Here is a 112,407-nt window from a genome sequence, read left to right as displayed (position 1 = left end):
AGTATAAAAATTGCATCAATAAATTCCTTTTGAGATCTTTTGGTACGTCCTCGACCCCATTCTGGCAAGCAAGAGCACAAATTTCTGCTGAAACAATGATGTAACGTATGAATGAATGAATGAATGAATGAATGAATGAATGTATGTATGTATGTATGTATGTATGTATGTATGTATGTATGTATGTATGTATGTATGTATGTATGTATGTATGTATGTATGTATGTATGTATGTATGTATGTATGTATGAATGAATGAATGAATGAATGGACTTACCATGTTAAGTATATCGAGTATCTCACACAGTTTTTATCACCACTACTGTACGGTCTTACGAGGGTACTGTGTAATAACAGAGTCGAGTTTCTAGTGTCCAGTCAATCTCATTAAAATCCGTACACTTCGCGATTTCTATATGGCTGTTACGTTTATTGTCGTTTGTTCTTTTGTGAGCGTTCGTGACATACATCTGACATAATACCGTAGGTTTTCCTGAGCCACATGGGAGCACTGAATGAATTTACTAGTACTCAACCAATCAAAACACGTAATGCTCAGTCACTCCCACATCAGAAACCAATTCACACAGACGGCAGTTTATTCTCCATCGCCCAAGAGCACAAGGGAGGGAGGGAGGGAGGAAGGGAAGGTAGACATCCTTCACCACGCAAATGGGAGGTCACATAAGAACGTACAGCTAATTATAAACACTCTCCCGACAGTTTTTTTCTATGGGCGATTCTATTAAAACATCATTTTTAGCCTGAAACAATATTTAATTAATGAAAACCACAAATCTGTCCATGGGCTCCACCTGAGTTATAGTATTTTAGAATGATGTGTAAGGGTTAAATTGTGAAAAAAAAAGAAACAGAATCCGCTCAGTAGATACAGGGGAACAGTACATGCCATGCCGTAAAGTTTTGAAAGATGACGTTCTTTCACTTCATTGTGATTAAAAATGAAAAAAAAAATAACCTTTTGAAATATAATACTTTATTTCAAAAATGATTTTTTTTCGTTTTTAATTAGAACAGGGTAGAACGTGTTTACTTTGTCAAAGGGTGTCATTTGCCGGCAGCAAGTTCTTATTTTATAATTAGTTTCCTTCATAACGTGTCCCTATGTCATAAGAAAATGTTGTTCCAGACAAGAGTGTACGATATGGACGATATCAATCACATGGACTCGTAATTTTGCCTGGACTGAGGATTTATACCAGCGACGGATACGAACTATTGAATAATGTTGCTACGAATAAGCGTATACTATCTCCATACACTATTCATGCTTGCTTAATACTAAGGGAAGACGTATACTTTTTTAGAACTTTTTCCTCTTATATACCAGCAGTATATTTGGCAGTTATGGTATTTTTTGTTTTATCCATCCATGCAGGCAAGATGTACGTTCTAATCTATGTATTCACCCTGGCCATACAAACAACATTGCGCGTCCATATGTCAATTGCATTGAAAATAATGTTTCCTATTTGCATATATGCAAATGCAATGGGTATTGGGTAAATACTAGACAAAGGAAGCTTAACAAGGGTCTGCAGAAGCCTGTAAAATAGTATTTATTACTGAATTTTCTGAAAAAACATACAACTCTTTGTACGAACATGTTTCACCAGTTGTGATGAATTGCATTCTCGCAAGTTACAGCATATGTTTTCCGATGACGCAGCGAAAAATAATACGGCGTAATATCACACAAGCTCAATAAACGAACTTCGTACATGATGTAAACCATAATGAAAATTGTAGCCGTCGACGATGACAAATTCATATTGTTGCTCTGATTGTAGTGGTGTTTGCATTTTCGTTTACTTGTTGAGAATTCCACGTAAACATTCACGTGATTGTCTAATGTTCAAAGCATTCAATAGTACGTGTATGCGTGCGTGCGTATGTATGTGCGTGCGTATGTATGTATGTATGTATGTATGTATGTATGTATGTATGTATGTATGTATGTATGTATGTATGTATGTGTGTGTGTGTGTGTGTGTGCGATTCTTTGAATGATTAAGTACTTCGAATTCTTTCTTATACAGAAAAATATGGCAAGCAAAGTCGATAGTATTAAAACATCAAAACCAAAGTAGATTAGATGTATGGTTGCATGACCTGTGCAAAATGAACAAAATGAACCGGTTGAATATTTTAACTGTTATAAATAATACTAAGTGAGCATAATATTACGGTACAAGTATACATATAATTATATAGTTAAATTATACAGAGCTCACTGTATGTTGCACAAACCAGAGCTAATTGCATGTTGTACACAGCTAATTACATTCAAGTGCCATAATCTACAATATATAAATGTTACCCTGTCATCTACAACTTTGCACGAATCAACAAGTTTTAAATCAAGTCGCTAAAACCGAGGTTTTTCAAATCTTCTTTCAAATTCTCCTTTTGGTCTTTCGATAGTTGCTTGAATGGCAGTCTAGGGGGTCCTACGTCTAAACGAGTGAGTGACATGATACACTTGTTGACAGATATACTGCCACCTACGAACAAAATAATAGTTTACATCAATTGCTGACAGATATACTGCCACCTACGGACAAAATAATACAGTTTTACGTCAGTTGCAGACAGTGCCTACTGCCACGTACGAACATATACATATCACATTCATGCAAATCAGTAATTTCGGTTAATATGCAGACTCTGTCCCAGCAGAGGTTTATTCATTCATTCATTCATTCATTCACTCACTCACTCACTCACTCACTCACTCACTCACTCACTCACTCACTCACTCACTCACTCACTCACTCACTCACTCACTCTGATGTCTTGTCACATTCTTATTTCTTACTGTCAATTTTTGAGAAGATAGTAAGTATAAATTTCAGCAACCGAACAAATAGGAAATATTTAAGATAAAACCCTTAAGTTTATCGTTCAAATGACTAATGAAGTCATGCACTCTATACTTATTTATTTTGTTTTTTGTATATTTGTGAACTGAGTTGTAACTCTTCTCTTTGAGGAGGAATAAAGAACAACAACAACAACAACAACAACAACAACAACTCACTCACTCACTCCATTCATTCATTCATTCATTCATTCACTCCTTTATGCTTGGACTATCAGACGTTTATGTAAAGTGCACTGTCATAGATAAAGTACACAGATTCTGTGGCGTCATCATTCAAGTACTTCATAGGTACAGATTTTGTGACGTTGTCTAACTTACCATACTTCTTGAGAATACTCACAACAGCTTGGACACGGAACTGAAATGAACAGAATTCAGTAAAATATTTTACTGGACTTTACATAAAACTATATTTCAGGCACACTGAATCCAATATTCAGCATAATCTCTAGGTGATACAATAAGCTAATATCACAGATGAAATATTACTACACATACCAAAATATGTGTTTTGTTCTTGTTCTTGTTCTTAAAATGTTTTCTTATGAATGTTAAAAATCCGCTACAACAATGTCACTTACTGTCTCTTTCCTGGCAAGTTCTAAATTACCATTGTTGAATGCATCAATAACTTTATTGCAAAGTTTACCGGTATAATTGTACGTGCTGAAAGGTGAACAGAGAAGAAAATAAAATTGGCGCCATAACAACTAAGATAAGAAGTATAGTGTATTGATGTGCTCATCTAAGGCATCCCTAGTGACTGGTCATGAAGTGTGACATTGTCAATATTCATTCAAGAAATTGTATGTGAAATCACTTGGCATAGCACGCATAAGAATAACCTGTTGTAAACTACCTGTCGTCCGTAAATAGGAATACTACTATGCAAGACTTTAATTATGTAAATTGGCTATTTAATATGCAAGTCATGTCCGTCATATATATATAAGACGTATCAGTCATGGTATCATCTATATATCCATCACATTCTCTGTGAAGTCAGTCACTTGGCAAAGCACGCACTAGAATAACCTGTGTGAATCAGGTCAGCCGGGGGTCAGCCGTCGCTGTGTAGTTGTACTGCAGTTGGATATGATACGGGGCAAGTGTTGGATCTGAGCAAGGGTTAACTTATCGCTAAATATTGCCAGCTGTGACCATTTTGAACACATTACAATAATACATTGACGAATTGAAGGTATATACTATCGTTAGACGTTATTTGTTTAACCATTTACGTTTTGTAAATTTCCGAGCTCTCAAATTAAATCTCGTAAATTCTGTGTCGCTCCTTTCACTCGTGCTTCGCACTCGCTTGTGGTAACCCTTCTGGTCTCCCTCTAGTGGTGAACTTAGCAACAGTGCCAGCGAGTGTAGTCATGTCTATCATTCCAATAGACGTATCAGTCATGGTATCCTAAATATATCCATCACATTCCATCAAATCTTAACCAACAGCGAACGATTTATCCTCATATTGGTGAATTCCATTAATTATGTAAATTAGCTATGTATTATGCAAGTCATGATTTCTTCATATCTACAAGACGTATCAGTCATGTAATCGTCAACAATCAATATATACTCCAAGACAGAAAGATAGAAGACAGACGGGTAGACGGACAGACAGGTGTACAGGAAGGAAGGTAAAAGGCAGGAAAGACAGATAACAAACACTTAATGTAGTCATGGTAACAGAAGCTGACACATGGGTGAAATTGCTGTAGGTAAACTGTGGATTAGTGTGGGCAAAAGCGCATAAGGATAATACACAAGATTTATTAACAATTTGAAGACTTCAACAACACAATTACAGAGTATTTAATTATGCTTTTCAATACAGAATATGTATGTTTAGTGACCAATTCATAAGGTATATTAACCGATTTCTTTGACAGAGTGTGAAAATGGACATTACAGAGAGATGTAAATTAATTATTGAGGTTGACACCAATAGACTGTCGACCATACATGTACTGACCTGCCAACAAAACCCTTTCCTCCCATGACCAGTGAAGCAATAATAGTCTGGAAAAGGAAATTATCATAATTATATTTAACATGTGAAGTACTGCTAGGTTTCTTATAAAATATGTATACGATATGTATAAACTATAAGTTATGCAAACAGCAGTCTCCTTATCTTGCTCATTTTTATATACTAGACCCCTTCAATATATCTTTATAAGTTATACATTTTTACTCAAGTGAAAATACTTAAATAAAGCCAGGAAAATCTATTCTAAAGTAATGTCGATGCATATATATCTTCCATAACATAACATAACATAACATAACATAACATAACATCATATAACATAGCAATTGTATTCTGGCATGCGCAGAACAGTTGATTCAAAAGTTACGTATAATAAATTACGTCATCAGATCGTTTATAAGTTTTATCTTAATACCAGGTTTGAGTTCAGTCAATTGCAAGTGATAGTTAAGTATGTTTTGAATCAGTAAGTAGATTATGAGTACCTAATACCTTTTAAATATGCGACTAAAATTACACCCTAAAACGTATCAAAACAACATATACCCATGCAACCTCTCTAAGGTAACTCATAGTCAGACATTCACGTTATCTTACCTCGTCGTTTCCATATAACATATCATATTTTCCATTACTATGAACCAAACATCGACAGAAGTCTTGAAGGTCAAAGGCCGTGAACTTCATACCACGAAATGTCGGTACTTTATCACTTACAGCATCAAGGAGAGCTTCCATATTAACTGTAAAAGATAACATTATAAATTAAATAGATTAATAACAGATATAGAGAAACAAACACAAACACACACACACACACACACACACACACATACATACATACATACATACATACATACATACATACATACATACATACTATATCTAGCTGTCTGTCTGTCTGTCTGTCTGTCTATCTATCTATCTATCTATCTATCTATCTATCTATCTATCTATCTATCTATCTATCTATCTATCTATCTATCTATCTATCTATCTATCTATCTATCTATCTATCTATCTATCTATCTATCTCTCTCTCTCTCTCTCTCTCTATCTATCTATCTATCTATCTATCTATCTATCTATCTATCTATCTATCTATCTATCTATCTGTGTGTCTGTCTATAGCTATATACTGATATCCAGAAAAGAAAAAAGAAAACAATTTTGATGGTGTGAATGGTTTCTGATATCGTGTGTAGATTAACAAAGCATCGAAAGTATATTCAAGAATAATTATACATAGGAATGTAAACATTCATCTTTACGATTTGAATACACCCTTTGAGACTCTTGCTGCAATACTGTTACATGTATTTTCAATTACTATACTTCTCTCTTAAAATATGATAGTTACAGTACTAGTGTGATAGCAAATCTCTACCCTAGAATTAAAAGTCATACAGAGGTTTTCGTGATCAGTTTTATATACAACATTTTCACTCTTGTAAACCACGGGCCTCTTTACGGCAACGTAAAGAGTACTAGTATGCTTTGTGACTATTGTTGTATAAAAATAAAAATGTGATCGGAGTTTTGTTGACTAAAATCGCGCTGGTCATGTACAAATATATAATAAGTGAAGCTACCTGTATGTGACGTCACTAAGCACGGGGTTCAGGACTAAAGTTTAGTAAAACAAAAGTTCAACAGTAATACTAGACTGTCGACAGTCGCTTGCACCTTTTTTCCCTACGTTCTAAACTCCGATCCGGCGCAATACTAGTATAATCGCAAACTGATATCGAGGGCCGAAGGCCCGAGTGATCGAGGCCCGCTCGGGCCTTCGGCCCTCGATATCAGTTTGCGATTAGACTAGTGTTACGCCGGATCGGAGATAAAACGTAGGAAAAAAAGGCGCGAGCGACTGTCGACAGTCTAAAGTAATACCAGCTGTATGCTTTGATATGTATGTGTTATACTTACGATCAACACCAGATAGACTTGGTATGTGGTAATAGTAGAGGGGTAAATCTGGTGCTGCTCTCCCTAACTCCGCTAAATAATCAGCCAAATCATCTGTGACCGAAAATATCATATTATGGAAAAATAATATTTAAGAATGTGAACTGAGCTTTATTAGTGATAGCAATACTCAATAGCAATACAATTAGCGACATCAAAAATACGTTTATGAGCGACAATTACCGTTTATGGCCGACATTTTGGAAGAAAGTTCAAGTTCAAACGTTTCCTTCTGACTTTATTTGTCTTTACAAAGTCATTAAGACTGTCATGAAATGAAAGTATCACCAACATGTACATATACACTTACTCTTTTTATACATTTTTTTACATTCTTTGTTTTTAACGACTCATCATTTGTAGATGAGAAACATGAATTAAGCAAGGACGCCCTTAATATCAGCATGACAGAAAATATACTTGGAGCGATAGCTACTACTTGTACACGTTTGTCCTCACCTATTCTCTTTGGTCGTAAGAACACCGTTGGTAGTGTACTTATAGCAGATGCACCAATGTCCTGGGCATGTCTTGCCTGTAAATATAAACACTGAGTTGTAAGTACCCGGATGTGTTTTACGTATCGTATTAGACTACATGAAATATGCCTACATGTCTCGATATTCATAAATCGGGAAGGAGGAAAAGTGAAGAAACTACTTTTCAAACTTACCAATATTTGTGATTCCCGTAAATTATTTCCTCCGACGTGAACAATAATATTATGTAACCTGTAAGGAAGTCATAACACGTATTATAATTTATCTCCATAGATCACCATATAGACCCTACACGTATAGACCCTACACGAATAGACCCTACACGTATAGACCCTACACGTATAAACCCTGCACGTGTAGGGTCTATGAGATAACCTGTGTATGTAATTATGTTATGCCTACACTCTAAAAAATGGTACCTTGAATCCATTTCCATTTCATATGTTTTAACATCGTTTACTCCTCGCACTTATTGTCAAGATTCTGCGATGTATCATTTCTTAGACCCGAGAAGATGATATACGGACCTAGAAACTGTTTTATTCAAAATAGTATTGTTTTAATGGTCCCATTGGGTATCATAAAAAATGAAAGCAAATCAAAATTATGAAAACAAAATATACAAAATAAAAATTCGATATAATTTTGAACTGAGCAATCATACATGAAACCCAATCTGATTAAAATCCGATCTAGATGTAATCGTTCATTGTTATTTTACCTCGGTATGTTTGCTTGAATTGACCTTCGTGATACCGTCATGTTTACGTTTTCGTCATGATGTCACAAAGGTCAATTCAAGCAAAAGAGGTAAAATAACAATGAACGATTAGCCGACATCTACATACGGATTTTAATCAGATTGACTTTAAACCAAGTGTGTCTGAAAATGTGTTGATCACAGACTGTGTGACAGTAACCTACCTAACATGATTTGTTTTCTTGTTTACTGTTAAATAGTTATGTCGACATCGGTCTAAGTTACTTACTTATCAGTACCAGCTCTGACCCATCGTTCAGCCACCAACTTCCGTTCCTCTATCGTTAAATGTGTTCCTTCTGACGCTGTGCCACAAACTAACAAAGACCAGACAAAACCACGAAAGTTGTAAATTATACATCTGATGTTCATTTCACTTTAAAGTGGGATTATTTATAGAATATCTCATAGCCAGTACTACAAATATACATCTAGTTCCATACAAACAGACGAGTAAATATGTGCAGGTTAACGAACATACAAAGCTCTGCAACGGACGAGTAAATATGTGCAGGTTAACGAACATACAAAGCCCAGTAACGAAAAGGCAATAGTATGATATGATAGTAAATGCACAATTTGAATGTTGATGACATTGAAGAGAATGTCATAGTCTCTCTTGTTTAGTTTACAGGTTACTGTGGTTGTCATGGTTACATCAGGAGTATAAACACTAATGGTTGTGATTCAAGAATATAATTACGTTGTTAGTTATCGGCAAACATACCTACTTCAATACACGCCTTTTCTAAAATTTAAAGTGTATTATCGTACATGTTAAAATATGACGTACCAAAAATATTTCTGACGCCATCTTCGACCAGTTTATCGACGTATGTGTCAATCAAGGGTAGATTCAAATCTCTGTAACGAATGGGAAACAGAATAGTATTATGGGTAATGACGTCATGAGAAAAAAGTGAGAATGAAATATGAAGTACACACTGTGTGGAGGAAAGATACAAAAGAGAAAGTCTCATTAAAATAAAAAAAACCTACACGCAAATGTAGGGTTTATGTGTTAAAATATGATATTATAGTGGTCGGCTAGTTGTTCACTTTGATATGTTACATTGTATGGTCTAGTTACTATACATATGGTCATTCGCTAAGATCTCTTTCTAACGTATAGTCAAAAGGACAAATTATACCGAAAATGAAGCTAAATCTCCTGCTGAGGAAGGAATGAACAGCGTGTGTCAGTAGTAATCCACCACACATTGGCAACCCAGAACGTCCACGACAAAAGCATGTACATTGTACCTGCAATACAGATTACAATTCATGCAATAAAAGACGGCAATACAGCCATTACATCGGATTTCAATCAGATTTGGGAGGACGGAGAGATGGCGAAATATTGACCTCAAGATATGACTTTTAGTATGTATTTTGTAATCGTTTACGTTTTATATTGGTCTTTACAATAATTTCATGTAAAAAACGTTTTACAGTAAAGAAATGAACAAAATACTGAAAAAAATGCTTCAAAAAAACCCAAGGGGTTACTTTGGCAAAAACGACAAAAAACTGAAAGACAATACAAAGTGACAATATAATGAAAGTGAAGTAAATTTATTGAAAGTAAGTCGAAGTTGAGTGTGAAAGAAAGTGTAAAGTTCTGACATTAAAGAAAGGATTTGGTTATAAGTAAAAATGAAAGATTTGATTTTTGATCTTCCAAATTTGGTTAAGGATTTGCATCAGTAGAGCAAACTTAAACTTAATACCTACCCATTTTCATGAAACGGTGTAAATGTTCCTGCTGTTAAACCCTGTATTCTAAACTTGGAAACATCTGCCTGTAAATTAAAAGTTTAAAATACGAGAAACGGTATAAGTCAACAGTAAGTGTGACCATGGCAACGAGGAAAGTTTTTTAATGTTTACACAGTAACTAGATTGATGAACCCCTCTCCCAGGCTGTATGGCCAGAATTGACCCAACCATTTATATCCAATTTATAATTTACATATATACAACCCCAATACCACCAATCGGTAACTGCTGTCTATATTCACATGGTAACCCCGGTCTGACCTTGTATTACGCACACACAGACGGACGGAACCCATTATAATCGTCCCTCCTTTGGGAGACTCAAATGTTGAAGGTTGAATTTGGTCAAATCGCCAGCACTTGGATAATAGCACATACTTACATATGCACATATATTTACCATATATACACAAAGACGAAGGTTGTGCCGCTTCGCCTGGACCGTTGAACTATGAAGTAACTTGAAACTTTCATGACTGATCTAAACATTGTGGAGGACAACCCATATATACATTTGCATATGAATAGAATTGAACTTGCTGTTGTATCACGATCAGTCATGGATAGTTGTTTCATGACTCTGATCCTCGCCTCGTTATCTGTTTTTGTCCGACGAACTCTCGTGTACATTAAAGCGCAAACAAGAACTATAGTTCGACTAGTATTATTGTCAATGTCAATAGCGAAAATGTGTTATAATTACACAAAAGAAATACAAAGCTGTACAACTTATTTTAATACACTACAGCATGCAGTGCTCATAATGTTCTTACTTTTTAGCCCCCTCCTCCCCCCCCCCCCCGGTGGGCGCCGTTCCTCCATCCGTAATACGTCATTTCTCAAATACTAGTATGCAATATACAATTTCTTTCAAACCTGGCACAAAGGTGACATGTCATATGGAACATATGCACGTCAATTTGTTTTTTGATATATGCAAATTTGACCGAACTGCGGCCATATTTGTCGTAAAAAATCAATATTTACTGCATAACTCAAAAACTGTAATACACAGAGACTCCATTCAAGTGTCTACCCTATGTTATAGATGCAACTATCTTTGGAGACCTTGGCCTTTGACCTTAACCGTCAGGGTCAATTATCAAAATAAAGTAAAGACAATTCCTGCCTATCACAGACATATTGTAGTGTTTACACATTGCCAATCAAATAATTTTTACTGAATGGCAACGATATTTGTAGCAAAAAATCGCAAATATCGATAATATAATATATATAAATTATGCATGCGACAACGCCTGTCAGTGAGTTAGATAAATAATTTATTTCACTTTTGGCCAATTGATGATGTCATGTGCTATTAATCTATCTTTGTTATATTCAACAGACGCCATCAGAGCTAGAGTGTCACGGGTATATGGCACAAGTCATGAAATAAGTTACGCATAACCAAAACGCTCTGAACTAAAGAAGTGATGCGTCGAGTAGGACCTATGACCCCCAGGCTATGACCCCAAACAATTTTCACTTGAACATATTATCAATAGCCGTACGAATCCGATGAAGCTGACCGCTGTATTGTACCATAGACCTTACACCGTACCCGAGTGGCGGGTCTATTGTACTCGACATTGAATCACAGACTTACTTGTCTGTGATTGAAATTTGAATATGATCAAGGTCTTCATTTGCATAAGAAACACACAAAGCAAGCACGTGTACATGTGTTCGCACAGATTGGTGGTCATAATCCACTGTGTTGACAAATTAAAATACAATGTACCGTTCTTCTGTCTTCGAGTTGAGTTTCTCTTCGTGTATACGCAATAATAGACGAGCTAAAATCACAGTCACTTGTGAACTAATATTCCATTCCAGGATGGTGATATTCTAGTCTAGGATGATCATATTACAAAATAATTACGTTATTAAAGGTTTCGGATGAGAGAAACAGTGACCCGTAACGCTATCTTATCGTAAATTCATATTATGACATCATAATTTTGTATTATGATCATCCTAGACTAGAATATATCGCCATCCTGGAATGAAATATTAGTTCACAAGTGACTGTGGTTAAAATACATATATTTAATACCAACATTAGGCTACATGTATTAGTAATAGTAAGGATACTAATTGGCACAGTAGAATTACAAAAACAATGTACTGTGTAGTGTACAAATAGCATCAATCCATTTTATATTCCAGTGAGATATTTTGAATGTCCCTATTACATGTCAAAGATCCTTGGGTCTGCCGTTTTGAAATGTTGAAACCCTGAGTGGAAATCTGAAACCCTGAGTGAGGTCACTGCGCTGCATATTTGGCTCAGAGCGTTTCTGTACACGTATGTATACACAATAATGTCTCGACGTTTTGTCAACTCACTTTCGCTAGGTCATGGTTCGGTTACAGCCTCCATGTGCATGTCAAGGACGGCTGATCTTACATGTAGATGTGTATATATATGGGTATGATTTCCCGCATATATAACATAATGTAATATCCATAGAGAGACCATAATCTTACATGTAATCAGTGACAAGGGAATTCCCCTTACCACCGATGTATATATTATTATATACACCATGTAAACACATGTTTATTGTCTACGTACGGGGTGTCTACGTTTAAATTTCATGCACTGCAGTATACATCATGTACCGTCTACATATTCGTGTTCCAAATGCTACCGATCAGTGAGAATGAAAATAAAGGGGCGTTTTCTGACCATGAGATTGTCTTACAGCAGTACTTAGACTATGCCCCAACGTCGTTTGCTGGTTCAGGGGAAATATAAAGACGGGAACTCAATAATTTTACTGTAATAATGACTAGCGCGGTGTCTAGCAATCCGTCAATGTAAACGTTACCACGAAGATTCCGATCACACCGTTTTATAGTTTCCTTAGTTTTTTTCCATTGTTTACATGATATATGTATTAATAGACTTACCATGTTGAGGTATCTCACTGTTGTTCACCAGTGCGGTCTTCTTACACTGCGTAACGAGTTTGTAATCTTATACGTGTATGTATGCTGGACACACAATAGAGATACGTCAGTGTACTTCAGTCACGTGGTGTATTGTTGTCGGTAACTTAATTATTTCTATATTTGCATATGTGTATTATCATAGTCAAGGACCCAACCGAGGACGTGTAAACATGTTACCATTGAACAGAGGTTTCTACTTCAACAACAACAACAACAACAACAACAACAACAACAACAACAACAACAACAACAACAATCAGATAACAATTGTGTAATTCTTTTATATCCATTTTGTATATTTATATCATATGCATTATTTTTTTTATCTAGATTTGGTGAAATAAATTTCATGCATTCATTCATTCATTCATTCATTCATCAACAAGGTCAGTTTATTTGTAGTCATTGACCTCCAATACATATTGTAGATTGGTAAGAAAATATAGTTTGCAAAACTGTTACAGTTCCATTAATTAAAAAGATAAAAAATAAATAAAAATAACGATGGGTTTGAAAAAAAGCAAGTCCTTTTGTCTTCGGTTTAATTAAAATTCCTTTATTATACCCAACGTTTCGACCACACATAGGTGGCCTTCTTCATAGAGTATGGTAGGAGAGGCCGATATTTGAAATGGTAGCTGCCTCGATGGAAGGGTGGCAGTAATGACACTGACGTATCTATTTTGTGTGTCTAGCATACATACACGTATGAAATTACAAATTTGAATTTGTAGATTTAGAAATAAAGCTATGCGATATGCAGCATTTATTTTATAATACTAACTTGAATGTAATTTTTTAAAGACCGACCATGCATATATTATATAAATTCAATTTCAGTCACGTGAGGACGTCTCCTCTGACGTACGTATATACACGACGTTATGACCGACTATGTTGTTGTTTGGCTGTACATGTACCCTGTTCTAGATAAAGTATCGAGTGCTATTTTTTTATCAGCCACGTACTTTAGCAGACGACGACAGCGCCCCCCAGTCACTTATTCATCGTTATCTTTACCCTCACAGCAACCATCAAAGTACATGGGCCTAATACGATTTTTAGCTGGTCTATTTGACCAGATCCTGGGATTTCGAAGTGACGTTTGCGCATGAAAATATCTAAAAGCTTGAGATATAGCTATCGGGTTAAAATTCTTGAGCAAAATAACCATGTACATTAACTAGTAGTATTCCCGTAAGGTTTCTCTTCCAAACAAAAGGGATTGAAAGTTGGTCGTTGGGGGCGGCTTCCTCGCTATGCCGGAGATATATATTCATGTGGACGACGCGACGTATCTATATCTGGCCCCAGCAGAGTTAAGTGTCCATGGTGCAGGGTGTTTACGATGATGTCACGAGTATTTGTCGACTGAAAAAAGAAAATTAATATTTGAGAAAAAAATAATAAAGTTTGACTAAAAAATAATAAACCAGAAAACAATAGCGATTCTGAACGCTTTGATACGCATATTTCGAGCATCACTAATGATAATTCCATATAATATAATATAATATAATATGATATGATATAATATAATATAATATAATATAATATGATAACATAACAAAATATAATATAATACAACATGACATAATATAATATGACATAATACAATAACATAACACAACACAATAACACAACACAACACAACACAACACAACACAACACAACACAACACAACACAACACAACACAACACAACATAACACAACACAACACAACACAACATAACATAACATAATTATAATATAATAACAGTAAAGCATTCCGTGTGACAGGTATACCCGGTTTTGACTAGTTGACTCCATATGCCATAAACATATATGGCCGCATATGGAGTCAGCACTCAGGGAATGTCATCCCCAGAGGTGGGATTTATTAGAATTCTATCGATTTTGAATAAAGTACTATTTTAGAAAATTGATTTGAATTTCTACAGCATATCTAAAGAACTTTTAAAAGGAGAAAGAAAACCGCTATTCCAGTAGTAAAAATGAATGTTGACTTTTGTCGAACTACTGGTGAATATATTTTTAGATGTGGAATATTCGTCATTCCACTTAGCCTGAGTGCTAGTGCTATCTTTACGCAATACAAAAACATTTCCTGGAATTGGAATTGTTTTTCTTTATTGATGACGTCATCACCAAGAGTCGTGTCGCACCTATTTTCAACAGAGTAGGGCGTCAACATCTACGTTAAGACACAGACAAAGAAGTTTCTTCCCTGCGTGTGGTTGAGACACAGCGTGGGGTCCCGATCCCATTTACTGACAGATCAGCCGTTGTGGGCGCGGTCTAATTTCCCCAAACAGGCTGATAAGCCCGGACCGATAACATCATTACAGGGTTTATTGTAATTACAGCTTAAACCTCTAGAGTTTCTTCGCCACTGTCAGTCTACCACAACGCGGCAACAGTACATTCCCTTCGTGTCTCACACGGTGAAGACAAAATTCATCTAGTGATGTTCATAGAAAGCTTTTACATGTACCTTTTTGAAACAGCTAACTCATTTAAATGTTATTTAACTACGTCACAACGTGACGTCAAACCAACGCACTCATTCATTGTTTCATTCATTCAGAGTTCAAAGTCACGAACATGAAAGTACAACGTACAATATAAGGTTATAAAGCTTTTTACTCGGGAGGAAATTACGACTTTTTATACATCTAACCTTGATTACACTAATCTACCGTGCTCCTTCGATCCCGTGGAGGGTGGGGGTATACCATAAATTTCCAGACGGGGGTGTGTATATCAAAAATCAGACCCATTGTTCAAGTTGAATATTTGGATTTTCAGTCACAATCATCTAGTCATTTACCTTTATGCTGATACTGTGCAGGTATTTATAAGCATAAAGAAGTTTCCCATATCGGAGACCTCATGATTGGGATTTTTCGTGCAAAAAGTAATATGTCGGTTACACGCATACGTATACCTTTCTATGAGAGTACCCCCCGGGATTTCGATGGCTAGTCTGTGTTACCACGGATACAGACAGCAATGGTATTAGTATATTAGGGTTTTCCCGACTTTCACTGAGTACATCGATGGCACCAATTATTTCAAGTATTATGTGGTCTAAATATCACACGGGTGATGTTTACAATGTAAGTGATTCAGTAGGTAGTAGAATACTACACACAGTACATATTACACGCCCCCCCCCCAAAAAAAAAAAACCAACCAAAAACATAAATAAAAATAAAACATAACTAAACCACATAAACCCATGGCCATCAGATTTCACAGAACATTTATAATACAAACTAACCCGAGACAGTCATTTTCTCTACCCCATTAACCGTTAAAACTCAGTTTTGCCCCTTTATCAATGAAACTCAAGTTTGATACCTGTAATGACGAAATATTCATTAATTTTGGTCTGAACTCTTATAATATTGAATGTCATTGATGGGCAAAGATTGGCAAATAAATTTACATATACCGTGACAAAACTTAATACAGGCCTTAGCCCTAGTCTCAGTTATGTCCAGATTTCAATGATGATGGTATGCGACCATTTTCACCACAGGAATGTATCTGCATACCAAATCATTATTCTTTTTCACTTGAAATTTAATATAATATAAACATTGTTATCAACACTTAGCCAATTCACAAAGCAATTCCTCTGGACGTAAATGTTTTTTTCGTCCATATGGAAGGTATAGAAGTAACCCATAGATTAAACCCCCGGCCACTGATGACGTACGATGCACTGTACATCTGTGACCTCTCTGGTTGACCTTTAAACTCAGATAAACCTACAGCTGTGAAACCCTAAAAATTAATACGCGCCCTTAAAATAAACACCCCGAAAGAAATTGTTGTTCACTAAAATGTACGGCAACTATTTATAGGTACGGTTAACTGTCAAAAGCTTTTAAAATCACGTATATTTTGTGATCGTTTTGTACGTTAGCAACTCTTTCTGAAAATTTCTTGTCTACAATACAATCATGAAGTAAAGGAACATTTGATTGGACCTGGCTGGTTTCTGACAACACCTTTCCATTAATTAGCCAATCACTGATGAGTTGACGTCTGGGTACGCATCACGCGCGGAAGGATATATGAAAACCTATAGGAAGTATATAGTGAGCTCCCATTTTATTTCTTTGTCCGTGGTACGTGGACGTGGACGTGTTATTTTTCCAGATTTTCGTGTTTTTCGCCCTTGACAGTGCGTTTAACGACATTATTTTCATTTTTCAGACTGATTATCAGCCACTGTGGAGCTCTGAAGAACCTAGCTTCAATACTGGGACGGACTTTACGGCTAACAGCACCATTCGCGTAAGTAGCACAAGATCATCACAGTGATTCACGTTTGCCCATTTAGTTACACCCCCATATGAAATAACGTTGGTCCCTTGCTATATATGATCTCGGGTAGGTTTTTACATTGCCCTCAAACAATTTCGATGACATTCTGAGAGTTAGGTTACGTAAATTGTGTCGATGTCGTGCTGTATTAGACGTGTAGCAAGTACAGTCTGGCACAGTTCCCAGCTTGAACGACTGGCCGTCGACGTGGTGGTGGGACTCGACTGGGAGTAAATATACGACTGACCAAAGTTCAGTCCTTAACAATTACCAGTTTGCTTCTCGAACTCAGAAAAAACACACCGTTTGACACTTGTAAATTCAATATGATAAGTATAAATAGAAATACCTCGTCGAGCTAAATAGCATAATACATGTTTTAAAGGCTGTCGTTTTTGGGGTTTGGAATATGCCCGTAGCAGCATTTGATACGGTGCATGGTGGGAACGTAACACGTGTCACATTGGGTTTCCTGATTATACACTATGGTAGCAACTGAAATAGAAGTGAATTATGTAAGGTTTTGAAACACCGACTACGTTGCAGATACCTTTCAAGTTATATATACAACACTTTCCTAAATGGTCCGTAGTCGCATGAATTCCATTACATAGAAATACAAATTGCAAATGAGTAATGAAAGTCTGCAACATAGGCTCTCTGCGTACCTCACTTTCAGTACGTTGCTGGTTCAAATGAGTGAACAAAATTACTGTAAGTTTTGAACTTAATTTGCACAGTTTGTTATAGTTCCGAGAAGGTTTGGGAAAAATTGTGTTTGGGTAGAAGGCATGTTGATAATGCATGTGTGCATGTGGAAACATGAAAGAGTCAAGGTCAAGGAGTATGCATATTGTACAATACTTTTTGGGAGAAAGTTTATCAGTAGTTATCATGGCTCAGTTAATAGACTGGCTAGTTACCAAGCAGTCAAGGTCAAACATTTTCCCTTGCTATTCCCCAAAAAATCATGTATTATAAATATCAAAAACTAAGATAGTGATATATTCTCACAAGACACCCATTAGTGTTACATTACATAAATGATATTATGAATTTCCAAAATTGACTATTTTCAGTGTTACTTTTTGTCACTGTTTACACTAATTTCTATTGATGGTTAATCATCTCTACCAGGAGGGTATTTGTTTACACAAGTTGAGCAAAACAGAATTAACTAACCATGTAGTTCTACCAATGTTATGTTTTCAATTTTACCTTGCCATGTCATCAGTAAGGCTTCAGAATTCAGTGATAGTAGTCTATGAACAGGAAACGCCTACATTTTAGTTTATGTCTACTTAGAGTATTTTAAATATTGATTTCTTTAGCTGATCAGGAAGCAGATCAGACTACTAAATTTGTTGTACATATTTTTTGGTACTTCCCTCATCTTCTCATACCTGGGCATGATGGGCATAAGTGAACTTTTTTCAAGACATGTGCAATACATTGCACTCGTGGTACTATAAAACTGAAAAGAACTTTGTATCACGGAAGTTTTGTCCACCAACCACACCTATTTTGTACTATTGTTGACTTAAGGAGAGTGTTAATGTGTTGCCCCTGGCAGTCTACAAATTGTTGTCTATGACCTCTGTACTTGACCTTTGACCCTGAGTCTACAAATTCTCTGACCTCTTCTGTACCTGACATTCACACTGACAGTCTACAAATTGTCGTGTCTTATGGCTGTTCTTGCCTGACCTTTGACCTGGGCAGTGTACGATTGTCTCTGTGACCTCTGTTGGTACCAGACCTGAATACAAACTATAGCAACTTTGTAGTTTGGTTTACCAACTACACATGTTAGCTATAGAGTACCGATGTGATCAGATTCCCAAAATTAATTTCTCTATTTTGTGGAAGGTAGCTGTATTTTGCTTTACTTGCTTCTCCAGGGTTGTAGAGTTGTATTATTTATTGTAGTGTACAACTCACAGGTAGTGGTAGAAGAGTAATTAACTGAAATATTGATCATATTATTTTCTAATAATGAATGATGGCAACTAAATCTACTGTGATCATACATATATGTAATGAGATAAAGGAATCCATGGACTTTCTAATTTAAAAAAATGAAATCTTTGGGCCTATTGATAAAAAACATGAAACAAGAGGTGATTTGGTTGGTACATGTAGATGCTTATTCAACCTAAATTGTCCTGTTTGGAAACATTTGTTTGTGCGTGTATGTCCGTGTCCATCTCTTTAGCTCTAATGGCATTAGTGTATTCATGTAACCTGTGTATATACTACTTTGCTATACATGTATATGCAAGCTCAGTCACCAGTATTCTGCTAGCACTGTATGTTATCAGTGTGTGTGTGTGGGGGGGGGGGGGGGGGGTTAAATAGTGAAGTGAGTTCTAGAGTGATAGAAATAGGTGCAGTCTACTTAAATTTAAAGGCGACTTAAATAAAATACAGCATCGTTTATGAATTATAAAACCTATTATCCCATCAATAGAAGTACTGTTTGCATAGAAATTAAGTGATAAAGTAAACAAACAAATGGTGTATATGAAATATATATATATATGGGAGGTGTAATCTTTAGAGGTTATTGGCTAAGACAAGGAGGGGGAGGGGACTTGGAAGGAGGCTGTAAACAAAAGAATAAGGAGTAATACTAATAGGCATTAGAGCGAGAACTTGAAGTGATTGCCGTTTAAAGTCTGCAAAACTTCAAAGCATATTGTACTTAGATAATTATCCAACTAATAAGGTACAAAACTTGGTATATAAGAAATGTATTATCAGAATGAGGTAATCTATTTGACACACATATCTGATGATTCTTACACTGGAGGTCAAACAAGTCACATATACATATCAAATAACGACCTTTGTACTATCCTTGTAAGCAAATCAGTGGTTGAAGCCTGCAAAGTGCACTTGTCCTTACAGACATATTTTAGATACACGATTATACTTCTTGTGAAATACTTCCTCCTTTTGAAGGATTTTGGTTACGTACTGGAAAAGATGCTCTACCTTAAAATGTATTTTCACCGAGTTGGAGAGGATTACAAATGATATGATTTGTTTATCAAATTGATTTGGTCTGAACTCAAGTGAAAATAGCAAATGGATTTCAAACAAGGTTAAAATAAAAATGTAAAGTGCTTACCTGTGAAAAGCTACCAAAAATGATATTCTTAAATAAAAACACTACAAAAACTAAGACATTTCATTTGATTGGAATGTTTTCAAGAATATTTATAATTCCACCTGTATGTATAGGAATGTAGTCAAGTCATTTGAACACAACAGGGGTATATAAAGGGCAGTGTGGGTAATCTATGCAAATACAGGATATTCAGTACTCTACATCAAATTGTGACAAGTCTAGTTTTCAGTTCACACTATTTTTCTTTCCTCATAGAATATGTGACCATGTTTTTGTACAAACTGTTTTTGAATGCCTAAAGATTACAAATTTATTTTAAAACCTTGGATATTATTTGAGTTATTTTGTTGTTACAGACTATAAAAACTACAGACACAGAACCTAAATCTAAAGTCAGCCATTTTGTGCCCTTGGCAACTCTGTTATGGCTTTAAGTATGAGATTACATCTTTGTCATGCAGGTTCACTGTTACTAGTGTTTCCAAATCTTTTTGAAAACAATAAGTTAAGATATGTAAGCAATGTAATGGAAAAATCAGCTTTCTTCTGACGTGTTTTTAAAAGCTGAGAAATATAAAAATGCAATTACTTCAACTAAAATATTTCTGTATTGTAAAGATTTTGCTGAAATGTCGAAAATGGTAAAAATAATAAGAAATAGCATTTATAATGTGCCTGTACTCCAGAGGGCTCAAACGCCAACAAAAAACCAAGTTACAGAATGGTAGGACACAGTAACAGTTGGAGTAATGGTAACAACACAGACAGGTGGTGAAAAATGAAAGCTAGAATTGAAAGATAATATTTCCATGGTAACTGTATTTTTTGGCTTGGAATTTCTTCTAAGGTCATACAAGTAGTGTGAGATACATGTCAAATTTTGCACCCACAGTGGTTTTGATCAAAAGCTAGATTATTGACCCAATGATATGTATATAACCAAGTACATTCCAGACGTGTCTATCAAACAGTACTAAAAACGTCATTAGCTATTCTAGTCACAACATGCACTTTGCAGGGATCTTCGTTATTGATTCTAAATTGTTCTGAAATTCCAAATTAGCAAACAACCCAATGATCTGTGGGCTTTAGACTTCAAAATATACGTTTCAATGAGATAGTGTGTAGGAAATAAAGTTCTGAAGAGAAAATATCCATTAGTGAAAATTGTTCATTCTCAAGTATTTTTGTTAACTGTTGTAGTAGGTACATTCTTCACAAGTTCCTATGGTGTTTTACTAGTGTTCATATCAATATTATGGAATGTACAAGTTATGAAAATCTTTGCAAATACTCCCCCTCACCTTCCACCCAAAAACGCTCTTAAATATCTTTGAACTTATGTGGATGACAAATGGATTTTGGATTTTTTATTCATAAAACAACTTGACTATGTTTTCCCACTTGAAAAAGAATGTGAAACAACACATAACAAGTCCATGTTTCTAACTCAATGAATTACCAAAAATTAAAAATAAAATATGTAAGATGTTTGTCATTGTATGTACAATAACAAACTTTTCAGATAATTTGCATTTTTTTTGCAAATTTTGGTTCGGGAAGTGAATGTTGACACTATTTATTATGCATTCAAGTCTGTTATTGTCAATATCTACTTGTACATTGATAATGCGTGCAATTCAAGTTGTATCACATTTCAATACATTACTACAGTAATTGCTTGGAAACTTTACTGGGCACACATACATAATGGAACACAAATCCTAAGATGTTAACATTATCAATGTCAACAATCAAGCAACTCTGTTCAATACAAGATGTACGAATAACATATAAAATGTATTTGATACGTATTCTACACCTTCAAGTAGTTACATCAGCATTTATTTTTCTTTAACAAATTTATATATTTTCAAAATGAAGCAAGAAGTCTGACTGCACAAAGTTGTTTATTTACAGAGCGTGTACAAAATGTGTAGCTAGCTTTTAGATGAAGGGTAAATGTGTTAGGGATGAGATCAATAATTCAATGTAGGATAAAAAACTAAATTCATATACTTAGCCTAGCCCACCCCTAACTAAATTTGCCAAAATTGAAAATTGCTTCAAACCACACCATCAATTTAAATCAGTATGTAGTGCTATGAATATAAAGCAAATATGTAGTGAGGTAAAAAAAATCGTTTTTTTTGCAGACACTTTATTTTAATGTTGTTTATTATAGCAAAAATTCTTCTATTTCTCATTTTGACATTTGTTAAAGAAATATTTGTATTTAGGGGTACAAAACATCAATTAAAAGTAAAATCGATTTTTGTAGGAGGAGAACTAAAATGGCTCAAACCCACCCCCAAAGTAAAAGAATGTAGTTTTTTATTCTACATTGAACTATTGATCTCGCCCCTTATACTTGCTAGTAGTCAGGCCCTGACACACAATTCAAAGGGTGTTCTGGAACATATGCTACTTTGTAAAAGGCCTTGGGAAAACTGTGTGAGAAAAGACAATTGTGCATCTGAGATTTAAAATGCTAGTAAGAACAATTTTATGATCACTAACCGCCATTCTGGTACAAATAACATTCCTGTCAAGTGTCCTTTAGCCTATGCACGTTTCAAAAAGGACATAACATATATAATCTTAGATCCTGTGTACATGTTACTCACAGACCCAGTATTCTTCAGCCTTGCCTGGAATAGGGAACTTGCAAACTTGCCATGTTGAATGCTGCATCATGGGAAATGTGATAATAAATACTAATCAAATTAGTATTATTAGCAATATTGGTTACATTATTTGTAACCACAAATAATCAATTCATAGTCACCCTGACCTTTGTGGAAGTTTTATTTTAACGATAGCTCCAGATTAGGTATTACGATAAACACAGATAATCCCATAGTCCTTTGCGTCTGAGCATGCTCAGTCTGGATTGCAAGTTCCCTATTGTATAACTGTAGAAGTTTAAAATGAGGGTTACAGTGACCTTGTGTTTGTGTTTATGTCTGATGTTACTGGTACTAGTTGAAAGCCAGGAAATACAGGCTGTAATAACAGGATAGTCATGTCATTGATACTAGAATAAATTTAGTGATTCTGAATGTACAATGTACGCCAATTGTCTTCTGTAGGCAAAACAGAAACGTGCCATACTTTACATATACAGACCAAACTTCAAATTCTTACCAACATTTCACTCAATAACTATTGAGTCCCTTTACAGAAATACAGTGAACTAATGAGAATAGTTGTTCAGTTGTTTTCATGAAAATAGACCATCTCCTTAACCATTCTTTACAAAAAGTGAAGAAAAAAACTTGACCATTGTAGGTTAGAAATAAATCTTTCATTCATAATTTTATTTGTTGTAAAAAGACATTACTTAATTTTCCATTACGCCATGGAGTATAATGTATCAATTAAATATACATATTTGTCTCATCTCCAAAAGTTCGATATGCACAGACATCACTGGTGTCTGCCCCACATCATCAATTTTAGACTTCTGATGAGACTGACTTTTGACCCTCACCAACATTGTCAGGGGTTATGTCTCTGTATTTCACACTGTCATTTATAATTAAATAGTGTTGGGGCTATATCTCCATATTTCAGTCATTATATACACATGTAGTGTTGAGGCTATATCTCCATATTTCAGTCATTATAATACTAATAGTGTTGGGGCTATATCCATATTTCACATTGTCATTGTATAGTGTTGGGGTCCTATATCTTCAAGCATATAAGACTTGTTTCATTTTATTTCAGTTAGAAATCTCTGACAATTTCATGACATTATTTTTCTATGAGAATTGTGTCAATGCACTTTGTGTTGCCATAGTAATAGAACAGACTGTGTGTTCCACAGTGGTACTTGTCTGATCCAGTTATGTAGTAAAATAGTCAAGGTAATTGGATAACCTTGATGAAAATGTGTTCTGAAGCTGTATTGTTTGCCATGTCTCTGATGACAGATTTTTCAATTGACTCAAGTCTGTAGCACTGTCAGTTTTATGTCATTCATTCATATTTCTGTTACTTCAGAGCTTGTTTGTGCAGTAGGCGGTTGACTCCTGCTATGGTTCAGTGACCATGTATTCCTTCTTATTTTACTGTCCATTATAAGGCATACAACTGAAAAGTGTACTATTACAATGTATCCATTTATCTCAAGATTGTATCCATCTGTCTCAATTTTTGTCTTCTATCTGTGCATTGTATCCAGTTATCGCTACATTGTAGCCATCTACTTTTACTGGGTATCCTATCTCAACATTGAATCTATACTTGCAAGACAGTACAAGATAACATTCAATATTAAATTTGAGTCAGAAATTACCAAAAGGAGAATAACATGTAAAAATCTTTTTCAACTTAAAAAAACCCATGTTTATTTGAATTGAAAGGGGATAAGAAAATACCTTTTAGATTAGAATATAATGAGGAAATGATAACTTTGAGGTAACCAGGTGCACATTTGATGCAAGTCATGTTGTAGCAGGTGTTTTTTGTACTACCATTAGTTCTATTGTATGCATTAGTGTGTACATTTATGTATAACAGTAAAGTCTCTACCACTCTGACCTTTCATATAAATTCCAATTGCAAGTGACAATCAGTCAGTTTCTCTTCATCTGGTATCCGTTCTAGTCTAGAATCCATGCTTTCCTGCTTTACAGTATAGCATATCAGATGAACTAACTATTTCTGGCAGTGTCTTTCTCATTCTGTATTTCTTACAATGTGTTTGTCAATTCTCGGTGTACCTGAAATAGAACATTACTCCCTGGGCACATCATAAAAAATAATGAACATTCGATTACGTAGTTAATGCCATAACTTCCACTCCACTCACTTCACATGCATAGGTGCACATCACTACAATATTTTACCCACAACTCTCTCTGATTTGTACTGTTGGACATCATTCCTTGAAGTCAGACAAATCTCACCTGTGTACAGGATTTTGTAAGAATATTTTTACCATTTTCAAAACGTAGAATTGACACTTTCTGAATACATATTTTCATTGATAAATGATTTATTGTAGGAGTAGCAATTTTAGAAATTTGTCAACATATTTTCTTGAAAGACATGCACAATATTTTCTACAAAACTAAGGAAAATATGTGCACTAGTTATGACTTTGCCAAAGATATAGATTTATTTGAATAGGTATGACAAAAGAAATTTACATCCTAAAACTCATACACACTGTCCGAGTTAGTGGTACTTTGACATTGAAAAGTGTTTTCTTCACAGCACGTTTCATTTAGTTGTTAGCACATTTTATGCAAAATTTAGAACTTTATTTTTGATTCCTAAACATTTTGTTACATATTGATTAAACGTAATTACAATGCTTTTAAATGATGACAAATATGGATTTCTTTGGAGACAAATGTTTATATCCTTAAAGAACTATCCAGTATAAATAAAGATTATTGTTATTTATTTATTTATTATTATTATGTGTTATTGAAGAAGTTATAAAAAAGGGACTTCCAAGCATACCAATCAGAGAGAGTTGTGGGTAAGATATTGTACAGTGCACATGGGAATAATTTGACCTTGTTCTATTTTGACCCTCTAGGATGAGGGGAAAATGCTATTGCAGGTACCAAGAATTGTACATTAAATATCTTTTTCCTTATCTGGCTCCGTTTCTTCCACAAGTTCATTTCTAGTTCTTTAATCTACTAAATATTGATACACCATAGTGTCTCTGTTGGGAATATAATATATCAACCTTGGTAAACATACATAGTTGGTTCTGTTGAGCATGTCTTTGATGTCAACTTTTATTTCAAAATATAATATCAGTTGACACAAATTCAAATATTTTATTGAATATATTTTAGCTACTGCTCAATTTACATGTTTGTATTTATTTGCAAATGTATATTAACCATGACCGCTCACCAGTCAAATAAATAAATAAAGAAGTGAATAGATCATGTAAATTATAATAACAGAAATGATCAGATGTATGATTAGGTATTCATAGTACAGGCTACTGTGCAGTTACCTAGGCAACATAACATGAACACATTGGTATAAATTATTTACGATTGTAACTGCTGACCTGAATTACATACAGGAAGGAGTTTGTGGTGACCTTTGAACTTTTGGGGAAGTCGCCTACTTTGTATAATGGAATGACTGTCCTCCAAGTTGCTATATTGCTACTGTTTCATAACATTGTGATACATTGTAACTTTTGTACAGTATTTTACATTTACTGATGCATTGTAACTTTGTATTATTTTATACTTAATGATAAATTGTTACTTTGTATAGAGTATTTTACATTTACTGACACATTGTTGCTTTGTACAGAATATTTTATACTTACTGATACATTGTTACCTTGTATAGCATATTAAATATCTCCTGATAGTGTTATTTGATATGTATTATTTGCAATGAAAAAAAAAAAAGTTTAGCATGCAAAGATTGATTTATATTGGGTGGTAGCTGGTTATTTTGAAGTAGTGTGACCTTGTTATTAATTTGCATACAATGAGTAGGCCACGTTGATGGCAGTACCTCTCACATGTACTGTGCCTGGATAGAGTAGTAAGTATATCAAGAAAATAGTTCCGGTTACTCTGAACTGGCTCATATTGTTAAGGTGTGTGATGGACTTTGGTACAAGTGTTTAGGTCCTCTTATTGTCAGTGTTAACTTGAGTAGAGTAAAACAAATTGATAATTTTGTCAGGAGAGGTGTATTTAAATGAATGATGCCACGTTACCCTTGTTATCAATCAGAAGGTTAGAGGGCTAAGAGCAAATCTGTGCTGTCAAACAGTCTGTGTTATTTATGAGAATAAAGATGCAAATGTGTACGATACCCAAAGTTATAGTACAAAAATGCAATTGTAAAGCTAGTCTCAATAACAACGTGGCATCAAATCAGCTGAAAGAGAGATGTAAAGATTGATGATGGATAGTACTAAACTATTGTAAAGACTGAGGAATAAAACAAATCTCGCATTTCTTTTAGGTGTAAACATGTACTTGTGACATCTTTTGAATTTGCAAATATGCATACCTTTTACATTGTACCATTATTGGTAATTTTAATTTATGACCCCCACCCCCACTCTATCTGTCATTTTAGCAAACATACAACTTGTAGTCAGTGTATTCACTGACAGCCAGTGCCAAGCATTTACAAACAAGTGAATTGGATTAATAACACTTAGAGCAACATGTTGGAAATACAGAGACAATTACATGTATTACATTCGGTCATTTGATAAAAACAGTTGTATGGCCTCTTTACATAACAGCTAACATTTACAGATGAATTTCAAGTTCCCTTAGCATTTCATGCCCAAGTAAAGAAGTCATAAAACTGTTCTTATCAAACCATTTTATGTCTCTGGTATGTCCAGCATGCTGTGCGAAATCTGTTACAACCCACAAAAAAGCACCTGTACGTTTGCTTGAATGAAGTGGGCTGCAGAGAGACTTTACCCCAGTGACAATTAATACAAAAATAACAGCAATTCCTCTGGTGTAGGTTCAGGTGACTTTAACAAGTTTGTTCATAGCAGTGGAAGTTATAATGTAACACTAGTATTCTATTAGTACACAGAGAATTCCGGCTCCTGCGGTGTTTATGCTTTGATAAGTTACTGACACTAATTAAATTGTATGTCTATGCATGTAACTTGTCTCATTCCTGCATACCACCACCAGCAAGCAAACGCACTGTGCTTTTTGTAGGTTGTATTAATCCAATTCAGTTGTTTACTTTCCCTGTTTGTAACAAGTTCCATTTGTAAATGCTTGCCTGATGCTGGTTTTACGTTATCTGTGGTTTGGAAGTTAGATCCGAGAAAATAAGACAACAAATCTCTGGGCCAGCATCCTGTAAGAACTTTACATGGATTTAAGATTTATAGAAAAACCCATGGCGCATTCTTTATGGAATGTGAATTGTACAGATTTAGGGCAGAATATTATTTATATAATCAATCCATGACTTATAAAAGGAAATGATGTTTAGATCAGTCAGATAAAATATTGAATCACTAAAAAATTGTTTGAAAAATATGTGTAGACTTGTGTCATTCAATGTAATGTTGTATTCTTTACATCAGTGTTGAATGTATTCTGTGACAACACACAACTAAAATACAAATTGAATCCAAAATATCAAAGAATCATTAATATTATTTAAATCTAAACTTGAGTATTGTCTATTTATTGCTTACAGTGGTACTGTCCGACTTGATACTGGAAACCGACCATGGATTCGAATATACTAAATGTTAGCACTGGGAGTGGTGATCACGTGGAGATGACTGTTGACGAACAGGCCTACCAACCAACTTATGCTGAAGCCTTCCCTCCCTTACCAACTGCACCATCTGTTTCGCCACGCGATCCCAGCTCACCAACCACCACTACTACTACTGCTGCTGAAATAGTTGCCAACCGAGGACCAACCGGTGTTGCCTACCCTACCAAAATGGCTGTCAGGTCTTCCACTGTTACTCAGGTATGTACATACAACAATAGCAGATAGACTTGCACATACAACAATAGCAGATAGACTTGCTAAACTCACACAAACTAAATGTGCTTGAGACATATTGGTCTAATCAGTGTGCCCTCTAATAATAGCCAAATTTTGTTGTTGTGAGTCAAAATGATAAAAACTGGCATTTCTTGTGCGTGACCACATAGTAAGAGATAGGGGAACACCAAATTTTTGTGCGTCACTAGCGTGTCAAATTGGTTTAGAGGACACTCTCACCACATAGTAAGAGATAGGGGAACACTAAATTTTTGTGCGTCACTAGAAATTGTGTGCGTCAGTGGCATGTCAAATTGGCTTGCATGTAGAGGGCCGCACTGTATCTAATCAATCCTTGGGATTACACTCAAAGTAGGGGACAGCATTTCTGCAGTGCCCTGATCACAAGTTTTTCACTTGTTTGTAATATAATGCTTTTTATTTCCACTAAATGAAAAATTATACAATTGAAACTATGAAAAAATGAGTGAACAACAAAATAGATTTTAGCAGATGTGGAAATGAGGACATATAACAAACAGTTGGCAAAACAACTAATCAAGTGTGACCTCACTCAATGAAGAAAATTAGACGATATATACAAATTTACGGCAAGAAAAACTAGAAAAAAATGACATGTTGCGAGTTCTTCACAATAGGTAACTCCTTCAATCTCATTTTAGTGGAATTCAAGTGCATCTTGATTTTAGGGTGATTATCAGTGTGACCGCTACGCCAATTTGACGCACTACTGATGCACACAATTTCTAGGTTACGCACCAAAATTTGGTGTTCCACTATCTCTTACTATGTGATGACTCAAGAAATGCCAGTTATCATTTTGACCCAGAACAACAAAATTTGGCTGTCATTAGAGGTTGATTATATCTGCATAGTTTATCACCTAGTCATGTAACTTGTGACAAGCTGCAGTTAAATAATGGGGGAAAAACAAATTAATTTCATGATATATACATTTCAATGTTAGCAATAGGATTTCAAAAATTAAAAATAGTTGCCCACCGATTCCAGCTCAGTAATGTATGGGACAATTTGTTCACCACACAGCCATGTAGTGGTGAACAATTATCATTAGTTTGTCCTCAGCAAGGTACTGTCACTTTGTTGATGCGTTGACATGAAGAAAGTACCTCGGTTGAGTATCAAGGAAGATTGTTGTAATTGTAAGGAAATATTGAGGTCATTCCAATGACAGACTTGTAGGTCTGCATGCCATTCTTAATACATTCTGTAAAGTTATAAAATTAGCATGTCTCTTGATTTCCCAGGTGTTTCACGTGCCTTTGGAGGAGAGGCGATTCCGTGATTTTACAAATGAACAGAGATTTGGTGAGGCAGGTGAACAGTCCAACAAGATATGTTATGATATTATGCAGAAGACAGGTAAGTTGTTACCACAGACACAGAAAAAAAATAGCGTAGTCTCTGTTACCCAGACTCTCACCACATAGGGCTTATGAGGCCTGTTTGTGGAATAAAGATTTATCAGTTGCTTGAGACATGATAACCTGTCTCAAAGGTATGTGGATTATTAAGCCTGCAATGTTGGACGTGAAGTATTCCCCAGCATGCACTGCTCTGGGGAAGAGATCCGGTGTGGGCGACTTTGGATTACATTTCCCTCGACTCTAGTCTGGGTGGTCTTGTAGTAGAGCCCCCAGCAGTGAGAGTCTGGGTAACCGAGACTATCAAAAGCACAGAAAAATTTATCCAAATAAATGGCCACTCTTCTCTCATGTTTAAGGCTGAGAATCAGTGTATCCCAGACTATTTGATGTCTCATTGATACACTCTAATTTCTTGTGACGCTAAAAAATATGATGTTCCCCAATTTCTTTCTATATGGTAACTCAAGGAAACCATTTACAATGCAAGGTCATCGAAAAACGAATGTTCATGGACTTTGTTCATAGATACTCAGTCACATTTTAGGCAACATCTTATCAGCATCATCAGGGTATACTACAATTGGCTATTGCCACATTCTCGGAAGAAATACAAGTCCTGACATCAGACCCTGGACAAAATGGTACCTCTTACAAACAGGGAACGTAAACAAATGAATTGGATTAATAATACTTGGCTCAGCATGTTGGAACAGCAGAGACTTGTATTACACACCATGGTTTGATAAGAACAGTTTTATGGCCTCTTTATGTGTACATGAAGTGACAGGGGAACTGGAAAGTTGTTTGTGAATGTAAAGAGGCTATGCAACTGTTCTTATCAAATGATGGAATGTTGTGCAAGTCTAGATGTACTTCCAACATACTGTGCAAAGTGTTATTAATCCAATTTAGTTGTTTACTTTTCCTGTTTGTAACAGGTTCCGTTCATCCATGGTCTGATGTTGGCAGTTGTACATAAATTGAGCTTGACAGACACAGTTTGGATCACAATGCTGGCATATAAGATCATTTTAAGATGCATCAAAAACATTTGTTTGTTATAAGAAGGTACACTTCTCAATGAGAATACAAACTAGGTAAAGGAATGTATAAGTGTCTGTGTTTATAAATCATTGATATCAAATCTTTATTATTTACAGGAACGCACATTGAGATGAGTATGTCTAAGGATCAGAGTCTGACAATCATGGTAACTGGTAAGAATGATGCTGTCATGCAGGCACGTCGTGAACTCATCTCAAAACTACAGACGCAGGCCAACGTATCACTCCCTATTCCCAAGGAACATCATCGCTTCTTGCTCGGCAAAGGTGGTAGCAAGTTACGCGATCTAGAAATGAGCACTGCAACAAAAATTCACGTACCCCGCTCAGAAGACAACTCAGACCAGATTAGAATTATGGGAACCAGAGAAGGCATAGAGAAAGCTAAACATGAAATACAACTCATCTCAGAAGAACAGGTGAGAGACATACATGTATTGTAATCATACCGCCACCTAGTGGTCAGATATGGCTATGGAATTTGTCATTGTGGTGAGGATCATCAACCAAGACAGATCAAAATCTCAATTCTAAAACTTTGAACCGCTTGTGTGTTATAACCTGTGTAAATCATTTGATCAACCAAGCTGATCAACATGTTTGGTAATGTGTTGTGTTGATTTGCAGTTTTGATCTATCAATTTTGAAGTAACTATGACAGAATTCAAACAAAGGTTACGGTTAGATGTACTGCATACCCTTATCACCACGTGTTAAAACTGCACTAGCAGTAACTGGAGGACTAATTTTTCAATCAAACAACCAACAATATATCCATTGAAAATTGTTAAAACACCGATAATTAAACATTGTATATGTTTAGGGATCATTTTATCCATAAATAGGTACACTACTAGGCTGGAATTCTGATCGCGTTGGGTGCTGATTTTATGTGCAGACCCAAAAATCAATTTGACTGGATATATTGTACCATATTATGTGTACAGCTACATAAATTTGTTTACATGACTCGGTGCTGTTACATGTGTACAATGTTATGAGTGAGTCATTATATTGAACAAAACAGTTTCAAAATTTGTCAAGTTGCAGCTTTAACACAAGGATGATGTGGTGTTATCGTATCTCAGTATCCCACCATTCAGCCCTAATGACCTTGTTTGGGAGACAGCTTTCCTGTTAGTCAGAGATGGACGGAAAAAAATTTATGTTGGTGATGTTATGTAATATGAATGAAAGATTTGAAATAAGTGAAACAATTTCAAAAAGCCGGCGATAGAAGTTTTGCACACTGTTAGGCCAAAAACAAAATGATTGCTTGTTTCCAGTAACCCGACCCAACCTAATTTTTCACTGCCAACCCTTAACTCTTTCGTAGGTGATTTGGAAAAAATATTGAGAAATTGTAAATTTTTGCAAAGTCGTGGGAGAAATGTTGATTTGAATACTAACAAGTGACTGTGTCTATTGTGATGTTTCGTTATTTCAGATTATTTGACTGTGTTTATATTTCAACTTTTTATTTTGTCGACAGTCCAAGCTTGCATTTGAACGTCTTCACATAGAGAAAGCCTTCCATCCATTTATCATGGGGCCTAATAGTAAAAACATCCAAGAACTGGCAGAGCAGACAGGTGCTAAGATACATGTTCCACCTCCCAGTGTTAACAAAGATGAAATTGTGGTGTCTGGAGAGAAAGATGGTGTCATCAAAGCCATCCAATCAATCAAGGCAATATATGAAGAAAAGGTAAGACATTTGATTACGGTTGGCTGTGATGTTATACTAAGTTACATGAAGTGATAATTGGCCAGTCATTTAGTCTGTCCTGTATGATGTAGAAAACAAAACACTGATTTTAATCGACTTTGAAAGTCATGATTGTGTGATACAGGATGATGTTACCCAATCATCTAGTCTGACATGGAAGTAATGAGATGGAAGATGAGATAGTAAATTTGATTGGCTTTGAAAGTCATTATTATGTGATGCATGATGATCTCACCCAATCATCTAGTCTGGCATGGAAGTAATGAGATGGTAGATGAGACAGTAAATTTGATTGGCTTTGAAAGTCATTATTATGTGATGCATGATGTTACCCAATCATCTAGTCTGGCATGGCAGTAATGAAATGAAAGATGAGATAGTATATTTGATTGGCTTTGAAAAGTCATTATGTGATGCATGATGATCTCACTCAATCAGTTGAATCATCTAGTCAGGCTTGACAGTATAAAGACTAAAAGTACTGATTTTAATTGTCTTGGAAAAGCGTTGTTGTATCGTATATATAGTTGTAAATGTTAACAGTGAAATAGCTAGTACATTACATTTATCTCGGCATATGAATGGAAGTTTTATCCCCTGTTGATGCAGATAATCTGTCTTTTCTATCAGTGTTCTCCACAGATTGTTCTGATAGTAGGGTGGCTCATTTGTGTAATTTATTCATATATAAAGTTATCTGTGATTCATTCCAATCGTTGGTACATAGTATCTATAATCAGGGTTCGTTCGGTCCTGGAAAACCCTGGAAAACCCTGGAATTTCAAACCCTCCCTGGAAAACCCTGGAAAACCCTGGAAAATGTGCCCTACCCCTGGAAACCCTGGAAAATGATCATGACCAATCGATCAATTAATATTGACGATCGTCATGTCTGTGCTCAAGCCACCCATTCATATGATTCTGAATCTCGTAAATGTAAAATGTCGAAAATATTTTCAAAGTCTTTCGCCACAGTGGTGAATCAAAATTCACGCCGATTAGACCCAGACAGTCAAACGATCGTTCCACGAGACACTTTGCCCCACAGACCGTGCCTATGCGTAGTTGAATGGGCACCGCAGTGTTTGTTTCGATCTTACATATTGCTACTCCATTTCCCAGTCGCCATTTCAGGGACATGATATTGTAACAGTCCCGGCCAGGGGTAACAGTGGGTCTGTTAACAAGATTATCGTAACATTGTAGCGAGTATCAAAGCATCATCAACCACGACTAGAAATTGTTACAAGTTCGGCGCACGAGTCCGACATACAAATACTAGAAACTCAGGCATGGCAATACTACGGCCTAGGGAAGTGCAGTTGAATTTCCGGGTTGTGGAAGTACGGTTTTGACTTTTATGTGACTTTTAAATGGGTATTTGTGTTACATGTTCTAAAAGAATAAACTACTGTTTTATGTTTTCGGTACAGTAACATTCGTCAGTGGTCAAGTTGAGTTGAGAAATCGCGATGTTCCGCAACTCGTGGCATCAGGACATAAACATCGAGATGCAAGCGATGAATGTATTCAGTTATTCATAGCTCGAAATTTCGTAACGTTTTCATTCAAAATTTTGAAGAAAAAAATTATTTATTTTTCTGTATATGTCTGAATTAGACTGACGAATGCTGCGACTCAATCTTACACGATCAGTGTACCAGCTTGACGAAACGGCTACTTAGGGGAGAACCATTTGATTTCGGGGGGGGGGGGGGGGATATGGAGGAAGTAGGTACGGGAGCAATTTTTTTTCCAGTCAGAGTGACAGCAATTTTTTCTTTCTACTGTCAGTCCTGCATCAATTTTTTTTTCAAATGGAGTAGCAGCGCAAATTTTTTTTTAATTAGTCATTACTTTAGTGTCAACACCCCTGGAAAATGGCCAAAATCAATATGAATACCCCTGGAAAACTGACGAAAAACCCCTGGAAAGTCCTGGAATTTTGTTTTGCTTTAAGTGTACGAACCCTGATAATGGTATATCAGTCACAGGAATTCCAAATCAATATATGAGCTTTCAATTCATGCACAGTACCTCAGCTAAATACCTTATCTCACTTATTTTTACAGAAAAGAAAGACAGCCACAGTTTCATTGGAAGTGCGTAAATCACAACACAAATATGTGATTGGTCCCCGTGGTAACAGCATCCAAGAGATCCTAGCAACCACTGGTGTATCTGTGGAGATGCCACCTACTGAGAGCTCATCAGAAACCATTACGCTGAGAGGAGAACAAGATAAACTTGGACCTGCTATCACACAGGTGTATGCCAAGGTAAGGAAAAAACTTAATGTGAACTTGGAGATACTGTCACCCAGGTGTATGGAAACATAATGAAAAGATAGATTTTATGTGAACTCAGCGATACCATTGTCCAGGTTTATGCTACGGTAAGAGAAAAAAACAAGATTTTATGTGAATTGGTGAACCATCAAACACAGTACAGGTTTGTGCCAAGGTATGTCAGTCTCCTTCCACTGGAGGGTAAGTTTGATATTTGTCATTCTTTTTTGTGTCTGTACACCATGCTAAATAGTGCCCTCTGTGGCAATATTGTGAAATTCTTTCTTTCACACAACATATGTATTGAACTGTTCTTTCTTGATCTTTCAATAATAACATGTTTCATTTTTATATCAGGCAAACAGCATAGTGATTTCAGAAGTCAGAGCACCAGCCTGGTTGCATAAGTTTATCATTGGAAGACGGGGCCAGAACATACGAAGCATAACTCAAGAACTGCCAAGGGTAGGTAATCTTCAAAAGTGACACTTCCTGTCCAACCAGAATGCTATATAATTATTTTTTCTTTGTATTATTCACAATATGCGTTTGTGTTATTCTCACCCCCCCCCCCCTTATAATTCTCTGTTGAATATGTCAAAGATTTTTACTTTAACCAGATTTCCCTATATAAACTAGATATTTTGACATCTACATTTCAGTTTGTTTCATACCACTATCGATCCCCTGTATACACTACTTCCCCATTATGTAAACTCCAAAGACTGTGTATGTAAACACCAAACACTATGAATGTAAACTCGAAACAATGTGTACGTAAACTCCAACACTGTATGTAAACTCCAACACTGTGTATGTAAACTCCAACACCGTGTATGTAAACTCCAACACTGTGTATGTAAACTCCAAACACTGTGTATGTAAACTCCAACACGGTGTATGTAAACTTGAAACAATGTGTATGTAAACTCCAAACACTGTAAGTAAACTCCAAACACTGTGTATGTAAACTCCAAATGCTGTGAAAGTAAACTCCTAACACTGTATATATTACATTATCTCCAAACACTGTAAGAGTGCCTTATCTTGTTGTTTTAAACCTCTTCTTATCAGGTACATGTGGAATTTGAAGATGGTAAAGATACTATATCAGTGGAAGGACCACCTGAAGAAGTTGAACAAGCTAGAAAAGCCCTAGAAGACATCACCAAGGACTTGCAGAGTAGATTTGTATTTGCTAATATTGATGTCGACCCCAAGTATCATAGACACATTATTGGCAAGAGTGGTGCTAATGGTGAGTAAAATAGTACTCTGATGGGATGGGGTTGGGTTGGGATCTCAAGTTTTGGGAGATTACTTTTATAGCATCTTGCACTGAAATTAGCACACTAGAATAGTTGATCAAGGGTGTATACAAGTGTTTCACTTGAGTGAAAAGCAAATTTGTATACTCAGCTTGTGCCATGTTAACCCGTGTATTTTGTGTTTCATTAGCATCTGTTGAGAGGGAAACATGAAGAGAGAAGGGTGGATGGATGTATGTGTGTGTGTGTGTGTGTGTGTGTGTGTGATGATGATTTAGAACAGTAACTGATATGTGAGCACCTTTGTATTGAGTGTCATAAACACAGTCTGTGCCACTTAACTAAACTTGTACTTTGTGTTTCAGTAACTCGTATTAAGGGAGAGACTGGAGTGTCCATTCATATTCCTGGAGAGGATGAAAGCAGTCGTACAATTCGCATAGAAGGCAGTCCTAAGGGTGTGGCTCAAGCCAAGGAGGAACTGCTTCTAATGGTATACAAGATGGAGAACGAGAGAAGCAGGGACATACTCATTGAGCAGCGCTTCCATAGAACAATTATTGGTGCCAAGGGAGAGAACATTAAAGATATCAGAGAAAGATTCAATCAGGTGGGTCATGTTAAAAAGTATATATTTATAAAGTGTCTTCCACAACTGATTACAGCACTGTACATTCATTAGCCCTGACACAGACCCACATTGTGTATATTGGCAGTGCTTTACCTTCAATGGTTCCTACGTCATCACATGATGTCAGTTAATGTGAGACCACAGATAACTAGTAATTGACATCTTGGATCCGCCATATTGAATTACCATGGAAATGTGTATATATTCCCATGATCCTGTATGGAATTTTTGGTTGGTTGGTCATCTCGGCCAATAACAGTACAAGATGCGATTACTAGTTACCTGTGTATGTATGCAGGACTAGATGCTCTCACAGCCTCGGGAGCATCGACTCTAGCAGCTGTTTTGTATTACCTGATATCTACTGCATATTTGTATTCGGATCTAATATCCTTGTACTGGACACCCCAAGGTATTGCAATAACAGATCAAAGAATGGTTAATCCTATGTAGTCGATGAGGGCTGAACTGTAGATGTCGGTACTTCTTAAACAGTTGCTAGCGATGTTCCTGAGGCTATGAGAGAGTCTATGCAGGGACCAGCAATTTCTGTTTTATGTAGACTTGGAGATTGGTCATTGTGTACACTTATGTAATCCTGAATCTTTGCCTATGCTTTTCCTGAAACTATACTTTCCAAATTTATACACAAGATGTAAAATAGAATGAAAAAATAAAGCGGTTGTTTGGGGCCGAGTAGTTCGCTTGTATGCCTCTTACATCTGCAGTAAGGCTCCAAACCCACCCAGCATCATCTGGAGTTGATTTAAAATTACCAAGTCTGTATGTCAAAAAAGGTGATGCTTAGTTTGACCCTGTCGAACCATGTATGTTTCCCTTCTGGTTTCCTCTGATTTAATAACACTAGGGTACAGCTCCATGGTGACCATTCAACACATTTCTGAATTTACTTTGTCGAATAAAGATTATAATAAATGCTTAAGTATAGAACAGATTTGACAGTGTTACATTGACTTTTTCTCAGGTGAACATAACATTCCCAGATGCTGGAAGGAAGAGTGATGTTGTGACTTTACGTGGACCTAAACAAGATGTGGATAAATGTTATCGATTTCTACAACAACTGCATGCAGAACTAGTAGCTAACAACTACAAAATTGAAATACCAATCTTTAAGAAATTCCACAAGAATATCATCGGCAAAGGTGGTAGCACAATCAGCAAGGTTAGTATTGTTGTATTTTTTAAAAACAATTTCAATGTTTCTATCCATCAACTCACTCTGCTCTGCTGATCCAAAGTACAACTGCCAACATTAGACTGTGGACAGATGGAAGCTGTTACAAACATGGAAAGTAAACAAGTGAATTGGATTAATAACACTTGACTCAGCATGTTGGAACAGCACAGACTTGTATACACACCATGGTTTGATAAGAACAGTTTTATGGCCACTTTACATGTACAATGAAATGCCAGGGGAACTGGAAATTTGTTTGTGAACATGAATTATTATGGAAAGAGGCTATAAAACTATTCTTATCAAATGGTGAAGTGTAATAAGTCTCTGTACTTCAAAAATGTTGTGCGCAGTGTTATTTACCTATTTGTTTACTTTTCCCTGTTTGTAAAAGGTTCCACTTGTCAGTGCTTGCCTGTTACTGGTTGTAACAGATGTAGATACTAAGAATGTCCAGTGTGTGCATACATTGACTATTTTTGAAAGTGAAATTCTTTAAAAATGATAATTCACTTTACAGATTAAAGAAGAAACTGATACAAGGATTGAAATACCCAGTGAAGATAGTGATAGTGATACTATAGTGATTATTGGTAAAAAAGCTAATGTGGAATCGGCCAGAGATAAGATTCAAGCTATACAGAAAGAATTGGTAAGTCAAGAACCAGTATTTGTATTCAGCCTTGCAGGGACACAGACCTTTCAATTAGGTGTAAAGTTAGAAATGTGAAGACATCCAAATTTATACAGAGACATGGCACATATTTCAGTTATTTGCAAAGTTCAATAATCCACAGTTATACAGAGATGCAACACAGATTTCTGTTAGTTGCAAAGTTGTACAGAGACACAACACAGATTTTAGTTGCAAAGTTTGACTAGAAAATTTGTCACATGTTGTTCAGCCCTATCAGGTTTCTAAACCATGAGTGGGGCAGCTGATAGCGTGACATGAATGTCATATCTTACAGGCGAGTATAAAGTTAGAAATGTGAGGAAATCCAAAGGTATACTTACAATCCCTAGCCTAATATTGTCAGTAAAAGGCATACAGATACAGGTATTAGGTCTCTGGATAAGGTACTGGAATCATTGAGGGCACTGTGTTGAATCATTATATTTCAATATTTGACTCTAAATACAGGCATTGTGTGCTTCAGTGACTCTGCTCGAGAGACAAGCACTATAGCTTGTCATATAGACTAAAAGGTCTTTCAGTCAAATCTTAACCTTTGACCTCTCATTGTACCATGACAGGCCAATGTTACCCAAGTGGAGATAAGTATACCATCAAAACATCATCAGTCATTGATTGGGGCAAGAGGCCGACTTGTCAGATCTATCATGGAGGATTGCGGTGGTGTTATGATTCACTTCCCGAATGAAACATCAGGAAGCGACAAAGTGACAATTCGTGGACCCAAAGATGATGTGGATAAAGCCAAGAAACAGTTGATGGAATTGGCAAATGAAAGGGCACTGTCAAGCTTCTCGGCAGAAATACGCGCCAAACCAGAATATCATAAATTCCTGATTGGTAGAGCAGGCGGCAATATCAGGAAAGTTCGTGACAAGACTGGCGCCCGCATTGTCTTCCCAACCGCTAAAGATGAGGACCAAGAATTAATCACAATTATTGGTAAAAAGGAATGTGTAGATGATGCTAAGAGTGAATTGGAAAAGTCCATCAAAAATTTAGTAAGTCTTTTATTGAAATTAGTAATTTTCTATTGAATACATTTCCCACTAGTTGAGGTAGATATGTAGATAAGTTTGGGTGTAATCAATCATAGTTGCATATTTGCTATGTATGGTAACATTGTCACATGTATATGTAGTTATTGTTGTACATGGCTATATTGTTGTCAAACATAGTTTTGATTTGTCATACATAGCTACATTGTTGCCATACATGATTATATTGTTGTGAAACTTACATTGTTGCCATACATGATTATATTGTCGTGAAACATACATTGTTGCTATACATGTACATTGTTATGTTATCAATCATAACTAAATTGTTGCCATCGATGCCAGATGGCTATATTATCAGACAGTTACATTGTTGCCATAAATTGTTGTTATCAAACAGAACTACATTGTTGCCATACATGCCTATATTGTCAAACATTAATATATTCTTGCCACCTGTCTGCATGTTTACTTTAGTGGCCACCATTAACGATTTGACTCTTCTGTTTTGTTCATAGGAGAATATTGCGGAAGGTGAGATCACAGTGGACCCCAAGTACCATCGTCACTTTGTTGCTAGGAGAGGACAGGTTTTAAGAGAAATAGCTGATGATTATGGCGGTGTGACTGTCAGCTTTCCAAGGAGTGGTACTAAGAGTGATAGAGTAACACTGAAGGGTTCTAAGGATTGTGTAGATGGAGCCAAGAAGAGAATTTTAGAAATTGTTGAGGACTTGGTAAGTACTGTGTTTGAAATTCTGTATATCAAATTTTCATTCTTTCTCATCAAAATTTCTGTAAACAAAATTTAGAACTTTTTTGTCAACTTGAAGAGAAAACTTTGAGTGGGATTGAGATAATTGTGTTACATTGGAAAGGCCTGTGATTCAATTCTCAGTCCCTGCAATAGCATTTTATGTCATGCAAGAAGGTCAAAATAGAACAAGGCGATCATCTAATTCTCACACACACTGATAGTTATGCATGTGTAGTGCGTGGAACTGATGTAATGGTGTTGACAAAGAGATAAAATATGTCTATGTTTGTGTCTAAAATGTTATGTCCCATGAGTGAAACACCAAGCCTACATCATTTTAGCTGTAATGTCCCATGAGTGAAACACCAAGCCTACATCATTTTAGCTGTAATGTCCCATGAGTGAAACATCAAGCCTACATCATTTTAGCTATAATTTGTGTGTAATGTACTATCAGCGTTAATCACTTGTACCAAACGCTTCGTGTGCTACGACTTTGGTAATCAAGCCTTTTGAGTATTCGGTTTACAAGCTAAATCTGTTGTTCTTCAATATGGTAGATTACACAAGTGGATGATAGTAGTTCCTCTGTTGTCATCCTACAAATACAACACTGGTAAATGAGCCTTCGGTTTTGTAAAATAGAGACAACCAAATCTAATTGTTCATCAGTGTGGTTGATTACACAAGTGGGTGATAGCAGTTCTTCTGTTGTGTGATTCTAATCACCCTATGATCTACATAGTGTAGACATCGGAAGTCCCAAAACAGCAACACTGCAAGTTCATGGAACTCTGTCAATAAAACTCTGCGATGCCACCCTACTGAGACTATAATTAAACCAATGTGAATTCAATAGCTTATCACTGTTATACCTACATGTTGTGATAATAGTTTTAGTTTATGGCTATCTTAGAAAACTGAAGGCTCAATTACCAGAGTAATATTGTCTTCCTCTGGTCAAAGGCATACTTGTAGTTCAAACCTACTGGTGTGTAAGAGAAGGAGGTAAAGTAAATGGTATTTGTTGTTTGTTTTATAGCATCCTGTATAATTCAAACTAACTATTTACCATACATCTTACAACTATTGGTATCATACTCCTCAGGAGCTGATAGCAATTACAGCATATTTTAAGTTACCATTTGCTGACTGTGTACAAGATCCGAGACTAGCCTAATATTACTGGTAGCATTACATTGACAATATTGTGTTTGTTCTGTGGTCTCTCTAAACGTTTATATTTGACTGATCAGCAAGTCTATTTTTTGTTTACCACATACAGGAATCTCAAGTGACAATAGAATGTGTGATTGCACAGGTTTACCACCGTACTGTGATGGGAGCTAAAGGTGCCAAAGTACAGGGCATCACAGCTGATTGTGAGGTTGGCATCAAGTTTCCAGACCGCATCCCCAAAATTGAGAGTAAGTTGAAGTAATCATATGAATGGAGTGTTATAATGTCTTGTACTGTATTGGACTTTGACTTTGACTACCTGGGCTATTATTTTGTCGATCAGACAATCACATTATATTCACTGTAAATTGTTAAAATACCACTAATTACATGTAGATATTGGATATGTTGATTAAAGGTCAATTTTATCTATAAGTAGTATAGTAATAAGTTGAAATTATGATTCATTGGGACACTGATGTTTTGGTGTGGAGGCAAAAATAACTTTAATTATGATAGGATATATTGCTCTATACTACGTGTTATTGCACAAATATGATTACCCCAGTGTGCCCTCTAAGCCACTGACACACCACTGACGCACACAATTTCTAGTGATGTATTTGATGTTCCCCTATCTCTTACTCTGTGTTGACTTACAAGAAATGCCAGTTTTTATCATTTTGACTGTCGACTGTCAACTGTCATTAGAGGGTACACAGGTGATTCAATACTGTTCAGGGTTTCAAAAGACATTCTAGTAGCAGCAAGTACAGATTGACTATCTCAAAGTTATTTTTGTGTTGATTTCTTTTGTGTATTGCATACTAGTGACAGTGTATTCAAATAATTATTTTTTGTTGCTAGGTAATGGTGATGTAGATGCAACTCCTGTTGTCAATGGCAACTGTGATGTTATTTTAATTACTGGCAAACAGGATAATTGTGACAGAGCAAAGGAGGCTTTATTGGTAAGTAAATCAATCTCATTATATTTCTATGTCTTGAATTTGTTCTCATATTTTATTTCGACGAATGTAGGTTGAATAGTAGCCTAGATCTAGCCATGTGGAATTTTGGCTCGTCACCCAATCTGATTAAAATCCGATGTATAGTGTACACTTTGTGATTTCTTTTTGGCTGTTATGTTTACTGTCATTTGTTCTTTTCAAATCTAAGCGTTGAGTAATTTCACTCAATGAATGAGAACGATACGAAAGATACGGGTCCAGTTATTCAGAGCACTCTGTTCGAAAAGAGCTCAAGCAGAGAGCACAGATAACGATGTTATCGTTATTGTTTGGTGGTTCTTTCAATTTTGAATGTTGAGTGTATAGATTGTAAAACGGATTCTGGTTGGCTACTTGTAAGTATGAGAATTGGTAAGGGAACGCCTATGTTGTTGTGTCAGTTGTATGTAACAAGCTCTCACAAAAGAACAAATGACAGTAAATGTAACAGCTAAAACGAAATCGTGAAGTGTACAATACATCGGATTTTAATTAGATTGGCTCTCACCTTGACCTCTACCACATCTGGCATTTTGCTAGTAGCCATTACTTCTAATGAATGTTCGATGAGAAAGAAGGCACAACTTATCCGCTGTGAGATGATGTTAATAGACCCAACTCGAAGTTCTTGGAAAATATTTTTTGGTGTACTTACGTTGCATTTTGTAAATGTTGTGATATTCTTGTTACTTACAGGCATTGGTACCCGTAACAGAGGAAATCGATGTCCCATTTGATCTTCACCGTTTCATTATCGGACAAAAGGGTGCTGGTGTCAGAAAGATGATGGAGCAACATGATGTAAGTTGAATAGGTATTACAGATTATTAAGTGTTCACACGCTTAAAAGCCACAAGTAAAGTGTAACAAAATGCTTTATTTCTGTGATCAGAAAGACAAAAGATTGTATAGTTTGGCCACTAGAGGGCACTGTTTTTGAGGCCAGTTTGTCGACCAGAATTGTTCAACATTTTAGGCCATTTTCAAATTTCTTCTTTTCTATAATTTATGAAAGTAGTAGTTGTCATTCTTGATTTAGTATTGATTTATTCTAAAGTTAGCATCGACTTCTAACAATTGGTTGATGTTGAAACCTAGGAATTTAGTAGGATTCTCACATTGCTGAAGTTAACCATCAATTTTCAGAAACAGCAGGGTAACAAGGTTCACTTTACTCAGAAATGAACTTTTCTTGCCTTCACTTCTATATCTCTTTATCAGCAGTGTGCCTTCTATTATAATGATAGGCAAATTTTATTGGCGTCAAAATGATAACTGGCATTTCTTGCGAGTCACCACATAGTAAGACATAGGTGAACACCAAATTTTGGTGCGTTACTAGAAATTGTGTGCATCAATGGCACGTCAAATTGGCGTAGAGGGCACACTGCCTATCAGTCAGATTAAAAACCCTCTAGGGGAAATTTTACCTGCTTGTGCCGCCCTGATTGACTCCGGCTGGAGACTGGAGAGGAGTTTTCTGGTCGCGCAATGAGACCGGGGCATAGGTGTTTCCAGCAAAATTTGAGTTCCTTTGGAAGTTTGGAAAAGTCGAAGGTATAGAAATATAAGCACAAAGAATGAGAAAAGGTGGTTGGATCACAACTCTACAGTAATCCTAGGTTCATGTTTAATGATCTCTCAAACTATTTATTTTATTTATTTACAGGTAAACATCGCCATTCCACCTCCAGACAAGAAATCTGATACAATTAAAGTGACTGGACCCAAAGCTAATGTTGGAAGAGCCAAGATTGCACTTGAGCAGAGAGTTGAAGAATTGGAAAAAGAAAAGGAAGATAGAGTAAGTGTTGTAGTCTTGTTAAATCCCATCCTGATCTTCTTTTCTTCAAACTTGGAGTAATTTCCCACAATTGTTCTTAGGGGAAGTGCAGCAGAAAACATTGCATTTACAAGTGCAAATACACACTATATATCCCACACAGTATGTTTATTCAAAACAGACGAATTTTGTTTAAAAATAGTTGTTCATGGAATACTTATGTACGTGTACGCAATAACAGGGCTCAAAATTAACAATAGTCCCGTGTCCATGGACTACCATAATTTACAGCAGGTAGCCCAGTCAGGCTACCACTGATTATGCGATGATTTTCAGACATGCACGTATTTCCAACAGAGGAACTCTGTTTTCAGTTCAGGAATATGGCACTACTGGTCACCATCCTTGGGCTACCAAAGAAAGAAGTTAATTGAATAATGTTTTCAGTTTTGTATGGCAATGTAATACCACTAGCATGTGTACACACACTATCATCAGTTCATGTGTAATATAATGAGTGCAATATTTCGTCTACCCTTTAGACTCTCAGAAACTTCCAGTTAACTGTTGAAGTGGCTTCAAAACACCACCCCAAAATCATAGGACGCAAGGGACAGGTGATCACCAAGATTCGACAAGAACATGATGTCAACATACAATTCCCAGAGAAGAACAGTGAAAACCATAGCGCTATCACCATCACTGGGTATGAAAGCAAGGCACAGGCTGCCAAGGACGCTATTCTCAGCATTGTCCAAGATTTGGTAAGTGTGACTACATCACCAATAGAAGAGTGCAAATGTTTTAGATAATATGAGTCTTCAGTTTATTATAAAGATAGGTGCATACTAAATTTATTCTTCTTCAATGTGGTAGATTACACAAGTGGGTGATAGCGGTTCCTCTGTTGTCATCCTACAAATACAACACTAGTAAACGAGCCTTCGGTTTTCTAAGATAGAGACAAACCAAATCTAATTTGGAATTTATTTTGTACATATTAAGCCAAAAGGGGTAGGGTGAAAATGTTTCTCTTTGTGTGTTTGTATTGTACATTGTCACAAGTCACTATAAGGCCAAAAAAAAAAAAAAATTGTTTCTGGTTCCGACATTTTGTCTAATTCTCAACAAAACCTGGCAATTACTGTTCTTTTTATGTACTACTTTAGAGCAAGTGTGTGTGTGTGTGGGGGGGGGGGGGGGGGGGCAGATGTCATTTGCTTGTTCATGATTGACTCTGCAGTTGTCTTCACTGAAGTAGCAATTAATGTAGGGCGGGTTACAAAAAAAAGATCAACACTGGGGTATTTAAGTGATGCACGCGCTGACCAGAAACAATTCTCTTTTTTTTGGCCTAATAAGCCACTGCTACTACAATAAACTTTCTAAAATGCACTAACACTAAAACTTGTTGTCTGTACAGGAGGATATGGTGACTATACAAGTGGAAATCGATCATCGTGTACATCCACGATTGATTGGAATTAAAGGACGTGCAATTCGTAAAGTGATGGACAACCACCAGGTTGACATTCGATTTCCTCGTGCCAATGATGGCAACCCCAATGACGTGACTATCACTGGACCTGAAGATAATGTACATGAAGCTAGGGACTACTTGCTCAACCAGGCAGAAGAATATGTAAGTACTATTCACTCATTTCAGTCAGATGAAAGAGCTGTGACCAAGTTCACAAAATGTGCATGTAGTCCATTTTATGTCTAGTCAAAACTTATTGACAGAGCCAGTGAAGCCAGTAGTGTTGCTCCTCAGAAGATGATTTCAATTGTCTGTTTATAAACTCTCCCTACTTTCAAAATGTCCATTTTCTGGTCTGTAGCAAAGTGTTTTGTTTTGAAAAAAGTATGGAGAAGTGTACAAAATGGCTGTAATATTATAGTAATTACCTTTCATACTGCCATTTCAGCATTTGACAAAACTTTATAATGTTTTATTTCAGATGCAAGATGTAAATGAGAATGAATACATGAAACAGTATATGGCACCACCAAGTCGAGATGATCACCCTGGCAACAGACCTCGCCCTGGATTTGTTGTACGTGATGCACCATGGGATCAACCACCAGACACCAGTAGTACTCAGGAATATCCCAGTCTTGTAGCATCAGCAGCACCGTCATCGGGATCAGGTGCCGGTCCAATCGCATGGGGACCCTCAAAACGTTTCCCCTAAGCAGGGATTTGCAAGACCCTCCCCCTAAATTGGGCTACAACTCCATTTAGTTGATTAATATGGAGATCTTTGAAATTCTTCCCGATAACTGTGCTGTAATTACCATTAATCATGTCAGGTGACTTCTGACCTCTGGCCCATTTGACCTCCAGCAGTCGTATAACTCAAAATTGGAAAACTAAATTGAATGAACTTGAAATGCAATATTCACGTCTTTTAATTGGATAGGTAATGGGTCAGGGTAGCCTTCATGCTGGTGTACATCATTCTGCAATCGGCAGTTACCCTGAATATTGTTTGCAAATTTGTAAATTCTCAGAGATTCGATGTCAAAGCATTGTAAACTTGACAGAGAAACATTTCCTTGACTTCAGTAGCTTATTTGAACTGTGTGGAATATTCCACTTGCAGAAAATTCTGTGTGTAATTGTGCAAGATAAATGGCAGATTAATGAATGATGTACCAGCATTTGATGGCCAAATTCAGAGGCTGCCTAACTAACTAGATTAGAATTGTAGCAAATCTCTTCTCTAATGCAATACTTACTATATTCTGTGTTCTCTCAAACTGTTAGTGTTTCACTATCATAATGTTTGCATGTACATGGCTAGATACAGTCTACTTTCACACTAGTGATGCCATGGTCGTGCTTTCCAGTGAACTTTGACCATTTACTGCTACCGTCATGAGAGCCAAATTCTGCATGCAAGAACTATATGTAAAGAAGCTTTATACAAATTCCAAAATGTTGCAAACTTGCGAAACAAGCATTAGTAAGTACGTCTTTCTCAGTTCATTCAGTTGTTTGTACAATAAGATACATATATATTGTATGCACAATATTGTTTTTAGTAATTTAAACAGATAAGGAGATACATGATTGTGAAGATATCGCAATTGTGACCAGATTTTGCAATAAGTGAAAATATCAAGTGTAAAAGAATTTGATCTTTTCAAATCAAGATACATGAAAAAATGTACAAAAGTATCGGTCTCACAGGGTGACGTCAGCCCTTGGAAATTCACTACCCTCAAGTCAGATTAAATTAATGCGTACAGCCAAGTTCAAATCAAAGAGGGTATCTTTTTTTTTCTTCGCGGTGTTCTACAATTATGGCCTAAATAATTGACTTTTAGATAAATTGGTTTGTGCTATCATGGGATCGAAAGAGGAAATTTTATAATTCACTTATTTTGAATGGGGAGAAATAGAAAACAAATGATGCTTTTCTCAGAAGTTTTTATTTTCTTGTGGTAGAGGTGTTTCTGTCATCTACAAACTTATAAAGAGAGTATACAAAGTATTACATATATTAAAACTCTTACCAATTTTTGTTCTTTTTGTTGTAATCTTTTAGTTCAATGTAGTCAATGTCGATTCAACTCCGATTAGCCGAAAAATTAACGGTCACATGACCACAACTGCTTCCATTTTATTGTTTGGCAACAAATCAGGAGTACTGTTATAGATTGCTGCTATTTTGATGGCAAATCAAAATATGAGATTTATTTTGTGATTAGAAGAGCGTGTTATTATTGGACTGACCTAATGGACTACGAAAACCTCATTATGTTATTTAGACCATGCACCTTGGATAATGGTCAAATGGAGTAAAAAAGGAACTATTAAAGAATTTTAGTCTCAATTACATGAGTCTGTCTTGATTTCTTCTTTGCAAATAGGTAACCCTGTGTATTACAACAAGTGAATAAACACTAGTGTGTTTCCTTGAATGAATTGACCCAAACAAATAAGTCATGCAAAGACAAAATTAGACTGGGTACATTTGTTTAAATCTGTGAAAGATCCTAGCTCCTGTGGTGTTTATATTTTGATAAGTTACTGACACTAACTACATTGTATGTCTTTGCATGTAACTTGTCTCATTCCTGCTTATCACAATCAAGCAAACACACTATTTTTTTGCACAGTCAACAAACTTGATAAAGACTAGTATGTGCCTAGAAGTTTCTATCACCCGCAAGTGATGGGTTGATACACACAGATATAAATTGCTTCCTCCACTCCAAGAACATTTTGTCTACATGCATGTATTTACTTATACCATGCCTTGTTGTAAGTAATAAAAAATGTTAATATAATGGATGTCTGTAAGGTCACATTCTGAATATTTAGATCAACTTAAATATTTAGAGACCAAAGTTCACATGGATTGTGAATAGTTTGAACACACGACCATGATGGAAAATGCTCGTCATGACGGGACATGGGTGTCAAAGGTCAGTAAATAGGATAACAAAATACAGCTACCATACATAATAGAAATATCAAAATTTTACCGAGAGTTTGTGGTGTGTCAGCGCCCTCACTCGGGCAAGAGTCCAGTGCTTTTGTTTTTGTAACTATGATGTCAAGTGTGATGTTTCTCGTTCACCAGTCTTAAGAACTTTCTCAACTTGTGCTATTGGTAGACTGCTCTCTCCTTTCTTCTTTGCTTCTTTAATCATATCATATATTTTGTTCTAAACAAAGGGAAACAAGACACAGACTGTATATATGTATGTATGTGTATATGTGACTCACAACATGCTATGGAAAGCATGGTAAAAGTAAATACATGTATATTAAATGTGAAAACAACATTCAGGTTTAAAGGGGTTTGGTTAAATTATATGCATGCGTTTGCATCAATGTCCACACACATGCAGGAGTCTATAATCTATGCAGGCAAAGCATGAACTACCCTACAAGAAGTATGGTGCCAGGCTAATATTCATATAACAACATTTTGGAAAAATGTACCTTAATAGTTGTTTGGAGAATACATGAAACAATTGTAAAACTTGGTACTAATTTATCTGGATAATGCGATGGCCAAAATATCAACACAAGAACTGTGACAACATAGGCTTGATATTTTTGACTATTTAAGCACTATCTTAATACGTCCCACGTTTTCCTTGCTAGGAATAATTGATATTGTCTATATACTTACCAGTTTCTTGTGAGTGTCAATGCTAAGCAATTCTCGATAACTCCTAGCCTGAAATACGAACATATAATTATGTTATGATTGATACTTATGAAGACAACAGAAAACTGAATAGCCCACAATTCTCTCTGATCTGTATGCTAAGAATTCAGCCAGTGTACCAAAGGTGAACTGACGGCATATATACACTGTACAATATCTTACCCACAACTCTCTCTGATTGGTACGCTTGGAGGTTCCTTATTTTATAACTTCTTCAATAACCCCTATTTGTTATTACATTTCAATAATATGTAACAAAAGTAGGCTTAGGAATCAAAAATAATGTTTCGATGTTGTGTAAAAATGTACTAAATAACTGAAGTGTCATTAACTTGGGTAGTCAGTTTGTATGACAAGTTTTAATATGTAAATTTCTTTTGTTATACCTATCTTTGGCAGAGTCATAACTGGTGTATATACTTTCCTTACTTTTGTTGCAAATATTCTGCATGTCTTTCAAGAAAACCTGTTGACAATTGTTTTAAATTGCTACTCCTACAATAAATCATTGATACCAGAACTGATGAAAATGGGTATTTAAAAACTCATCAGTGGCAATTCTACACTTTGCAAATTTCAAAATTGTTTTTACGGGACCCTATTCCACTGGTGAGATTTGTCTGACTTCAAGGAGATGATGTCCAACAGTACAAATCAGAGAGAGCTGTGGGTAAGATATTCTAGTGATATGTTTTCGCACAGACAAAGGACCATTATTTTGTTCAGAGTGTGCAAGGCAAATCTGATAATCCTATGGTGAAGTACTACTGAGGAAACCAAACTACAGTGTCATGTAACTAAAATAGACACAAACTAAAACTATTGTCACAGGTGGTAGGTTACAAAATTGGGTGATACATGTAGTGGTGTCTTGGTTTTGCACTGTTTCTGTACTGTTATGGATAATAATTATTATAATATACCTAGTGGTAATGCTGTGCCATGATTTGCTAGAATCAGTCACGTGATAGGAATATAGAATGACTATTTCCCTCAACTATTACATGGTCACATGACCACCGTGAGTTCACAGCATGAGGTATATTATCAAACACATATTGCCTTCCCTATATTCGGGCTATAGCACCCGTTCATTACCCCCTCGTGACTGTGAGTTACCAGAATCACATGCTTTAGCATGTGATTCTGGTAACTCACAGTCCCTCGGGTGTAATAAACGGGTGCTTTAGCCCTCATGGCCAGGCAATATGTGTTCAATATTGACCACTATGTACATTATACTTATTGGTATTTAACAATTTTCAGTGACTAAATTGTTGGTTGTCTGATCACAAAATGATACTCCAGTTACAAATAGTGCAGTTTTCACATGGTGACAGATTCAAAACCCAGCTTTCACTCAAGATTTAAACTTGCACTACACTACCTATAGATAATATTGATTACTAATTAACAGCTGGGTTTTTTCTTAGGTAATTGACTAATCTCTAATTAGTGAACACATCTTTAAAAAAATGTCCTAGTTGCAGCTAGTGCAGGTTTAAAAATACTGATATTTTATGACTTCATTAGTCTTACCGTAGTTGATCTTATAGACATCGATAAAGTAAGTCCTGTTGGTTCCCTGACAGATCTTGGCCTGTCGTATTGCCTCCCTAGCACTTCAATTAGTATTGGCTGACCACTTAAGTAATCAAGAAACTGTTACAAAATAAGAATGCACGTTGAAGGTGAAAGATTAGTATAGCTAATAATAATAATGTTGGTTCTTATATATAAAGCTTTCCCACCCAGTCTGGGTGCTCAAAATGTTTTACTATTATTACCCCTGGCTTGGATCTATAGTGGCACAATGACCCTTTACACTTCAACTCCCTGGTGAGCATACAATCCATTGCAGCTTTCATAAGCGCATAGGATTAAAGCATTCACATTGCAACCTCTATCCTACCAGGTCCCCAATTATACATATGGGTGGACTTAGGCACAATCATGGTTCAATTCTTGCCCAAGGACTTTAGCCACTCAGAAACAAACAGCAGTGACGGGGCTCGAACCTGCAATGTGCAGATTCCAAGCCGGCCACTCTAACCATTCACCCATCTGACTAGCTGAATATCAGCCAAATCGCGCTGTGCGCTGTGTACACTACATCGGATTCTAATCATATGGACTATGCTGTAACTAAGTACACTATACTATTCTAGTTACCAATATTCTAGTACCTCACCTGTTTGGTGACACAGGGGATTTTAATCAGATTGGACTATGCTGTAACTAAGTAAACGATACTATTCTAGTTACTAATATTCTAGTACCTCACCTGTTTGGTGACACAGGGGATTTTAATTACATTGAACTATGCTGTAACTAAGTACACTATACTATTCTAGTTACCAATATTCTAGTACCTCACCTGTTTGGTGACACGGGATTTTAATCAGATTGGACTATGCTGTAACTAACACTACACTATTCTAGTTACTAATATTCTAGTACCTCACCTGTTTGGTGACACAGGGGATTTTAATCAGATTGGACTATGCTGTAACTAACACTACACTATTCTAGTTACTAATATTCTAGTACCTCACCTGTTTGGTGACACAGGGGATTTTAATCATATGGACTATGTTGTAACTAAGTAAACGATACTATTCTAGTTACTAATATTCTAGTACCTCACCTGTTTGGTGACACAGGGGATTTTAATTACATTGAACTATGCTGTAACTAAGTACACTGTACCATTCTAGTTACTAATAATCTTGTACCTCACCTGTTTGGTGACACAGGGGATTTTAAGTAGACGTTCATACTTATAATCAGGATTTATTGTACCACTGACTTCCTTCGTCTTCTGCACCGTATCATCTAAGTAAAATTTGTACCTGCAAAAACTCTGAAAACACAACAAATATGATAACTGTTGTTAGATATAATGATACCCTGCACAAAATGAATCAATAGGGAACTTGCAATCCAGACTGAGCATGCTCAGATGCAATGGACTATGGGATTACTGTTGGTTATTGTAATACCTAATCTGGAGCTACTGATAAAATAAACCTCCCACAATGATCAGGGTGACTATGAATTGATTATTTGTGGTTACAAACAATGTATCAACATTGTTTACAATACTAATTGATTAGTATTTATGATCACATTTCCCATGATGCAACATTCAACATGACAGTTTGCAAGTTCCCTATTGCGGATAAACCTGTTTGTGAAATAGTATCATAGGGTGCAACATATCCCATCAAATTGATTTTGGGTCCGCACCCAAAAATCAGAGGCTGTAAAGATTATCATAATACTTATAGGGTTATTCTGGATATATGGACCTCGGTAGTATTAGTCCTAAAGTTGGGCACTTCCCCTGTATAAGTTCACAACCTTGGTCCATTAAAACCCATATTTGGGCCCAAAAGATTAACATAATATGGTATTGCATTTTACCTTATTGAATTGTTGTGGTAGACCTCTGGCTCCAGATATTTGTAACTTGAAATAGACAGGCTTGCCAATCTAGTAGAAAAGATAAGTAACAGGTAACATTTAGGCTTATGCCAATTTTTGTCCAATATCCTATCCACAGTAAGGGAGGGGGGGGGGGCAAGGAGAAAGGCAACACAGATTTTTATATGTATAATTATATGGTATCCCCCCCCCCCCCAAATCTTAATGAACACACATACGTATTAATGCAAATAAACTTATATGGATAGATGAACACATATACGTACAACATTAATCTACACATGTAAAGATGTACACATATACATATTAATGTACACATGATGTACGCAACTGATGTACACATGTCAACAAATATTATAAATTAAATTATCACTCTGGTAATTGCACTTTGGTTTACTTAAGATAGACACAAACTAAAACTATTGCCGTGACATGTTGATACAACAGTGATAAGCTTTTGAATATATGTTGGTTTAATTATAGTCTCAGTGGGGAGGTGTCTCTGAAAGCAATTTTTTCAAGTGGACATGTGCATATAAATGTCCATAGGACACGAACAGTGTTTTATTGAGAGTTCATGAACTTATAGGGTACTGTTTTGGGACTTCCAATGTTAAAACTATATCTTGACTACAGGGTGATTAGATTTGCACAACAGAAGAACTGCTATCACCCACTTGTGTCATCTACTACATTGAACAACAATAGATTTAGTTTGTGTCTATCTTAGTAAACCAAAGGCTCGTTTACCAGTGTTGTATTTGTACAATGAAAACAGAAGAACCACTATCATCCACTTGTGTATTCAACTACATTGAGCAACACTAGTTTTAGTTTGTGTCTATCTTACAAGTAATAAACCGAGATCTCAATTTGCCAGGGTCATATTTTGTCCGAGTAACAATTCTACATTAAGAATGTTCACATAAATGTATATTTTACTTACCAGTTCTTCTGGTTCACAAAACATGTCATCATTGTCATCAAACTCGGTGCCATTTTCCCTGCATGGAATAATACTGACAGCCAGGAATCCTTTCTGTACACCTGTATAATCCGTAATAACCACTGTTTCATTCATTTCAATCATATAACTAAGACTCTCCAGAGACACATGGGAATACCCGATATCTACTTGAGAGTCTGGTGGCTCCCAAAACGGATCTTTGGCCTATGGAAAGAATGAAGGACAATGTAGAAAGTCAGTTTCAATTTTTGTGGCACCTTCAAGTGCAGCAATTGGTAGTGCCTATGTATTATAACCTTTGTAAAATGCAATTCGTGTTAGTATCGAATTGAACTTTTGTTCCAAACACAAACTTGAAAATTTTACCTGAAATTTTCAAATGGGAATGTCAGTCTTTGTCAACAGATTGAGGGAATCTATTAACAAAGTGCATTGTAATGTTGGCACACAGTCAATCTGTTGACAAAGTGCATTGTAATGTTGGCACACAGTCAATCTGTTGACAAAGTGCATTGTAATGTTGTCACACAGTCAATCTGTTGACAAAGTGCATTGTAATGTTGGCACACGGTCAATCTGTTGACAAAGTGAATTGTAATGTTGTCACACAGTCAATCTGTTGACAAAGTGCATTGTAATGTTGGCATACGGTCAATCTGTTGACAAAGTGCATTGTAATGTTGTCACACGGTCAATCTGTTGACAAAGTGCATTGTAATGTTGTCACACAGTCAATCTGTTGACAAAGTGCATTGTAATGTTGGCACACAGTCAATCTGTTGACAAAGTGCATTGTAATGTTGACACACGGTCAATCTGTTGACAAAGTGCATTGTAATGTTGTCACACAGTCAATCTGTTGACAAAGTGCATTGTAATGTTGTCACACAGTCAATCTGTTGACAAAGTGCATTGTAATGTTGGCACACAGTCAATCTGTTGACAAAGTGCATTGTAATGTTGGCACACGGTCAATCTGTTGACAAAGTGCATTGTAATGTTGGCACACGGTCAATCTGTTGACAAAGTGCATTGTAATGTCACACAGTCAATCTGTTGACAAAGTGCATTGTAATGTTGGCACACGGTCAATCTGTTGACAAAGTGCATTGTAATGTTGTCACACAGTCAATCTGTTGACAAAGTGCATTGTAATGTTGTCACACAGTCAATCTGTTAACAAAAGAATGAAGTGTGCAGTTGAAAATTTCAGGTAAAAGTTTCAAGTTTGTGTTTGGAACAAAAGTTCAATTCGATTCATGGCTTACCAACATAGACAAATTTCTATTGTAATTCATGTTATCTATCAAGCTGATAAACATTTTTGAGTCTTTATACTAAAGGTATGGCTCCTTACAAGCAACTGTGGATGTCAGACATGGTGTAATGACTAGCATAAGTATGACGCTGGTAATCGAGTCTTTGGTTTACTAAGATTGACACAGACTAAAACTATTGTTGTTCAATGTGGTAGATTACACCAATGGGTGATAGCGGTGCATCTGTGGTGCTAGTCTACCCTGTGATCAAGTTAGTATAACACTGGAAGTCCCGAAACAGCACTGCAAGTTTATGGAATTCAAAGAGCCACCCTACTGAGACTATAATTAAACCATTATCCATTCAATAGCTTATCACTGTTGTATCAACATGTCACAACAATAGTTTTAGTTTGTGTCTATCTTAGTAATCCAACACCTCAGTTGCCAGAGTAGTAATATCAACATGTCATAACAATAGTTTTAGTTTTAGTTGTGTCTATCTTAGTAATCCAACACCTCAGTTGCCAGAGTAGTAATATCAACATATATGTCATTAAGTTTTAGTTTGTGTCTATCTTCGTAAACTGAAGACTTCATTGATTACCTGTAGAGAATTATTTATGGTGTTACCTTTTCAACATCCCAATCTTTATCTCCTTCCATAAAACTCTGGTACATTTCTTGCATAATATATTTTCTATTTAAAAATTTGTCTCTACTCCACATAAACTGAGTACCATTGTCTGGGTTCTTCATGATGACATTAACCTGGGAAAGTGATATCAGAGAGAAATACAAGATATTACAAAGTGCAAACAACATGTGTTTTTCAAGATAATATTCGCAGCGGAAGAAATTGCAGACTTACAATATACATATAATACTTCCAATTTACAAAATGAGCTTTTACAGGCGAATTTATAGAACAGTGTGCACTTTAATGTTGGCATAAGTGGGTCCACTTAATGTGTTGTAATGTTGGTATAAGTGGGTCCACTTAATGTGTTGTAATGTTGGCATAAGTACTTATACACTTAATGCATCGATCAGATGGCATTGCAGAACAGATGCACTTATATGCATTTGATTCAGCCCAATCATGCTCTGCTATAATCTTTGACGAAAGTACAACTTGAATATACATTTATCTGGACAAAAGTTACCAGTGGCAGGCCTGTTTACAGAGCTAGTGGTACTCCGTTTATTGGCCTTTCCAAAATTTGCCATGGTGGCGCTCTACTTCCTGTCTGTGTGTACCCTGGGGGTATATAGTATAGGTTACTTGGTTAATCATAGAGCACTGCTGCTTTCCTTGATGTCTGAACAATACGAAAAACATCCCTGATGTACACTTCTACAGAATACCAAGGGACAAAGCTCTTAAGAAACTTTACTATGAGGTGACGATACCCCAATTTGAGTGAGGGTGCTGTATTCTCAATTTCCTGTTTGCAGTCTGGAATGGTTTATTGATGGAATGCAAGTGTAATGATGTATACCACTAGTGCCGTGATGATATATTCTTTACCTGCGTTCTGCCGTGTTTTAATTCTCTAGCATGGGGTGAAACCAGTGCAATCTCAAATATCGTTTTCTTGTTCAGTTCTTCACTGATAGCATTAGCCTCACTAACCATTGGTACGGTTTTAACCAAATCTTCACGAAGCATCAACACCTCTGTAAAAATAAATGCGTACACTGTAACCATGGATACTGTTAGCGTATGTGTAGTTAATGAACCATTCAAACATGATATCAATTAAACAGTTGAAATTTGTACTAGTGGTGGATAATTGATGCAAGCTGAGTACCTAAAATTAAAGGGGCACAAGCTGAGTTTATACGTATTTTACATAGTTTTACTATATATTTAAAAGATACTCGCAGTATTGCACTTATTGTAGAACACTTAACCACCATCTGCAATACTGAATGAACTCAAACCTGGTATTAAAGTGGCCATATGGATGAGGATTGGGTATTTATTTTGGATTTTTAATTTTATAAAACTATTTCATCATGGCTTCCTATTTGAAAAAATTAATGTGACATGTTATCATATACCAAGTCCTTGTTTGTAACTCAATACAGTGCAAAAGATTAATAAATGTGTAAAACGTTTGTTATTGTACGTACATTTTCACACATTTTTTGGCTTTTTGCAATGTATTAAGTGACGAACACAGACTTAGACAATGTTGTGTCATATTGATTTTTCAAGTAAGAAGAATGTTTCATAAATTAAATATCAAAAACAAATACCCAATCCTCATCCATATGGCAACTTTAAGATATAACTCATAAATGGATCTGATGACGTAATTTATCACATGTATTAAAAATATTCAAGAAATCCTGACTATGCAATCAATTGTTTTACCAGTGTCACAAGACAATAGTAATGCTACAGAAAGCATACATTGACATCAAAATAATTTTAAACTAGTTTAATCAAGGTTATTATGCAAGTATTTTTACTTACGTAAAAAGTTTATAAATCAGCTTGTGCCCCTTTAATGTAAATAAAATAGATTGATGTAATAATTACAGAATAGGTAACAAGATTAACTCTACAACTTGCTTGTTTAAGTTTTTCATTCTTAATTTGATTTTTTTAAAACTAAGCATAATTGTGTTCTTTTTGTGATATAGCTTGAGTGGGTAATTGTAAAACTTTCAGGTGAACATAGAAAAAATAATAATAAAAAGTTTAGAACAAAACATTTTAAGATTATGAGACCTAAAAAATGGAGATTGGTGCCAGTCTAAGTTAAGTCAAGAAAGCAGAACACAATGCAGTATTAAAATTTATACCTTGCCGTTTAAATGAAAAGTAAACAAAGATTTTCAAATATACACATATCAAGTGTGCACAGAATCAAAGACGATAAAAATAAATGTCTCTGAGAGAATCCAGAATAATAGTACAGCCCTTTTCGAGATACCGTTAAAGTTTACCGGCTCTTTTTGATACTACCATGCAGAAAATGTTAAACTGCATATTCTACACTTTAAGATAATGATTGCAATTTCTTACTACATGCTTTCTATTGTGAAATGAATCATTTAAATGTACTGCAACTAGATATAGGCAATGTGCAGATTTGTTATTGGTTTCTGCGTGGTTGCATCAACAGAGACTGTGAATGTAACTCGAAACGGGTTGTACAGTTTGCCTACTGATGTAGATCAATACAATGCGAATTGATGGAGTAAAACTCACCTTTTGATTTATCCTTACTCCCAAGATGAAATCCTAAATTTTCAGTGATTTCTTCTTGCGCCTTTTCATATGTGACCTTTTCATCTGTCTTTCCCGTTTCCATGTTCATGGCCAAGTCTTGTGGATGATGTAACACATAAAGATGGTTGGATCCAATCAGGACTCTAAATGAAGACAGTGGTTACATAATTATTATTATTGGCACATCATGGATGAGTTCAGTATAAAAACGGTTTGCAATCGCTAGCTAAAAATGTCCAAGTTGCTGACACTGTAACTGCATTAGCAAGACATGAGCTGGCTAAGCACAGCACCAGCGACGTGGTCATATTAGCTAATGGATTGCAACCATTTTATGCTGAACTTGTCCAATATCATAGAAAAATATTTCTGATTTGTTGCGCAATTTTCTCTTGTTGTTCTACAAGTGTAAGTGCAAAACATGGTGAACAGCAGATATATGCGGCCATAAATTTACTACCTTATTTTGTCGCATATACATCATGGACTTGCAGCTCTTGCAAACGTTTCACTGTTCTGAAACATGCACAACTGGTTTTAAATTGCAATATATGTGTATCAACATGTGCAAACTTTTCCATTGCTTTCTAACAAATCAGAGGGAACACTTCAAAATTCATCACCTTGTACTTAAACGTTTTCATTCCCGAAATTATGAACACACGCAAGCATTTCATACTAGATAAAATGATGCTAATGTGGAACAAACAAAATGTAGTAGGCCTACCTTTTGATGACCTGAGATTCTTAATTTTTCACATTTATAGTTTTATGCATATAAATGTAGAATTCATTTTAATAGGAAATAACTATGATTTTATAAAACATCAACTTCAACACCACAAAGGTTTTTCTCAAGCCTTGGCTCATGAAAATCTAATATTCGGGAAGATTTTCAGACCATATCTTGTTTTGTTTTCTAATCAATAACATTTAATACATACCTATCATTGTGGTGTAGTTTTTTCTCCTCCGTCAGTAGTTTTCCATTCAGAGTTATTTTAGCTTTACTGCATGGTTTGATCTGTACAATACTTCTATCATTAATGATAATACAGTGCTCCTGTAGAATACTACCAAACACACAGAGATATACACGAACAGTTATGACAAGATCGGAGCTTAGTAATAAACATACATACATACAGAGAGAGAGAGAGAGAGAGAGAGAGAGAGAGAGAGAGAGAGAGAGAGAGAGAGAGAGAGAGAGAGAGAGAGAGAGAGAGAGAGAGAGAGAGAGGAGGGAGGGAGGGAGGGAGGGAGGGAGGGAGGGAGGGAGGGAGGGAGGGAGGGAGGGAGGGAGGGAGGGAGAGAGAGAGAGAGAGAGAGAGAGAGAGAGAGAGAGAGAGAGAGAGAGAGAGAGAGAGAGAGAGAGAGAGAGAGAGAGAGAGAGAGAGAGAGAGAGAGAGAGAGGGGGGGGGGCACAATCTGAGTTTATAAGCTTTTTACTCAAGTGAAATTACATGCATAAAACCACATTCCAGTATGTCAATGTCTGTGTATGTCTTCTATAACACAACAATTGTCTTCTGACATTGTTAGAACAGTTGATTGCATAGTACGGATTTCCTGAACATTTTTTTATGCGTATGATAAATTACATCATTGGATCATTTTTGAGTTATACCCTAATACCAGGTTTGAGTTCAATCAATTGCAAGTGGTGGCTAAGTTTGCTTCAGTAAGTACAATACTGTAAAGTACCTTTTAAAAATACAGCAAAATCTACTCTTGAAAAGTTTAAACTCAGCTTGTGCCCCTTTAAACAAATTACATGCCCTCACAGGCCGAGTTGTGATTACTTTTGTTTTCACCTTGTTACACATGCTATAGCATTCAAGTTTATTGCAATGCCCATGGTATCTGTATTAATTTCATTCCAGATCACAAAGTCACCAGTACTAGTTATAGACATATTAAACAAATTACTGGCCCTCACAGGCCAAGTAGTGATTACTTTTGTTTAAATCTTGGTATAAATGCTATAGAATTCATTGCCATGTTGATGCTTTATTAGTACTTGCATCCCAGATCAGAGTTGCCAGTACATACATGTTATATATGTGTCTTAATAATTTATTGAATGGCAACAGATATCGATGCACTGTGAAAAAAATGTGTTTCCAATAATTAGTTTAAGCCTCCTGACCTTAAACATTTTTTTTAAAACACATAAAACAAAAAGATCAGAAATTCTGTCTTCTTAAAATCCTCTTTCTCCCAACTAGTAGGTACTTGTATACAAACAAATACCCCACTAGGAGAAAGAGTATTAACCTTCTTGCATGTCTGCTTTCTTTCCCCAGCGATGTCTAAACATTTTATCAAACTATCACAGAAGGGGTATTCAGATTCCAATCGACATTTCATTTGTCAAAAATACAAACAATTAAAAAGATAAAATAAAATAAAATCCTAACCTACCTACCCTATTTTCTGAGGCCATGTTATCGGAAACAAACTTTTTTTTTGGCCTTAGTAACAGCTTTCTTACCTCAATCCATTTAACAGTATCTCTGGTGTAGGGTTAGCTTTGTTGTTTCCAACTCTAGTCTCACCTGTTAAAATAACAGAGATGTTAAATGATTAGAATCTGAAACTCTGAGCTTATGCACAGGAAACAAGACGAAGAAATGGTTTTGCTCTCGTGATTTTGCAGATTTCTAATATTATTTTCTCTATATTTCAAATAAAGTTTTAAATATTGTTTCCTCTCAGTTTTTTCCAATTTCCTACCATTATCACTGAGTTTACCAACTTTGCATTAATTAGTTGATTGCTAATCCTAGAGCAAAATCAGGGCTAATTGCCCAATTAACACATTGCACAGTGAGTGTAAACATCTACTGATCTGACCATAGACCCTCCCCACCCTGGGTTGAGGGTCTATGATCTAACTTATGGATGTACATCGGCCTGTTCCCTGTGCTTTACGGAGGAAAATTGTATTCTGGAGGCAATAAAGAACATGCAACTAAACAAAGTATTTGCTTTCGATATCTCCTAACTGCAGTAATACTAACTAGCAGTTTCACTCTGTCGCTCTCGGTCCTCCACTATACATGTTTTTCTTTGCAAACCCAGTAAACAAATAAAATGTAAAACGAAAATGTTTGAGTCACACAAAATAAAATATAAAAAAGAATACAAAAGTATTGTAAATACTTATTTTTTTATTATTGTTATTGCAGCTAGGTAAATTCCCTAGTCTTATATTTAATTTAATAACAAACTCCTATAGTTCAAACATCCCCAGTATAACCAGTAACCCATATTCTCAACTAACGAGGTATAGCTGCAATAATTGTACAATTCGTTTCGGTTTTGGGTTTATTTTTTCTAGGGTTTTTGTGCTTTTTTTTCGTTTCGATGTTAACTGGAAACGAACGCCACAATTCGTATGACGTTAGCTCAGGATGCATACGCTATACTAGACTTCACGTGTCGAACCTCGTAGCATATACATCCAGAGCTAGAGACGTGTCGAACCTCATACATCCAGAGCTAGTGTAATGTTAACGCAATGGATGCGAAGTAACTACAATAATTCAGCGATTGTTTTGATTTTGAGGGTTTTAAAGAAATTTGTTTCTTCTGTTTTGTGCTTTTTTTTCCCGTTCCGATGTTTAACTGGAAGCAAACTATTTTAAATAGACGGAGGCGATTCACATATAATTCGCACAGTTGGGTGGAAGGTGATTCAGATCCGAATCGCAAAGTTGGGTGGAATTTCTGCTAAATTACGACTTACCTGCCAAAAAATTGGACATTTCCTAACTCCAACATTAATTAATTAATTAATTACGGAGCCTTCACAACCCAAGAAATGTTCAGAGGTGTCCCAATCCCGTCAAAATCCGCAAAAGTAGTAACGCATGCAGCATTTTGAAACGCGTACGGGTAGTACGCTGACAGACATCTCGCTCACGTTTTAGCGTGATCTCGTCTATTTTCAATGAACTTTCGCGCCAAAATTGAGTACCAACAAAAACAGACAAAATGGGACGAGCACGTAACCAGAAAAAAAAACACATCTTAACGAAAACAGAAGAAAAAATGGCAAAAACACAAAGAAGAAAAAAACACTAAAAAAATCTCCCAGTTCATACCCAAAGGAGAAAAATAAAAATTAACACCTGTTGTCTGCGGTGCAAATAAAGGGCATATTCATTAGGATGAAACATCCGCACCTGTCCCTTCTAATTACAAAAGTCACGTCCCTATTCAATATTCAGCAAATATACCATACGTTTGCTACGGCACAAACATTACCCCCTTCGCTTCGCAATGTCTTTCACGGCCAGTTCTTTCACGGATGAACCATTTTCATTCTGTTCAGCAAGGGAAGCAGGAACTTACTAGTACAACACTTTCAGAAGTTTCTTCCCGGAGTTTCGTCGGCCACGTTTTTTGCTGACATGATCCGTAACTTACACTTGACGACCATTAAATATCTCTAGGAGCCGAATTTATATTTTAAAAAAAATAACTTTGGAACTATGTGTGCAAGCTCGCTAGCGCGCTGTATCATGCCACGCGCCAACTTGTTCACTGACACCGCCCAAACGCATGTACTGATGATGTATGCGGTCAGTGATAAAACTGGAAGAACGTTCACACAACCAACGACTTTTTTCAGCCCCTTCAGCAATATTCTTAAAATTAAAATTAATTCTACGATTACGATTTTCCATATCTTCACATCTCTCTTCCATTCGTTTCATACTTTGTTCACTTTTACACAGTTTTTACCTTAATGTCATGAAATTCCCGACTGCCGACCACCTGTTATTTGGCATATTTACATTCAAGTTCTTCTAGACTTTCATACACATGTTTTAGCGACGCTTCGATATCCTCCACTTTCTTTTCAACATTAATAGTCACACGACTGTTTAAATGTCCCATGTTGGCAATGTCCTCTCTAATTTCCAACAACAGCTTCACTGTCAGCCTATTTATTTCTTCTTCAGGAAGCTACACGGCTCGTGCAAGTTCGTCGCCATCTTTGCCGAGTTGGTCAAGCCCAATAGATCCATGGTCACGCCCTCAGTTGTTCTTCGGACAGTTGTAGCATTTCGTCAATTCGTCTTTCAACTCTTTCATGTTCGGTTTTCCTCTGTCCACTTCTTGTTGAAACTCCTTCACTCATTTTCAGATGTTATCATCTAACTTTATCAAGTATTTTACATTTCCAACACGAAGCCGACCAGACGACACCCTAGCACCGTAAACAACCGACGCATGCGTATCTTCTAAACAGAACTCATAAGTTCCTATCACAGCACGTGCATCACTAATTGTCTCATGCATATGCAAATTTACATGACCGTTCACAATAACTGCGCAGATATCGAGCGTATTTTGTTTTGGGATGAGCATATTTGGGGAGATAATTTATGAAAACGATTTTAGGGCAATAAAATCTTCCCTACACAGTATTACAGCCCGTTCCCATTTACCGTTCACTGACTGTTTGACATAACCATGCAGAAACCAACAAGCTGCATATGCTAAATGGAAATTCCTTTCTATCAAAACACGTACTACAACTAGACGCAGACACATGAGTGCCAATGTTTTAATGTCTGCATTTGATTCGTTCTTGGTGGTACGTAGCTGCAATAATTGTAGCGTTTGGTGTGATTTTGAGGGCTTTTTCGTTTGTTTTTGTGCCTTTTTTCGTTCCCACGCCAAACTTTGCGATTCAGATCTGAATCGGTTCCGTCTATTTGCATTTGCATTAGAGGAATTGTAGCGTTTGATTCGGGTTAAACGTCGGAATGAAAAAAGGCACAAAAACAGACGAAAAAGCCCTCAAAATCACATCATACCCTACAATTATTGCAGCTAGGTGGTAGGCTAGTTCAGTTCATCATTAGACAAATGTCCCAAGGCACTGACAGTGTGTTCATTCCATCTTGTCATCCTACCCTGGTAGCATGTGCAGTTTCTTTTTGGTTTATTTTATTCGTGGTTGTATCAAACAGAGCCAATGAACGGTAAATTGAAACGTGTTGTATAACAACTCACCTTGCGGAATAAAATGTACGATAACCCCAGTTAATGAAGGATCTTCATTCAGATTCCATAAATGTGGGGTGATTTTCATTTGTTCCTGTTTCTCCTTTTCATGTTCAATCTTTGCCTGTTGAAAAAACACACAACAATACATATTCCCTTACTTTCCCTAATACTGTGAGATATCAACATTACAGTAATTAAAGCTGTATTAGCCGTCACTGGAATATTTTTTGAAACTTTCGTTAGTTATGACGACTTATTGTAATATCCTACATCCTGAACATTTAAATAAGGCAATTATTGCTCATGACCAACCTGGCTTGCTGATTCAACTTCGGCTAGTTTCCTTTTCCACACAGCTTCCATTTCCATCAATTCACGATTACGTTGAATCTGCTCCTCTAACATCGTTCTTATTCCTTCAGTCTGTTCATCTGTGTAAAAAAAAACCAACAACTGCTCATTTTGTAATCACGTGCCGTCACATCAGCGGAGTGTTACATCACTAAAGGTGTACAGGCAGAGTTTACACGTGTTTAAACGTAGTTTTTGCTGCATATTTACAAAAAGTAAAAGGTACTCGCATTATTCTACTTACTGAAGCACACTTAACCATCACTTGCAATTAACTGAACTCAAACCTGGTATTAAGATATAACTCATAAACGATCCGATGACGTAATTCATCATACGTATAAAAAATGTGGAACTTCGGGAAATTCCTACTTTACAATCTACTGCAACAGTTCTAACAATGCCAGATGACAATCATAATGTTATAGAGGATGCGCATCGACATTTATATTACACTGGAATGTCGTTTTACTGAAGTATGTTCACTTGAGTAAAAAGTTTATAAACTCAGTTTGTGCCACTTTTCAAGGGATTAGATACACCCTTTATTAGAGATAATAATTAATGAAGCTTGCTATGACCGGGTCCAACATAACTGTAATGTTAGTACATAGTCAGTCATTCTAAAGGGTGACCAATATGTGCAACAAACTTTCCTTGGGAAAAAGTAGACTTGTAGATAAAAAAGAGATTATACCAGAATCTTTGACACCCTCGTTCCCCTGTAGCTGTTTCTTCAGTCGTTCGTTCGCTGCTTTCAGTTCTCGGATTAGTTTGTCTGTTGGACTCTCGTTGATAACCGCTCTTGTCTTGATTTCCTTGGCCCTATTGGCTGTAACAGACAAAAATGTGCAGTTATTGCTTGTAATGTGAGAATACTTTACAACCAAAGGTGTGAATTAAACTATTGGCTGTAATCACATACCAGATGTCCATGTACCTGTTATCACATTCCCTGCAACAACCCAATTTTGATTTGTAGTTGTTGATTGTAAATTAAGTTGAACTTCCTCTAAAAGGCTTTGTGTTTGAATTATGTGGATTTGACTGTAGACTGATGGGTGTTTTCTTCTAACAACTTCTACAATGTCTCTATTTCAACGTAAGTATATATTTAGGTGTAGCTAGCCGTAAGAAATATTCCGATAACAATATCCCACACTACCTGTTTTAGTGGATCTAACAGGGAATCTAACATCTGATAAAAGAAAGTAGTTTCCGAAAGCTCACGTCACATTTACTCTCAGAGAGTTGTTTTCAGAATACTTCTCTGTCTGTCTGTCTGTCTGTCTGTCTGTCTGTCTATCTGTCTGTCTGTCTCTCCCTATCTGTCTCTGTCTGAGGGTTCAAGCTAGACTAGTTTTACTATTGCTGTGACCCCCTTTGTTATGTAAATGCAGTTATGTCGTGTATTCATAACAATTATGACCCGTTGTTATCACATTGGAGAATAAACATTATTGTTATGATTTGAATTGTTACCTCACATTTATTTGGATTTTACCATTTTTTACAGTACTTACCAAATCTGAGAGTTGATAATGTTTCTTCATAATTATCATCAGCTGGACTAATTGCCGCTATCTGAAAGGAAGAAGGGCAAAATATTCAAACACTACAATGTTATCATCATAATGGGATTCACGTGAGTTATACTTCTATGGTGATATACACTCTTTTTCACCTCTATATTTCTTTATGTGGAATATCATTGTCTCATGGGTCTTAGCATATATGAATATATATCAGATGCACACTTAATATTCATGATTTTTTCTGAAAAAAAGATTCAACACTATAGGGTGCTATATTCTCCACTTCCAGTTTGCATTGTACAATGGGCAATTAGGTGCTTCTTGGCAACCTAGTGAAAATTATGTGAATGATGTGGAAACAATTATTTCGTGGCGTGACATTCCCCTTCGAACATCATCCATACTAGCCTCAAAGACCCAGACGTTCCCTCCACTAATACACTTTCTCATAAGGGGACCAACTGCTGGACCTTTCAGACTACATCGGTACAAATGTGGCAACTTCCTTGCAAATCTGATGTCCTGGTCATCCTAATTTTGGCGGTCATAAAAAGTACAAGCAATGTGATAAAAATGTATAACATCAATTCTTACCATAATTGTCTTACTATTACCACCAAGGGCATTCTGTAGAAGCATGGTTAGCTTGGAGTCTCTGTAGGGAACTAAAATATAATATAATTCGAAAAATTACTGACCACATAAGAATCGCTTTCCTAGTACAGTACAGTACCGGTAAACGATTCTACGAAAACCTCTTAAAACCTCTCCCAATGTTAATATTTTCATAGATAGATAGATAGGTAGGTAGGTAGGTAGGTAGGTAGGTAGGTAGGTAGGTAGGTAGGTAGGTAGGTAGGTAGGTAGGTAGGTAGGTAGGTAGGTAGGTAGGTAGGTAGGTAGGTAGGTAGGTAGATAGATAGGTAGATAGATAGATAGATAGATAGATAGATAGATAGATAGATAGATAGATAGATAGATATATAGATAGATAGATAGATAGATAGATAGATAGATAGATAGATAGATAGATAGATAGATAGATAGATAGATAGATAGATAGATAGATAGATAGATAGATAGATAGATAGATAGATAGATAGATAGATAGATAGATAGATAGATAGATAGATAGATAGATAGATAGATAGATAGATAGATAGATAGATAGAGCTAACAAATGTTGTGAAAGCCTACCACGTACTGTGAGCATTCTTGCCGGCTCCAACGCTAACTAGAGCCTTGATGACATTTCCCAAGGCAGACAATGATTTGTTGATTGATTTGGCTTCTTCCAGTCGGTCACCTTCAGCTCCCGATTTACCGATTCGCTCACTACAGGTGATAAATTCAATTCATTAAATGGGAACAAATGCGAGACTGGTTTGCAGCGTTCGTAACAATTATTTTTCTAGATGAAACATTCATTAGGGATTTGTCACTGGATGAATAAACTAACCATTATCGATCCATCAGTAGATCACTCCATGATGTAAGCGGAAAACATATAACCTACCAAACACTGAACAATGCCAAAACTGCTAACTAATCAACTTTGAACCTCGGAATCGAGTCATCGATCATCTCATCATAAGTAACCAGTCGCTACCAAACATTTGTGAAGCAACCCATTACAGAACTTGAAATCGATCAACCCACACTCATTAATTCAACCAATAAACCACTCAACCACAATCAATCAACCAACAAGCTGGCATAGCCGGGCCAACCAATCAAATATCTGGTTAGTTACTGGCCAACCTATGCACCAACTAGTCGGTAAACACTAACCAACCAAACACTGGACCTGGTTAGTTGTCCGCTAACCAATCAACTAACTAGTCGGTAAACACCAATTAATCAAACACCACCTGGTTAGTATGATTTATAGTGAACCGATAGAGGGCGATAAGTCAGCAGACCGAATTCAAACTACAAACTATTTCCTATACCCTGTACACAAGATGTTATATCTTATCTATTGCGCTATCGGTCTATGACTGTACTTGTAACATCTTCTTCTGAAATTCCATAATTCCTGAAATGTAAATGATAGACCACAGACACCATTTCTGTGAAGTTGAACTTCAACATCTCATTCACTTACTTACCTGCCGGCCAAATCTACTAGATTGATTATGGAGGTTTTTGTCATATTTTGGCCATTCTGTTCATGTTGTTGTACCACAGTCACCGTGACAACGGTGTGTGCTCGGCTATTAATAAAACAAAATAAAACATACGATAAGACACATGAGAACAGATAGAACGGTAGACTTAAGGATCAACCGTTGTGGGCGCTCTTGTTATCCCTTTCGATCCCCAAACATAAGAGATTAGCCGTTGTGGGCGCTCTTCTCATCCGATTCCACAAGGGAAGAGATGATAAGGACGTCCCTACTTTACACTCAAATAGAACTGGTGATGGGAAAATAAAAAGTGCTCAATAAAATCACACTAGTATCCGCATCAAGCATGAATGACAATAACATAGTCTTATACTAAAAATACAAGGAGACTTCGTGGGAAATAGGAGTTTTGAAGGTTGAATAGTGAACTTCTCAAAATGACAAAACCCTCCCCCTTCCCCCACGCCAACCTGTACAAATATTTTTTTTGTCATGTGCAAAATGACACTACACGCTCATATTGGCGCACACCACTATAGAGTGGTCTGAGACACTGGGTGTCATCACCCCTAGCTGTTGCTAACGTTTATCAAAAATACATGGAATTGGTTGTGTGATCTTTTATAGTGGGCGAGTTCAGGATAAAAAACATTTGCGATCCGCTAGCTAGATTGTCCATAATCCTGATCTGTGACTACGCTAACTATCACCGAAGAATCATAGTAGAAGTATGGATCTATAACGGAGATCTCAGTTATAGATCCATGGTTGAAGAGAGCTAGTGTTTTCGCAGATCCAGTGCCGTGGACAGTCTAGTTAACGGATCGCAAACGGTTTTTTATTCTGAACGTACCCATTGCTCTCCCTACCCGCTACTAGCCATCTTTCTATATTGTCATTATTACCTGGAACTACTTCCTCAGACCAGAATACCGGGTACTGGCGTTTAAGAGGTTCCCTACTTGCTACGATATGTTCTCTCCTACCCACTGCCATCATCTACATGCTGTAGAGTAGGCCTATATAGCTGTGACCTTACCTGCTACTAGCATTCATATTGGTCGTTGCAATTGTTCTATTTTTGGTGCCTTCATAGATTTTATCCAAGATGTCCGCATAACTGTTAACATTTATTTTCCTTAGTGACATAACTGTAATTTTAAAAAAAAGTTGAGTTAGGTGATACATGTACGAATTTCGCTAGTTTTGTGTCAAGCAATGTCATTGTTAGTCTACTGTCCGCTAGCTAATACTGTACACAAGCATAGACAGAGGAACTCCACTGTCTACGGTTAAAGTTCGGGTACTCTCATCCTTCGGCTTTTGTTCGACAATCTTCCGAACAGATCCGAGGTCTTACTACAAGACTAGGTCTTTCTAGATGATTTGGTCAATAGTTTCCTTGTCTGTGTGATTCAGCACAAGTTACCATTGTATTTTTTCTACCTGCTAAAATAGACTAGGAATGAAAACTGAAATACCGGAAGAGTATGATTGTCGAAATATGGGAAAATGGGGAACACAGAAACCATTCTTTCCTATTTTGACCAACACAAATTATACTAGTAAATTGTATGTTTTAAACTAATGCTAATTCAAGGATACCTTATTTTCTCATAACACATTGCACGATAGATTCAAAGCTAGTGATATATCAGGGATAAATATCTCCCACGCCTCGCGATCCGAAATGGAATGAGCATAGGCCGAATGAGAGGCCGAATGGGTCAGTACGATTACAGTGTGATACGTTAAAATTGACGAGAGATTAGTTGGCGCTCGGATTGACAACAGTATATAATCTATAACACAGTACATTTCGCGTTTGGTTTGGTTATTGTAAACTGTGAAGTGACGTTTGGGATAAAACAAACGAGTTTGTAAGTCTCCGATGAATAAGAGGGGACCGTGTACGTTGCCAATCATGGTATGGCCAATCCTGAGTGTGTGTTGGTCGTGGTAGTGCAACAAATCAATCGAATTCTCGTTGGAGAATTACATTTGTGGTAATTTCTGTATATAGAACTGAAGCTGAGAATATGTTCTTGCTAGGTGTTGTGTAACAAACTGTTTTTAAGGAGCAATATTTGTGTAATTTGACACTATATTGACGGAAAGAAACACAAACGTGAGGGTCAAAAGGCCAACGGTGGTGTTGGTGCTGTTTTCACACCACTGTTTCCTCCGACGTTCGCGATGGGTAGATAAAGGGCGTTGTATTCTGCGTCAACAGTATTCCATAGTTGATCATTGTGATTATCGTTTGCTCGCAAACTACAACTGTAAAACCTCGCCATGGCAGAATCCGCACCAGTGAAGAAGACCAAAAAGATTTCCCCTCCAACTCATCCAAAAACATTGGACATGGTCGTAGAAGCTATCAAGGCACTGAAAGACAGGAATGGTAGTTCCGTCCAAGCTATCAAGGCGTACATTCTGTCACACTATCCTACCGTCAGTCCTTCTCATCTCACGTCTAGTCTTCGCCGTGCTATCAAAGCTGGTACCGAGTCTGGTGTATTGGTCCGTCCCAAAGGCTCCTCAGCTACGGGAGTGACTGGTCGTCTCAGAATCGGTAAGCTCCCAGAGAAACCCAAAAAGAAACCAGCAAAGAAGGCCGCTCCTAAGAAGAAGCCTGCGAAGAAACCCAAGGTCAAGAAGACACCAAAGAAGGTCAAGAAATCGCCTAAGAAATCTACCAAGAAGGCTGGTGAGAAGAAAAAGACTCCCAAGAAATCAGTCAAAGCCAAGAAGCCTAAGAAGGCACCAGTGAAGAAGGCAGTGCCTAAGAAAACTCCAAAGAAGGCTACCAAGAAGCCTAAAGCTAAGAAGGCTGAGAAAAAATAATCTCTCGGTCTTTACACCCAAACAAAACGGCCCTTTTCAGGGCCACCACATCCTCCGAAGGAGTATACCATACCATATGCAGCTAGCTCTAATGTTTATTATCCAGCAGCACAGACAGGGCGTATTTTCTTGCACATACACATGCATTTCTTACACATAAAAGAAATATACATGTATTTCTTGCACATGCCAAGGAAGAAAGTTTCTTTCTTGTCTGTGTTTGGAGTAACACGTAAATTGGCTTTAGTGTTATTGTGTTACTTGTATGTATTTAAAACTACAATGAATACGTGATTTACAAAGGTTATAAATCATTTGATTTACCAAGCTGATCAACATTTTGGCGAATGAATACGTCATTAATGACCGTACACCCCCCCCCCCTTTTTGCCACCGTATCTGTCCGTCATATTGCGTGTCGCCAGTTCAATCATTTTGCTCGTGGGTAGTCGGGGCCTGTAACGTAAGTGTGGCATTGAGCATTCCATCAGCCTTCTGTCAGACCATGGAAGTGTAAGTGGGTTATACTTCCATGGTCAGACCGACTTGTTATCCAAATACTTTTAGATACAATCGGTTACAGACATATCGGTTCATATCTTGTAGCTTACCGTAAAATCCCCTGTTTCCATCTCCTCTGATTTGGAGACCACCGATCGGAGTATTCTTAGGATTCAACAGGTCCCGGATGTGTTCATTGTGGATTTCTATCATGCTTATTGCGACCTATAATATAACCATGGCAACATTATAAGATATTCAAATATTAAAACTGGTCATCTTATCAAAAGAGCAGAGAAAATTGCATGCAACCCTAGGTGGCATACGAGTAACTATAGAGTGAGATACATCATGCGGGGTCGGACTAGATTAGTTGGCAGATGACTACTCCCCCCCACAACATAGACGCACACACACACACACACATATATATATATATATATATATATATATATATATATATATATATATATATATATATATATATATATATATATATATATATATATATATATATATATATATATATATATATATATATATATAAAGTATATACCATATTTGATTGAACCATCCGATAGTTGTAGGCGGAGAGTCCAATGGTTCTGCGTAGACGACCGTTTATTATGGTAGCGGGTTTTAGGTTTGGCCATTATGATAACTTCTTGTTTAGGACATTTCCTCAGCGCGATTCGTGACATTTATTCCATAAAATACGTGCTCGTTTGTCTGTTCTTACACAAGGAAATATAATCTTGCTTGGATAATAGGGTTTGTGTAAGCCAATACTCACATTTTGTGTTTCCCCCTCTACACATAAACTTGATGAATCTTTTTCTCTATATACTGGCAGCAAAATTGGTAACTGCATCTTTCAGGTAGAACATTAAAAATAAAAGTTTCATACCTGAAATGACGATTCCTTTCTGTCTTTCATGTCTATAAACATTTCTTCACATATCATTGGTACGATACCTAGTAAACAACAATATGTACAACGGACAGACGCACAATTAATAATAATAATAATAGTGACATATATATTGGAGGACACGCGATGTACACCTATTGTATACCTCTCACATGTATTTCATGAGCAAAATGTACGTCTAAATAATTGATTCAATTTGTGATCGAGTTATATCCGTCGGCTAATATTAGACTGTCATTAGAAGTTTTTTAGGAATACGACAAATACGACATACATACATACATACATACATACATACATACGTACGTACGTACGTACGTACGTACATACATACATACATACATACATACATACATACTGACATAGATAACCAATATATACTAGTATTAGATAGGTAGACATATACTTAGGTAGATATATAGATAGATATGGCACGGTGAAAACGCAACACAATGTCAAGTATTAGCAAATTGTCATTCTGATATCCTTAGCCCATACAGATTGTCCATTCTAAGATTACTAAACAATGGGATTCTGACAACTAAGTAGACTTTTAAAAATTACACACCTTTGTTTGCCTTATATCCCATAATAGAATATGTCTTCCCGCTTCCAGTTTGGCCGTATGCAAATAAGGAACAGTTGTAACCCTTCCAGACATTGGTCAACATCTGTTTTCCGAGGTCGTCGAAAACTTTTTTCTACGATTCACAATAACATGGGATAGTTTAATTAAGAGAAGACAAATAAACAAACGAATCAAAAATCACGAAATGAATCTGGATGGTCTCAACAAAGCTCATCTCAATGGGTTTCTAAATTCATGATCATTTGCCTTGTTAAACACTATTATCAACAGGTCACCATAGTTATTATTAAAAAAATATCAATGAATCAGGTTATTGGTTATGTTATTTTCTTGGATGCTCTTATTCGCGAGGCGAGGTTTATAGTTTAATTTAGGATAGGAAAGCTCAAACTTCTTTTAACCCCCACTCCCCCTTCTAACTAAATTGGTCAAAATTAATATATATATATATATATATATATATATATATATATAACTCGGTGAGTATCAATCTGCTAAGACAGTGCTCTATACCGCAGTGGCAGAGCGTAATAGTTTTATATATATATATATAGTTCAGACCATACAATCTATATCTTAGTGCCATTCAGTTACTGTAGCGAAAATTCTCAAATTTCCAGATTTGACACTTTAAAATAAATATTTGTGTTTAGGGGTACAAAAGTTTCCGTCAAAAGTAAAATCGTTTTTGTATGATGAGAATTAGTTCAACTTCCCACCCCACCCCCAACTAAAAGAATTACGTTTTTTATCCTACAGTGAACTATAGACCCCCTTTTTTACGACTTAAAATTCCGGTACAATCAATCTGTTGGGGAGATACAATATTGTGTCACCTGGAACAAATACACAGCCGATAGATACTAGTGGAATGTGCGTGTGAACAGTCCACATAACTTCACATTTGAACTATGGACATCACAATAAACAATACAGGAGCTGGTCGATGTTCACTCTAGTTTCTGATACAAGGACGAACACTCAAGCATCGGATGATGAAAGTGGGGCAACTGCTATAGAAGGCAATAAGGGGTGGCCGTGCGAAAGGGGTGGGGGTCCATTTTCCATGTATGAAAAAAGTTTTTCTTTAACATGGTTAAGATTAAATCTGAATTTTTTATCCATGATTACCAATAATTTAAATTTGTAACCATATACATTGTATCCCGTTCACGTATCCATCAAGAGTTCCAAAACCATAGTACAACTAATGTAACAAAAATCAAGACCATGTCAGTCATTAGGCTTTCATATGAGAAAGAGTCTACTATTTTAAAATGTGGTATGATAACACACTTTGGGATTGAAAGTCTGTGCGGAGCTTGTACGTTTACCCACGGAGGCAGTTTCCGCCCCCACACACATATACATACATACATACATACATACATACATACATACATACATACACACACACACACACACACACACACACACACACACACACAAACAAACACACTCACCTGATCAATATACTTATCACCATCTGGTTCTAGATATTGATCGGGTTCTGAAACTTTGGAACCATCATGGGACCAATATGAGTAGTCGTAAGTAAATTTCTTTGGTTCTTCTCTCGGCTCGTTGGGATTGGTCAGTTCGGTGCTCTGTCCTGTCATAGCCACAATGCATTTTGAACCAAGTTTCTTTTCACGATCGTTGTAATATTGGCTAAGGAATATAGTACGTATATTTACCCCCAGGAAGAATTTTATCCGTACTTTTTAATTTTACGTAAACCGCCAGACATAAATTATCACTATTTGATAATTTGTCGCAAAAACACAGCCTCTTTTACGGCAACGTCCAAGATCATATACTACCAATGATAACTTACATACTAGTAGTATACGTGTCCTCGACTTAAGCTCCGGCGTTTCAAAGACACTTTGCTGGCAATTAAGAAACCATGGTTCGCATTTTCAATACTATGTCTTTATACAGTCCAAGTATACTGAAATAATATGGTGGAAAAGTTGAAATAATAGTTTCGCTCTAAAAGCTGACATTATAATGCTTTGATATAAGGTGAACTCGAAAACTTTCAATTCACCCAACCCACACGGGTTCAGTTCTATTGTATGCTTTTCTATAGAGCTATAATACGATAAAACTCTGATTGCACCATAATGATTTATTGCCTATTCCATTGCCTGCACTGTGGCTACTCAAACTCCACCGTGACAGTGTAGTGGATTCAGCTCTGAGACTCACAACATATGTTTTAACTGATGCCGCCCAGCCCCGATTTGTTTGGGATATTATAATCACGGGAAAGGAGTACAATTTAGAGGTAAAACAATAGTTTGGTCCAGAACAATGCAATCCATCCTTATACACCCACTGATAAAGATAACACTAATGTGAGAACCTGGGATTGAATCATGGGCCTTTAAAGATACGAAACGTTTAGTGATGTGTATTATATGCTTTCATGACTTAATCTATTTTGGTTTCTTAGCAAACGAGAGAATTTTATATCATAATCGTCAAGTTTTGGTTATTTCTTTCAAAACTTATACTTTACAAGTGAAAATATTGCAAAACGATAATTGATATTTAAGGTTTCTGAAATGATGCAATTTTTATCAGCAAAATATCAAAAAAGTGGAAGAAAATAAAACTGAAAATAGATCAGGTGTTTTCAGACGTTATGATTTACTACGTACCTACTAGGTAAACGTTGTTATTCTATGTTTAAGGCAGTGCGTTGGTGGTCATCATGCACCCGCTACAAAAAACTTTAATATTAGCTCTGGTAGAGGACTACTAATCCTGTACATGGCAAACACTGGGTCAACATTTTGACAGCTAAAGGGCATTAGTTTAAATATGAAATCCGTTCTAAAAATCTTATCACGTATGGTCCGCCTGTTTTATTTACAAAGGATACCTCCAATCTATTGTTTAGTATCTATTAGTTACAACAAGCGATAACATGTGATCCTAGGGTCAAGTCAGGCAAACATTATATGGGCGGAACACCTCGGTATGTGAATACCCTACCTTATCCCAAAGTATGTAGACATGTACATACGTACGTACAGATTGTATTTTTAGTCAGTTTGTTCCGCTAAGTGAACACCGATTTATCAGAGTCGTGGTTGTTGAACAACACAGATTTGAGCCACAGGCTTTACAACAGGGGTCATAGCGCACAGGTTGAGTATTTTTTTTAATAGGAGTTCATCGGCAGCGACGGCAATGGATTGACTTAGATTCAGGTCATCATGATGTCTTAGTACGTGTGGTACTCTAGTTCAACTGTTGTCGGTACGTTGTCTTAGAAACAAGTGGACACAACACAGGTAGGACTATTTTACTTTCAATTCATGACAACATGTCTAACATTAATATAAAGGATATAAATGGTCTCACTCGCACAGCAACTTTGATAGTATCTGCTCCGGGCATGACGAACTTCTTTCGATTCGTAGCAACCAAGTATTTACAAGTTCTTGAACTCAACCTCACATTCAATGTCAGAACAGCAACTTTCTTCAGGTTGTCACAACGCCATGGACGGATTGTTGAGTGGTCGTTGTCAAGGAAATAGAACTATAACCAGTACATCCTGGTCATATCTAAAATAGTCCTGCAAATGATTAATTTTGCACATGTATTTAAATAGTGACGTCACACACTAAAGCAGAGGCTGTCACTGCATAATGTGAAACAACCACAAACAATAAAAACTGTTTAAACAGTGGAGGGTAACAAATCAAGATATATTACCTTTGTTTTGCATTGTCACCTGACACTCCGATGGTGGTAACTGCAGGTACATGTAAATAGGTATTTTTTTAAAGTTGTACGTCATTATGTGGTCACGTGACTAAGCACAATGGAGGCAACAGAGCGAGAAAATCAACAAAGTGTTGACTGTCGGAGTCATAATCGTCGGAGTGACTCCAGGGCACCCTCCTAGTCGAATGAAATGTCAACCAGGACTACAGTGACAAAGGTTACATGTTGCACATAGCCCCAGGTTTATGTAGTCGAGGTCATACCTAATGGATGTAGCCAATTATATTGAAAGCCTTGGGGCAATAAGAACAATGTGCTGTTTTATGCAATAGACTCTCCACTTCTGATGGGGTTTTGTCCGATAGTGTACATTGCGAAAGACTTGTTAGATTATTTGACTTCGAACAATCAGCATTGCGTGTACATTTTAATATGAACACAACACGTTCATCAAAGTTTAAAGTTAAAGTCATTTCTTACCAGTAGTTGTGTCACTTGTCTATTAATGGTTTGTGTAATGTTTCCTCCACGCCAAGCTTATGCTGCCACCACTTCGAATTCGTCTCTGGTATAATGTCATTCATAGCCGACCTAGCAACAAAGCAACTATACCTTAGTACCTTCACTGGCTGATCTTATCCCTCTGTGTTGTGAGGGGGTCAAAGTCAAGATGAGCCGGCGAAGAGAGTTCAGCAAACTTTAGATGAACTAAACAAGGCTTTATAACGAGCTCGAGACTACAACTTTGATAATTATGATTAAGAGTCCTTGTCGGATTAGCATTTTAAAAATTGGATGGGAAAACCACTTCTCTGGTAAAACTATGGAAAAATTGTTTAGAACAAAAGAATAATCCTATCTAAGATCCTCATGGCTTCATCTTACAGCTAAAATGATGTAGGCTTGGTGTTTCACTTATGAGACATTACAGCTAAAATGATGTAGGATTGATGTTTCACTCATGGGACATTACAGCTAAAATGATGTAGGCTTGGTGTTTCACTCATGGGATATTACAGCTAAAATGATGTAGGCTTGGTGTTTCACTCATGGGACATTACAGCTAAAATGATGTAGGCTTGGTGTTTCACTCATGGGATATTACAGCTAAAATAATGTAGGCTTGGTGTTTCACTCATGGGACATTACAGCTAAAATGATGTAGGCTTGGTGTTTCACTCATGAGACATTACAGCTAAAATGATGTAGGCTTGGTGTTTCACTCATGGGTCATTACGTTTTTGACACAAAGATAGACATATTTCAACTCTACAACAATACCAGAGACACAATAAACACAGCAGGATCCTTTGCCCAATCACATTGAACACTGATAAGCATTGCTATTCTTTCACAGTGCAGTAAAAACAGACTTCTAATGAAAACATTACACATGGACTTGATGATCTTAATGGCTTCAATTGTTTATTTTCTAACTGATAATCAACATTTCAACTTGACTACTTCTACATCCCTCTGTGCACGGCACCTATGTAATTGTTTCTTTTGCATTAGAAGTTGTCTGAGGGTATGTATCAAATGCCATGTTACACGAGTGAAACACCAAGCCTGCACCATTTGAGCTGTATCACGGTAAGAGATTTGTTGTGGTCTCATTATCTCAACCGTGGTTTGGAAGGTAGGCTGAAGACTTTGTTACCATGACAACTCTCAGGGGCTACATGGCGCCATGGAGGTAGGAAGGACTGTGTTTCCACCTTCATGATGGCACTTAGTTCGAGAACCCCAGATTTTAACAATGGGTCAATTTTAGTGAAAATACATTTCTGTTATATTTCCAGTAACCATGGGTACAGTTTGTAGTTGCTGTGACGACAAGACAATCAAACACTGGACCGTTGTTGATATACCAGAATATAAGTATGGTTTGACCAATGAAGGTTTCCAAATAGCATCGGTATCCCTTCCCGCTCCTGAGCAAATGACTGTTACCATGGACACAAAACACAGAGCAACAGAGAAGACGGAGATTCTGACATATGACGTAGAAAGGTCAAAGGTTTTATCAGAATATATAGCTATCTTGGAAGAGAACACAGAGGTAAGGATTGACATTTTCAATCACTTTGTTTTTTCAAAAGAAAGCCTAGCTTTTGGTCTACCCTGGATCTCAGACCACCAGGTGATCTGCATGTGCACTGGATCGACCAGAGATCGACGATCCTTTTCATAATGTATCCGTTGCTACGTTTGACCTCAAGGTGGCGGTATTACAAGTCATCATGAGTCAACCAGGTACTAGGTGTTTCAATAACCTCCCTGATTTATGGACAAGGAGAATGTAATTGTTTTTCAATCCAATATGGCCCACAATCAAACATTTATACAGTGAATAAAATAACTATTGGTGTCCCCAAAGGACAAGGCAAAAAAGGAAAATTTTATGTGGAGTGATCTATGAAATTCCTTGCCAGGGTCAGACCAACACAGGTCAATGCAAACACACATATAAAGGGGAGACAGAGAGATCACTCAAAACTAGATTTCTGGAACATAGAAGACCAAGTTCCAGCACATCTGAAGTCTCCCAGCACATCCACATCGAATCAGCAGGACATTCAGTCAACATAAACAATGTAAATATTCTTGACACCGAAACTAAATTGAATTTAAGGTTTGCAGAGCAGTAGCCAGGCTGTTTTGTTAACTATGTTATAGTTGACAGTCTCATCAATAAGGTTGTTTTCTTTTTTAGTACACATTCTGTGCCAGTATTTCACCATCATGTTATTAACAAAATTTGACAGTGGTTGCCTACCTAGTCCCCCCTTACTGCTAAGTTTATTGTACATGAGTTAACTTGGAGTAACATTTTGGATAATTTGATGTTTTGTTTCTCTATTGGTGTTTTATCAGTGTATTTCTCTACTCCCCAAATTTCACAACCATATGTTAGTATGGGTCTAATAGCGTGATCAAAAATTTTGATCCATGTTGTAATGTTTATATTAGTGGACAAAGTGATTACTTTTAAGTTTCTAATAGAGTAGAACGCCTTTGTTGCCTTTTTTTATAAAGTTTGTCTTTTGCTAGATTAAACTTACCATTGGGTTGAAATTCAATCCTATATAAGATCTCGATATCCGATTGATGGTTTAATAATCTATTATTTCTATTAAATGTTAATAACTTTGTTTGCTCTATATTGTTTAACATGCATAGTTATCTAACAAGGGAGGTATTTGATTATAAAAGGGCTGTACTCAGGTACTCCAATACAATGACAGACATAATACCCACAGTGGCATTCCAAAAATATATACTTTTTGTACATTGCATGTAATCTGCATTTCTATTGTTTAGCTTACTGTGGAGTGGTTTGATTTTGTTTCTTGTTTTTCTAGTTCTGTAACTGATGAGCAGAAATTGCTCAAAGTAAATAAAGAATTGAATTGAATTGATTGAAAAGTTCACTCAAAATCGAGCGTCAATAACTATCTATGAACAGAAAATATGTAGGCTTACTAATATTATATTGTTTTTAACACTTGTTTGACATGCACGTTTATCTAACAAGGGAGATATTTAATGACGAAAAAAAGGTATTCAAGTACTCTAATATCTAATGATACTACTAATATCATGCTACTCACATGGGTGTTCACAAAAATGTATACTTATTGTAAGTTACATGTAATCTGTAACTACATCTGTAACTAAAGTGATTAAATTACACACACACACACACACACACACACACACACACACACACACACACACACACACATACATACACACATTCAGTCTGTTTAAATTCAATAGGAATGTTTGTACCATCATATAGTGACTCAAAAGTAATTCATGACCTTCAGACCTACCCATAGACATGTTACTTGCATTGGTCTTTGAACAAATGATATCTCATGAATATTATTTTTTCACTTGTTATGCTAATTAAGAAACGTCATTTTTCACCATGTTCCACCACTTAAATTTTTCTAGACTTTGAATATATTATTCAGCATAAAATATTCTGAGCAAGATGCACTAAAAATTATTTCTGTTGCAATAATTATGTTGAGGTTTGGCCTAAATTTTCACTAGACTGACTGGACTATACGATGGCAGACGCATAATTTGTCTCTTTATTTGTTGTGCGTTGTAATTGGCAGTTACAGTGAAGAGTATCCTATATGCACTTCCATGTACTAAAATGCCATTCCGCCATATTGTCCATACAGTCCGGACTCAGGACAAAGAGCTAATCACGCTACAAGCCATAACCGGTGAAAAGTAATTTTCTTTTCCCGACCAGTCTTTTGTATTTTGTGTTTTTCCGATGTCGCAGAATGTTTTTATCATAATTATTTTTTTACGAATATTTCATAGCAACTGAGGCATTAATATGATGAGAGTGAACTATCTACTATATTTTGTGTGGAGGCTGGTTTTTTTTTTGGTTTTTTTTGGGTCTTTTTTGTCTGGGGGAGGGGTGGGACTCTGAATGGACCAATCATATTTGCTCTTATTATGTCATCAGGTGTTTGTCAGCATACATAAGTATAATACAGGACGTGTGTACGTGTCTTCAAGCGGACGTATGACACATTTAGCTTGCCTCTAACGTTGCAACAACTGTGCACGTCACAGGGTCTTCAAACGGACGAGTAGCTTGCCGCCAACTTACCAAAAACTAACCAAAAGGTCGTTCAATCGAGATGAATCCAACTATAAACTGTTGTCGTTTCTTATTACCACGGCGACATCTGTACGCTTGTTGCCTTATGCTTATGTTTGGAACACTCGTCGAAGCAACCGCTATTCCCTTTGGCAACGACACACCATATTCTGTGGTGTGGAACTCCAAGACGTGGCCATGTGAAGACAAGCTTGGTGTTCCATTGGATCTGGCAAAGTATGGCATTATAGCGAACAGCAATGAGACCTGGCAGGGTGACAAGGTTACGATTTTGAATCATTTAATTGGACTCTATCCATATTTTCGTAAAGATGACGGGGAACCTGTCAATGGCGGAATTCCACAGGTGAGCTATATCTGAACTACACCTGCTATTCATTCAACTATTTTAAACATTGTCTAGCGCGACGAACCATTATTGAACATTACTATATTTCATCGTCTGCTTCATCAACAAATAAATCTAGATTTATAAACATTGCTACATTTTTCTTAACCTCAAGGCTAAATTCAATGCAAATACGGGACTACAGTGTGGAAGAAACGTGTAAACTATACCTGTACAAAAGATGTAACTTGTCTTTTTGTATAAGTATTTTGCGCAAAACGAATAAATGACAAAAATACAAACCTAAAACAGCAGGACATTTTCAAAAGAGTTTGGTTTGAATCTTTGTTGAGATGTTGTATTGCAAATTAAAAAACCACGTACAACACGCATAAAAAATTCGATGTTTCGATATTTCACTGTATACTTTCAGTTACGCACATTGTACTTACTAGGTGTTACGTTCTGAGGCTACCCAATGTTCAGTCTATCTGCTAGACCTCGGATGTTCCTCCGATACAATACGACACACGAACGAACATCGCTACCAAGCCCTCACTGCGAACTTCGTTCGCTTATCGTATCGGAAAAAAAGCCCGAACGTCTAGCAGCAAGACTACCTAATGTTACGTTTCGGTGTCTAAGTAGCGTAGTTGCAAGTAGATCAGCAGAACGTAAACGATTCTCCACTCTAACTATCTTTCTAGGGTACCACGATCTAATCATATCATCATATCATATTATGTACAGCTTTGAAGGCTAATAAATGAGCTTGTCTAAGTTAGGAATTACCCACACAGGTATCGTCACTCACAAGTACGCTTTTACACTCAGACAGAGCGAGACACCGCACACCAACAGTAGCATTGTAATTCAACCTCTAAAGTCTTTATTCCTCCATTACATGTCCCTAAGAGATAAGTTCTAGTTGTCACCTTGAAATTATATGTCATCATTCTAAATATAATTTGCTATAAATAAACGATCTTTCACCTAGATTCATCGTTCCAGAAAGACACATTGAACTTTCCACAGAATATAGATTGATGCCATATGTAAGTTTTCCACGTGTAAGACAAGTGATAACGCTATTGGAAAATTAGGTTTTAATCTGAATTCGATTACCAACAAGTTATCTTGTTTACCAGTACTAATCTATGTTGTTTAATCAAAACACTAGTATCGTTAGTTACCAAGATTAGAGCAATTAATCCAAGATTAGTAGAAAAATCAACATATGTTAGCCTCCTTTTTGTAAGTAAGTAGTACAAAAGTAAATTATACGTTAATTTTGGTAAAATATGCCCAAAAATATGACTCTTCTGGATCGTAACACTGATACTTGGTCGAATTTCTTTCTTTCTTTTTAAGAATTGCACACTCTCTACTTAACGATCACCAACCTCAGACCCTTTTTACATTTCTATAGTGACCTGAAAATTAACTACGTACATTTTAACTGAATGGAATTAGTTTTTATTTGGAGAATTTTGGATCGAGTTGCACTGAATGGCTATTCCTAGGTTATGAGGTGTTATATGTACATCACGTGACCGCGACTAAAATAGATAATCCGGGATACATGCAAGAGGATATCATTGTGTTAGTTTAGATAAGACTAAATTCGATTATGACGGATGTTGGTGGTATGTAAGATACGACGTGTCATGTCGCCCTATAATCAGCTTGTACTCACGGAAGACCACGACAAGACGTGTGTAACAGTCTAGAATGTTAGATAATGTTTTGCTATACATGCATTGTCTGATTTTTAGCCTTGAGGTTTTGAATTTTAAAATATATTTACTCCATGTCCCTTACATTATCATACATATGGTCTATTCTCAATCGCGATGAAGTTAACTATCGCTCTTCATCTCAAAAACATAAATCAGGTCAAAGAACGCCATTTCCGTTCTGTAGCAAATAGATTACTTTCAATGGCTATTTCAATCTCACCTCAATCATTTTCTACCTTAAGTTTGTAAAGAAACATGCACCAACATTTTAAAAATCATTTCTGTTTCATTAATTACAGCTTACAAATCTCACGGGTCATTTCGAAAAAGTAGTCAATGACATCATGGTACTACTTCCAGATGCAAATTACGATGGTCTTGCAGTCATTGACTGGGAATATTGGAGGCCAACGTGGGAAAGAAATTGGGATAGGATGTTGATCTATCAAAATAAGTCATTAGACCTAGTTCGACAACGACATCCTAACTGGTCCGATGATCTGGTAGAGATCGTTGCCAAGAATGAGTTTGAAACGGCTGCTAAAATGTTGATGGAGGGAACACTGAAGGTTGCTAGAGATGTGCGCCCTCGGGCACTGTGGGGTTTTTATGGTTTTCCAGATTGTTACAACCACGAAGGCCAATCAGAATGTTCTGTAGCAGTACAAAACGTAAATGACAACTTGCAGTGGCTGTTTGATGCAAGTACTGCCGTCTATCCATCTATCTATTTGTCATATAAAATGCCAAATGCAAAAGGATTTGTATTTGGTACACTGAATGAAGCACGTCGGCTGGTTGTCCAGTCACCAACCCCACAAACTCCAATATATCCCTACACTAGGTACAACTATTCACGGTCAGCATACTACTTAACGGATGTAAGTTTAAACAAAATTCGTTGATCCTTTTGCATAATTGTAACTGTCAGTAGAGTTTTTCCTCTACGACAGTGGAAACTCGGCTGTTGGGAGGCTTACACATACACAGACTAACTATTGCTGCAACACGTTGATACAAGCCACTAACTTACATATATGAAATTACACTAACAGTGGAGTGACTTCTCTGTTATCAAGTTTCCCCTCATGATGTAGCAGTGTTTACACTATCTTAACCACAGGGTGATTATATCCACATACTAAAGTACGACACTGCTATCACCTGCTTTTGTAATCTACCATATGCAACAACAACAACAACAACAACAACAACAACAACAACAACAACAACAACAACAATTTTAAATTGTGTCTGAGTTAGTTTGCCAATATCTTGATTTCCGTAGTATTATACGATGCTTGCTTTACTCATGCGCAACATGGGGAGTATCATGTCGGAATTTTAAAAGCGAAGTAACTTATGTCAACCCTCGCGGTTTCGTCGCTTTAGTGCATTACTTGTGCCTTAAAATTAGGAAGATGTACAGTCACTAGTCCGGCAAATGAAAAGAACAGTCCTGTGGATAGCATACTCAAGTAACCACAATCGTTGATTCTTTACGTTCCCGGTATCACGAGCTTATCACATAATCATGAGTGTTTCTCTTCCGTTTTTCCCCAGGTTGATTTGGGTTATACCATAGGACAGTCTATGAAAATGGGTATGCCAGGTATTGTAATATGGGGTGATTACTTAGACGGGAACAATCGACAGTCATGTTTAAGTCTACAACTATACCTCGATGAAATGCTCGGACCCTACATTGCTGACGTCATCAATCAAGCGGTAATATGTAGCAAGACAAACTGCAATGACCATGGTCGGTGTGTCCAACAAAGTGATGGTAACTATGGAAACGACGTTGGTGGAACACTACACAAAGATCTCCAACTGATTAGTAAAAACAAAATAGCTGATACAAGATTTGGTGGTTTGAAACAACTCTATTTCAATAATAATATGGAAAGTCACTACACCTGTGAATGTTACCCTGGTTGGCATGGCGACTACTGCGACAAGAAGTGGCTGTGGTAGTCTACTGCGACTTGGATAAGATAAAAGGCAACATGATGCCTGCTGATATATAGTAATTTTCAAATGTTCATTATTTTGGTTGTTACCATGGTAACACGTCAATAAAACATCGACCGTGACTTCGGATAGGCCGACGTCCAGCATCGCCACAGTCACTACAAGACCGATCTCATTTGCAGTGATCAAAGACTATCAATATTACCATCGTCGCAAACCACGGCCTGTTTTACGGCAACGTTCTTAACGAGCCTCCCTCTGGGAGAAATGTAGTGGTAGAAATAATAACTCTGGTTTGCGAGAATGTAATAGTACATGCAAAACACGGCGTGTTTCAAACATAGCACTACATTCTTTAAGACACTTCGATTATGATTCTGTTTTATAATACGACGCCAGAGAAGACTAAGACGCTGAGTTTTGAATTTAGCAAAATAACTCTTGCTATCCTTCATACTTTCTCCAAAATATATTACTCAATATTTCAATCGACTTTTCTTAATCTTTTTTAGAGTGTGGAAAATATTTTGAATCACAGTCTGTATTTGAATATTCTTGAATAAAACTATGCTATGATTACGTCACATTTATGGATGTTGTGTTTGTGATTAATCGTATGACATACATACTGTCAAATAGAATCATCTACAGTAAAGCTAATTATGGAGTTGTGTAAACCTGCACAAGCTACAACTTGATTTTTTTTTCGTCAAATAACCAAAGATATACTCACTAAAAATTATCAATTAATCATATATTTGTATATACTCTTACCAATCAATATTCACAACCAACCCAGTTACAATAAGTTTAAAATTCTAAGGCGAGTCTGATATTACATTATGGATTTACACTACGGACCATTTCTCCAGAAGGATCGTCGGGTGTAATAGTAGGGTGTAATAGTAGTCGTTGCCTTTACATTCTGCTTTATGTACATAACTTATGTGTGTTTATTGACGGCTGTGCGTACACAAAAATTGTGAACAAAGGTTACGTATTATTAAGTAAGAACTTGTTAGCGTGCCTGCATTTACTGATTAATTCAGTTCTGCTGTTCAAGGTCGTCGATTTGTCGGCGGTTATAATAAAACATTTTTCCCAGAGACATAGTTGACATCGTTTGGCCCAGGTTTTTTTGTGTACACACAACCGTTACGTCAATGAACACACATAAGTTATGTGCATAAAGCTGAATGTAAAGCCAACGACTACTATTACACCCGACGATCCTTCTGGTGAAACGGTCCGTAGTGGTGATGGTGGTGATGGTGATGGATGATTTTGTTCTGAGTATGAACCCTCATAAATACTGACTTAGTACGCCCTCCGTGTGTCAACTATTGATTGTATAAGACAGTTCTGCGACTGTGCAGAGACTACAATGACGTAAGTTTACTGTGAGTAACACTGTTTAAATTGGCTCATTACAGGTGGAGTATGCAGATGTCATCATTCTCCGACAAGATATCAAATCAAAAATAGCTATCTTAGAAGAGAAGTTCCAGAAAAAGTTAGAAATCGAAAAACAACATCGTTCTCAAGAGGAATGTGAAAAGATGGTCACAGTGCATAGAGAAGAAATGCAACAATTTAAGTTTGAGTTAGAAAAAGTTGCAGACAGTGAGAAATTATTAGTTGTTGTAAAGTCACAAACAAAGAAAAGGGAGATGAAATACACAGAAAATGAACACATGGAGGTAATGAAAAACTTTGAGGAAAAAGTTTCTTGTTGATAGTTTACTTATAAGATCATATGCCAAAATACATGGATAGTCCAAGTGTTCTATCCTATTATTCGGTACACCTACATGTACACAGTCTGAGGTCTCTTACTTGGCCCAATTACATTTTATATGCACGTTTAAAATACTTCGATTCTATACTGAGTATTACCAAAGGTACCAGTTTCAAAGAATTTGCTCGTTTTTTTGGTTTTTGGAAAGCGTGCAGCCCGTGTCAAGTTACCGTTCACCTGATCTGTTTGATACAGCCACACAGAGATCAATAAGAAACTACATATGCTAGCAAATTTGAATGAATACATGTACAGTTTCAGGCGACATTTTGTTTAAATCACGAAATGAACTAAAGTGACAACTTGTAGACAGTCTTCAAATGCAGACGTCAAAACATTGACACCCATATGTTTGCGTCTAGTTGCAGTACGTTTAAACTGTTTATTTCATAACAGACAAAATGTAGCAAGATAATGCAACCCTGCTATAATGTTAGTGTTGAATAATGCATTTTCTTTGAATTGTCATTGGTTGTATCAACAGTGCCGGTGAACGTAAATTGAAACGTGCTGTATATTTTGTATTAGTTCCGAACTCAGTATATTTCGGCTTATACAAAATATGATTCCAGAGCAATTAAGGAAGCACCAATTTTGGTTGGGCTGTAAATTGCTTATATGTCTCCCCGCAAACAGTCAATGGTATTTGCTATTGACTCAAATAATTCAGTTGTATTATTGTTTTCAGATGGACGTGATGTTGTATGACATTGCCAATGAAGACATAGAACAAGGTACTACTATACTGGTCAAAGAATTTCGACAGGCGATAGAAGTGAGCCAACCACAGTTATCTGAGGTAGAGGTACAAACTCTAGTTAAGTCATACGAGCTTCAACTCCAAGCACTGGCAATGGAATTAGTGACAGAAGTTGAACAGGAAAAGTTGATGTTTGCTGTTAAAGTTCAAATGGAGAAAAAGCACAGTAAACGTACAAAAGAGGTAAGTATGGAACAAACTATCATCTCTGACGTCATGAGCTTTCCTGTCCAGGTTTCAAATCACAGTCCTGTACAGTCAAGATCTCTGACTGTCCTTCCGATGATTGCCGAACAAAGTCGAAGGATACAAGTACAGCTGGGCGGCAGAGTTAGGCCGGCTGCCTCAATAATGCTCGCGTGCATTCGTCACAATGATACCGCCGGTCGCCCTTCAATTCAGCAAAGTAGCCCGAGAGTCGAGCACCTAGACTAACATCACTTGATTTCAGACAAGATGGCGAAAATTTAGTGAATGAAATCTTGTTGTGATAATGAACCACATAATCCGATGTACCAAGTCGTATAAATGACAGTACTGTGTCCCAATGTTAGACTGAAAGATCAGCCGTTGTCAACTCTCTTCTCATGCCTTTCCACCGGGGGGGGGGGGGGATGACAAGGGCGCTCCCTACGATGAAGATGTACTATACAGTCTGTTTATCACCAAGGTTGTTTCAATAAACTGCATAATGAAAATACATTTTTAGCCCTTGAGCTTGTGTCAGCAGATCACGATGCAAGTGTTCAAGTATCCTTTCACGTTCATACATTTTAGGAAGGGAGTGAAGCTGACGAAGTGCATGACCTCAAGGAACAAATAACGAGAAAAAGAAACCAGTTCAAGGAAGAAATGAAGAAGAAAAGATCACAACTGTCGGATGATGAGTATCAACGTCTGTTAGTTCAACATGAGAAGGATGTAGAGAAACTGACAAGGAAACTTGAAAGGAGCAAAGAACAACAACGATTAGCTTTGATTCAGAAATTAGCCAACAGGAAAAGGAAAAAACATTTGCCAAAAAATGAGGAAGACGAAAGGGCAAAAGTACTTATTGCTTTGGTAAGTGATTCTGTGAAATTGTGTCGTCCTATTCAATTCAATGGAGTTTACTACGTTGCTATACAATTTTATGTTGTAGAAAATACATGTATGTTACATTTCAATAATTTACAACATCGTACACGTACAATGTAATGCAATCTGACACAGTACAGTACAGTACAGTACAGTACAGTACAGTACAGTACAGTACAGTACAGTACAGTACAGTACAGTGCAATCAGTACAATATAGTTCAGCAAGGTACAGCACTGCACAGCACAACACTGCGCAGTACAGAGCAGTCCTGTCACAGTACACGTATGTATGTAATGCAATATGACATAGTACAGTACAGTACAGTACAGTACAGTACAGTACAGTACAGTACAGTACAATATAGTTCAGCAAAGATACTGCACAGCACAGCACTGCATTGTACAGAACAGTATTGTAACAGAACAGCACTACAATGCAATGCAATGCAATATGACATCGTTACATTACACTACAATGCTATCTGACATTGTACAGTACAGTACACTACAGTACAGTACACTACAGTACAGTACTACGATACAAACATGTAACAATACTACGGTACACTATACCACACTACAATATTTTGTGACCGAAAATAATGCAATTAAATCCATCGTTAAAACGGAAAAGTTCACCCATTTTGCAGAGAAATAAGGAAGTACTTACAATCAGAGAACTAAACCTACTGGAAGTAATGATTGAAGAATACAATGTGGAGCTACAAGACGAGTTACAGCAACTTTCTAGGACATCCCCAGAAAAGTATGAACGGTTATTGGCACAGCATGAGAGAAACACAGAACGGCTAGCAATTCAACTACAGCAGGAAAGAGAGAAGTCTGAAGAATTCTTGAGCGATGAGGAGAAAATCAGTGATGGAGAAGAAACTGATGGTGTAAGTTCTTTGAACATCTGCCAATATCGCTTCTTTATCATTAACCAACATTGCCTCACTTTCTTTACACCGATGGTGAGCAAACATTATCGGTAAAATGTACAAGGACAATACGTCAAGGTATACCTAATGTTGGTATGTTCATTCTGATATTGTGAGAGTCAATTGACTAAAATGTAACAAAAAGCTGTACTTCAATTCCTGTCATACAAGACAACAATGTGTGGCCATTTTAATTATATTTTTTGTCAAGCCAGAGATATTTGTCTGGACAGACGATAAAATGTAGCAATATTGGTTAAAATATTTTCGCGCCAGAAGACATTGTGTTTCAGGTTTCGTGATTACGTTGTATAATGTGTTTTACTTTTTTTTTCTTTTTTTTTTCCCGAAGAAATCTATTTATTTTATCACGTTATTGTGTATTTCAGGATGACGGCGAATTTGAAACAGTGGCGGAAAGTCTGACAGAACAAATAAAGATGGCTAAAATAAAGTTTCAAGAAGAAGTAGAGAAGAAACGATCGGAGCTTTCAGAGGACGACTACCAACGATTGTTAGCTGAACATGAGAAGGAAATGGATAGATTGACGAAAACACTTGACAGAAATAAGGAAAGACAGAGACTTGCTTTGCTGGAAAAACTAGCCAATAGAAAACGTAGAAGAAAATTGAAATCAAACGAGGAAGAGGAAAGGGCAAAACTACTCACTGCTCTGGTATTACCTCTTGTTTGTTATTATCATTTTAATACAACACGCAAGTCAAGTTGAACAAGTTCGACAAAAAATAAGGGATTGATATTCTGGTAATTCTACGTCACGACAACGCATGTCTACTGGCTTTTTCATAAATCGTACTTGTGGATTATGTTAATCCCCAATGTTTTCCTTCATTCATCCGGAAAATACTCGTGATCTGATGGTTTTGTCATTACTTGTTTTGAAGTGACAAGGCCTCGTGTGTCACTCGTATTTTTGTCTAAGCCAGAAATATATTAAGACTGTACTACTGTATTTAATCATTTCCCCGTTTTTATGATGGTTGGACCTAATTAATAAGCTTACATCATAATTTCCATGTATTTTTTCTATTTCCCACTAATTCATGATATTTAAATTGACATGTTTAATACCCTTTTCTCTTTTTATAGAAAAACAGAGATGTATTAACAGAAGAACAATTAAAACTTCTCCAAGCAGAAATTGAGGAATACGAAGTAGATTATGAGGATGAATTAAAGCAGATGGCGGAAGTGTCACCTGGGGAGTACGAAGGATCGATGGCACAGCATAAGAAGACTATTGAAGAACTGGTGAATAAACTAGAAGAGGAAAAGAAGAAAGCTGAAAAGGACGGAGAAACGAATTTGGTCGGAAAGAAATCGCAGAAGGACCAAACCGATTCTTCTGTAAGTCAGAAAGATCAAATTTTATGTCTTGGGCACAGTTTTCGAAGTAAACATCATGAACACAAAGCAAAGGCTGCTTTATACACATTACGAAATACTAATATAAAAAATAAAATGGCCTTTAAAATATATGATATTAATTCACAGAATCTATGTTTATCATCTTTGTTATAATTTTATCTTTTTACAACGAAAACCATGAACCCTGAAACAAAACGTTACCTGGCTGACTGGACACAAATCTTACTAACATTGCTACATTTTATCATCTGGCGCGACCAAACACTTTATCAATATTGCTTCTTTAATCGTCTGGCTCGACATACATATTAACCAACATTGCAACACTTTCTTTGCACCGACAGTGAACTACCATTATCAGTTAAATATACAAGAACAACACGTGGAAGTAAACCTAATGCTCATTCTGATATGTAAGAGTCAGTTGACTAAAATGTAACAAATTGTACTTTAATTTCTGTCATGCAAGACAATAATATGTGGACATGTTAATTATATTTTGTTATCAAGCCAGACGATGAGATTTAGCAATGTCTCTGAGATGTTTGTCTGGCCAGACGATAAAATGTAGCAATCTTGGTAAAAAAAAAAACTTGTCGAACCAGACGATATTTTGTTTCCGGTTTCGTGATTACGTTGTATTTAATGTGTTTTATTTATTTTGTGATCATCATTTTTTCCAAATCTATTTTTTATCACGTTATTGTGCTTTTCAGGATGACGGTGAATTTGAAACAGTGGAGGAAAGTCTGACAGAACAAATAAAGATGGCTAAAATAAAGTTTCAAGAAGAAGTGGAGAAGAAACGATCGGAGCTTTCAGAGGACGACTACCAACGATTGTTAGCTGAACATGAGAAGGAAATGGAGAGATTGACGAAAACACTTGACAGAAATAAGGAAAGACAGAGACTTGCTTTGCTGGAAAAACTAGCCAATAGAAAACGTAGAAGAAAATTGAAATCAAACGAGGAAGAGGAAAGGGCAAAACTACTTACTGCTCTGGTATTACCTCTTGTTTGTTATTATCATTTTAATACAACACGCAAGTCAAGTTGAACAAGTTCGACAAAAAATAAGGGATTTATATTCTGGTCATTTTACGTCACGACAACATGTCTACTGGTTATGTGGTGCTCACACTATGATTCAAAACGGTTAAACTCACCATAACACTTCCTTCTTTTTCATAAATTGTACTTGCGGATTATGTTATTCTCAATATTTTTCTTCATTGATCCGGAAAATCATGTACTCGTGATCTAATGGTTTTGTCATTACTCTTTCGCGGTGACAAGGCCCCTTGTGTCACTAGTATTTCCTCGACTAAGCGAGAAATATATTAGACTATAATATCTAATTATTTCCCTGTTTTTATGATGAGATGGACCTAATTAATAAGCTTACATCATAATTTCCATGTATTTTTTCTATTTCATGCATGAAATTTAAAATGACATGTTTAATACTTTTTTCTCTTTTCGTAGAAAAACAAAGATGTGTTGACAGAAGAACAATTAAAACTTCTCAAAGCAGAAATTGAAGAGTATGAAGTAGATTATAATGATGAATTACAGCATATGGCGAAAGTATCACCTGGGGAGTACGAAGGATCGATGGCACAGCATAAGAAGACTATCGAACAATTGGTACAGAAACTGGAAGAGGAAAAGATGAAAGCTGAAAAGGACGGAGAAACGAGTTTGGTCGGAAAGAAATCGCAGAAGGACCAAACCGATTCTTCTGTAAGTCAGAAAGATCAAATTTTACTGCTTTATACACATTACGAAATACTGAAATAAAATATATGATATTAATTTGCAGAATCAATGTTCATCATCCAAATTCTTTTTTATCATGTTACTGTGTATTTCAGGATGACAGCGAATTTGTAACAGTGGAGGAAAGTCTGACAGAACAAATAAAGATGGCTAAAATAAAGTTTCAAGAAGAAGTGGAGAAGAAACGATCGGAGCTTTCAGAGGACGACTACCAACGATTGTTAGCTGAACATGAGAAGGACATGGAGAGATTGACGAAAACACTTGACAGAAATAAGGAAAGACAGAGACTTGCTTTGCTGGAAAAACTAGCCAATAGAAAACGTAGAAGAAAATTGAAATCAAACGAGGAAGAGGAAAGGGCAAAACTACTTACTGCTCTGGTATTACCTCTTGTTTGTTATTATCATTTTAATACAACACGCAAGTCAAGTTGAACAAGTTCGACAAAAAATAAGGGATTTATATTCTGGTCATTTTACGTCACGACAACATGTCTACTGGTTCTGTGGTGCTCACACTATGATTCAAAACGTTCAAACTCACTATAACACTTCCTGCTTTTTCATAAATTATACTTGTGGATTATGTCATTCTCAATATTTTTTTACTTCATTCACCCAGAAACTATTCGTGATCTAATTGTTTTGAAGTGACAAGGTCCCGTGTGTCACTCGTATTTTCCTCGACTAAGCCAGAAATATATTAAGACTATACTACTCTATCTAATCATTTCCCCGTTTTTATGATGAGATGGACCTGATTAATAAGCTTACATCATAATTTCCATGTATTTTTTCTATTTCCCTCTAATGCATGATATTTAAATTGAACATGTTTAATACCTTTTTCTCTTTTTATAGAAAAACAGAGATGTATTAACAGAAGAACAATTAAAACTTCTCCAAGCAGAAATTGAGGAGTACGAAGTAGATTATACGGATGAATTACAACAGATGGCGGAAGTGTCACCTGGGGAGTACGAAGGGTCGATGGCACAGCATAAGAAGATTATCGAAAAATTGGTACAGAAACTAGAAGAGGAAAAGAAGAAAGCTGAAAAGGACGGAGAAACGAATTTGGTCGAAAAGAAATCGCAGAAGGACCAAACAGATTCTCAAGTAAGTCAGAAAGATCAAATATTACGTCTGAGGTAAAAATTTCGAAAAAGAAAATTAAATCTACTAACATTTCATTTTAAAGTGATTTGGAAAGTTGTAACTGTTGATATTTTTTTCCATCTCGGATAATGTCTGGTCGAGACCAAGGACTTGTTTATGTTATTTATAATACCATACACAAGCTAAGTTATTGTCTTTGAAAAGAAAATATGGATTATATACCCTAGTCGTTCTACTTCACGACAACCCATGTATAAATTACTGGTTCGGCAGTACTCGAAATAGTCAAAACGTTCCAAAGCGTCATCATTTTTACCAATTTTTCGTAAATTATGCGTTATGAGGTATAATCATGTTATTTCCCCACTATTTTACTTCATTCAGTCCGAAAATACTCGTAAGCTAAGGGTTTGTCACCATTCGTCTAGCGACTCGTAGTGACAAGGGCCCCCTTAGGTCACTCGTATTTTCCTCAGCCGAACGAAGAAATATATTGGGGAATAATACAATTATACTATTTATTTATTTATTTATTTATCTATCTATTCATTTATTTATTTATTTATTTATTTATTTATTTATTTATTTATCTATTATTTATATTTTTATTCATCTAATGTTTACCTTTTCATTTGTCTATGAATCTTGTTAGAGAGACGAAACGGATGAAGCTGAAGTGTTGTCAGCCAAGATAGCGCGAATAGAGAAAAAACTGAAACATACCAAAAAGAAATTTAAAGAAGCGATGAAGACCAAAAGATCTGAGGCATCGGAGGAGGAGTGTCAACGACTGTTGGAAGAGCATGAAAAGGACGTGAAGAGATTAACACGGAAGCTAACTAAACAAAAAGAGAAACAACGATTGGTTCTGATGGAAAGACTGGCTCGTAGAAGACGAATGAGAAACGCGAAAACAAATGAAGAGGATGACATGACGCAGCTACTACAAGCACTTGTAAGTAAATATTGAGTTACACTTTTAAATAAGTATAAAAGTGAGGAATTTTTCAGGTGTTAGCTTCATGATTTTCTTTTCGATGAAACTTTCACTGTCGGACTTTCTGTCCTTTCCCTGACCAATATGCAATCTGATATTAAAAAGCAAATTGTCATGTATGGATAGTTTTATTTTCTATTTCTTCACATTATGGACATGTTTTTGTAGCTGTCTTGTATTATTGTATATGCACACATCTGACTTCCATTTTCATGTTTCTGTGCAGAAAAATAAAGAAACTCTCACAGAAGAGCAACTAAAGATGTTGGAGGAAGAACTTGAACTATATTCCAACGAATGCAAGAAAGACCTGGAACAAAAATCATCTCAAATCTCCCCGGAGGAGTATCAGCGTTTGGTGGCACAGCATGATAAAGACGTCGAAGAGATGAAGACAATATGTCAGGAGCAGAAAGATAAAGCCAATAGTGACACACAAGAAAATTCACCAAAAACAAAGACTTCTATTTTGAAAAGAAGAAGTAAAGTGGGTCCGGTAAGTATCTACGTGTATGTTCATTTCACATGACGGTCACGTGAAAGTCACGTGACGGCACATTCAATTTTAGAATATGTGATAAAACCTAACAAAATTAATATTCAATATGCCTAAAAAAACTCCATTGTATTCAAAACATTTACAATTTTTCTACATTTTTTAAAATTTTGCCTTACTTTGTGAATAATTTTTTTTGAAATAAAGTCAAGCCTTCGCCCTCTCTGCCTATTTGTAGGAACCTATGGACGAGAACGACACCAAAACAGACGATGTTGATGATGATGAAATCAGCCGACGTGAGGCACAATTTGAGGAAGAACGTAAACGACAAAAGAAAGCCTTATCAAAAGAAGATTACAAGTCATTCCTTCAAAAACACAAACGACAAATGGCCCAACTGTTAAAAGAAAAGGAACACGATGCCAATCGTCAAAAATTAGCTCTGCAGGAAAAGTTGGACAAGAAAAGGAAGAGAAGAGCCGCACTGAGAGCAGAACGCGAACAGACAGGGTTGTTTCTGGTAGTTATAGATTCTATATATATAATAGGAGCCTTTAACCTTAGCCTTTAATACTTACACATGGCGTGACAACACTTTAAAGCTCGATGGTCGACCGGTCGTGTACTGCGCAGCACAAACACATAATATCATAGTTGTTTTTGATTGAATTAGCATTAAAATTTAGGTGTGAAAAACTGTTGTCGGTCAGATCTAGAGGTAGAAAAACTATTGTCTAGATCGAAAGCATAATCTCATTTAATTCTTATGGCGCCACTGATAATATAACACTAATGTGAGAACTAGGCCTAGGGATACAATCATGGGCCTTTAAGGGACACAACATATCAGAACTTGATATAGCCATTGCGGTTATCAGATACAGATATTATATTCAAACAAAAAATAATAATTTATACCCTGATCGTTCTACGTATACGTCACGACAGCGTGTGTCTACGTCACTGGTTCTGCTTTGTTCGAAATATAATCAAAATGCTCAAAATTGCCATTACTTTCCCCGATTTTTCTTTGATATTACTGGGGCTGGTATAATTATGTTATTCTCCAATATTTTTCTTCATTCAGTCGGAAAATACTCCTGACCTAAGGCTTTTGTTACTAAGAGTCGCTAGATGAGTAGTGACAAAGCCCCTTTTGGCCACACTTATTTTCCTTCCCTGAACGAAGAAAACATTGGGGAATGATATCTAAGTATCCCAAACCCATCATTCAGATTATGTACAATTCATAATGATAACTGTACGTTCCCTCTAAATTAATTAAACCTTTATGTCATTGACAAATATCTAGTTATTGAAAAAATTAATATATAATATAAAATTTCTTCTTTTTTTCTTTCAGAACACAGACAATGTTAAACAGGAGGACATTAATGCCGGTATGTCATATAGAAACCAGGAATACGAAAAGACATTGTCACAAAGAAAGCCTGGACTGACAGAAGCCGAGTACCAAACACTTATTGATGAAAACAACCAGCAAACACGACAACTTGGTAAACAACTTCAGATGTCACTCAGTCGTCGCAAGCTTACATCAAATGAAAAGATTGGTTTACTCCGAGAAAAGAGACACTCAGTGATTTCAAACTCTGTAAGAGGGCGCTCTAACTTATCTCAGGTACGTAGGTGAAAATTTGTCACCCCAATTTCATAGTAACCTGTACCATGGTGAATTGCAGTGTGTTGTGACGTGTTGTGTTGTGTGGTATGGTATGGTGTGGTGTGGTGTGGTGTGGTGTGGTGTGGTGTGGTGTTGTGTTGTGTTGTGTTGTGTTGTGTTGTGTTGTGTTGTGTTGTGTTGTGTTGTGTTGTGTTGTGTTGTGTTGTGTGGTGTGGTGTGTGTGGTGTGGTACTTTATTCTTACTCTGGGCCAGTGAGAAAGCTTCACATAGTCATACCTAGTAAAGGACTGTTTTTGTGAGTCCGGAGTGCAAATTTTATTGGGGAACTTCTGGAATAAGGACTACAACAACGGCGGCGGTGGCGGCGACGACGACGACGACGACGACGACGACGACGACGACGACAACAACAACAACAACAACAACAACAACAACAACAACAACAACAACAAAAACACAACCTTTGTAAAACATACGACACCAGAAAACGTACAATTACGAATCTGGAGTTAGAGTCAATCATTATCGAAATGTTCTCGTTATTTCTGTTTTCTACTTATTCAGGATGAAATTGAACTCAGGGACATAGAGAGAGAAATTGCAGATGACATAACGAGGAAAGAAGAGGAAATTGAGATGGTGGAACATCAACGACAACTACAACAACTTTCTGAAGAAGACTACCAAACACTCATCACCAGGCTTAAACCAGAATTGGAACTATTAACTTTAGAGTTAGATAACGATGATACTGTCGAAGGACTACTTTTATCAACTAAACTGGATATAAGAAGACGGAAACGAGTCTCTTTTATCGATGGCAGTATGATGTCATCCCGTAGAGCAATTGTATGTACCCCACAGGGCAATTGTATATACCCCATTATTGTCTGCACACACAGACCAGTATTTACCCAAATATTGTATGTACCTCATATACCAACTGTATGTGCCCTGTAGATATTGCATCATCACAGACTAGACACCCGCTATGCAAATGAAGCGTCAACTACTGACCAGTCACTGAATGTTGTCTGCCCCCCCCCCATTAACTTCCTTATTTTAGAAAAGACAAGTTTCTCACTAATGCAAAATAACATTTTCTGCGTTATAAAACATTCCTTATCAATGTAATTTATTCCAAGCGTACGTAGCTTCCAACTTAAATTCATCATATAAACCCTCACGTAGTTCTATTTTGAATTTCCACAGTCTACTATGAGTTCTATAGGTGGTAGAAGTGGTTCTATGAGGTCTCCGTTTGACTCTATCATCCGGGTACATGGCGAAGATATGGATTTGTTTCTACAGGACAGAAAAACGCGAATGGAACTAGAGAAAGTGGATTTGGAAAGAAAGATACATACACGAAGGGCAATGAGAGACGGTCAAACACCAGAACCGGGAGAGAATTTACATAAATTTGAACAGGTATGGTATGCTTAGTTATAAACAAATAATGCCTTAGCAACCCCAACCCCAATTCAACATTTTCTGATCAGGGTATGTACAAGTCTGACCACCATCAGTCTGTAGTAGACTTATTTCAAGTCACGTGACCATATCGCCATAGTTACATCATCCTGCATACTCCTCTCTCTTTCTCTTGAAGAATACGTCAACAAGGAAGGTCAACTATTATAGATGTTTTGCTTTTTTGTCATTTTAGGTACACAAAGGTGGTAGCGGGAGGGATATGATCGACTTTTCAAGTGGAGATGAGAGTGACGGTCTTTACTGATCTTATCGAACTCATCACATCCATCAAATATATGTGACCGAACAAATAATCAGATAATAACAATTATTGAAATGTCACGTGATGAACATGTGACCGGGCTAGTCGTCTTCCTGGTTGGCATTGTTGTGGGGACGCTGAGTGATCAGCTTTATACGGAAACATTATATACAAGAGTACGTGCAAAATTCAACACATAAGATCCACGAATGGATCGTGGAAGAAACGTACGCGTATCTGTCAGTTGCTCTCTACGGTCGACAGAACAGTTGGAACACCTAGCACTTTCGACATATAGCCTAAGAGAGGAAAGAGTGTGCCAAGTCAACTGTGTTCATTTAATATTGTTTTGTCAACTGTCTTGATGGGGAACCTCAGAAATGAAAGTCTTAAACCTTGCTGTTACTGAATTCAAGAACACACTAACCAGTTCTACGACGTGAAAATGAAGAAAAGGTATCAGTGGTCACGAAGGAAACAGAGAGGTCAAAATGATATTAAACATCTCACAATCAAAATGGCTACCGATAATATCACTTGGAAAATAAAAGGTTCATCTATTTCCTTGAAAACAAATGGTGGACCCCCAAATCTGTTTTATTTCAAAAGGACTTGAAACAAGCTTTCATATACAAAGTCTTGGTAATTTGATTTTGAATCATAGATATTCAACCTTATTGCAGACGGAAACTAACTGGAGCTCAAGTTAAATATTTTACATCGCAGAAATGCGTAGAACGAAGAGTTCGATAATTAAATTAACGTTTACTAACAACTGAAAGTGATAGTATACGAAAGATAAAGTGAGAACCAGGTAAATAGATTCTTACAAGAAAAAACGTCTATGAGAAAAAGAATCCAAAATGCCATTGTCAAAATATAAAAAAAATAAAACCCAATGTAACATCATGGGTAATTCTACTAATTTCAATGCAAAAAAAGTAGAAATAGTAACAGTTAACCATTGATCAAGGGTGGAATGGTAAATCATACATATGTATATAGTTCTACACTACCCACTAGAAGTTACAGGACGTCAACCCGACATTTACAAAGCGAAATTATGTCAATCCTCCTCTGTTCCCTCTTTCCCTGTTCCCTCTTCTCTTTTCCCTGTTTCTATCCCTCTGATTTGTCAACGATATCCGCAATAATTTTTTCTATGATTGATCGGAAGATTGATTGATTGTTGATTGATTGATTGATTGAATTTATGTAAAGTGCGTTGACAATTCTGACAACACCTCTTAACTGAACGTCTTAGTCCAAAACGAAGTCAATTAGTAATGGCATTCGATCAAGCTTGTTGTTCGTCGTTGTCACGAACGTGCCCACAGTATGAACAATACATGGCCTATATTCCCTCTTTACAACCGTATTAAAAAGTACACACGACTGACAGCAATGTCAGCACAGTCAAACGATACTTCTCAGCAACCGTTAACCGATATACTATCTATCAAACAGTAGAGAACACAAAATCACAGAACTCCTTCGCGTTTCACATGAACACGTTTTCAGAAATAGCGTAACTAAATTGATAATTATATTGTATATCGGACTGTTACACAAAATCTAAGACCACTAACATAGTGGTCTGAGACTAAATCTATCAATCGCTCGATGGCTGTTTGAATGCAGATACAATCACACAAATGTCAAGAACACCTAACATCTATTAATTGAAATTTTTCTATCCTTAAATTTGTAAAGTTATGTATTCAGCATCAATTTATAGTTGTAAATTGTCAATTAAAAAGAGAAACAAGGCTTGGGAAGATGACAGGTGTACCTCTACGTCAGTGAATACAATTTTAAATATCTTGTGGAGATATCTTTTGTGGAAAGTTGGAACACCAGTTATCGAAAACAAAATTAGATTTAATGTTAGTAAAACGATGAAAAGTAGCAATGTTGGTGAGATTTTTGTTGAGCCAGACGACATCTTGTTTCAATCGTATGTATGTATATTCACCTGCTGTGTACATTGTAATACCCCAGTACCAAAATACAACTAAATATGTTATAACAGCAAATACATAGCAATAATATTGAAAAAAAAACCATCATTTTATTTGAACCATTCCAAAAAATATTTATCTCGAATTCAATAAATATTCATGACTGTATGGTAGTTATTCTTATCAGTGATCAACGTCTTTTATTACTGTTGATTGAGTTACTGTTAAGGTCAAAGGTTACAAGGCTTCCACTATGCTAAACCATAGACCAACATCGTACTGTAGACATTCAGATATCCTTTGATGTTTACCGCAGTTGTGTATCCTGTTGGCGGAGGATCTATGACTAAATGAATGAGATTTTCCAATCTCATACAATTGACAGTTTCCACTCTGTTCTAAACATCTTTCGAAATTGTTACTGAATAAATTGTCGTTTTTAACCGGTACATGAAATCTTATTATTTCAATATACACACAATACTGGCTTTTGGTGGGTATGTAATCGATCAACATCATATCATGCTCTTGTAACAATTACACAAAGTTTTCTTAAGACATTAAAAGATCATTATTGTGCTGTAATAACTGAACCAGAATCAGGAAAATCTTTGAATGTTAAGGCTTTTATAGTAGTATAATCAATGGCATGTATACTAATGGCAAACTTATTGATCGAATTAAAAGTGTTTTTAAATTGACATTCTCGTCGGGGAAGCTGGGTAAGAATGGAGAAAGAAGAGCTCCCTTGAAAGCAAACATTGATCATAAATGTTTTTATACGAATTAAGATACAATCTTTAACTTGCTTAGTTATCCACTTTATTACGTTTTGAAATCTTTACACGCGCACACGTTTCCCACTCTTTTTTAATTGTCGAAAGAATCACCAATGTCTACATGTAACAAGAGCAAGAGTGTAACCCAACAGCTCATTGAGCAACTATGGTGTGTGTATGTGTGTGTGTGTGTGTGTGTGTGTGTCTCTCTCTCTCTCTCTCTCTCTCTCTCTCTCTCTCTCTCTCTCTCTCTCTCTCTCTCTCTCTCTCTCTCTCTCTCTCTCTCAATTTTCAGATCTCCTCATCAAGTTTTCATTATCAATAATTTTACAAATTGAATTGCGATTAGTTCCGCAGTCGACACACACGAATTGTTTTCTATAGAGTTACTACAATAGACATCTAATTACATGCAATTTTGTTTCAAAAATTTAATTAGCGGTTAGTTCCAGTCACTACACAAGGGTTGCTTTCTAGTGTTACAATGTTTACGGGCTGCTTTCTAGTGTTAGGAGATACAATAGACAAACATGGGGTGTTTTCCCGTCTTAGAATAGATAGTCAGGTGGTGGTGGTGGTGGTGGAGGAAACATTCTACGGAAGAACTAAGCAATGTGCACTATGTGTACTAACTGCATGTCAAGGACAGCGGTACTTTCATTAGATGATGTTAGATGGAGGCGACGAATCTAACCTGTCAGGGGACGTCATGTGAGTTTGTCAATTATATATTTGTTTATATTTGTTAAGCTGCAAAATCACCTCCACAAGGTAATTTGCATGTCCTGGGCGTTGACAAAAATTAACACGTTTCTTTTTCAGAGAGAGTCCAGAGGTTACAGTTGCCATGACGACAAGAGTGGTACATCGGTGATTTTACACAGGCTGGAGAAAACGTAGACTTAATCCTACTTAATCTTACATACATACATACATACATACATACATACATACATACATACATACATACATACATAGACACACACACATACATACATACATACATACATACATACATACATACATACATACATACATACATACATACACACATACATACATATATGTAATTATTTATTTATCCAATTAGTCCAACATGTTATATTTAGGAAAGATCTAACGGAAACAAATTACAATCACGGAAAAAAATCAATGAGAAATTGAATTATTGAAATAGTGAAATTGGCCATAACTAATGAAAAATATCAATTAGGTAGAAGAATAAGAGAACTGGGATATCCTTCGTTAGATTTGAATTTATGATTTCATAAATGATGTTAAAGTACAGTCCTCTTCAAGTTAGGCGTAAAAATAATTGTTTGGTTCCGGTTACCCGACCCCACCTAGTTTTTAACTGCTGACCCTAAACTTTTTTTTTACGTATTCGAGAAAAAAATAATAAAATCGCACAAATTGTGAAGTCTCACGAGAAATAGTGCCAGGATGCGGAAACTGACATCAACTTAAAAAGACAATATAACACTGTTCTTCCAATCTGTAATGGCAGTACATCTGATAGGAAGAAACAGATAACACAGAGACCATTTGGAAAACAATGGTAAACCTGAACTACACACTCACACATGAAATTTTTTTTTTAAATCTACCTACCCCACCTATTCTAAAATTGAGTGTAACCGGAACCACACAATGTTTTTGTTAGGCCTTACTCTTCACCGTTTCTGTTTTGTTAAACCACGCAGAAACCAATAAGACAGTACACACACATACTACACTTTAAGATAGCAAAATTGAATGAATTCAGTTTCTTTCTAGTGCTATCCTTCATCGAATATCAAGATCTCTATTAGTCTAGTGCTATCCTCCAGCGAATATCAAGATCTCTCTTAGTCTAGTGCTATCCTTCATCGAATATCAAGATCTCTCTTAGTCTAGTGCTATCCTCCAGCGAATATCAAGATCTCTCTTAGTCTAGTGCTATCCTCCAACGAATATCAAGATCTCTCTTAGTCTAGTGCTATCCTTCATCGAATATCAAGATCTCTCTTAGTCTAGTGCTATCCTCCAGCGAATATCAAGATCTCTCTTAGTCTAGTGCTATCCTCCAGCGAATATCAAGATCTCTCTTAGTCTAGTGCTATCCTCCAGCGAATATCAAGATCTCTATTAGTCTAGTGCTATCCTTCATCCAATCTCAAGATCTCTTTTAGTCTAGTGCTATCCTTCATCGAATATCAAGATCTCTCTTAGTCTAGTGCTATCCTCCAGTGAATATCAAGATCTCTCGTAGTCTAGTGCTATCCTCCATCGAATCTCAAGATCTCTATTAGTCTAGTGCTATCCTTTATAGAATATCAAGATCTCTATTAGTCTAGTGCTATCCTCCATCGAATCTCAAGATCTCTATTAGTCTAGTGCTATCCTTTATAGAATATCAAGATCTCTATTAGTCTAGTGCTATTCTCCATCGAATATCAAGATCTCTATTAGTCTAGTGCTATCCTCCATTGAATATCAAGATCTCTATTAGTCTAGAGCTATTCTTCATCGAATATCAAGATCTCTATTAGTCTAGTGCTATCCTTCATCGAATCTCAAGATCTCTATTAGTCTAGTGCTATCCTTTATAGAATATCAAGATCTCTATTAGTCCAGTGCTATCCTTCATCGAATCTCAAGATCTCTATTAGTCTAGTGCTATCATTCATCGAATATCAAGATCTCTATTAGTCTAGTGCTATCCTTCATCGGATATCAAGATCTCTATTAGTCTAGTGTTATCCTTCATCGAATATCAAGATCTCTATTAGTCTAGTGCTATCCTTCATCGAATATCAAGATCTCAAGATTACGTCTAGCTCAATGAGGTTCTGAAATGAAATTTCAGTCAACCGATTCCGAAGCCACCCGCACAGTCATTAACACCATGTTTTCAAAATCAATCACAGAAGTCCATCCCATGATATAATTTAGTGTTCAAGTTATTGGGGACAATTACGCAATGTCCAAATATGGTATTATACTACTTATATATTACGCCACTCAAACAGTTGGGAGTTTGCTCATTTGCATGAACAATTGTTTGTTCATGCTTTCTCATTTAGGCAGACGGGGAAGGGGTGGTTAACGGTCATGCTTATAAAGACAGAGCAGGCAGACTGGCAGGCTTGCTTTCGGCAAGCTAAGGCATACACAAACTAAAACAGCATTCTTCATATGCTATGTTACAAAATGGGTGATAGTGGCACCTTAGTGATGTGGATATTATCGACCTGTAATCAAGATGTGGCAATCACTTGAAAAGTCACCGAAACTGTTAGCTGGAAGATCATGGAAGTCTGCAAAAATATAGCCCTGCATAGACTGAACAATTACTGCGATTAACTGTGGTGCCACTTAAGAAATCTCGCTAACAGAGACACTGTCCTACTTAGAATGCAATTACCTCAACATCCATATATTGTCCAAATTTCTCAATACTAATTTTAAGTCTGTGTCTGTCTTAGGTTGTCAACATATTACAAAAACCCAAAGTAAAACAAAGCAGGGATATGGACCCTTAGATGTGGCGATATATCGGGGACGTCATAAGTTTTAACAAACACACTGGTTTGGATATACAGCTTAAAAGTCATGATACAAAGATATCAATATTGAAAACATTTTGTTCAGAACGTGCTGTGCGTGTTAGATGTGAAATTGTTGTAAACAGATCCCCTATTGTGTGTGAATCGTTTACCCAAAAGCAATTCTGAGAATAATACTTTCTGTAATTCTGACTCGAAAGATATTCCCCCTCGACATCTGCTTCCACGGATTGCAATTGTTGTTGACTTTTATACTCTTTAGCATTAACTGTATGTCATACTTTGTTCCTATTATCAGTATCAATGCACTATTATTACAGGGGACCTAAAGAGAGAATCATTTACGTTTTGAGTGATTCATTTCACAGAACTTAGTCAACCGTTCGATAAAGATGTCATATCGTGAAAGAGATTGGTATGGCGGGCAATTAACTGTAGTTTCGCAACAGACTTCTCGTCATCGACGAAATGTTCCAATTCAACGAGAGTACAGATCAGAGAATGAAAACAATATGACTGCAAGGTAATAATTATTTCCATGGCAACATACTCTAAGTCACGAATGTACAGGAAACCAAAGGAGACATAAACTAATATAGTACTTTTCATTACATACAGACGACCTGAACTTAATGTACAGAATATTCAAACGTATCGCTAAAAAGATAACTTGGAAGACCTTGTATAACATACTAATGTTGCTGCAGTTAAGTTTTCTAATATTTCCAGCATACACTTGACGGCGTTATGATTATATCTGTAAAGGCTTGCTAATTAGACATTTGGGTGAAAAAAGTAGAAGGATATTTTTGAACACTACCGAGGCCAATGTTCATATTAAAGGTAAGTCATCGTATAACATAAGGTTAACAGTTGATACAATCTTGATGACAACTAAATGTCAATGCAGTACATTATGTCAGTGATTGCGAACTTCAACATAGTTATGTCAAAGGTGATTATAATCATCGGTAATAGCTTAAAGAATTAGCATGATAAAAATGGTCGGCAACAACATTTATTTGTTACATCTCCGTATTTGATGATGTTTTTAGTCTGCTGAGCGATGTGTCTGTCTGTCACGGCCGGAAAATAAGTAAGTATATAAAACTAGTTATTTTTAGGGACATTAACTAGTCCTACGTCGTGTGCAAAGTTTTTCAGACTACTGATACACGCTTTCTAGGTCATCTCCATCATTAAGAAACACTGACAATAAAAGACAGTATAGTACAGAAAGTTCATGATATGTTAATGAAAGTGATTTTTAAAGTTGAATTTACGAATCTTATTTGTTGGTTAGTATAATAACTATTGTGACGTCACTATCAATATTAGCATAGGATTTGCATAAATACTGGATATAAATATAGCGTGCAAAGCTATAGATGTACTGATTACTTAATTCATGTTTTATCTGTTAACCTTAGATAGACACAGCGACGGCTGATCTCAATAACGATGAATAACTCTGACGCGTTTGCACCGAATTCTAGCTGGGTTGGCCTCAACAGTACCGTGAAAGCAATGGAAAATTCGTCAGATAGTGTGTCGTCTACAGGTGTCCATTCGATTCCAACATCTGTAACACTACAGTCTGGTTCAGACACAACGGTGTGGGCAAACTTGACAGATTTTGAAAATGATTCGTCAACGGCTAATGGAACTGGACATGAAATGCCACTGACTACCAACAGTTTTGAAGTTCCTTTCCTTACAGCTGTGTGTGTGGTTGGGGTCTTTGGTAATATTCTGGTTCTGGCCGTGTACCTCCAGAAGAAATACCGTCGATCTAATGCATCGCTATATGTATTGAATCTAGCATTAGGTAAGTATACATATTTATCAATGCGTATAATCTACTTGTATCTGTACTTCAGTTTGGACTTCTTCAACTTGATGCATCATGCAGATGACAGCTTTTTTTAGATAACAAAAAAATCTGTTATTTTTATCACGGGCGTGTATGCAAATTATAACCATCGTTCCTTGGGAATGGCTTTAATAGATTTAATTTCTGTACGTTTGCTTTATGTTGCTATTTTTTTACATTTTGCACTTATTAGTTGAATGTTGTATCGTTTTATTCGTCGTCCATGCAACAATTGCAAATAGTGTATAATGTTTACATTGTAAATAAAAAGAGTTTAAAAAAAAAACGTGGTACACTACCTGCCTACCTGCCATTAACCCAGCTATAACCAAGATAAAATTTGTACTTTGTTATATTCACTTGTAAAGGCGACGTTCCACAATTACCGTAAAAGAATGGCTGTGGTTTACGACTATGCAATTGACTTGTCCTACTTTCTGAACCATCTGTTATCATACAGTGAAGTGGCTTCATATGAATAAATGAAGCTTTTTCAAGTTGATCTTATTATTAGCGAAAACTTGTACATGTTTGGTACCAGTGTGGTGAACTAAAGAGGAAATGTCATTACCCATAAAATAATCTATTAGGACAAGCTTGTCACGTCATAGATAACATAAGTTACTTAACACAAATGTAAAATATCGGACTTTCGCAAATTGAGTTTTGGTTGCTGACAGGAAAAAAATTCAAAAATCGTTTGTTTCCTATAACATGACTCAGAAAATAGGGTAGGTAGGTTAGGGATGTTGTTGTTGTTGTTGTTGTTGTTGTTGTTGTTGTTGTTGTTGTTGTTGTTGTTGTTATTGTTGTTGTTGTTGTTGTTGTTGTTGTTGTTGTTGTTGTAACCCTAAGGCAAGATACTCGTCGGTCACAATACTTCAGTGGTAGTTTGATGATGTGTAAAGGACGTAAATGAAGACGATTGTATGCGACGTAGACGAACACAATATGGTGATGGTGACGATGATGATGAATGATGATGATGATGATGATGATGATGATGATGATGATGATGATGATGATGATGATGATGATGATGATATGAAAACATGTGCATTAAAACCATTAAACAACTATAAGGCAATGTGATTAAGTTACTAGTAATCGCCCGAACATCAAGTCATTTTCAAATGGATTTACTCGAATTGAAAATAGAATTTTGATATCTTTTTGCTTCATTCATTTCCATATCTGTGCATCTAGATGATACCCAATTGTACTGCTTACCACGATCTAAAGATGAAATCATAACAACGCTGGACTCGCTGATAAGGTTTTTCACAGATGCCAAGAAATTATCACAACGTAAAGATATCAGTTCTTTAGTGTATATACATGCTTTTGTACGTCGTTCGGTTAATGATTTGATTATACGTAGTTATCGCTTATTAAAGATAAAAATGCAACTTTGCCAGAGGCCTAGAATGGCAAAAAGACCAATTATCGATTCGATTCATTCTAAATTGGCAAAGCCTATTAAATTTAATCTAGATTTAATTATTATCTATACATTGACCGCGGATATTTAACAAAACCTGATTTCTTTACCATAATCTTTATAAAAACTATAGGTATCAATTTAGGAATAATGTGTCATTATTATTTTCTGCTATCAGAAAATTAGATGTCGAGGTGAAAGAATAAAGAGATCATCTTTGTTGCTAAGTAAATAACAGACGACACGTCTATGTAATTAATCACAGATGTAATCCACTATTCTAATAATACAAAAGTCACATAGACTGAGGGCAGAAGTATTCAGGCACCAACACCACAAAGTCTCGTGACTGTAGGAATTTTTTTCTATCCTTCCCGCTTTCATTCATTCATTCATTCATTCATTCATTCATTCATTCATTCATTCATTCATTCATTCATACATTCATACATTCATTCATCCATCCATCCATTCATTCATTCTTTCATCCACCTGTCAATCCATTCATTCACCCACCCATCCATTCATTCATTCATTCATTCATTCATCCATTCGTTCATTCATCCACCTGTCAATCCATTCATTCACCCACCCACCCATCCATCCATCCATTCATTTATTCATTCATTCATCCATCCACCTATCAATCCATTCATTCACCCATCCATCCATTCATTCACCCATCCATCCATCCATCCATCCATCCATCCATCCATTCATTCATTCATTCATTCATTCTTTCATTCATTCATTCATTCATTCATGCATTCATGCATTCATTCATTCATTCATTCATTCATTCATTCATTCATTCATTTTACTGGAAAAAACCAACGGGAACTAGTCGCATTTACAGGCTCCAGAATTAATGACGTGGAAAGACACACACACACATATCAAAAAGTAATAACATAAACTACAGGACGTGTCATAACAGCATAGTACATCTATTGAAAACTAGTTTACATCTCATATTGCGAATATGATATTACTGCACAGCTACAGTATGACGTCAATTTGCGATTCAATATGTTTAATATTAAAAATAGTTTTGTATGCATCTGACTATAATATCATCTGATGAAAATGTACACTTTTGGTCTATGAACTAAAAGCTGCACTAGTTGTAACTGAAGTTACTGTATTTCTTCGATCCAACAGTATATTCACTGAACATTTAAAATACCGATTATTGGCGACTGTACATGCTAACTAGGGGTCGATTTTATCCACAAGTATAGTAACAGATTAACATTGTGATCGCGTTGGGCAGCTGATTTAGGGTGCGGACCCACAAATCAATTTTGATGGGATTTATTGTAGCATATTATGTGTACAGCTACACAAATACATTTACCGAAAGGTGATTCAATACTGTACAGGGTGTACGATATTATGAGTAAGTTAGTATATCCAACAGAACAGTTTCAGAAAACGTTCCACTTGCAGCTAGTGCAGCTTTAAATGCTTAATTCTAAGACAGTCATCTGTATTTTGATTTCGACAAGACTACTTTGCATGTTGAACCATAGTTGCTTAGATTGACTAATGAGGATACACTGCCCAGAAACCATGTCTGTTCTCGTTTATCAAAGATCATCGCATTTACATGTCATGCAATCACGCAACTGTTCAAATGGTGACTGTGTATGTCCTTAACTTCAGAATTTCTCGTTTTACGAGTCAATGTCTATAAGCCCATCCTTTACAGCATTTACTCGACTCACGATGGTTAATGATTAGAACGACTGGCTTGGAACCTGCAAGTTGTTGGTTCAAGCCTCGTTGCTATCGTTTGTTTCTGAACGCATATGGCTATAGTCCTCGGTCGGACAAGATTTGAACCATGATTGTGCCTCGGTCAACCCAGCTGATTTGGGGACCTGGTAGGATAGAGGTTGCCTGGTGTAGTATGTAATCCTATGCACTTTTAAAGGCTGCAATGGATTGTATGCTCCCAGAGGAGTTGAGGAAGTATAAAGGACAGTTATATAACAGGTCCTTACCGAGGGGTAATGATCAGCACTTTGAGCTCACTGTGGAAAACACTATATAAAACTGCATTATTATTTTTACAGGTAGAATCTATAAAATGCACTTGCACGCTAGGACTTTGAGCTGAGATATCTGTCATGATTCAAACAATATAATTATGCAATGATTTGTCACACCATATTCTGAATCATATATCAAGACATTTTTGTTCAAAACTGTGAAATCAAAAAGTCTTTCAAACAGTTTGAAACCATTTCTGAAAATACTGTCCAGTTTGAAAGTTATCCAAACTCAGTCATTTATCCACCTGTCAGTTATAATGTAATGCTGGTCGAAATCGTATTTTGTTCAAAATATCGAATATATTATTTCATGACAATCTATATCCAGTATGAATAGCTTGTACGTTATGAATGTTGACTAATGAAAAATAAAGATTAAAAGATAACATAAAATTGAATATCAGGTATGAAATACCATTGTCATGGAAACGACATATAACGTAATGAAGATCATACTATGTTACTGGGTTGAAATTCAATGAAAACATGTTATACTGTTCTGTGATCAATATTCAGAATCATTTTCATGATGGTAAGGTATTTATGAATGCTGACATGAACGAAACTCTTGTCATAGGAACGTACTGCATGTCTAAAATCGAAACTGCTTAATGCTGACCGTGATGAGGTATATATTGTAGGATGGTTATATCGATTTAATGCCCATGATGC

At 36.4% G+C, this 112,407-nt stretch overlaps 7 protein-coding genes across 7 annotated transcripts in view; 5 read left to right on the top strand and 2 right to left on the bottom strand.

Moving 5' to 3' along the window:
• Positions 1–2,054: 2,054 nt before the first annotated feature.
• LOC144451586 (N-acetylneuraminate lyase-like) lies at positions 2,055–12,935 on the bottom strand. Its single transcript, XM_078142474.1, has 12 exons — positions 12,834–12,935; positions 9,870–9,937; positions 8,929–8,999; positions 8,365–8,452; positions 7,549–7,606; positions 7,335–7,410; positions 6,837–6,929; positions 5,505–5,650; positions 4,890–4,936; positions 3,487–3,571; positions 3,224–3,263; positions 2,055–2,525 (listed from the first exon to the last, which is right to left on the bottom strand). Exons 1-12 carry the CDS (start codon positions 12,834–12,836, stop codon positions 2,377–2,379), a joined length of 924 nt encoding a protein of 307 aa, XP_077998600.1. The 5' UTR covers positions 12,837–12,935; the 3' UTR covers positions 2,055–2,376.
• A 4,096-nt stretch (positions 12,936–17,031) lies between these two features.
• Positions 17,032–48,699, top strand: LOC144451430 (vigilin-like). The gene is made up of 20 exons (XM_078142267.1): positions 17,032–17,184; positions 28,541–28,825; positions 30,133–30,247; positions 31,413–31,735; positions 32,809–33,024; positions 35,118–35,324; positions 35,691–35,798; positions 36,408–36,591; positions 36,967–37,211; positions 38,218–38,418; positions 38,954–39,085; positions 39,691–40,131; positions 40,647–40,865; positions 42,171–42,312; positions 42,932–43,035; positions 43,771–43,875; positions 44,744–44,878; positions 45,400–45,621; positions 46,281–46,499; positions 46,819–48,699. The coding sequence occupies exons 2-20, from the start codon at positions 28,574–28,576 to the stop codon at positions 47,050–47,052; spliced, it is 3,804 nt and encodes a 1,267-aa protein (XP_077998393.1). The 5' UTR covers positions 17,032–17,184; positions 28,541–28,573; the 3' UTR covers positions 47,053–48,699.
• Positions 47,939–77,684, bottom strand: LOC144451431 (kinesin-like protein KIF28). Its single transcript, XM_078142268.1, has 25 exons — positions 77,615–77,684; positions 77,246–77,474; positions 75,343–75,540; positions 73,859–73,991; positions 73,267–73,334; positions 72,470–72,584; positions 70,051–70,162; positions 68,994–69,098; positions 68,087–68,217; positions 67,477–67,547; positions 66,871–66,931; positions 66,045–66,179; positions 65,309–65,427; positions 65,003–65,117; positions 61,464–61,527; positions 59,914–60,042; positions 58,949–59,112; positions 57,254–57,402; positions 56,356–56,493; positions 54,443–54,667; positions 53,476–53,544; positions 52,790–52,912; positions 51,589–51,711; positions 50,011–50,058; positions 47,939–49,537 (listed from the first exon to the last, which is right to left on the bottom strand). Exons 2-25 carry the CDS (start codon positions 77,291–77,293, stop codon positions 49,418–49,420), a joined length of 2,763 nt encoding a protein of 920 aa, XP_077998394.1. The 5' UTR covers positions 77,294–77,474; positions 77,615–77,684; the 3' UTR covers positions 47,939–49,417.
• On the top strand, positions 71,307–71,858 carry LOC144451641 (late histone H1-like). The gene has a single exon (XM_078142535.1). It carries the CDS (start codon positions 71,307–71,309, stop codon positions 71,856–71,858), a length of 552 nt encoding a protein of 183 aa, XP_077998661.1.
• A 4,621-nt stretch (positions 77,685–82,305) lies between the features above and the next one.
• Positions 82,306–86,857, top strand: LOC144451820 (hyaluronidase-1-like). The gene is made up of 3 exons (XM_078142723.1): positions 82,306–82,632; positions 84,653–85,234; positions 85,917–86,857. The coding sequence occupies exons 1-3, from the start codon at positions 82,306–82,308 to the stop codon at positions 86,328–86,330; spliced, it is 1,323 nt and encodes a 440-aa protein (XP_077998849.1). The 3' UTR covers positions 86,331–86,857.
• Positions 86,858–87,507: 650 nt separating this feature from the next.
• On the top strand, positions 87,508–100,203 carry LOC144451819 (uncharacterized). The gene is made up of 18 exons (XM_078142722.1): positions 87,508–87,525; positions 87,761–88,027; positions 88,796–89,068; positions 89,663–89,947; positions 90,615–90,863; positions 91,295–91,582; positions 92,017–92,274; positions 93,012–93,299; positions 93,782–94,039; positions 94,171–94,458; positions 94,939–95,196; positions 95,849–96,151; positions 96,420–96,689; positions 96,928–97,212; positions 98,056–98,334; positions 98,903–99,187; positions 99,551–99,769; positions 100,008–100,203. Exons 1-18 carry the CDS (start codon positions 87,508–87,510, stop codon positions 100,077–100,079), a joined length of 4,443 nt encoding a protein of 1,480 aa, XP_077998848.1. The 3' UTR covers positions 100,080–100,203.
• A 7,622-nt stretch (positions 100,204–107,825) lies between these two features.
• The window catches only part of LOC144451818 (C-C chemokine receptor type 1-like), a 10,042-nt gene continuing 5,460 nt past the window's right edge, over positions 107,826–112,407 (top strand). Inside the window, exon 1 of the mRNA XM_078142721.1 lies at positions 107,826–108,192. Within this exon, the coding sequence (XP_077998847.1) occupies positions 107,826–108,192 (367 nt within the window). The remainder of the gene's footprint in view (positions 108,193–112,407) is intronic.

The sequence above is a fragment of the Glandiceps talaboti genome, chromosome 21 (assembly GCF_964340395.1).
Source record: "Glandiceps talaboti chromosome 21, keGlaTala1.1, whole genome shotgun sequence".
NCBI lineage: Eukaryota > Metazoa > Hemichordata > Enteropneusta > Spengelidae > Glandiceps > Glandiceps talaboti.
This window is presented reverse-complemented; position numbering and strand designations above follow the sequence as displayed.

Bases quoted from the DNA above. Each gene is read 5' to 3' on its own strand.
- LOC144451819 (XM_078142722.1), top strand. The intron at 92,275-93,011 runs GTAAGTCAGAAA...TGTGCTTTTCAG, and splicing joins AGGACCAAACCGATTCTTCT to GATGACGGTGAATTTGAAAC. The intron at 94,040-94,170 runs GTAAGTCAGAAA...TGTGTATTTCAG, and splicing joins AGGACCAAACCGATTCTTCT to GATGACAGCGAATTTGTAAC.
- LOC144451586 (XM_078142474.1), bottom strand. The intron at 7,411-7,548 runs GTAAGTTTGAAA...TTATATTTACAG, and splicing joins TACGGGAATCACAAATATTG to GCAAGACATGCCCAGGACAT. The intron at 5,651-6,836 runs GTAAGTATAACA...TATCTTTTACAG, and splicing joins AAGTCTATCTGGTGTTGATC to TTAATATGGAAGCTCTCCTT.
- LOC144451820 (XM_078142723.1), top strand. From the start codon at position 82,306: ATGAATCCAACTATAAACTGTTGTCGTTTCTTATTACCACGGCGACAT. The intron at 82,633-84,652 runs GTGAGCTATATC...CATTAATTACAG, and splicing joins TCAATGGCGGAATTCCACAG to CTTACAAATCTCACGGGTCA. The intron at 85,235-85,916 runs GTAAGTTTAAAC...GTTTTTCCCCAG, and splicing joins CAGCATACTACTTAACGGAT to GTTGATTTGGGTTATACCAT.
- LOC144451641 (XM_078142535.1), top strand. From the start codon at position 71,307: ATGGCAGAATCCGCACCAGTGAAGAAGACCAAAAAGATTTCCCCTCCA.
- LOC144451431 (XM_078142268.1), bottom strand. From the start codon at position 77,293: ATGCCCGGAGCAGATACTATCAAAGTTGCTGTGCGAGTGAGACCATTT. The intron at 54,668-56,355 runs GTAACACCATAA...TTCTTTCCATAG, and splicing joins AAGATTGGGATGTTGAAAAG to GCCAAAGATCCGTTTTGGGA. The intron at 50,059-51,588 runs GTAAGACTAATG...TTCGTATTTCAG, and splicing joins TGTCTATAAGATCAACTACG to GCTAGGAGTTATCGAGAATT.
- LOC144451430 (XM_078142267.1), top strand. From the start codon at position 28,574: ATGGATTCGAATATACTAAATGTTAGCACTGGGAGTGGTGATCACGTG. The intron at 35,799-36,407 runs GTAGGTAATCTT...TCTTCTTATCAG, and splicing joins TAACTCAAGAACTGCCAAGG to GTACATGTGGAATTTGAAGA. The intron at 45,622-46,280 runs GTAAGTGTGACT...TTGTCTGTACAG, and splicing joins TCAGCATTGTCCAAGATTTG to GAGGATATGGTGACTATACA.